This window comes from Pistacia vera, unplaced genomic scaffold (assembly GCF_008641045.1).
Source record: "Pistacia vera cultivar Batoury unplaced genomic scaffold, PisVer_v2 Contig941, whole genome shotgun sequence".
Taxonomy (NCBI): domain Eukaryota; kingdom Viridiplantae; phylum Streptophyta; class Magnoliopsida; order Sapindales; family Anacardiaceae; genus Pistacia; species Pistacia vera.
In genome coordinates, this window is record NW_022196825.1 from 294905 (window position 1) to 438051 (window position 143147).

The window sequence follows — 143147 nt, forward strand, 5'->3', positions numbered from 1 at the left end:
GTAAAAACTGACAATCAGGAAGCGGAACCCAGGCTAAAAGTTTTATGAAATTTTTATCATTACTATTTTCATTATTTTATTTTTAACTTATTTTACAAACTTGAATTAGTTTTAAGATACGCTTCCTAATAAAGTAAAGACTTTTTCCCACGTAAATAATAGTTTAATAATATTTTCTCGGCCGCGTACGCTTTAAAATATGATGGTATTATCCAAATTTATATTATGTTCTCACTTCCGATATGTGATCCATACCACCATCGTTTTCTTTCCGATTAATACCAAAACCCCTCAAACAGTCAGTTTCTATATTGTTTAGTCTGGCGGCTCTGACTACTAAACTACAAAAGCACTTCTGCAATCCTATTTGTCAACTACCAGAATCTCAAAAACACATACAGAATCTTGTTGCAAGTGATATACTCAAATCCATCTTTTTTCTCCAGTATGCTTCTTTCTGTTTCACCAGCAACATTTAACCCACTTCACCTTAATACCCACCTTCAAAGACACCCCATTTCTCACACAACACCACTCAATAAGCCTACATTGTTCACCAGAAATTCCAAGACTCGTCATTTCATTTCCATTACAAAATGCACGGCTGAAGGCAACATTGTTTCTCTTCCAGTTGTTTCTCCTCATTTTAATGATAATGATGATGATGAACTTGTCATGCAACAGAAACCTCAGGAGACACAAGGAGCGAAGGAGAAGAGTTTCTGGGGGGCCGTTAGTTTGATCATTGGTACAGCTGTAGGGCCTGGCATGTTGGGATTGCCGGCTGCAACAATAAGATCAGGCTCACTTCCTTCAAGTATGGCTATTCTTCTGTCTTGGGTTTATGTTATTTCGTCAATCATTCTGGTTGCGGAGCTGACTTTTGCAGCCATGGAAGAGGACGGCGTTGAAGAAGTGAGCTTTACTGGTCTTGCAACAAAAGCATTGGGGAGTCACTTTGGTGCATTTGTTGCTGTGGTTTATGCCAGCTTGAGTTTTTCTTTGTTAGTGGCTTGTGTTTCAGGCATTGGTTCAATTGTGTCTCAGTTGTTTCCATGGATGAATTTTGTATTGGCTCATGCTTTGTTTCCTCTGGGGGCTGGGATTGTAATTGGGTTCTTTCCTTTTAAGGTCATTGATGTTGCAAATAGGTTTTTATGCTTCCTTATGTTTTTCTCCATAACTGCACTTGTGGGAATTGGTTTATCTGTGGCTAGAAGTAATGTATTAGGTTCCTTTGCTTATGCCTCCTGGAGTCTTTCATCAATTTTGCCTGCTATACCTGTAACAGTACTCACATTAGGGTTCCATGTTATCACTCCTTTTATTTGTAAGATTGCTGGGAACACTGTATCTGAGGCTCGAAAAGCAGTATTGATTGGTGGGGTTGTCCCATTGATTATGGTTCTGTCCTGGAATTTGATTGTTTTGGGGCTTGCTGGGACAAACAGAGCTGCCTCCTCCAAAGACCCCATATCCCTCTTGCTTTCAGTTAATCCTTCTGCTTTATCTGCAGTTCAAGGCTTTGCATTTGCCGCTTTGGCTACTAGCTTCATAGGATATGCTGTTAGCTTGCCAAAGCAGCTTGTTGATACCCTGGAGTTGATTTTTGGGAAAGGGAATTCGGTAGAACATAATTTCCATCAGTCTCAAATGGTTTCTAAAGGAGATGGATTTGGAAGAGTTGGGTTTGTAACTTATTCAGGTGAGAGTGATCAAGGAAATATTGGGAGAATTTCATTTAATGGCTCAAGGGGTATTGGTGCCTCAGAAGATAAATCTAGACCAAGCGTAGCTGGGTTCAACATATTGGAAAGATTTGTAATGCCACTTGTTCTGAGTCTTCCAGTTCTCATAGCATCATTCTTCCCCTCAACCTTTTCAAGAGCTCTAGATTTTGCTGGGGTTTATGCAAACTGCTTCTTGTTTGGCATTCTTCCTCCAGCAATGGCATACATACAGCAATCGAGGAAGAAGCTCAGGTATTGCTTAGAATAGGAAATCTAGATAATATTTGCTAACATAGTATTGATATTGATACATTTTCAAAACAACAATTCAACTAAAAGCCTTGCATTCTAAAGACCTGAGTCTTGAATGAGTTATTGTCAAGTTTGTGTTCTAAAAAATGCTAGCTTCGCGGCATTCTTCTTGTCCTACCATAATCTAGTCAAATCGATCTAGAGCCTTTGTTTGCTTTGTGAAGTATTTCACAAACTAAGAGATAACAGACTCCCCAAATCTATTACCTTCTATTTCTATGCGTAGTCTAAAACAATGATAGAGTAAAGAAATAATAAAAGAAACCAGTTCATTTGCACGACTATCTACTACATAAATTCGGTGAACTTTGAGATGAATTGCAAGATTAGTACTGAGATCACAAAATTTCAAGTTTTACTTGTTAATCTATATGCAAGTTTGAGTATCAACTAGACTACTCCTAATAAAATTGTCTAATATACAATGTCGTCTCTTGATTATGACTGACTGCATCTGAAAAGCTTGCTTGAATTTTGCAGGTCATCCATCCTGCCAGGGGGAAATGGTATACTTTTGCTTCTTTTTGGCATTGCTGTAATTTTGGGGATTTGGCATTAGATGTTAGATCTAACAGAGTAGTAGTGTCCTCTGCAAAGGTCTAAGGTGACATTGACAATAACTTCTTTGTATAGTTAAAATTTAGTACCTTTTACGGGTAAAAGACTCATATAGCTGTACAACAGATCTTTAACTCTAATACAAATCACGCATTTGTGGCGGAGGGATTGAGAGAGTAAGTTTTAAACGAAATAAATTAATCTGTTCTTATTGCAAAATGAAATTTCCCAGGCCATTATGGATGAGACATTCATTTTCAAATTCGTGAAGGATTGCAACTTATGGTTACTAATGGTGCTATAGTTTATAATTGTAGAGTTTCACTTTCAATATCGCATAATTATATTTGGTTCGCATAGCATCTTGTCCTATTGCATGCCTGAGATTCATCTCTAATATCGGTTTTAAGATCTTGTGTTGCAAACAATATCCAATTTATATTGTTTTCATTTCCTCCATACTGTTTCAATTTAAGAAGTCCACAAAATAATAAGAAAACCTTGTATACTAAAGGCTGAGAATTGATTTGCAATCCAATAAAGGATACTAGGATGTAATCATGATGCCTTGGCTTGTGAATGTAACTAAATTGAAAAACTGATGCATGAGGAAGACAATACTTGGTGAAGAAAGGATAACTTATAGCAAATCTTTGGTAACTGAAATAAAGATTTCCTCTGTATAACTGTAGATATATGATGGTTTCCAATGGACCTGAGTTCAGGTGTAAGAGCATAAATATATTCAGTTACAATGAAGAATACAGCAAGCAGATACTGAAATGAAAGAAGCCTATACGTATCTGATGTGCAGCATAAATTTCAGTCACTTTTCAATTCTTGAAGACCGAAAATGCCATGTTTCTTGAACGGAGTTCTGTCAACCTCTTATTGGCAATGCTTCAGGGAAATAGCCTTGTTTTCCAGATTTTACATCACTGAGAAAAGGCAGTGAACACCAAGGAAGCGCCGCACATCACAACCTGTTGCTTTCTTGGAAGAAATGAATCGTTTCATCAATTAGAACCAGAAGTTTGTAGCATAGACGAACAAAATTTTGTGTATCATGGCAGCATACTGAGGTAAGATAGCTTTAGGATCCACCTATGGAAGCTTGTTTAAAGTGATCTAAGCCTGCTCTTGATTAAACTCAAGACCACCCGGACCATTTCTTTTTGGTGACAAGCACCTAGAGCTGTAGACCCAGCCTGTTCTGGGGCGGATGCCTCCTAAAGAGTAACGGAGGTGTGCGAAGGTAGGCTCAAGCTAAGATTCTGCTCGTGAGCATAATGGTATAAGCCTGCCTGACTGTGAGAACTTCATTCACAAGAGAATAGGCATCCTCCATTCACATCATAATGATCTCGCACGCTAAGAACACAGCGGGAACAAGAGACCATCAGTTATATCATGCTATGCCCAGGAAGTTTGAAGGCATTCCTCTCATCCATCACTCTTCTCAACCTCTCTGCATCCCCAAATCTTCCAACCCCAGCAAGGATATTATACATAAGCACATAATCCCCTCCATATCCTCTCTCCATCTCCAATATCTTCCTTGTCACCCTCTCACCCATCTCAGCATTACCATGGAAGCTACAAGAACCTAAAAGGGTCCTCCAAATTATCACATTAGCAATCTCACTAGGTATCTCCAAAGCAATCTTCTCCGCTTCCTCTAACCTCCCCGCCCTTCCCAACATGTCTACTAAGCACCCATAGTGCTTAATGTCTGGCAAAACTTGGCACTCCTTAACCATCTTATAAAAAAACTTGAGCCCCTCCTCAACTAATCCTCCATGACTACAAGCACTCAAAACACTCAAGTACGTCACTCTATTTGGCTTCAAACCAATTTTCTCCATCCTCTCAAAATTTGTTACCGCTTCTTTCCCCATCCCATGCATTGCAAATGCAGATATTATAGATGTCCACGACACCAAATTTTTCCTCTCAGCAGCTATCTCCTCAAAGAATCTTGACGCACTCGCTATGCATCCACATTTGGCATAAGTATCTATTAAACAATTTGCAACACGTATGTCGAACGCAAGAAACCCTCTTTTCTCTCCATACCCATGAACCAATTGACAACTCTTAACATCCCCATTTTGCCAAACAGCCGGTAAAATAGCCAAAATAGTTATCTCACTAGGTTCAATATATTCCCACTCAACCATTCTTCGAAACAAAGCAAAAGCCTCCCTAGGCCGATTCATCCTAGTGTACCCATCTATAATCCCAGTCCATGACACAACACTCCTGCTAGGCATCTCTTCAAAGAGCGAACGCGCAAACTCCAGCTCACCCCATTTTATTAAACCAGTGATCATTACATTCCAAGTAACTATATTTCTTTCAGGCATTTCATCGAACAGTTTAGTACCAGCCACTAAAAACCCTAATGAAACATACATGTTAACCAAAGCAGTGTTCACATAAACATGAGATTCAAAACCCACTTTAATTATAACAGCATGAAGCTGCATACCCATGTTTGGAAAGCTTAAAATAAGGCAAGTTTTGATAAGGGAAAAGTAAGTAAAGCTATCAAATAAAGGTGGGCATGAATGGTTAGAATGTATGTAAATTTGTTGAAGTTGCTTGTAGAGCAAGAAATCTTGTTGAGGAGAGTCAGAGAGTGAGTAGCAACGAAGAAGAGTATTGAAGAGGAGTGTAGAGTTGAGTAGTAGAGAGTTAGTGGTGAGTAAATGAGAGTGAACTTGCTGGATTGTAATGAGGTCTGTTGGGAGGTCCTGAAAGAGAGTGAGAAAATGTTTTTGTTTTTGTTGTTTCAAGGATTTCTGTTTTTCTTCTTGGTGTCGTGTGAGATTGAGATGGGTTTGTGATGAAACAAAAGAAAAGTGTTTTGGTTTTGTTTGGTTTATTGAGTTTGTGAAGTAGAGAAGAGGAACTCTTCTTAACTTCAGCATGGTTTACAAAGTAGTTTTGACATCAGTGTGTTTAATATAGTTTCTTGGTGGGAGTACACCCTTCATTTTATTACATTATTGTTCAATTTCACACGAGAATCTTAGAAGAAATGTCTGACGAAAATTTGAACAAATAAATTTACTTCTGTTATAGTGAATTCTAGATTTAAAAATTACACTACCTTTGAATAACTGAATGATTTGATAGAAACTCTTAGGTTTATCACTCGAAGTCTTGAATTCGAATCTCTCATTGATTGCTAAGAGAAATTGTCACTAAAACTTTTATCCGACTAATAGTTCTAAGGTTTCGAGAGATTATTTGAGGTGCACGTAAGTTAGACTGAACACCCCCAATCATCCAAAAAAACAAAAAAGATTTAAAAGTTATGATAATAATTACAGGTCTAATGATCGGAAGTTCGGTTGAATCGGGGTTGATGCTTGCTTGTATGCAGAGTTTTTGCATGTAGCCCAGAAATAGGAAGGTAAATTTAATTGAATTAACTTACTGGGTTTCAATGATACGATTCTGACATTGAGTTCTTTTTGTTTACACTACAAGACATTGGAGTTTCTCACAATGGAGAAAAAATGGTACAAGGGTTTTTCCCAATATCCTTGTGAATGCTACGATGCAGTAGAGAGTCCCGAGTCTTCTGCAATCTGCAGTGTTTTGAAAGTTGAAACCGTTGTAGAAATACTGATCATAAGAACATCAACAAATGGCTTGCTTTTACCAAGAGATCAAACCGAGCTTAAGCAGGGGAGTGTAATAAACTCTGCACCTTTCCATTCATTGATTAATGAACATGCTCGTACCCATGGAAGATCATGGATGTACATGATCAGAGCAACAGCAACCTTAACACTTCTGCAGCAGTAGGAATGTCTTGTTTAGAGCAGCGGCGTACGTATCCGTGTCCTCTCCTATGCATCTGCCTCTGTAGAAGTATTTGCCATTTTTATATAATGCAATTACCTACACTGAGCAGAAAGAGAGTTAATTTTCCAGCTTCTGTTTTGAGTATGTATGAGGCTAATGCAACCCAGTTAATTATATAGACATAAATCACAATATGCATCAATTCTCCAAGATTATGTGAAATTTGTTCATGTTGCAATTGAGTCAGTGAAGGAGCACCAGCCACTAAAAAAACATATAATCCAAAATTTGATGGATTTTCAGTCCAGCTTGATTAGGAATATGAGAAATGAATAATCAATAAAGAAGTAACCATGACAGCGCAGTACAAAGAGCTTCCTCCTATTCAAGCAGATATATTCAGTTTGCTTTTGAAGCAGCAGGATTCCGCCCAAACTGGATGATTATTGGTTTGCCTTTGAAAACATATCCATTCACTAAATTCTGCAACAAATAATTATGATCATTAAACGAGGAAGTCATTGTTTGGCAATCAGCATAAAAGTTTAGATTCTGCAATGAATCACTAAGAGCATTCAATGAATAAGTCATAGTTCAGCAATCAGCACAGAAGTTAGATAATGCAAGTGTGATAGATCAGCTAGATTATTTGAGCAAGACTTCATACCTTGTATGCTATGCGGACAAGCTAAAATTTCTGGAAATTAGAAAATTAGGATATGAATTGCATTGTGTGAAAGCATACCAAAGCACGATGGGCAAGTTCAACTGATGGAAATGTCACAAAGGCTTGGCCCCTCATTCTTCCCTCCTGCAATAGATGGCTTTTCAGTGTTAGGAAAATCCTCAAATAAAACCTGCAAGGCACTTTAGTAAGCTCTTCTAACGTGTCTCCAAACCAATATAAAGCCTAGTATGATAACTTTATAGCTAGGCATCATCTTAAAGGGAAAAAAATATATACGATATAACAAAGTAATGTAACCAGCAAGTCAAATACACACCTATGCCTAATAACAGTCCACTCATAATATTGCTCTACAAATAAACTTACTCCTTTGGAGTTTGGAGTATGTTTGCAGTTCCCCCTCAATACTGTAACAAGGCTTTAATATACTGGTAGCAAACCACTATGGTAACCTAGATGCTTATATATTTTCTGAGTGAATATTTTCCAACGCGATTTCTAGAAATACATTTATACATGAAACTTATATATGTGTATATAGACCATACAACTCACCTGCATTAGCTTTATGCTAAGACCAGATTTAGCTGCATCAATGGTTCCAAAAAATGATCCTACAGCACATTGAAAGCAATATATTAATAAGGCCAAAATACCTTTGCTATAACAATAAATAATAAGTAACAGAAGTATATGATTTCATGCACCAAAAGGATTTAACACTGACCATTTCTAGGTATATGATCATGATGTACTTAATTGTTTTTCTTATTATTATTTGTGGCTATGTAAGAATTATATTTGATAGAAAGGTAACATCAGGCTGAAAGAAGGCTACTATTCAGACACAGTAAGCATCAAGATTTGTGCACTCACCAAATATGAAGTAAAAATCATCAGGAACAACATCTTTTGCCAAGTTCTTTATGTACAACACAGATGCAGGATTCCCAGAGGTGTAGTTCTGCAACGTTCAAAAGGTTTCAAACTAATTATTCCATCACCATAAATTTTGCATGTTAACTGAATCTAAGATTTGTAAAATGTATCTGAATTACAACAACTGCTCTTCAGATCTATTAACAAATGATGTAAAATAGTGCTATGGTCAAGGAAGAGTCCTGCCAAGCCCAGAAGAAAAAACATTTAAACTGCTTTTATATTTATTTTTCTTATAATATCACAGATATGCATCACTCAAGCTAATAGCCTTTTAAGCATCAAATAACAGAACTAAATGAAACCCGAAAAAGATTAGAATTGACCAACCAGTTAATTTGTGTGTAATCACTGCATGTTCATTTCACTACTACAATTCACTAATATCAAATTCTGATACCTTAAACATTGGAAGTGACAAAAGTTCCTCTGGAGGCAACTTCCCCTTCTCTAGTTCTTCTGGGGTTGCAAAAGGTTTACCATCAGAATCCTCTTCATTGTGCTCCTCCAATTCCTTAGTCACGCTATCGTCTTTATGTTCATTATGAATTACTTTGGGGGCAATTTTAATCTGTGAAAAAGTAAAGAAAAAAATTATATAGTAATCTAAAAGAGAAAAATCATCACACAATAAATTCTATGAGATAAGAAAAAACCTGTAATACAGGGTTCTTCTTTTTTATCATTGGGATTTCTTTTGGGATTAAGGAGGAAGGTTTCAATCCAACAGCCTCATGAGCCACATCCTTATCAATTGCAGGGCCAACAATAGGTTCTCGCCTGGCACGCTTTCGCCCGGATTTTGCTGTTTTAACATCTCCCAACAAATTACCTTTTTCCTGTGAAATCATATTCATAAAACACTAAGTATCTACTAAATTTAGGAACTAGTGGAAAAAAAGAGAGAATCTTGGTGTAGGAGTAAAAAAGAATTAAACCCAGATCTCAAGGAAAAGATATGAGAAGCAGCATGCGCAATAACTTGCAAACACACAAATTGTAATTTTTAAATAACAGCAAACAAAAAATTGATCTGTTTCGTCATTCAGAAGGTCCAAAAATCAGGAGGAATGACATTTTCTACGATGTGTGATATGTGGAGCATGAATAACATCTTAGAAGCTAGCAGTTACCTCATCTGAGGACTCCAGTTCTGACTCACTGCTTGACAGATCTGCTACAGGTGGAGGCGGTGGTTGTGGTGCTGGTGGTGCAGGTACTGAAGGTGGCAGAGGAGGTGTGGGCAGAGCCATACGAAATGGAGCTGGAATGTTCATTTTGTTCATCAAGTGCAACACCTAGAACAGAAAAGCCAAGTGAATGAGTATGAATTCCCCATCAAATTATAACCACAGGAAATTAAGAAAGAGAAACTAGGGGTAACCTGAGTATAAAAGCGAGGAACAGCAATAAGGGCATTTACAATATTGGTCAGGATATTTCCATCTGGGGGAGGATACGCATACCTGCAACACAAGCAGGTTAAATAACTAGATTTACATAAATCAAAGCTACCTATGCGCCAAGATTGACCTAAGTGACAACAGAATCCACCAAATATAGAAATAAAAAATTTCACTGATAACACGTAACCAGATGACACATTTATGCAGGCAAAGTGTGTTAGATATCTGGTATCACATTTAAGAAAGAAGAATCTTCAGGGCCAAGACTTTTCTCACCCATTTATTAAGTCATATTTTATAAAGCCTTTACATATTGATATATTTTCTATATTGGTTGAAACAGCCAAAAACCCTAGCATCTATCACCACAAAGTAAGTTCGTAATGTTTGAAATTCAGCAGGATACAAAAGCAGGGAACAGAAACATAAAACAAAATAAAGAACAATTATTGACAACATTGGTCACAATACTTCCATCAGGTGGAAGAGGACAAGCATATCTGTAGCACAAGAAGTTTATGTAAACACAGTAGATGTAAACAGAACAAAATATTGTTTATTAACAAGTTTCCCTCTTTCAAATAGATTTGTTATTTTGGTGTCCCAAAATCACAAAGGTTCATGACCTAAATGAACTAAATTAAAGGGAAATTCAAAGTATGCATACAAATGTGGCTCTTTGACATTCAACTTTATAATGTATACATTGACAAGCTGCACAGAAAAAACAAAAGTTTTAGTGAGACTGAAAAGGAAAAACATACTCAAGGAAAGGAGGAAATGGATAGTCTACGCCAAGTCTTGGAGCAATTGGTTCACTAGCAGGTAGACCTCCTGATTTTAGACCATCATTATGGTCACTAGCATCCTTCATCAAAGATGTGGGTTTAACTTCAGTATCTTTGGGCTTCTTATCCTCATTCAGCTTACTAGCTCTTTCAACTGTTAAGACTTTACCAAGAAACCTCAGCCTGACCAACCAAAATAAGACAATAGTTCAAGGCCTATTTTCTTCATGGGATCAACAACAATGAAAAAGGGAATATGCAGAGGTGAATAAAAATATGTTAACAAACACTTCTCACAACTTTCTCTCACAAATGCTGACGTGATAGCTCGCAATTGGTCAATTCGTATTTGGTTAGGCAGGACCCATTGCGATCTGACCAATTACGAGCTGAAACGTCGCGTTTGAGAGAGAAACTTAGTGAGAAGGGTTTGTGAGTGTAGTATTACTGATGCAAAGGTTGAGAGAGAGCTCTAAGATATCAAAAAATGGAGCTTCAGTAAAAAAATTAATGGAAAAGAAAAGAAAACAAAGAAAGGCAAAGCTCAACTATACAAGATGCCTGGATGTAAACCTTCCCCAAATTTCCTAACAGCAATTACAATGGAGATAATCTCTAAAAAATAAATTACACTAAATTATTAAAAAAAAAAAAAAAAAGAATTTAGAAAGAAGTGAAAAAAGAAATGAAAGCCCCTTAAAGAGAAAAATATCTTAAAAAAATTATTCTCGTGTAACAGTTTCTGGACTCCACAGCTCAGAACAAAAACTCCAGAAGAGCATAAGACAGCAACTTACCCGTTTAACTGGCGATGGGCTTGAGAAGCCAATGTTTGACTTTTGAAGTCCACAAATGCACAGTTTCTCAATCTGCAAAATAAGATAACAACACATAATGTGCATCATTTGTCTGTAAAATAAACCACAAAAACCCAAGTTATCTGTCACATTCATTACTTTAGCATCCACAGGAACAAAAGGTAATATGAGAAGAGATTGATGGCATCCATGAAACAATACTACCATAAAGCTTGTGCATATGAGGTTAAAGACACCAATAGAAGAAGAACACGTAAGAAGTACAATGATACTGCTCTTAATAGCAAACCTTCATTATTAGAGATTCAAGCTATATAAACAAACATGACCACCAAATCAACAATTGAAAATCAATTTGCATAAATTGCTTTTACAACAGTGAAATAACAAATATTTGTAATTACCCAAAAAAAATAACAAATATTTGCAATGCAAGTAACTGAATCTCAAAAATGACACTATAGTGCCTTCAAACAAAACTACATAAACAATCTAATAACTAGACAGATAATCTGAAAACCTCACTGTCCCATTCAATCCACAACCCAAACTGCCACCATTCAGAATGAAAGTACCACTCTACCCCTCTCAAAGGAGGAAAAGCTACCAGTCCAGACAAAGCTACCCAATGTAGGTACAGTAAACCCACTTAGGTGAACTGAATTACAAACTAAACCCCAATCCTTTGGTGGTATAGAGCCAAACGCTATAAAATTCGTTTATACCATATGATGCTATGAATAAGTTTCAATACAACAGTTCCAACTATTCCTTCAATTGAATTCTATAATTCTTCGGAAGCAGAAAGCTATACTGACCAAAATGACTCCAAAGAATTGAACCCTATAACTTAAGCCATGAAGCAGCAAACATCACAAATATTGCCAACATAATGGCAAATTACATAATGCGGCAATGAGAATTCAATTTCTATCAAAAATACCATTAAACTAATTCGATGAAATCATAGTCTTATCAGCTACGTGAAAACAGGAATGAGAGCATAATGAGAATGATTACCTTCCAGTTGAGCAAGGACGAACAGAGGAAGCACCATAGTGAGAGAAGAGTCGAGTGAGAGTGTCGTGAGTAATTGCTTCAGGAAGGTGCTTAACCAAAAGGGTCACCAATTCTTCCGTTCCAAAAGCTCCCGGATTCATTTCTTGTGCGTTTTAAAACCCAGAAGGAAGAGTAGACATGGACACCACCAAATGCAAAATACCCTTTAATTATGCAAAGAGGACAAAACCAGAAGTAAAATAAAGGCAAGGCAACATGAAAGAAGAAGACCGGTCAACCCGGATTGGTGATGGGTTGGGCCACAAAAACTTTATACGAGTGTTGGATTCGGATATCGAGCCCAGTAAAGGTATCCATAGGCCTAATTGAAAGCCCAATCCAAATCATTAAAGAAAATCTTTTTTTTTTTGCTGTTGTTTTATTTGAATTTAAAAAATAAAACAGATGAGCAAACCAATTATAGTTGTTGATACAATCATATAAGATGTGTGTATAATCTCGATAGATCAAATAATAGAACTGTGAATGTTCAAGGATTAATGTAAAATACAAAGAATCAAGATACTTTTTTAAGTGTTTCGGCCACTTATAATGTAATACTTACGTCCACTATTATGTTATTGAATGCATTGAAATAGTAATTTAATTTACAAGGAGCTTTTAATTGGTTTCCAGAATTCCAGCAACTTATTATTTTTTATCCCTAGAAACATATTACACTTGGGTTTATATATTGCCAATTACATGATTTTAATTGGAAATGAACTCAAATTTGATAAAACAGGGTGTAGTGTGATCTTCAACCTTGATCATGGAATCCATATCGAAGGATTTACCTACTCCGGATTTCCCCCACACCAATATTATTGATAAATAATATAGAAAATCCTAAAAATAAAAGAGATTATTTCAAAATAAAATAATTCTTGAGTTTCATAATTGAAATTGGGTGTACTATGGAAACCAAATTAATACTATTGATGGGTTTGTTGAAATTAAAGGTAATTAATAATCAAAATTAGGTCATCAATCATTTCTATTAGCATTCAAATTTTATAATTTCATGAAAACTGCTAGTGACAAGACCTCTACACTGTTTAAAAAATAGGAGTTTCTCTACAAAATGATTGCCCATGATGGAATATGATATTATACTCATCCCTTTTTCGTCAATAATTTTATAAATACAAAAACTACCTACTTCTCCAAGTTTTTATTTAAAAAATAAAATAGGGTTTTCTTGTTTTATATTTTGTATTGGTTTTTCTTTGTTTTAAAGCGATTTCTAGAGTGTTTGGCTGTCAAGAAAATTACAAAAAGTACGAGAAAGTTTTCCTCTCTTTTGAAAAAATAAAATTAATAAGAGTCACTAATACTAAAAAAATTAAAAAAAGGAAGTTCAATTCTATAAATCATACGGTAAGTGTATACTAAATCAACTATGAAAATCTAATGAATAAAGTTTGTTTATATAATAGTAAATATTTTAAAAAGAAAAATAAAATACTATATAGTATTTCAACTTTCAAGTTTATATTTTAAGATTTGCAATTCAGATAATGTGAATCTATTTTAAAGACACATGTGAATTATGTGATTATATAGTTTATAATTTAATGTGTAACAAAGCCCACAATATTTTGTAAAAAAACGTTTACATTAATATCAAAACACATCTAGAAACTCTTATCAATTAAAAACCTTTTTTTTATTGTTTCCATAGAAACTTTTTCAACAAAACCAATTCGCAGAAATTAACATACTACGACTTTAGCTGCTAGTCTTGTGATTAGACAAAAGACTTTAACTATCTGAGTAGGTTATTTAGAAGTATTGTGTTCGAGTCTCACAAAGTAATCACCTATTATATTTGTGACTTATCTAGTTTATTAGGCTTGTAGGGTATTCAATGGATCCTAAGATTATTTAAAATACGTGTAAACTGGCCTAAATACTTCAATTATCCAAAAATAAATAAATAAATAAAGGCAAAAACACTAACCTCTACCTCTACATACTTATTTTAAAGAGATATTATTAATTAAAATACAACTTTTCAAACGGAAGTTACAAATTCTTAAATTAAGAGACAATTACATTTAGTTAGGTTTACAAAATAAATAATAAAAAATAAATGTGACCAAAATTAAAGATTAAAAGCAACTAAAAAAAGATTTTAAAATATTTTTTTATAAAATTAAATATTAAAAACTAAAAATTATAAAATAAAAAAATAAAAAACAATAAAATTTATAAACTAAACTAAAAGAAGCTATTATTATTTTCCTTTAGTTTTTAAATTTAAAAAAAAAATTATTTCTATTAAAAAAAAAACTGGTTCTAATTTTTTTTTTTTAGTATTTTAGCATTTTTAAAATTTAGATTTTTAAGAACTAAATTAACTTTAAAAAAAAAAGGTCATTTGAGTCATTTTTTTATTTTCCGTTAAAAAAAAAATACTAGTTCTAATATAAGTAACGGTAATTCTAAAGGTTTTCTAAAAAAAAAATAGAGACATCTTATATATTATTCATAATAATTTGTTTAAGAAGCAATCAAATTTATAAAGCATAACTTTATGTATATAAAGTTTAGATTCTAACTAATATTGTACGTGTGTGTATATATATGCAAACACGTCAATTGAGATTCAAAGTTAAAAAATCTCAACTATTAAGTTTCTAAATTTGAATTTCTATTGAAATAATAATAATAATAATAATAATAAAACGCGGATAATATATGAAAAGCATAAGAATGATCCGCGTAAAACCCCACACGCCTTAGAAAAAACTAATAAAAAGAGGCCCTACCAATCAAGAAATATTCATTTAGTTTAGTTTAGTTTAGCTTTACATCAATAGATATTGACAAATTAATTTATTACCAATCAATCATACACCCAATTTCATTTTTATTTTTATTTTTATTTGGTGTCATTTTATGCATCAAAATAATTTGTCTACTTTTCATTATGTGATTAGTTTACTAAAAGATAAAGGTGCCCACATTTTTTATTTGTTTGCTAGGATAATGTCTTGCTTTATATTCATGTCCTAACCTAACTTTAATTCAATAATGCTTCTGATGTGATGATCCCTAATTTATTTCTTTATATAAAAACACAACACAATTATAATATTAAAGTTTTTATTCAAATATTATAAAACATATTAATGATGAATTTTTTAAATAAAAAATTCATTAAATTATAATAAAAAGAAAACTAAAAACTCGTCAACAAAGGTGGATTGATGTCTTGGGTAACTCTTTTTTTTTTTTTTTTTTTTTGGGATGATTGGGGGTGCTGGACTCTAGACTAGCTTGCATGCACCTCAACTAATTCTTCAGAACCTTGGAATTGTCGGTTGAATACGAGCTCTAATCGCCACCCCTATTAGGGGATGTAGAGACTCAAGCTCAGAAAACCATATAAATTTAGATCTTTATTTGCTCTTTTACCGTCAAGCCACCAAGTGGTGGTTAGTATTGGATAACTCTACTAATAGATATCTCAGGACATTTCAACGATGTTGGTTGTATCATTGAAAACGCCACCATAGCCACCATCTTCAATGGTTGGATTATTTTTTTTTTTTCATTTTTTATTTAAAATGCTAATTTAATTTAATAATTATGCAAATGGGCATCGAAATGTAGAAAGAGTTTTTTGAAAATACTCCACATCTATGGGGGGGATAAAGAAAGAAAGAGAAAGAAAGAAAGATAAAAATGAGGGGAAACATGATTGGACCAGCTTTTTATTTGATTATTTGATAACCTTTATTGTCGGGAGAAATTTGAGAGATTTTAAAATTAGATTCCTTTATATCATGTTATCTAAATATAAGGTAATATAAATTACCCAAATATAAAATTGGTTTGTATAAATTTTAATTATAATAAGGTATTATATTTGTAAGAGATAAATAAACGTATTTTTCTAATACATTATTATTAGAGTTAACGACATTAACCCCCCTAAAGTATAATATAATAACAAATATTCTCGTAAGGTTTCCGAAACAACAGAAACCGCCTATCGTCAATGAATTATCAGTGGGTCATTGAAATTTACACTGTTATAAGTCAGTAAATATGATCAATTTGCCACTATTTACTTTAATACCAAAAATTTAACGGTAGGAAGATTTCAGTTATTTCTTTTTTTTTTGGTGAAAGCCTCGATTCTCCCCATACTCGAAGGTATGAGACTAATCCCGATCAGGGCTCGAGTAAATACCCACGGCTACAAGGTGCTTTCAGTACAGTTTGAACCCTTGACATTGCAGGTAAAGTTCGCTCTACTTGAAGCCTAGTTACCCCTGATATTGAAGATTTCTATTATTTCTTAACCCTCAAGAGATTCTTGTTAATTGTTATTATATCATACCTTATGGAAAACAATTAAGCGGCTAGGGGAGGAGTAGTCTCAGTTGCCATTTAGAAAAATATTTTTCTGTAATTACAAAATTATCCTTCAAAATTATAATTAATTTTAACTTTTTTAAAGCTATATATTATCCTTTCATAATGTAAAATGAAATATTCTCACTAGATCAACTCAAAAGTCAAAAGAAATGTCTTTTTAAAAGGAGTTAACTATTTTTTTAGATATTATTTTCCCTCATAATTTTTTTTTCCTTTTTCATATTAGGGTATTATTTGATATACTTTATTTGTATTTTTTTTAATTTTTTCGTGATTTTATTTATGGGTTTGTCTATCTTATTTTGATTTAACAATGTATTGTTTTTGAACTATGGTTTTTGAAACAACAATAGAAGGAATTAATGTTTTTTAATAAAAGAATAGATAATAATGTAATAAAAATGAAATTAAATATCTTGATTCTTCGTTAATATCGTATAACTATAAAATAATTATACAATATGAATATTACAGAATAAATTTGAAAAAAAAAAAATTATAAAGGCTTCGTTTGGTTGGGTTTTGGGAATACTACTTTTAGTATTCCCAAAAAAGTTAAACAGTAAAATACCCAAAAACTCTGGTTTTGAGAATACTACTTTCAATATTATTCAACTTTTTTTAAACCCTCTAAATTTGTTAATTTAATTAAATACCCCTAAATATTTTTTAAAAAATTGCAAAAACACCCTAGTAATCCACATTTACCAGATTCCGGCCACCACCGTCGGAAAATGGCCTGAATCTGGTAGGATGGTGCACTACCGGCTGAATCTAGCCGGTAGTGCGCCGATCTAGCATTTTTCGGCCAGATCTTTGGCCGTAACAGTCGGTGTCAACAACGACCGTTTGTTGGCCGTCGTTGACGAGCAAATACGGCCAGATCTGGCCAGCAAAGGCCAGACCCAGATCCACCGTGGATCTGACCGAAAAAGGCCATATTGGTGCACGACCGGCAAGATCCAGTCGGTCATGCGCTGATACGGTGAATCCGACCACCCTCCGGCGGTGGTGGCTGGCTATCTGTATTTGAGGGTGGGTTGGGGGTGTTTTTGTTAACTTTTAATATTTTATTATAGGGGGTGTTTTGTAAATCAACAAATATACGGGGTCTTTTATGAATTTGTAAATCCTACATCGTAATACCCGCCCAATTCAACTTTTTTTTAACTTTTTTCAAAAAACTTTTCTCAAAAACACCAAATTGTGAACCAAAAGAAGCCAAAATATGTCATTTTGACGGATTAATTACATCCATCCTCAAGAGATTGTTAAGTCTCTAGTTTTAACTATTTTTGAAAACAACTAAAAACCCCATTGAAGGGGTTTCATACATTTATAAAGTTTATTTTTTCTAAAATAATCATAAATAGTCATCGGTAATTTCAAAAAGCATTTTATACAAAGTTTTGAAATGGTTGTGGCTTTTGAAACTTAACAATTTCTCTAGACTTTAATACTTGTTTCTTTATATATAGAATCTATTTTTTAATGATAAAAAGGTATATTTAGAAAACTTTATATATGATAAATGTTGTATTTAAAGAAAAAGTGACTGAATTTTTAAGAATTTTTTTTTTTTTTAAATAAAAAGAAATTCCTATTATAAGGGGTGCCTAATTTTCACAAAATATCATAAAAAAGGGGAAATTGAAATGAAACGGCCATGTCAAGTTCTTTCACAAGTCACCATCCCGGCATTGTGTTAGAGACGACGTGTCGGTCATCAAACGGATGTGGAATAAGATGACGACACAGTACGTGATTTGATTACGACCAGTCGTTTGCTTTTGTATCTTCATGTGAGCGACAAGGAATTTAATTTTATGAAGCTTCGTAGTTCGTGCTAACAAACATAACCGCTCCGTCAGAGAGTTTGATCCGGTACATCCTAGACCACGCTACTGTTTTAGTACGGTTTTGATGGATTTTTATTCTAATACCAAGTACATATCAGATATCACGCCTTTCATATTATAAACACGGGATTTCCTTTTTTTTTTTTCTCAATAATTTTTTAGGATATTTTCTTTCTAATTTTATTTTATTAATTATCTAATATTATTCATTTATATATTACAATTAAATGGCCTATCCTTTATTCGATTTACATGGCTAGAAATGTTTCTTTTTTGGCTGGGGGGCATGCTAAACAACAGTATATTCTTGTACTAATTTATTTTATTTTTCTCTATTATTATGTATATATAAATTTAATAAAAGTAGCCTCGATTAGAATAACGTAAAATAGAAAAACGAGAGAATATAATCATATATGTTATTCTGTATATAAAGAATGGTAGAAAAATAATCATCTTTGGATGATTGTGTGAGATGATAAAGACTTCTTGCGTATATTACTCAAATTGATCTTGAATTTAATTCCTCTCGATTACTAAAGGGTTTATCCGATCGTTAACTTCAATGCCATGGGAGATTAGTCGAGGTGGAGAGTAGGGCTAAATTTCAGCTCATATTTATAATCTCATTCATCTTATTTTATTATTAATTGAGTGAATTAATTCGGTAAGGGCAGTTGATTTAGTAGGAGGGGAGCGACGCAGTCAATAGTATAATACTCAAAAGAAAAATCTCTACCATCTAGAACATTAATTTTTCTTTTCAACAAAAATCACTATATGTAAAGACTTTGTTGTGGCAATAGATATTTCTATAGAATTTCCATTTATGGAAAATTAAATAATTTTCATTTCTTTTGTATGAGACCAATTGTTACGCTAATTAGTGTAGGGAAAGCCATTAGATATATGAGAGAGGAATCTACATCATAGGTGTAGAAGGCAAGGCCTATGATGCAGCAACGACATTGAATTTGGAAGAAAAATTTATTCAAGAAACCACAATTTCTCTTTAGAATATATACTTTTAACCTCAAGGGGTTGACCTGACGGTTAAGGAGGTTTATTTTTTTATTTGAGTTCTGAGATTTAAAACTTGGGGTCACCTACTTATCACAATAACATTGTGGTTTGCCTGATTCTTTGGGCTTGTGGAGTGTTCAATAGATTTCAGAGATTAGTTGAGGTGCGCGTAAATTAGTCCGGACACCCCGATTACCAAAAAAAAAAAAAAAAAATCACAATTTATGAGGAATTTGTGTAGAAGATATCACACAATTTCAAGAGTTGAATAACACATGTGATTCGGTGTTGAAAAGTTAAAAGCATTAAACCCATTTATCATGAGGTTCAATTCATATAACAATGAAATAAAAAATGGAGCATTGCATTAACTCTTAGTTGGATTATATTCTACGATCAACACTTTTGAAAAAAAGAAAAGCACATGAAAAATTGTACTTTTAACTGCTAGTCGAAAAGTCATGAGGAATCCAAGCCATCACCTTCCTCAAAAATGAAGTGATTCAATTCATGTGGTCACTGTGTTTGACAAAAGGTTAAAATCAGAAACAGCTTGATCGATCTTGTAAACTTCTAAGAAGTTTCCCTTTAATTTCTTTTGGAAAACCATGTCATACATAGTTGAGACAAATTAATCGAGGAAGATCTAGAACAAAAGAATAATATGAGTACTCTGGAAGCTTATGATATATATATATATATAATGTTTTTATTATATAGTTTTTTGTTGGTGTTATCTGAACATGACCTATCTCCATCTAAATTCTAATCTTATATACATAAATACTTACTTCATCTTGTATATCCATTGATTTGTCAAGTAGCTGGTAAGAGATTAGGTTAAAAGATTGGTTTCGAGAGGTCAATTTTCTCTGAAATTTCTTCACATTTCCTACTAAATTAACTAAAGTTCTTACTATATATATATTTAAATTAATTTAATGGTTGTTACTATTCTAGATTTACTCCCAATTACTTCTAGAAAAAGTGTTATAAGTTTATAACAATATGAAAATTGAGTTTTTTTAATTTTTAATTAAATAGTAAGTCTAATAATCAATAAGGAAGATAGGGTGTTAACATCACAAAATTATATCTGTACAGTAAAAAAAAAAGAAAATAGTAATAACAATTAATTTGTAGTTGATTATTGTTATTGGAGAATTGTCATATCATAATTAAAAGTTTATTAAATTAATTATCAATTTATGTCAGTAAATTGTACTTCATATAACGAACCTGGGATCAAAATATAATGAAGATGATGATCGATGACCTAGAGCTTTGTCTGCTTGTCCAACTCATTTTTTAATTTTTTTTGTTAATTGGGGGTATAATTAATTTGGTTTTATAATTAATCTATGCGATAATCCATGTTTACATTATATATTTATCTGAGAAGCCTGAGCAATTTCTCTGCAATTTAATCAATTTCTCAGTCAACTAGTATATTTATCCATGAATATGTCAGTATAGTTTGATAAAAAGACAAGGAACTTTTTTCCTTTTCCAGTAAGAAATCAGAAAAAATATTATATATCACTGTTCTATGAAATCTTCGTGCTTAAGTAAATTTAAAATTTTTCTGATTTAATTTCAAGGGATTTTTATTGTTTTCAATGTGGGTTATTTGATTTCAACTGAACATGTTACTTATATTATGGAATGAAATCGGTGTGCGCGGCGGTGGAATGGAAAGTAACTGTGGATTTACGCGGAGGGCGGTGGTGGTGGAAAACAGCAGCAGCAAAACTGGTTTTCGTACGGGACAACATTGTGGAAATAACGCGGTGGAGGGTTGTGATTGGCTTCTATTGCCATGTTTTCATGCAACAAATCAGGGTTTTCTTGATTGAAATAAAATAAATAAATAAATAAATAAAGGGGATATTCTTCGTTTTGTTTTTGTTTCTGTTCTTGATTATTCCTTTCTGCAATAAAATATGCATCTAGATAAACCATAAAGGGCGGTTAACTTTCCTGCAAGTATGAAGAGCTGAGAAAACTTTGCTTTGAATAGAAAGTAAAATTAAATTTGATCGAGTATACACCACATATTCCACACGAACCTTTCTTCTCTTCCAATAACCGATTCCATTTATTCATTTATGTCTTCAACACGTATAATAAAAAAAAAAAAACTTGCTGATTAATTTTCTGTTATATAAAGCTGTCGATGACTCCATTAAAAGAGCATCAAATTGAATAGAATGGACCTACCAGCTTTTTATTACCAATCTCATCAAAATAATGATTATGGGATCGGATAAGAACATGGGTACAGTTCCAAGATTCATATTTACAATCAGAAATAGTTTCTATAGAGAGAAAAAAAAAATATTTAATAAATAAATAAATAACCGAAAAACGCGTTTATTTACAGAAAACGATCGATGAAGCCAGTAAGAACATATGCGTGGAGGTGGAGGTGGAGGTGGAGGGCACATGTTATTTTTTTAAGATTGTTTTTCTTAGGACAGAAGTTTAAACTGTGTTTCAAGAAATCTATAGCTATGGCTATGACTGTTATGTTATTGTCAGTTTGATTATTTTAATCTACTGAGAGAGGCATCTGCTCCATTGATTCAGGGAATGATGCACGTGATTCATCATTCATCCTCTTAATCTCCGTTTAACCAGTTTAATTATTATTAACTTAAATTAATCAAATTCATTCTCCTTCAAGCTTTCTGGATCCTTTAATCCTTGTCTTTACTTGTTCAATATACATATTCTATAGAATTGGGAAGATGTTGGGTGTAATTACATGAAAGAAAGAGAAGAAACAAGAAGAATAAATGCAGTAACATATAGAAAGAATAGATGTACAAGAGGTATATATTTTCATGGAATCTTTCGCTGCAAATTAGTATTTTTCTTGACACCATGAAATTTTAATCTCTATACAAGTATTTCAGAACATTCCAAACTGATACATTTTACACCTACATATATATCATCGCTGTTTAAAAATCATATACCGATCCTAAGAAATTAATTATGAAACAAACAAGCCTGATGAGATTAATTTAACTTAAAATTATAATCAGTGTATTTAAAAGCTTTGATGATCAGTTCAGTAGTCCTCCCAATAGAAGCTATCTAGATCAGCTATGGAGCAGCCAACTGAAGGACCTTCAAGATCTTCATACGATGTGTTGCCTGCCATGTCTTGCTTCGAAACAACCGAGGATATCTCAGTTGTGTTCATGTCTGTGCTAAGTCCAGTGTCTTGCGAGCGGCTGACCATGGATTGATTCGATGAAAACTGCTCGACCTTGCACGGATTATTCTCCATTTTAGAACTTTCATTCCCGGCTGCTAATGCCCGTAAAATCGCCTGATCATTGGCACCAAACCCGGAGCCGGTTATGCTTGTGATTGCACCAGAACTATTCCTTAGTCCTTGGTGTAAGCAGCCTGCAGGATTTGGAGTAGATTGGTAGGAGAGAAGACTAGGATTTGATGAGATTGGGATTTGAGGGTAAAAATTGGAGGTTTGTGTTGGGTAGTTAGTACTATTTGGAGGATGAAGAAAGCCTTGGTGGTTGTTGTTGTTGTTTGTGTGGAGGTTTGAGAGGTAATTTCCATCTAAAGATCTTGATGTTGAAGCTGTATTGATGGCTTTGAATTCGTTTTCATTATCCGTGAAGCTTGAGCCGGGTTTGCTGGAGTGGTAAGCAGGATCCATGAGAGGTGGAAGTGAAGAATAATCCAATAGATCATCACCAAAAGAGTTGATCCTCAACAGGCCTGGAATTGGACTCTTCTTGATCCCTGTGTTCTTGTGAAAAACCCTACACACCACCCATTCATCCTGAAACATTCAAGAAAACAAAACACAGTAGTGTTAATAATTACTCCATGTTCTTCAAAATTCAGTTCACAAAAGCAGAATTTGCAGAAGCAAAGAAGGAACTGCTAGGAGGCCCCATGAAAGATAACTCCCAACCAACACATAAAGTTAGTAAAAGGGAAAAAATTGAAAAAGACATCATCATCATGTACATGTAGAACTTTTAATTGAGGACCAAGAAAAAGAATGGAAACAAGAGAAACTGCATGAAATTGAAAAGGGACTTTTGTGAAACAAAAAAATTATCTACCTTTGCAGTTTTGGGAAGATTGTAATAAGAGAATTTGCCTTCTAATCTATATTCATGCATAACCCAGTTAGTCTTTTCTCCTTTTGGAGCTCTCCCTTTGTAGAAAACAAGAGTCTTCTTCATCCCAACAAGGCAATTTTTTCCCTTATAAATCTCTTTATCTTTGCCAGTGGCCTTCCAATATCCAGATTCAGTAGCTCGATTTGTTCTCATCCCCGTTGGATATTTTCTGTCTCTTTGGCAGAAAAAGTACCATTCTTTCTCACCCATCTTTGCTCTCTCTGCACAAAAAACAAGTAGAAAACTTGAAATTAGAAACAGGAATAAAAATCAAATCATACAGAATCAAAAAAGCTCAAAACTATAAGGCTATAATCTTACTGGGCAAATCCCATGGTTCACACTTGTTCAAATCAACTTCACCAATCGCACAAGCAGCAAAGCCGCTATTCATGACTTTCTCGGTCAGATAATGAGAAATGATCTCTTCATCGGTGGGGTGGAATCGAAAGCCGGGTGGCAAATCGATCAAGTCGTCTCCTTTGTTCACAACAGTAGCTTCTTCCATATGAACAATACACAGAAATTAAACAGACGGGTTCTGTTATATATCTAGAGAAGAAGGCAACAACAATAATATAAAAACTATAGAAAAGCAAAAAGAGAAGAAATAAAAGAAAGAGAGAGAGAGCGGTTAAGAAAGTAGAACAAAGGGGAAAAGGAAGGCTTAAATAGAGGAGCTTGAAGAAGAAAAAGAGCTTAAAACAGCGAGATGTGAAAGAAGATACAACAGATACGTAGGGCACAAGGCACTTCCAAAAGAAGCCATAGCCTGACAAAGACTTAGATTAAATCAAAAATTATTTATAAATTTGTTTAGCTATATCATATTCATATCTACCTGTTTGTTTGAAATTGAATGTGTGAAAATTTGGAAACTAATAAACTATTGGTGAAAAGAAGGTTTCCACGTTGGCCTGGTTTTAGAGCAAGAACAAAAGAGGGACCCGTCTTAATTTTCACAGTCTTTTTTACCAAAAAGCCCCCCGCTTTTTTCTTTTACTTTTTATCCATCAACTTTCTACATCCAAACCAAACGTGTGTGACTACCATAAAAGACTCCTCTTAATTACATTCTCTTAGTGGATTTATTTATGGATATAAAATTGAAATAAGTATATTTTAAATTGGTAATACTATACTAACAAACGAATCTTATAAATTTTGTCTCATAAATCCAACGTGGTAGTTGATAATTGGTTTTTGATAAATTTTTTGTCTGATTAATTCATCAAAAACCAATTATCGCTCCATTCTTTGAGTTCATGGGTTCAAACCTTTGAGTCATCTATCTAGTCTTTTAGGCTTGTAGAGTGTTTAATGGATCATGGAGATTAGTTGAGTGCACAAGCAGGTCCGAACACCATGGTTACAAAAAAAACCCAATTATCAGCGATCATGTCGAGTTTATAAAAAAAAATTTGTGAAATTCGTTTACTAACCTATTTTTAGTGATTTTAAAATGTTTAAATAAAACTTTCGTATTTTAGAAAATTAAGATTATATGTATATATAACGTTTAAAAGATAATAAATAAAGTGAATGTGTGAATTTTAAAATTGAACTTTATGAAAGGATAAGTGACTGACTTTAAGTTAAGCAACAATGAATTTGGTCAATCAGGGACATAGGTTTTGGCGGTGGCGCAGCTTTAGTTTGGTATGTCTATGATGTCACATGCAATTTTTTTTTTTTTTTTTTTTCAAATGAACAGGGATGTTTAGATCAGTTTATGCGTACCTCAACTAATTTTTTGAAACTTTAGAATTATTGATCGAGTAAAAACTCTAACAACTATACTTGTTAATAATCGACGACAGACTCGAATTAAAGACTTCTTGAATAATACATCTAAGAGTACTTATCAAACTATTTGACCAGTAATTCACATACAGCCTTCACAAGTTACATATATTAATGTTCTAAAAGTATAAAAATAGGTACACTAGTTAGATTTTTTTAGTATGACGGTATGAGTGACTGACTTAGTAAACAGATCGAATTTGGAATAAAGGGATGATGATTCATCATTCTATGAAAATGCAAAAAAGCAAGACCCATTACCAATGGAGAGAATTTAGCGTTACAAAAAGTCAAAAGATTTTTGAATTTATATGTAAAAAAATATTTATTTTATTATATTGTTAGATGCCATTGCCAGCTATTTGGCTTACTATTTTATCTCATTTTTAGGTTCTACATGTAGACTTTTATTTTTTAATATAACTTTTCACTTTTGAATAAGTAAAACATTTTAACTAACTATAGTTTGTTTATCAAATATACCGACACGTGAGAAAACAAGTAGTTGTTATGATATATGTTAAAGTCATAAAAATTGGGTTTATTTTGTTTATTAATTTCTTGGATTCGAACCTAATAATTAATTTTTAATACACTTATTTATAGTCTTTTTTTTTTAATTTCCTATTCGAATGGGTCAAATCATAGATTAGATCAAATTAATTAGTCTAATATATACGAAGAAATTAATAAAACCCAAAACTCGAATTTCAACTTCCCATCCACAATAATTATTAAACATTGAAAAACTCTACATGGTTTTAGTATACTTAAGTTTAAGTAATTAAATATTAATTTAAATTAAATCATCACATGCGTAGATATAAACATTATATTACATATTAAATGATATAATACTTTTACCTTAAAATTAAACATGTTTCCAAATTAATGACAAAGCCAAACGCGGCGTTAGTTGGAAAAAGTTCAACATTCCGGCCGCCGACACTTGGAATTCCGCATCTAATTTTTACTAACTCTCTCGTATTGTGGGAGCATAGAATTTGTACACTATTTTTTTTTTTTTTTTTTTTTTTTTTTTATTAATTAATTAAATAAATTAAATTATCTAGAATAATTAGATGATTGTACGGCAGTGTTTAAGTATTTAATCATATTTGGACAGCTTGGGATTAGGTGGTGGGGGCCAGCCCCCCACGTGGTGACATCCGCGGCTAATCATGCTGAGTTGGATCTTACTTTACAGCTGATGAGGTCATCCTCCTACATGTTCACATCACTGTGGCGGTCTGATCTTGCCACCTCATCATTGTTTTTCAAGATTTGATTCACTTTACATCATATGATGGCTTCATTTAATTTCAATTATTACAAATTAGATCTGGAAGCTTGTTGAAACTAAATTCTCCTAATAAAGGGTAATCATTTATATTTATAAACTCCTAATATTACTTCAAAATTTATTGAAAACCTTTTATGTTAAATAAAATAATAAAATTTATCCAAAATTTTATACTTGAGGCAAGACGTATACGACTAAATTAGATTAAAATAAAATAAAATAAAAAGAGAAGAATATCCATTTATAATCTAATATTAGGTAGATGGATCTTTATCTACCTTGGATTCTTGTGATCAACTAAAGAAAACCAGATAAAATTGAACTTAATTTTTGATAATAAAAAAATACTACGCCAGATACGGAATGAAATACGGGAAATAAATAATAATAATAACAATAATAATCATGAAAAGCGGTGAAGAGAGAGAATAACGTGTGGACCCGAGAAGAGAAAGTGTTGGGCCAACTCTCTTTAACTTAAAACTGTTGACTTTTCGGCCGAAACGAATCTGAAAAGCAAAGAAGAGCGGCTTTGGAATGAGTTTATTTTTATTTTCCCCCTAAGGTATCACTGAGTTATAATATTTCCCTTAGGTTTAATAAATAATATTTTAGCCCCTTTAATTAGTGTTCACTTGGAGTCTCACTGTTTATTTTAAGTTTTTAACGGATCGGATTATAGAAACTGCGACAACAAGGGGGTAATTTGTTATTTTATGATGCCTTAGGATGGAAATAGCTTACGATTGGTGACGGCAATGGCCACCTCATCAACTTTTTTTCACTCTTGGCATCTTTTTATTGGTCTACCTAATCTACAGTAATTTTTCAACATGGAAATTTAAGTATTAGCTTTGACTAGAATGGTAACTTTATCCTATCGATATTTAATTCATCGGTTGGATATTAATTATTATAAAGTCATTGTAGTTGGTAATATTATTAGTCAATTATAATTGTTTAATTAACGTGAAGAATTAAGTTAATTATATATTTCAAGTAGACTTATATTATGTTTTNATATTAGGTAGATGGATCTTTATCTACCTTGGATTCTTGTGATCAACTAAAGAAAACCAGATAAAATTGAAATTAATTTTTGATAATAAAAAAATACTACGCCAGATACGGAATGAAATACGGGAAATAAATAATAATAATAACAATAATAATCATGAAAAGCGGTGAAGAGAGAGAATAACGTGTGGACCCGAGAAGAGAAAGTGTTGGGCCAACTCTCTTTAACTTAAAACTGTTGACTTTTCGGCCGAAACGAACCTGAAAAGCAAAGAAGAGCGGCTTTGGAATGAGTTTATTTTTATTTTCCCCCTAAGGTATCACTGAGTTATAATATTTCCCTTAGGTTTAATAAATAATATTTTAGCCCCTTTAATTAGTGTTCACTTGGAGTCTCACTGTTTATTTTAAGTTTTTAACGGATCGGATTATAGAAACTGCGACAACAAGGGGGTAATTTGTTATTTTATGATGCCTTAGGATGGAAATAGCTTACGATTGGTGACGGCAATGGCCACCTCATCAACTTTTTTTCACTCTTGGCATCTTTTTATTGGTCTACCTAATCTACAGTAATTTTTCAACATGGAAATTTAAGTATTAGCTTTGACTAGAATGGTAACTTTATCCTATCGATATTTAATTCATCGGTTGGATATTAATTATTATAAAGTCATTGTAGTTGGTAATATTATTAGTCAATTATAATTGTTTAATTAACGTGAAGAATTAAGTTAATTATATATTTCAAGTAGACTTATATTATGTTTTTATTATTATTATTATGATGTTAATTAAATAGTCAATTGGATTCACTTTACTCATCTGTAAGAAATCGTTAAATTCAAACATTATAACAACTTTTGAAAATTATTAACTTTAAAGTTTCAAAAGATTAGTTATAGTACACAGAAGTTAATCTAAACACCCTCGGTCACCAGAAAAAAAGAAAAAAAAAAGAAGAGAAAGATAAATGGATAGATGAAATTAACCCTAATTGCGGCTACTAATATCAGTCAAAGTGAAGTCATGAATTAAGTGAGGTTGTAATTTTCCAACAGTGAAAAGTGCAAGTGAAATGAAGATTAATTGTAAATAATAATAGGGTGGGGTTGGGAGTAGATTGAATAGAATCCTCCTATAAATAAGAGCCACAAGATTAAATTACTATCGCCATCATAGTTATCATCACACTCATGTCCTGAAAGCTTGGCCCACAATTCATGGGGGTTAAGCAATAAATTAATCATACAACTTGGAGCATCACATCATTGCCAATCTTTTACAATTATAAAATTAAAATAAAATAAAATCTTTAGTGTTCATTGACAAATCTTAAATCTTAATCCCCCCCTCCCTTAACTAAAATTAAAATAATCATCAGCAGCAATTCTAAACTTTTTGCAAAGGCAAAGCCATTACTGTTTCATGGGTTCAGACAGTTGGCTGCCATTTAGACATATAGGATAAATTATGAGAATTCCATGAAAAATAACAATTTCCTCCTTGTGCTTTTAGGAAAGTAACAAATATACCCAAACAGTTTATGCATGTTAACTTTAATATCCTTTGTCTTATTATACTTCCATCTCCCATTTTCTTTTATTCAAATTATAATTAATTTAGTTTTTAAAGTATTAATTAAAATAAAACCTAAATTTAATATCCAAAAATCGAATCTTCTCCTTCCCCAACCCATATTCGTTCTTTACATATCATGTTATATGGTTAAAACAAAAATTCAAGAAAAAAGGGTATTATACTCTTTATCCAGCAAAGTAACAAATTTTTACTAATTTTTTTTTACGAAGGGTGTTCAAGTCAATTTGTGTACATCTCAACTAATTTTTCAGGACTCCAAAGTTAACAACCGGATAAACTCTCTAGTAGCCACCAAACCCACCCTTGTTACCAATTGAGAGGAATTGAATTTAAGACCTCTTGAATAATAAACCCTATTACTAATGTTTATCATTTTTTTGGATGAGTCCGTTACTTTCCGAAACCTTTGGGTGTCTTTATTTTCACCAAAGTTTGAGGAGGAAATTGTTTAAACCCCATCTCACCTTCATTAAGATAATCTAAATAATTAATCTTATTCTAATCTCAATATTTAAATGGAAATTGAAGTGGATTTGATTAATTAAAAGTCAATTTAATTGACTTTTGTTTAAGTTTGGGTGTATATTATTATATAGGTTACAAAATTTGGGTAATAAATGAAGGGGATCCATTGAGAGCATACACCAACTGCTCTAACCATAAAACTAACAGACTTAACAGTAGAAGAAAGCAACACCCAATTGGCCAATGTGACACATGTGTCTTTGTCCTTATTACAACCAAAAACCCAATTAAGAAATTTCCCTTTGTATTAATCAAATCTCATCACCTTATTTATTATCATTATTATTTGCTGTCATACTACTATAAACTAAACAACAACCATCTAGATACTACATCAGAATAAATAATTAGATAGATAAACGATAATAATTTGATCATTGATATGTTACAATTTTTTTTTTGTTTTTTTTTTTTTATGTTGGGGTGTCTAGCAACTTACGTGTATCTTAACTAATTTCCGGAATACTGAAACCAATGTGGTAAAAATCATGGCGCCCCTATTACAACGAGGAGGGATTGAACCAGACCTCTTGAGTAATACATTCATAAAACAAATTCCGATTCTGTTCGGTTCTCAAAAAGGGCGGGTACCCAACCCTTCATCTCTACACTTAAGAGTCCTATCAAACCATTGGCAACCAAGGGTTGTTTATATGTTTAATCTCGTATGAATAAGAGTTAATTATGATTTTACCCTAAATATCATAAATAATAATATCATTTGGGTATCTAAAATAATTTTTTTTTTTTTGTCAGTTTTCTGTGAAGTGTATAAGATTATGAGTTGATGTCTATTGGTTTGATAATATTATAAGTATTTTAACTATTTTTGTGGTCGAACGGTTGATAGAGACTATTGGGTGTATTAACTATTATCAAGAAGTCTTAGTTCGAGTCTTTCCGGTTTAATAGGGGTACCACTGGATTTTACCCAACGGTGATCTAGGATCTCAAAAGATTTTGAAGTGTGCGTAACTAACCTGAATACCGTGTTCATAAAAAAAGAAAATTGTATATTTTGCAGAATTTATTATGTCAGGATGCAATAAACGAAGTTAAATAAGATGCTTTGCTGATTTTGACCTGTGTGTGTTGGACAACAGTGGATTGCTTAAGGTTCAAAATGGTGCAGATTATTATTCTTATGGGTTAAGTATTGCTATCCTGAGTTTTGGTGTATCACCACCTTCCTCCCCCAATTCGGGAACTAACATGACACCCCACTGGAGTCCCTATCGGTAAAGCTTAAGGGTGCATGGGTAGGAAATAAATAAAAAATAAACAATAATAACTCAACAAAGAAACGGAAATATATCAAGAGAAAACAAATTAACTAATAGCCAACAACGCAATCAGCCGTTGGGTACATGGCCTAGCAAATGGTGTGGCCATCACTATAATTTTTTTTTCTTCTTTATATTATGATTTTATTGTTTAATTGATATTTAATTTGTTTTAAAATTTCAATAATTGATAGATTTATTGTTAATGTATGATTAATGTTATATATTTTTAATAAAAATTATAGTATTTATTAAGTAATAATATATATCTTATATAGTAAATAATATAGTTGTCAAGTCAATTTAAAAAATTGTGATTAATAAGGGTAAAACTGAGATTTAAGTGATCAAAATGGGTCAACCATTTATCAATTAAGGGAAGCTAACAATGGGGCTAATTACTATTTACTACATAAACAGTAGCACATATTTAATTAAATGATAAGAAATTTAATTAATTAAACATTACTTTAAACATTAATAAACATTACATTTATGTAAATAATTACTCAATTAAATTATAATATTATTTATTATTTATATATATGATCACTTACTTAATTATAGCATTACATAGTTAAATGATTACATAATTACATAATTAGTTATGAATTTATAACATTACATTATAACATTACTATTTACTAATTACTATATTATTACATTACGTTAAACGATTAAAATTAATTAATTATAACATTACCTATATATATAATATGATTATAATCAATTATAATATTCCATTATAAACATTAGTAATTAATCAAATGATTTGAAATTTAATTAATTATAATATTAAAATATAGATTTATAGTATGATTACTTAATTCATTATAATATTACATATACTATTATAGTAGATCATATAATTAATATTACATTACATAATTAAATGATTACTTAATTGATTATGAGTTATGAATTATGTTTTAAACATTAGTAATTACTAATTTATTACATAAACATTAGTACAAATTTTAATTAAATGATAAGAAATTTAATTAATTATAACATTACCTTATAAATATTAATAAGCATACATTATAATTAAATAATAATCAATAAGTTATAATATTATATATTACATTTATTATGATCACTTACTTAATTATAATATTAAGTTAATGATTACATAATTATTTAATTAGTTATGAATTTATAAATATACATTATAACATTAGTAATTTACTATACTATACATTACTTAATTAAACGATTAAAAATTTAATTAATTATAACAAATTATATATTGTGAATATGATTACTTAATCAATTATAATATTCCATTATAAATATTAGTATTAATTAAATGATTTGGAAATTTAATTAATTATAATATTAAATTATAGATTTATAGTATGATTACTTAATTCATTATAACATTACATTATACTATTATAGTATGATCATATAATTAATATAACATTACATAATTAAATGATTACTTAATTGATTATGACATTATATTATAAACATTAGTAATTTACTAATTTACACAATACTTAATCAAATTATTGTAACATTATATTATAAATTTATGGTATGATTACTTAATTAATTATAACATTCTATTATAAACAATATTAAAATACTTAATTAAATGATTAACAATTCAAGTGTTGCTTAGAGATTACAAGTTATGAGTTACATTGGACACAAATGAATGAATAATGAAAATTTGTTAGGGGTGTATTTATAAACTTATAAGGTGTTTTTGTTATTTTTTAAACTAATAGGGGGGTAATTGATTTTTTACAGGGTACCCTGGAAAGGAATTGGAACCTGCATTTTAGGTTCCGGTTCCTTGAATTGAAGAACCTGCACTGTGCGGTTCCAGTTCCGGTTCCTTTTTTTGGGAACCTGCACTGTGCGGTTCCGGTTCCCTCGGAAAATGCAGGGTACCCGGAACTGCTCACCCCTAAATGGGGGTGCTAGCGTTATTTTCCAAAAATTGAGGGGAAAATCAGGGTGGCATTTATCTAACCCTTATATATATATTTGGATAATAAAGGTTATTCGGATTAGTTTACGCACACCTCAATTAATCTCACATGATCCTATAACTATCGCCAGATAAAAACTCCAGTGATTACCCATACTAATAACTAAAGAGGGACTCGAACTTAGAATCTCTTGAATAATATACCAAAGAGTCTTTATTAAACCAATCATAACCCGAGGGTTGGTTACTTAACACCTATTCTTATAAACTAAATAACAACAGTTACTATTATTTACATCTAAATATAAAAGTAAAATTAATATTACCACGGTTAAAGTAGGCCTTGTACTTTCTAGTTTGATTAGACTGCTGCCAAATTAGGCCCATTGGACCACAGCCTACGGTTTTGTTCCTGTCAAACACTAGTTTAATAACTGCTCTTAGCATTCAAATTCCCTACACAAAACCAAATTATATTATATAACTGGGAAGTAAAAATTAAAAATATATTAAGAAAATTAAAAATATGACGTGACAATTACCGTTTCATATTAAAAATTTTGTTCAAAATATTTATAAATACATATTTGAGTCATGTGATCGTATCGTGTTTAGATTGACCCGATTCTTCATATTCGTCGTTGCATTATTACTCTTAATTCAACTTATTAATTTTTAGACTACGAAAATCAGTTAGAGTATGAAAAATCGGTCAAAATGCAATAAAGGGGTAAGGCACCACCTATTTTAATCAAATCAAATTAATACCAAGATTTTAGTAGATTGAATAATGAAAAATTATTAATGTATTGAATGAATTGTACTATATCAACTAATATTGATAGAGCTGTCACGACCCCATTTAATTTGTTTAGTCAATGTATTGGTGTGAATTATTTTGTTTATTTGCTTATTTAATTTAATGAAATTAATTATACTATGAGGGTCAATAAATTTATGTTTCATATATACATTACCCTACCTAATTTTTTAACATGCAATTAAATATTAATTAAAATAAATAAAGTGTAAAAATAACCATCGGGCTTGTGGTTAGATGGCAAAACTTTAGCTATCTGGGTGGGTTACCTAAAGATCTTGTGTATGAGTCTCCGATTGGAGTCAGGGAAGGTTGATTCAATAGTTGCAGTTACGTTGTTCTTTCAAACTGTCTATTCCGAATTCCTACTCTGCCTCTTTCTCTTTGCACTCACCCTCGTCAAGGCTTAATTGCGAGGAAGATGAATATAAATAGTTAACCACAAGCTCTAGTCCATCTCTCATTCCCGACATTCCTTTCCTCTCAACTTAGACCTCCTCAAAAGAGGAAAGAGAGAAGATCCCCTCACAGGATGAGATGACATGACCTTCTTTGGATGGTTTTTCCCACTAACCACATTTGTGACTTGCTTGATTTATTAAATTTTTTTATTTTTTATTTTTCTTTTATTATATAGCTTAATCCATTGGGCTTGTAGGATGTTTAGTAGGTCTCGGGGATTAAACTCGGGTTATCAAAAAAAATATATAATAATTTTCCTTTTATTATATTGTATTTCCAAAAAGAAAAATAGATGATGTAATGAATAGTTGTATGAAATTGAATATATTTTAGAATTGATTAATAGAAAAAAGTAGGTGAAAAATAGTGATGCGAGATGAATTGAAAAGTACAGGAGGTTGATTTTGATTGGTTGTTTTTAACCAAACTATAAGAAGAATTTGATTTTGAAAATTAACTAATTAAAAAGTCATTAACAACTCTAATTACAAGACAAAAATCGATGTCATTTTACACCCTATTTTCATAATTAATTTTCTGACATGACTTAATCCTAACTCAACTCTATTTATCAACTTTTACAAGTTTAAAATTTAAAATTATTAAGTATTTAATAACTTAATTAATCTCATAATTAAGAGCAAATAAAATTATAAGTTTATTTTATGATATTAAAACAATTTTTAAAAACTAACATACAATAAAAATATGAATTATTTAATTCCCTGGTTTTTTTTAATTAAAATACATTTAATTGAATATTCGAATGAATTCTCTCAAAACATGTTATCGGCTTAGTATTTATCATTGTGGCTTATATGAAGGTTTTTTAACGACGTATCAGCTAAGAACTTATAATCTATCTTTAATGTTCAACTTTTTGATAACATGTAATATATATAAAATTAAACTCATAATCCGTTTTTATTATTCAACTCTTTGGTAATACGGAAGATCACAATTAAGAACTCGTAATTTATTATCATTGTTCAACTATTTGGTAACACGAAGGATTTAGCTGATAATAGAAGTAACCAAAGACCAGAACACATTGTAAGTATGCATTAATTCAATAGAAATATGTGTGATTTATATTAATTTGCTAATTATCCATAAGCTTTTATTACAAACAACAAGATAATACCAAGTAAACACAGAAGAATAAAACCACTCATTTAGCGAAGCAACACCACTCCATCTCTAAAAAAAAGCCACCACTACAAATTAACTCCTTGATATGGCAAAAAATCAACAATTTTTTTTTCGACCGGAGATGTTCAGGCTAGCTTATGTACATTTCAACTAATCCTTCGGGACCTAGAAACTATCGGTCGGATAAAAACCCCGTGGTTATCCCTATTAGTAACCGATGAGGGACTCAAATTCAAAATATTTTGAATAATATACCTAAGAGTTTTTATCGAATCACTTGATCACTCAGAGGTAGTTAAAATTAACAAAATTTATCCTACAAATTAGGAAAAAATTAAAATATCAGAAAATATGATTTTTAACATGAGCTTACCTTGTGATCTCAAATTTTTTTTTCGGTTAATATGGTTTTGGTTTTTTTGCTTTGACTATCCTGTACTTGTATTAATATTTCCATATTTGACCCAATTTTTATTCCCCTGTTTTATACTCCCTCTATTTTTTTAATAAATGAAATTTGGAGGGTTTAATTTTTTTTTCAAATTAAGTGTTGTTGTCTTGTATATGACATCTCCTCTCTCTCTCTCTCTCTTTCAAAAGCCATTTAACACAACTTTCTCATCATTGCATTTCCTACCACACTTTCAGGGAGGAGCGATAAGAGATACAGTATTCATTAAAAAGTGTGCAATTGTTTAAAACAACTTTTATTTCGAAAGGGAGGGAGTATTATATTATTTTGAACTTACTTCCTCTAAAGTTAATTTTTCTGTCCCTGAATTGTTTAATATTATTTGTTGAGTAACTTACAATAGCTTTGGATCTTCCATAACTGGTTGTCTCCCTGGTTCCATTCCCAGAGCACAATGTTGGTGCCGTCATGAACACCACCGGATTGTTTGTCTCCGTTCAGAGCATCAACATTCAGCCGAATGTTATTAACCATTCTCATTGCTCGGTACCCATCTCCGAAATCCTTGCTCATTGACCACAGTATAGATTCATCATAAGTATTTGGATTGTAAGGCACCAGCTGCACCTGCACAACATTGTAAATGAAGGTGAAATAATGGAGGAATCGATGACATGAGAACAGAGACTTCCGTAAAATTCTTACATGTTGCTTGTCTCCCTTGGCGTGCTTCATGGCGAGATTAGTAGCTTTATTAATGAGAGAAAAACATGGAAAGCCTTCTTCATCTTTCCTGTTTCTGCTGAACCTTTCAACTTTGTACCAATGCTATAAAAAAACACCAAACCAAAACCGCTACTAATCACATTTATGGATTCATGTAAAACATGCTTATTTAGATCCGGAGAATCGTACAGTTTTATGAAAACATGTGCTATGGTTGGAATCCATATTCAATCCATTTTTTCCTATTAAAGAATTAAGTAGGATAAAAATATGAGTAATTTTATGCCCACAACTCAATCTCACGACTTTCGACGTGGCAGCTTGTAATTGGTCAGCTCGTAAAATAGGTTTCACCTATTTGTACGGATCTCGTCTATCCATTTACAGTTAACCAATAACGTGCTGTCACGTTGAAATTGTGAGAAAAGGTCATGCACCTAACATTATTGTAAAAATATTACCTGCTCAACTTCTCTTGCGTCAGTTGGTGTAAGAACCAGTGTGTTATTATACTTAACGGCCAGAGAGAAATTAGGGTCAGCCTTGCAGAAGATCCTAACAGTGCCACTGCCACCGCCCTCGCCACCATCACCCCCGCCACCACCATAGCCGACACCTCCGTGGCTGTAACCAACTGCATTGGAGTGGTGCCCATGACCTGTTGCTGCCTAACTATCAGCTTGATAGGATCCTGCATGATGACTATGTGATATTGGCGCCCCTGAATATGTATCGTCTCCGTAGCAGTTGGACGGGGGCGGGGCACCGTAGTCACTACCATGCCCGTGAGGATTATTGTAGCCATCGCTGGGATCCATTGTTGTTGCTGTACGTTAAATTAATTCTTGAAAAATGTGTTTGAAATTTGTATGTTGTAAGATGTGTTTGATGATTGTTATTATTATATAGGGATGGCTGATGTTGGAAAATTTTACCAGTTCAAGATTATGGAGATAGAATTGGAGCAAGTAGTGGTTGCCTGTAGGAAGATCATCTGGTAACAAAATTCACCTGTGTGAAATTTACAAATGGCAAACATTGAGTTTATTCAGCTGCTAACTGACTATTTCCCTCTTAATCGAGTGTAAAATTGACCAAAAACATGAAACACAGACTATCAATGAGAAATATAGTGAAAAAGATTCTGATTTCCATTGATATGTTGCTCAGTATTAACTCCATTCTCTCACCTTATTCCCCCAATTCCAAACAATACATCACTCTCACAAATAAGGGCGTGCCATCTCATCTGCCACATCACACCCATATTGCCATGTCACCTCCCAAAAAATGTTTTTTTTTTTTTTTCTACCAACCTTAAATTTCAAATTTCACTTTCCCTAAATCAAATCCTAAATGAAATTCATTTTCCTAAAATACAAACCCTCAAAATTTTCCCCCCAATTTCCTTTCAGTTTTTAGAACCTAGCCACCACAATCTCCAATTTCAGCCGGCACCACAGCCGCACCCGGTCGCCACCGTTCACCATCCCAAACGGCCTTCACTTCAGCTGATCCTCTTCCACCACCACCACCAATATCAGCCGCGCCCTAACCGATCTCCACCCTAAACGGCCGTCACTTCAGCCGTTACTGTTCCACCACCAGTGTTACATGACCTCCGCACCACCACCACCAATGTCAGCCGCCACCACAGCCGCACCAGGAAAGGTTCTGCACATCTTTTGCGTTTTTTTTTTTTTTTTTGCAGTTATCTTTAGTTGTCAACTTTAACCGTTTTCTGTAGTAAAATTTTTTGAATGCTTGTTTGTGTTCTATAAATGTTAGGAGTTCTAGGGTAATTCTTGATTTAAATGTACACTCTAAAAATATTGTAATTTTAAGACTGATTTCTCATATTAATTTATGCATATATATAAAATATAATTTAGACAATTAAAATTCCAAGTAGAGTGCTTGCAAAACAATGAAACTTTCTTACTTAGAATCTTTACTTGAGTTAATAGTAGAACGCTAAACACAATGTCAAACACCATTGATAAATGTACACACAAATGATCAGTGGTCCATTAAATTATCCCATTACTGAATATCAGTTCAAACTGTGAAGTAAATCTGCTTCTTCAGTTTATGCAAAACCCCAGAAAGAAATAACTATATTTTTATTTTTTTGGGATTTTTTGAAGGTGTTGGTGAATGTGGGGGAGTCTTAGTTTGATACTTGAAGTAACATTCGTTTGGAACAAAAAAGAATGTCGGTCTATAAGACTCTAAACACAATAGAGAGAGGGATTTAGAAGAAAGAAAAAGATGGGGTTCCCAATATAAGAGAGAAGAGAAATTTATGTGTAAGTTTAAGGTTAAAGTGAAAGTGAAGCACGGGAAGTTGAGATTTTGTATTGGTAAGAGAGAAGTATAGAGACCAATTTGATTTGAACTTGGGGTTTGAGAAAGAAAGAAAGAGAAAGAGAGAAAGAAAATCCGAAGAAGAAAGAGGACAAAGAAAATATGCTATGATGATATCTTCATGATTTCTTCTACTTTGGAAGTGTTTGTGTTTATATTGGTGTAAGTGACGATATTGATACAGATACACGACTGATCTGTCTTTACCATTTCCATGGCTTATGATAAAATGTAAAGAGAGCAGACCACTCTTTTTTTTTTCTCTTCTCTTTTATCTTCTTCTTTGAGTCAATTCATAGGTTCACTTTTGAATTTTCTTTCGTAACTTAGATTTCTTTTTCATAAGAGCATCTTTAATGGTGCTCTTTATTTTAAAGAGCATATTTTATATAAATAAAGAGCATCTTCATTGATTTTTAAATATAAAGAACAAATTTTTTATTCAAATCCTATAGACTCTTTAAATTTTAGTAGAGAGAATATGTTTTTTCAAGAAAGAAATTTAATAGGAGAGATAAATCATAAATAAAATGCATAGAAACTTGCAATTTATTATTTAAAATTAGGATAGAGAGTGAAATTTGACTCTCTAAATGTAGAGAGCCAATCTTACTCTTTAATTTTTATTTAAAGATAAAGAGTCTGTTGGACTTTTGTTTCTATGGATAAACTTTTTATAATAAAGAGTTTAGGTCATATAAAAATTCCTTTGAAAATGCTCTAAGAATAGTAATTTTGAGGTTTAGAACTACTTTGGTCAAACATAAAAGGTAAAATTGTCGATCATTAATTGGTCATCGCTTCCAGTTCCTTCTTCATCTTTTTTTCCTTCCTATTTTAGTAACTTTATTATGATTAGTCTTTTTAGACTTTGTATGAAGGTTTCAGACAACTGTGACTGTTACATAGTTACCTTCCCTGGAATCTTCATGTTTGAATTTGACCAGCCTAAATTTTGATAGTACTTTGATTATAATGATATCCTGTTTGTATAATAAGCACACTGAACAGGAAAAAGAGAGAGACAGCACTTGTACTCATTCTCCAGTCATATTATTTATTGTATAATCACCTAAAAATTTAGCGTGAACCTTTTGGTATTTTTCGTTTGGTTTGTTATTCCAATTAAAAGAGGTACAAATTAGGAACTCAATTGAAAAAAAAAAAATTTGATGTTAAAAAAAAAAATAGAAAGATTCATACAAATTTAGCTTGGTGTGTGCTACGGCTTAGCATATTTTTTTGGCATTGGTATTGGCTTAAAGGCTCTCCTATTTTTAACCTATTACAATTAGAGTGTGTGATAATTTCTCACTTTTATTTGTTCTTCCTACATTTCTGACTTGCGTTATTCTTTGTTCTCTGTGTTTAAGTATAAAGAACTATAGAATTTTGTTTGGTCTATATGGATATATATTTGACTTAATGAAATTATTTTGTAAGAAAGCTGTGGAAGAAAATTACACTAGTGTTAGATTCTATTTTGTAATTTAGTTTCTTTAGTTGACTATGGTCTAGTGTTTATTCGCCATTTTCCATCATAGGTAGAAGTTTATTTAATTTTTGAGGGAACTATTTTTGTTTATGTTTCTGATTATAGGTTTTATTTTTTGAAATAGATATTTTTATTTTTTGAATAGATTTCTTAATTAACCGCACCACCACGACCAGTCACAACCGTTTTCCACCTCCATTGTCAACGGTGCCACAACCACTCCTAACCGCACCACCACCGTAAACAGCAGCCATTTGCTCTTTTTCTTCCACCACCACTCTCAAAGATGGAAGAGTGTAGTCTAAAAAAATCAGAGAACTGTTCTTCTCAATTCAATGTCATGGAGGTAATTTAGTCTCCATAATGTTTTTTTATTCATTAATATGATTTTAATTTTTTTATGATATTATTTCCACCCTTTTAAGTATTATTATATTCTAATTCTGGCTATTATAATATCAATAAATCAGGATAATCATTTTGAAGAAATTGAAGATACAAGAAGTGCAAAAGAGGAATGGGAGCCCAAGCCTGGAATGGTTTTTGATTCATTTGATAAGTTTTTCCAATACTACAAAAGCTATGGGAATAAAATGGGTTTTGAAGCTATTATAAGATCTTCAAGGAAAGGAGATGATGGAGAGTTGATATACGCAAACCTGACTTGTTCTTGTGGTGGGAAGTGGAATGGTAACTCTAGAAATGCCTTTAAAACGCAATCGTTGACAAAAACTTATTGTAAGGCTCGCAGTACTGCATCTCGACGTCCTGATGGAAAATGGCAAATAGTGTCAATTATCTTTGATCATAATCATGAACTTAGTAGTCTTGGCAAAACTAGATATTTCAAGAGCAATCGAACAATACAACCGAATTTGAAAAGGAAGCTTGAAGTGAATGATAGGATTGAGATTAGACCAAATAAAAATTTCAATTCCTTGGTAGTTGAAGCGAGTTGTCCTGAGAATTTGACTTTCCGACAAAAAGATTGTATTAACTACATTAAAAAAGTTGGAAGGATACGACTTGGTGTTGGGGATGCTTATGCAATACAAAAATATTTTTTGAAAATGCAAAATGATAATTCAAATTTCTTCTATATTATGGATTTTGATGAAGAAGGTCGATTAAAAAATGTTATGTGGGTGGATGCAAGAAGTAGGGCCGCATTTAAAGAATTTGGTGACGTTGTAACTTTTGATACTACATATTTGACCAACAAGTATGATATTCCGTTTGCTACGTTTGTTGGTGTTGACCATCATGGCCATTCAACATTGTTAGGTTGTGGGTTAATCTCCAACGAGGACACACAGACATTTGTATGGCTTTTTCAATCTTGGCTTGCATGTATGTCAAATTGTGCTCCAAAGGCAATTATCACTGATCAAGATAAAGCAATACGAAATGCAATAGAGATCGTGTTTCCCGGTACACGACATAGATGGTGTTTGTGGCATATAATGAAGAAATTGTCGGAAAAGTTACAAAGTTATCACGAATATGAACATATTAAGTTTTCTTTGCAAAATGTCGTGTATGATTCATTGACACACGAGGAGTTTGAAGAACGTTGGAATAGGTTCATTGATAAGCACAACCTTCACGACAATGACTGGTTACTTGGATTGTATACTGAAAGACAACGTTGGGTGCCGGCATTTGTAAAAGATACTTTCTGGGCAGGTATGTCTACTATTCAACGTAATGAAAGTATACATGCATTCTTTAATGGATATGTAAATTCAAAAACCACTTTAAAACAGTTTGTGGAACAATATGAGAATGCATTGCGTGATAAAGTGGAAAAAGAAAAGGAGGCTGATTTTAAATCTTTCAAATCAAGAATCCCTTGCATAAGCATTTATCCTATAGAGAAACAATTTCAAAATGCATACACTATTGTAAAATTCAAAGAGTTTCAACAAGAGCTTGCTTCCAAGCTTTATTGTGAAATATCTTCTTTCAAAGAGATTGATTCTTATATGGAATTTATAGTAAAGGAAGATGTTATTGTTGGAGAGACGTGTTGTCGTGTTCCTTTTGTGGTTTGCTTTGATGAAACTAGTTGTGATGTTCGTTGCAATTGTCGATTGTTTGAGTTTAAAGGAATTTTATGTCGACATGCAATTGCGGTGTTGATTCATAAGGAAATTTATCATGTACCAGAAAAGTACATTTTAAGGCGGTGGAGGAAAAATATATACAGATGCCACACCAAAGTTAGGATAAGTTATAATAGTTGGAGCACGAATCTTGAAGGAAAACGATTTGATCAGTTGTTTAATTCATTCTCTATGGTAGCAGATTTGGCATCAAGCAATGACGATGATTGTAATATGGTGATGCAAATGATCAGTGACATGAAAAACAAATTGATGTTGAATGAAAATGCTGGTGGGATTGATAGAAGTCTAAGCATGTCAACTAATAGTAGAACGAATTGTGAAAGTGTTCAATATACTTTCAAAGAGGGGAGCAATAATTGTGATTAGACCAAACACACAAATCGTGAAAGTGTTCAATATACTGCAGCCTTAACAGATTTCGGGAGTTTTTTGCAGTCTGGGCAGTGTGTTTGGGCAGTTTGTGCAGCTTATGTAGCTGGTATATTTTGTGCAGTCTGTGTAGCTTATGTAGTTTGGGCAGTCTGTGTAGCTTATATAGTTTGGGCAGTCTGTGTTGTATGTACAGTGTTTGCAGTTAAGCTAGGGCTCAATGGAGAAACAGCAGCAGATTTATGGTTGTGTGCAGTCTGGACAGTTTGTACAATGTTCTGTTTCTTAGAATTTTTGTGCAGTTTGTGTAATCTTTTGTGTTGTGCTTCCTGGAGTTCCTGAGAGCTGCATTGTTAGCTTCTCCCAGGAGATGTTTGCTGATTGTGGTGGATAGTGTAGCTTGGGCCTGCTGGATTGTGCTTGTTCTCGGAAATTGTTGCAACCCAGGTTTTTTGTCCAGGTCTGTTGGAGGTGCTGCGGCAGTTTTATGCTTTCTGCAGTGTGTGGAAGGTTGCTGCAGTTTGTATAGGCTGTCAAGTGTGTGTGTTTGCTGCTGTCCCCAGGAGTTTTATGCAGTTTGTGCAGCTTTTGGTTGTTGGTTATAGGATGTGTGGCTAGTAATGCAGGATTTTGCTGCAATTGTGCTGATGCCGATAGAGTGCTATAGCTTGGTTGAAGACGCAGCAGTTTTTGCAGTTTTTTTTTGCTGCCTCCAGGAGAGCTTGCAGCTGTTGTAGCCTGTGCAGTGTGTGCTTCCTTGATGCCTATGGGAGTGTTTGGCGATTGTGTGGCCTGTTAGTGTTGCTGCTGCAGTTTGGCCTGTTGGTGATGCTGCTGCAATTGTTCTCTACCTTTGGCAGTGTGTGCAGTCTTCGGGTTGTTTTTGCAGCTTGTGCAGTCCATGCTGTTTGTCTGTTTCTATGTTGTGTCTGGGATTTCCAGGGAGCTTGTACAGTGTTGACCATTAACTAAGCCTCAAATATGCGTTGTCTAAACTTGACTTTTGAATCTGTCTATTTGAACTTTCATTTTATTTATTTATTATGAGAAGAAACAGAGAATCAGTTGCTTTGATTTTGTTGTTTATGAAGTTGCCATTTCTAATACCTTTGATGTTACTGCAGAGGCCATTCATTTGTTCAGTAGATGATTGCCATGCCAGCTATAGAAGAAAATATCACTTGACTCTTCACCTGCTTCAACACTGAGGGATTGACTCACTCAGAGTTAGTAAAATTAACAAATTTATCCTACAAATTAGGAAAAAATTAAAATATCAGAAAATATGATTTTAACATGAGCTTACCTTGTGATCTCAATTTTTTTTTCGGTTAATATGTTTTGGTTTTTTTGCTTTGACTATCCTGTACTTGTATTAATTTTCCATATTTGACCCAATTTTTATTCCCCTGTTTTATACTCCCTCTATTTTTTTATAAATGAAATTTGGAGGGTTTAATTTTTTTTTCAAATTAAGTGTTGTTGTCTTGTATATGACATCTCCTCTCTCTCTCTCTCTTTCAAAAGCCATTTAACACAACTTTCTCATCATTGCATTTCCTACCACACTTTCAGGGAGGAGCGATAAGAAGTCAGTATTCATTAAAAAGTGTGCAATTGTTTAAAAACAACTTTTTTCGAAAGGGAGGAGTTTATATTATTTTGAACTAACTTCCTCTAAAGTTATTTTTCTGTCCCTGAATTGTTTAATATTATTTGTTGAGTAACTTACAATAGCTTTGGATCTCCATAACTGGTTGTCTCCCTGGTTCCATTCCCGAGCACAATGTTGGTGCCGTCATGAACACCACCGGATTGTTTGTCTCCGTTCAGAGCATCAACATTCAGCCGAATGTTATTAACCATTCTCATTGCTCGGTACCCATCTCCGAAATCCTTCTCATTGACCACAGTATAGATTCATATAAGTATTTGGATTGTAAGGCACCAGCTGCACCTGCACAACTTGTAAATGAAGGTGAAATAATGGAGGAATCGATGACATGAAACAGAGACTTCCGTAAATTCTTACATGTTGCTTGTCTCCTTGGCGTGCTTCATGGCGAGATTAGTAGCTTATTAATGAGAGAAAAACATGGAAAGCCTTCTTCATCTTTCCTGTTTCTGCTGAACCTTTCAACTTTGTACCAATGCTATAAAAAACACCAAACCAAACCGCTACTAATCACATTTATGGATTCATGTAAAACATGCTTATTTAGATCCGGAGAATCGTACAGTTTTATGAAACATGTGCTATGGTTGGAATCCATATTCAATCCATTTTTTCCTATTAAAGAATTAAGTAGGATAAAAATATGAGTAATTTTATGCCCACAACTCCCACGACTTTCGACGTGGCACTTGTAATTGTCAGCTCGTAAATAGGTTTCACCTATTTGTACGGATCTCGTCTATCATTTACGTTAACCAATAACGTGCTGTCACGTTGAATTGTGAGAAAAGTCTAGCACCTAACATTATTGTAAAATATTACCTGCAACTTCTCTTGCGTCAGTTGTGTAAGAACCAGTGGTGTTATTATCTTAACGGCCAGAGAGAAATTAGGTCAGCCTTGCAGAAGACCTAACAGTGCCACTGCCACCGCCCTCGCCCACCATCACCCCCGCCACCACCATAGCCGACCCTCCGTGGCTGTAACCAACTGCATTGGAGTGGTGCCCATGACCTGTTGCTGCCTAACTATCAGCTTGATAGGATCCTGCATGATGACTATGTGATATGGCGCCCCTGAATATGTATCGTCTCCAGTAGTTGGACGGGGGCGGGGCACCGTAGTCACTACCATGCCGTGAGGATTATGTAGCCATCGCTGGGATCCATTGTTGTTGCTGTACGTTAAATTAATTCTTGAAAAATGTGTTTGAAATTTGTATGTTGTAAGATGTGTTTGATGATTGTTATTATATATAGGGATGGCTGATGTTGGAAAATTTTACCAGTTCAAGATTATGGAGATAGTTGGAGCAAGTAGTGGTTGCCTGTAGGAAGATCTTGGTAACAAAATTCACCTTGTGAAATTTACAAATGGCAAACATTGAGTTTATCAGCTGCTAACTGACTATTTCCTCTTAATCGAGTGTAAAATTGACCAAAACATGAAACACAGACTATCAATGAGAAATATAGTGAAAAAGATTCTGATTTCCATTGATATTTCTCAGTATTAACTCCATTCTCTCACCTATTCCCCCAATTCCAAACAATACATCACTCTCACAATAAGGCGTGCCATCTCTGCCACATCAACCCATATTGCCATGTCACCTCCCAAAAAATGTTTTTTTTTTTTTTTCTACACAACCTTAAATTTCAAATTTCACTTTCCCTAAATCAAATCCTAAATGAAATTCATTTTCCTAAAATACAAACCCTCAAATTTTCCCCCCATTTCCTTTCAGTTTTTGAACCTAGCCACCACAATCTCCAATTTCAGCCGCACCACAGCCGCACCCGTCGCCACCGTCACCATCCCAAACGGCCTTCACTTCAGCTGATCTCTCCCACCACCACCCCAATATCAGCCGCGCCCTAACCGATCTCCACCCTAAACGGCCGTCACTTCAGCCGTTACTGTTCCACCACCAGTGTTACATGACCTCCGCACCACCACCAACACCATGTCAGCCCCACCACAGCCGCCACCAGGAAAGGTTCTGCACATCTTTTGCGTTTTTTTTTTTTTTTTTTGCAGTTATCTTATTGTCAACTTAACCGTTTTCTGTAGTAAAATTTTTTGAATGCTTGTTTGTGTTCTTAAATGTAGGAGTTCTAGGGAATTCTTGATTTAAATGTACACTCTAAAATATTGTAATTTAAGACTGATTTCTCATATTAATTTATGCATATATATAAATATAATTTAGACAATTAAAATTCCAAGTAGAGTGCTTGCAAAACAATGAACTTTCTACTTAGAATCTTTACTTGAGTTAATAGTAGAACGCTAAACACAATGTCAAACACCATTGATAAATGTACACACAATGATCAGTGGTCCTTAAATTATCCCATTACTGAATATCAGTTCAAACTGTGAGTAAATCTGCTTCTTCAGTTTATGCAAACCACCCAGAAAGAAATAACTATTTTTTATTTTTTGGGATTTTTTGAAGGTGTTGGTGAATGTGGGGATCTTAGTTTGATACTTGAAGTAACATTCGTTTGGAACAAAAAAGAATGTCGGTCTATAAGACTCTAAACACAATAGAGAGAGGATTTAGAAGAAAGAAAAAGATGGGTTCCCAATATAAGAGAGAAGAGAATTTATGTGTAAGTTTAAGGTAAGTGAAAGTGGCACGGGAAGTTGAGATTTTGTATTGGTAAGAGAAGTATAGAACCAATTTATTTGAACTTGGGGTTGAGAAAGAAGAAAGAGAAAGAAGAAAGAAAATCCGAAAAGAAAGAGACAAAGAAAATATGCTATGATATCTTCATGATTTCTTCTACTTTGGAAGTGTTTGTGTTTATATTGGTGTAAGTGACGATATTGATACAGATACACGACTGATCTGTCTTACCATTTCCATGGCTTATGATAATGAAAGAGAGCAGACCACCTTTTTTTTTTCTCTTCTCTTTTATCTTCTTCTTTGAGTCAATTCATAGGTTCACTTTTAATTTTCTTTCGTAACTTAGATTTCTTTTTCATAAGACATCTTATGGTGCTCTTATTTTAAAGAGCATATTTTATATAAATAAGAGCATCTTCATTGATTTTTAAATATAAGAACAAATTTTTTATTCAAATCACTATAGACTCTTTAAATTTAGTAGAGAGAATATGTTTTTTCAAGAAAGAAATTTAGTAGGAGATAAATCATAAATAAATGCATAGAAACTTGCAATTTATTATTTAAAATTAGGATAGAGAGTGAAATTTGACTCTCTAAATGTAGAGAGCCAATCTTACTCTTTAATTTTTATTTAAAGATAAAGAGTCTGTTGGACTTTTGTTTCTATGGATAAACTTTTTATAATAAAGAGTTTAGGTCATATAAAAATTCCTTTAAATGCTCTAAGAATAGTAATTTTGAGGTTTAGAACTACTTGGTCAACATAAAGGTAAAATTGTCGATCATTAATTGTCATCGCTTCCAGTTCCTTCTTCATCTTTTTTTTCCTTCCTATTTTAGTAACTTTATTATGATTAGTCTTTTTAGACTTTGTATGAAGGTTTCAGACAACTGTGACTGTTACATAGTTACCTCCCTGGAATCTTCATGTTTGAATTTGACCAGCCTAAATTTGATAGTACTTTGATATAATGATATCCTGTTGTATAATAAGCACACTGAACAGGAAAAAAAGAGACAGCACTTGTACTCATTCTCCAGTCATATTATTATTGTATAATCACCTAAAAATTTAGCGTGAACCTTGGTATTTTTCGTTTGGTTTGTATTCCAATAAAGAGTACAAATTAGGAACTCAATTGAAAAAAAAAATTGATGTTCAAAAAAAAAAAAAAAAAAAAAAAAATAGAAAGATTCATACAAATTTAGCTTGGTGTGTGCTACGGCTTAGCATATTTTTTGGCATTGGTATTGGCTTAAAGGCTCTCCTATTTTTAACCTATTCAATTAGAGTGTGTGATAATTTCTCACTTTTATTGTCTTCCTACATTTCTGCTTGCGTTATTCTTGTTCTCTGTGTTTAAGTATAAAGAACTATAGAATTTTGTTTGGTCTATAGGATATATTTGACTTAATGAAATTATTTTGTAAGAAGCTGTGGAAGAAAATTACACTATGGTTAGATTCTATTTTTAATTTAGTTTCTTTAGTTGCTATGGTCTAGTGTTTATTCGCCATTTTCCATCATAGGTAGAAGATTATTTAATTTTTGAGGGAACTATTTTTGTTTTGTTTCTGATTATAGGTTTTTTTTTGAAATAGATATTTTTATTTTTTGAATATTTTCTAATTAACCGCACCACCACACCGTCACAACCTTTCCCCTCTTGTCAACGTGCCACACCACCTCCTAACCGCACCACCACCGTAAACAGCAGCCATTTGCTCTTTTTCTTCCACCACCACTCTCAAAGATGGAAGAGTGTAGTCTAAAAAAATCAGAGAACTGTTCTTCTCAATTCAATGTCATGGGGTAATTTAGTCTCCATAATGTTTTTTTTCTTCATTAATATATTTTAATTTTTTTATGATATTATTTCCACCCTTTTAAGTATTATTATATTCTAATTCTGGCTATTATAATCTCAATAAATCAGGTAATCATTTTGAAGAAATTGAAGATACAAGAAGTGCAAAAGAGGAATGGGAGCCCGCCTGGAATGGTTTTTGATTCATTTGATAAGTTTTTCCAATACTACAAAAGCTATGGGAATAAAATGGTTTTGAAGCTATTATAAGATCTTCAAGGAAAGGAATGATGGAGAGTTGATATACGCAAACCTGACTTGTTCTTGTGGTGAAGTGGAATGGTAACTCTAGAAATGCCTTTAAAACGCATCGTTGACAAAAACTTATTGTAAGGCCGCAGTACTGCATCTCGACGTCCTGATGGAAAATGGCAAATAGTGTCAATTATCTTTGATCATAATCTGAACTTAGTAGTCTTGGCAAAAAATATTTCAAGAGCAATCGAACAATACAACCGAATTTGAAAAGGAAGCTTGAAGTGAATGATAGGATTGAGATTAGACCAAATAAAAATTTCAATTCCTTGGTAGTTGACGGTTGTCTGAGATTTGACTTTCCGCAAAAAGATTGTATTAACACATTAAAAAGTTGGAAGGATACGACTTGGTGTTGGGGATGCTTATGCATACAAAAAATTTTTTGAAAATGCAAAATGATAATTCAAATTTCTTCTATATTATGGATTTTGATGAAGAAGGTCGATTAAAAAATGTTATGTGGGTGGATGCAAGAAGTAGGGCCGCATTTAAAAGATTTGGTGACTTGTAACTTTTGACACATATTTGACCAACAAGTATGATATTCGTGTTACTATTATTTACATCTAAATATAAAAGTAAAATTAATATTACCACGGTTAAAGTAGGCCCTGTACTTTCTAGATTGATTAGACTGCTGCCAAATTAGGCCCATTGGACCACAGCCTACGGTTTTGTTCCTGTCAAAACACTAGTTTAACAACTGCTCTTAGCATTCAAATTCCCTACACAAAACCAAATTATATTTTATAACTGGGAAGTAAAAATTAAAAATATATTAAGAAAATTAAAAATATGACGTGACAATTACCGTTTCATATTAAAAAATTTGTTCAAAATATTTATAAATACATATTTGAGTCATGTGATCGTATCGTGTTTAGATTGACCCGATTCTTCATATTCGTCGTTGCATTATTACTCTTAATTCAACTTATTAATTTTTAGACTACGAAAATCAGTTAGAGTATGAAAAATCGGTCAAAATGCAATAAAGGGGTAAGGCACCACCTATTTTAATCAAATCAAATTAATACCAAGATTTTAGTACATTGAATAATGAAAAATTATTAATGTATTGAATGAATTGTACTATATCAACTAATATTGATAGAGCTGTCACGACCCCATTTAATTTGTTTAGTCAATGTATTGGTGTGAATTATTTTGTTTATTTGCTTATTTAATTTAATGAAATTAATTATACTATGAGGGTCAATAAATTTATGTTTCATATATACATTACCCTACCTAAATTTTTAACATGCAATTAAATATTAATTAAAATAAATAAAGTGTAAAAATAACCATCGGGCTTGTGGTTAGATGGCAAAACTTTAGCTATCTGGGTGGGTTACCTAAAGATCTTGTGTATGAGTCTCCGATTGGAGTCAGGGAAGGTTGATTCAATAGTTGCAGTTACGTTGTTCTTTCAAACTGTCTATTCCGAATTCCTACTCTGCCTCTTTCTCTTTGCACTCACCCCCGTCAAGGCTTAATTGTGAGGAAGATGAATATAAATAGTTAACCACAAGCTCTAGTCCCAGTGCCCCATCTCTCATTCCCGACATTCCTTTCCTCTCAACTTAGACCTCCTCCAAAGAGGAAAGAGAGAAGATCCCCTCACAGGATGGGATGGCATGATCTTCTTTGGATGGTTTTTCTCATTAACCACATTTGTGACTTACTTGATTTATTATTATTTTTTTAATTTTTCTTTTATTATATAGTCTGATTCATTGGGCTTGTAGGATGTTTAATAGGTCTCGGGGATTAAACCTAGGTTATCAAAAAAAAAAAAAAAAAAATTTCCTTTTATTATATTGTATTTCCAAAAAGAAAAATAGATGATGTAATGAATAGTTGTATGAAATTGAATATATTTTAGAATTGATTAATAGAAAAAAGTAGGTGAAAAATAGTGATGCCAGATGAATTGAAAAGTACAGGAGGTTGATTTTGATTGGTTGTTTTTAACCAAACTATAAGAAGAATTTGATTTTGAAAATTAACTAATTAAAAAGTCATTAACAACTCTAATTACAAGACAAAAATCGATGTCATTTTACACCCTATTTTCATAATTAATTTTCTGACATGACTTAATCCTAACTCAACTCTATTTATCAACTTTTACAAGTTTAAAATTTAAAATTATTAAGTATTTAATAACTTAATTAATCTCATAATTAAGAGCAAATAAAATTATAAGTTTATTTTATGATATTAAAACAATTTTTAAAAACTAACATACAATAAAAATATGAATTATTTAATTCCCTGGTTTTTTTTAATTAAAATACATTTAATTGAATATTCGAATGAATTCTCTCAAAACATGTTATCGGCTTAGTATTTATCATTGTGGCTTATATGAAGGTTTTTTAACGACGTATCAGCTAAGAACTTATAATCTATCTTTAATGTTCAACTTTTTGATAACATGTAATATATATAAAATTAAACTCATAATCCGTTTTTATTATTCAACTCTTTGGTAATACGGAAGATCACAATTAAGAACTCGTAATTTATTATCATTGTTCAACTATTTGGTAACACGAAGGATTTAGCTGATAATAGAAGTAACCAAAGACCAGAACACATTGTAAGTATGCAGTAATTCAATAGAAATATGTGTGATTTATATTAATTTGCTAATTATCCATAAGCTTTTATTACAAACAACAACATAATACCAAGTAAACACAGAAGAATAAAACCACTCATTTAAAGAAGCAACACCACTCCATCTCTAAAAAAAAGCCACCACTACAGATTAACTCCTTGATATGGCAAAAAATCAATAATTTTTTTTTTAGCCGGAGATGTTCATGCCAGCTTACATGCATCTCAACTAATCATTCGGGACTTAGAAACTATCGGTCGGGTAAAAATCTCAGTGGCTACCCCTATTAGTAATCGATGAGGGACTTGAATTCAGAATCTTTTGAGTAATATACCTAAGAGTTTCTATCGAATCACTCGATCACTTAGAGATAGTTAAAATCAACAAAATTTATCCTGCAGATTAGGAAGAAATTAAAATATCAGACTCAAATTTTTTTTCCATGTGGTTTGTTTTTTTGCTTTGACTATCCTGTACTTGTATTAATATTTCTAAATTTGACCCAAATTTTTTTTTTCCCCTGTTTTATATTATATTATATTATTTTGAACTTACTTCCTCTAAAGTTAATTTTTCTGTCCCTGAATTGTTTAATATTATTTGTTGAGTAACTTACAATAGCTTTGGATCTTCCATAACTGGTTGTCTCCCTGGTTCCATTCCCAGAGCACAATGTTGGTGCCGTCATGAACACCACCGGATTGTTTGTCTCCGTTCAGAGCATCAACATTCAGCCGAATGTTATTAACCATTCTCATTGCTCGGTACCCATCTCCGAAATCCTTGCTCATTGACCACAGTATAGATTCATCATAAGTATTTGGATTATAAGGCACCAGCTGCACCTGCACAACATTGTAAATGAAGGTGAAATAATGGAGGAATCGATGATATGAGAACAGAGACTTCCGTAAAATTCTTACATGTTGCTTGTCTCCCTTGGCGTGCTTCATGGCGAGATTAGTAGCTTTATTAATGAGAGAAAAGCATGGAAAGCCTTCTTCATCTTTCCTGTTTCTGCTGAACCTTTCGTCTTTGTACCAACGCTATCAAAAACCACCAAACCAAAACCGCTACTCTAATCACATTTATGGATTCATGTAAAACATGCTTATTTAGATAAGGATGGATAATGGTATAGTTTTATGAAATCATGTGCTATGGTTGGAATCCATAATCAACCCAATTTTTCCTTTGAAACAATTAAGTAGGAAAAAAATATGAGTAATTTTAGGCTCACAACCCAATCTCACGACTCTCGACGTGACAACTCATAAGTGGTCAGCTCATAAAATAGGTCCTACCTGCTTGTATGAGTCTCGCTTGTCTATTTATGAGCTAATCAATGACATACTGTCACGTCGAGATTACGAGAGAAAATCGTGAACCTAACATTATTGTAAAATTATTACCTGCTCAACTTCTCTTGCGTCAGTTGGTGTAAGAACCAGTGTGTTATTATACTTAACGGCCAGAGAGAAATTAGGGTCAGCCTTGCAGAAGATCCTAACAGTGCCACTGCCACTGCCACCACCATAGCCACCATCACCCCCGCCTCCACCATAGCCGCCACCTTCCCTGCCCCCACCATAGCCGACGCCTCCGTGGCTGTAACCAACTGCATTCGAGTGGTGCCCATGACCTGTTGCTGCATAAGCATCAGCTTGATAGGATCCTGCATGATGAGTATGTGATGTTGGCGCCCCTGAATATGTATCGTCTCCGGAGTAGTTGGACGGGGGCGGGGCTCCGTAGTCACTACCATGCCGATTATTGTAGCCATGGCTGGGATCCATTGTTGTTGCTGTACGTTAAATTAATTCTTGAAAAATGTGTTTGAAATTTGTATGTTGTAAGAAGTGTTTGATGATTGTTATTATCATATAGGGATGGCTGATGTTGGAAAATTTTACCAGTTCAAGATTATGGAGATAGAATTGGAGCAAGTAGTGGTTGCCTGTAGGAAGATCATCTGGTAACAAAATGAACACGCCCCAATTGGAGTTTCTACCTGTTAAAGCTATTAAGGGTGCTGGGTAGGAAAATAAATTAAAAAATAATAATAATATAATATAATAATAACTAACAAAGAAACAGAAATATATCAAGAAAAAAACAAATTTAACTAATAGCCAATAGCGCAATCAGCCGTGGCCCGGGTACATGGCCTAGCAAATGGTTGGCCATCACTAATAATTTTTTTTCTTCTTTAATTATTAGATTTATTGTTTAATGATATTTAATTTGTTGTTTTAAATTTCAATAATTTGAATAGATTTAGTTATAATTTTTTAATAAAAATTATAGTATTTTTAAGTAATAATATATATCTTATATTAGTAAATAATAGTTGTCAAGTCAATTTAAAAAATTGTGATTAATAGGGTAAAACTGAGATTTAAGTGATCAAAATGGGTCAACCATTTATGAATGTAAGGGAAGCTAACAATGGGGGTGTTAGCGTTATTTTCCAAAAAATGAGGGGAAAATCAGGGTGGCATTTATTAACCCTTATATATATATTTGGATGATAGGGGGTATTCGGATCAGTTTACGCATACCTCAATTAATCTTACAAGATCCTATAACTACCACCGGATAAAACTCCAGTGGTCACCCTACTAGTCTGAGGAGGAACTCGAACTTAAAATCTCTTGAATAATATACCAAAGAGTCTTTACTAAACCACTCATCACCCGAGGGTTGGTTAGTTAAACTTATTCTTATAAAGGGAGAACGACATTTCCCACCCAAGGTTTGATAAAATGACACTTTCCCACCATCAAGTTTCAAAATGACACTTTCTGACCTTTCATTAGGTTCTATTAGTGTTTTCAGTTAATATTTAACTGAAAAGACGAAATATCCTTAAATAGTTTATTTCTAATTAGTTTATTATAAATTAAAATTAGTTAATTCAAAGTCTTTATTTGATTATTTATTAGTCCAAGTATAAAGATACATTTTTTCTTTATTTATTTAATTAATTATGAATATTGATTTTTATGTTATTAGTAAAAATGAAAAACATTATAAATAATAGTGATGTGATATTGATGACATTATAAATAAATATTAAGATTATTTAACTTTAAACAATTTATAGCATTACTCATAACTTTTTAGGTGAGGTTAAATATTTTTCTTTTTTGAATTTTTAATATTTGACTAATTAAAAAATAATAAAAAATTTATACAGGAAAATATTAAGGGTGTTTTTGTCTTTTCAGTAAAATATTAACGGAAAACATAATAAAATCTAACGAAGGGTGAAAAATTATCATTTTAAAACTGATGAGTAGAAAAGTGTCATTTCGCCAAACCTTGGGTGGGAACATTTCCTTCTCCCTCTTATAACAAAATAACAACAGTTACTATTATTTACATCTAAATATAAAAGTAAAATTAATATTACCCACGGTTAAAGTAGGCCCTGTACTTTCTAGATTGATTAGACTGCTGCCAAATTAGGCCCATTGGACCACAGCCTACGGTTTTGTTCCTGTCAAAACACTAGTTTAACAACTGCTCTTAGCATTCAAATTCCCTACACAAAACCAATTATATTTTATAACTGGGAAGTAAAAATTAAAATATATAGTAGAATTAAAAATATGACGTGACAATTACCGTTTCATATTAAAAAATTTGTTCAAAATATTTATAAATACATATTTGAGTCATATGATCATATCGTGTTTAGATTGACTGATTCTTCATATCTCGTTGCATTATTACTCTTAATTCAACTTATTAATTTTTAGACTACGAAAATCAGTTAGAGTATGAAAAATCGGTCAAAATGCAATAAAGGGGTAAGGCACCACCTATTTAATCAAATCAAATTAATACCAGATTTTAGTACATGAATAATGAAAAATTATTAATGTATTGAATGAATTGTACTTATCAACTAATTTGATAGAGCTGTCACGACCCCATTTAATTTGTTTAGTCAATGTATTGGTGTGAATTATTTTGTTATTTGCTATTTAATTTAATGAAATTAATTATACTATGAGGGTCAATAAATTTATGTTTCATATATACATTACCCTACCTAAATTTTTAACATGCAATTAAATATTAATTAAAATAAATAAAGTGTAAAAATAACCATCGGGCTTGTGGTTAGATGGCAAAACTTTAGCTATCTGGGTGGGTTACCTAAAGATCTTGTGTATGAGTCTCCGATTGAGTCAGGGAAGGTTATCAATAGTTGCAGTTACGTTGTCTTTCAAACTGTCTATTCCGAATTCTACTCTGCCTCTTTCTCTTTGCACTCACCCCCGTCAAGGCTTAATTGTGAGGAAGATGAATATAAATAGTTACCACAACTCTAGTCCCAGTGCCCCATCCTCATTCCCGACATTCCTTTCCTCTCAACTTAGACCTCCTCCAAAGAGGAAAGAGAGAAGATCCCCTCACAGGATGGGATGGCATGATCTCTTTGGATGGTTTTTCTCATTACCACATTTGTGACTTACTTGATTTATTATTATTTTTTAATTTTTCTTTTATTATATAGTCTGATTCATTGGGCTTGTAGGATGTTTAGGTCTCGGGGATTAAACCTAGGTTATCAAAAAAAAAAAAAAAAAATTTCCTTTTATTATATTGTATTTCCAAAAAGAAAAATAGATGATGTAATGAATAGTTGTATGAAATTGAATGGATATATATATTTTAGAATTGTAATAGAAAAAAGTAGGTGAAAATAGTGATGCCAGATGAATGAAAAGTACAGGAGGTTGATTTTGATGGTTGTTTTTAACCAAACTATAAGAAGAATTTGATTTTGAAAATTAACTAATTAAAAAGTCATTAACAACTCTAATACAAGACAAAAGTTGATGTCATTTTCACCCTATTTTCATAATTATTTTCTGACATGACTTAATCCTAACTCAACTCTAAATAATTAATCTTATTCTAATCTCAATATTTAAATGGTAATTGAAGTGGATTTGATTAATTAAAAGTCAATTTAATTGACTTTTGTTTAAGGGTTTGGTGGTATATTATTATTATAGTTATACAAAATTTGGGTAATAAATGAAGGGGATCCATTGAGAGCAATACACCTAACTGCTCTAACCATAAAACTAACAGACTTAACAGTAGAAGAAAGCAACACCCAATTGGCCAATGTGACACATGTGTCTTTGTCCTTATTACAACCAAAAACCCAATTAAGAAATTTCCCTTTACTTGTATTAATCACTAATCTCATTACCTTATTTATTATCATTATTATTTGCTGTCATTTACTACTCTAAAACTAAACAACAACCATCTAGATACTACATCAGAATTAAATATATTAGATAGATTAAACGATAATAATTTTGATCATTGATATGTTTACAATTTTTATTTTTATTTTTTTATGTTGGAGGGTGTCCGAGCTAGCTTACGCGTATCTTAACTAATTTCTCAGGACCCTGAAACTACCAGTTAGGTAAAAGATCCAATGGCCACACCTATTAGCAACCGAGGAGGGACTTGAACCCAGGACCTCTTGAGTAATACATCTAATAAAACAAATTCCGATTCTGGTTCGTTCAAAAAAGGGCGAGTACCCAAACTCGTTCATCACTGCACTCAAGAGTCCCTATCAAACTATTTGGCTACCCAAGGGTTGGTTATATGTTTACAATCTCGTATGAATAAGAGTTAATTATGATTTTACCCTTAAAATATCATAAATAATAATATCATTTTTGGGTATCTAAAATAACAAATTTTCTTTTGTTGTCAGTTTTCTGTGAAGTGTATAAGATTATGAGTTGATGTCTTATTGGTTTGATAATATTATAGTATTTTAACTATTTCTGGGTGGTCGAGCGGTTTGATAGAGACTATTGGGTGTATTACACTATTACTCAAGAAGTCTTAAGTTCGAGTCTCTCCTCGGTTACTAATAGGGATACCACTAGATCTCTTACCCAATCGGTAATTCTAGGGTCCCAAAAGATTAGTTGAAGTACACGTAAGCTAACCTGAATACTGTCCTTCATAAAAAAAAGAAAATTGTAATATTTTGCAGAATTTATTATGTATTGATGCAATAAACGAAGTTAAATAAGATTGCTTTGCTGATTTTGACCTGTGTGTTGTGGACAAACAGTGGATTGCTTAAGGTTCAAAATTGGTGCAGATTATTATTCTTATGGGTTAAGTATTGCTATCCCTGAGTTTTGGTGTACGAACGCCTTCCTCCCACAATTCCGGGAAACTAACATGACACCCCCATTGGAGTTTCTACCTGTTAAAGCTATTAAGGGTGCATGGGTAGGAAAATAAATTAAAAATAATAATAATAATAATAATAATAACTTAACAAAGAAACAGAAATATATCAAGAAAAAACAAAAAACTAATAGCCAATAGCGCAATCAGCCGTGGCCCGTGGGTACATGGCCTAGCAAATGCGTTGGCCATCACTAATAATTTTTTTCTTCTTTAATATTATGATTTTATTGTTTAATTGATATTTAATTTGTTGTTTTAAAATTTCAATAATTTGAATAGATTATGTTATTATTTTTAATAAAAATTATAGTATTATTTAAGTAATAATATATATCTTATATTAGTAAATAATATAGTTGTCAAGTCAATTTAAAAAATTGTGATTAATAAGGGTAAAACTGAGATTTAAGTGATCAAAATGGGTCAACCATTTATGAATGTAAGGGAAGCTAACAATGGGGGTGTTAGCGTTATTTCCAAAAAATGAGGGGAAAATCAGGGTGGCATTATTTAACCCTTATATATATATTTGGATGATAGGGGGTATTCGGATCAGTTTACGCATACCTCAATTAATCTACAAGATCCTATAACTACCACGGATAAAAGCTCCAGTGGTCACCCATACTAGTAACTGAGGAGGACTCGAACTTAAAATCTCTTGAATAATATACCAAAGAGTCTTTACTAAACCACTCATCACCCGAGGGTTGGTTAGTTAACACTTATTCTATAAAGGGAGAACGACATTTTCCACCCAAGGTTTGATAAAATGACACTTTCCCACATCAAGTTTCAAAATGACACTTTCTGACCTTTCATTAGGTTCTATTAGTGTTTTCAGTTAATATTTAACTGAAAAGACGAAAATATCCTTAAATAGTTTATTTCTAATTAGTTTATATAAATTAAAATTAGTTAATTCAAAGTCTTTATTTGATTATATTAGTCCAAGTATAAAGATACATTTTTTCTTTATTATTTAATTAATTATGAATATGATTTTTATGTTAATTAGTAAAAATGAAAAACATTATAAATAATAGTGATGTGATATGATGACATTATAAATAAATATTAAGATTATTTAACTTTAAACAATTTTATAGCATTACTCATAACTTTTAGGTGAGGTTAAATATTTTTCTTTTTTGAATTTTTAAATTTGACTAATTAAAAAATAATAAAAAATTATACAGGAAAATATTAAGGGTGTTTTTGTCTTTTCAGTAAAATATTAACGGAAAACATAATAAATCTAACGAAGGGTGAAAAATTATCATTTTAAAACTGATGAGTAGAAAGTGTCATTTCGCCAAACCTTGGGTGGGAACATTTCCTCTCCCTCTTATAACAAAATAACAACAGTTACTATTATTTACATCTAAATATAAAAGTAAATTAATATTACCCACGGTTAAAGTAGGCCCTTTACTTTCTAGATTGATTAGACTGCTGCCAAATTAGGCCCATTGGACCACAGCCTAGGTTTTGTTCCTGTCAAAAAACTAGTTTAAAACTGCTCTTAGCATTCAAATTCCTACACAAAACCAAATTATATTTTATAACTGGGAAGTAAAAATTAAAAATATATTAAGAAAATTAAAAATATGACGTGACATTACCGTTTCATATTAAAAAATTTGTTCAAAAATTTATAAATACATATTTGAGTCATATGATCATATCGTGTTTAGATTGACTGATTCTTCAATTTTCGTTGCATTATTACTCTTAATTCAACTTATTAATTTTTAGACTACGAAAATCAGTTAGAGTATGAAAAATCGGTCAAAAGCAATAAGGGGTAAGGCACCACCTATTTTAATCACAATCAAATTAATACCAAGATTTTAGTACATGAATAATGAAAAATTATTAATGTTATGAATGAATTGTACTATATCAACTAATATTGATAGAGCTGTCACGACCCCATTTAATTTGTTTAGTCAATGTATTGGTGTGAATTATTTTGTTATTTGCTATTTTTAATGAATTAATATACTATGAGGGTCATAAAATTTATGTTTATATATACATACCCTACCTAAATTTTTAACATGCAATTAAATATTAATTAAAATAAATAAAGTGTAAAAATAACCATCGGGTGTGGTTAGATGGCAAAACTTTAGCTATCTGGGTGGGTTACCTAAAGATCTTGTGTATGAGTCTCGATTGGAGTCAGGGAAGGTTGATTATAGTTGCAGTTACGTTGTTCTTTCAAACTGTCTATTCCGAATTCCTACTCTGCTTTCTCTTTGCACTCACCCCCGTCAAGGCTTAATGTGAGGAAGATGAATATAAATAGTTAACCACAAGCTCTAGTCCCAGTGCCCCATCTTCATTCCCGACATTCCTTTCTCTAACTTAGCCTCCTCAAAGAGAAAGAGAGAAGATCCCTCACAGGATGGGATGGCATGATCTCTTTGGATGGTTTTTCTCATTAACCACATTTGTGACTTACTTGTTTATTATTATTTTTTTAATTTTTCTTTTATTATATAGTCTGATTCATTGGGTGTGTAGGATGTTAATAGGTCTCGGGGATTAAACCTAGGTTATCAAAAAAAAAAAAAAAAAAAATTTCCTTTTATTATATGTTATTCCAAAAAGAAAAATAGATGATGTAATGAATAGTGTATGAAATTGAATGGATATATATATTTTAGAATGATTAATAGAAAAAAGTAGGTGAAAAATAGTGTGCCAGATGAATTGAAAAGTACAGGAGGTTGATTTTGATGGTTGTTTTTAACCAAACTATAAGAGATTTGATTTTGAAAATTAACTAATTAAAAAGTCATAACAACTCTAATTACAAGACAAAAGTTGATGTCATTTTACACCCTATTTTCATAATTATTTTCTGACATGACTTAATCCTAACTCAACTCTATTTATCAACTTTTACAAGTTTAAAATTAAAATTATTAGTATTTAATACTTAATTAATCTCATAATTAAGAGCAAATAAAATTATAAGTTTATTTTATGATATTAAAACAATTTTTAAAAACTAACATACAATAAAAATATGAATTATTTAATTCCCTGGTTTTTTTAATTAAAATAAATGTAATTGAATATTCGGATGAATTCTCTCAAAACATGTTATCGGCTTAGTATTTGTCATTGTGGGTTATATGTAGGTTTCTTAACGATGTATATAGGTTAAATAAACTTTAATGTTTAACGTAAATATATATAAATTAAACTCATAATCCGTTTTTATTATTCAACTCTTTGATAATACGGAAGATTACAATTAGAACTCATAATTTATTATCATTGTTAACTATTGGTAACACGGAACATTTAAGAAGGATTTAGTGAATAGAAGTAACCAAAGATTGGAACACATTGTAAGTATGCAGTAATCATAGAAATATTGTGATTTATATAATTTGCTAATTACCATAAGCTTTTATTACAAACAACAACATAATACCAAGTAAACACAGAAGATAAAACCATTTAAAGAAGCAACACCACTCCATTCTAAAAAAAAGCCAACACTACAGATTAACTCCTTGATTGGCAAAAAATCAATAATTTTTTTTTTAGCCGGAGATGTTCATGCCAGCTTACATGCATCTCAACTAATCATTCGGGACTTAGAAACTATCGGTCGGGTAAAAATCTCAGTGGCTACCCTATTAGTAATCGGAGGGACTTGAATTCAGAATCTTTTGAGTAATATACTAAGAGTTCTTATCGAATCACTCGATCACTTAGAGATAGTTAAAATCAACAAAATTATCCTGCAGATTAGGAAGAAATTAAAATATCAGACTCAAATTTTTTTTCCATGTGGTTTGTTTTTTTGCTTTGACTATCCTGTACTTGTATTAATATTTCTAAATTTGACCCAAATTTTTTTTTTCCCCTGTTTTTATTTATATTATATATTTTGAACTTACTTCCTCTAAAGTTAATTTTCTGTCCCTGAATTGTTAATATTATTTGTGGGTAACTTACAATAGCTTTGGATCTTCCAAAAATGGTTGTCTCCCTGGTTCCATTCCAGAGCACAAGTTGGTGCCGTCATGAACACCACCGGATTGTTTGTCTCCGTTCAGAGCATCAACATTCAGCCGAATGTTATTAACCATTCTCATTGCTCGGTACCCATCTCCGAAATCCTGCTCATGACCACAGTATAGATTCATCATAAGTATTTGGATTATAAGGCACCAGCTGCACTGCACAACATTGTAAATGAAGGTGAAATAATGGAGGAATCGATGATATGAGAACAGAGACTCGTAAAATTCTTACATGTTGCTTGTCTCCCTTGGCGTGCTTCATGGCGAGATTAGTAGCTTTATTAATGAGAGAAAAGCATGGAAGCTTCTTCATCTTTCGTTTCTGCTGAACCTTTCGTCTTTGTACCAACGCTATCAAAAACCACAAACCAAAACCGTACTCTAATCACATTATGGATTCATGTAAAACATGCTTATTTAGATAAGGATGGATAATGGTATAGTTTTATGAATCATGTGCTATGGTTGGAATCCATAATCAACCCAATTTTTCCTTTGAAACAATTAAGTAGGAAAAAAATATGAGTAATTTTAGGCTCACAAACCAATCTCACGACTCTCGACGTGACAACTCATAAGTGGTCAGCTCATAAAATAGGTCCTACCTGCTGTGAGTCTCGCTTGTCTATTTATGAGCTAATCAATGACATACTGTCACGTCGAGATTACGAGGAGAAAATCGTGAACCTAACATATTGTAAAATTATTACCTGCTCAACTTCTCTTGGTCAGTTGGTGTAAGAACCAGGTGTGTATTATACTTAACGGCCAGAGAGAAATTAGGGTCAGCCTTGCAGAAGACCAACAGTGCCACTGCCACTGCCACCATAGCCACCATCACCCCCGCCTCCACCATAGCCGCCACCTTCCCTGCCCCCACCATAGCCGACGCCTCCGTGGCTGTAACCAACTGCATTCGAGTGGTGCCCATGAACTGTTGCTGCATAAGCATCAGCTTGATAGGATCCTGCATGATGAGTATGTGATGTTGGCGCCCCTGAATATGTATCGTCTCCGGAGTAGTTGGACGGGGGCGGGGCTCCGTAGTCACTACCATGCCGATTATTGTAGCATGGCTGGGATCCATTGTGTTGCTGTACGTTAAATAATTCTTGAAAAATGTGTTTGAAATTTGTATGTTGTAAGAAGTGTTTGATGATGTTATTTATCATATAGGGATGGCTGATGTTGGAAAATTTTACCAGTTCAAGATTATGGAGATAGATTCGGAACAAGTATTGGTTGCCTGTAAGTAGATCATCTGGTAACAAAATCCACCTCTGTGAAATTTACAAATGGCAAAACATGAGTGTATTCAGCTGCTAACTGACTATTTCTCTCTTAATCGAGTTTAAATGACCAAAAACATGAAACACAGATTATCAATGAGAAATAAAAATTCATTGAAAAAGATTCTGATTTCCATTGATATGTTGCTCAGTATCAACTCCATTTCTCACCTTATTCCCCAATTCCAAACAATACAATACATCATCTGCACATAAGGACGTGCCATATCATCTGCCACATCATCCTATATTGCATGTCTCCCAAAATGTTTTTTTTTTTTTCACTTACCTTAAATTTCAAATTTCACCTTCCCTAAATCAAATCCTAAATGAAATTATTTCCTAAGATACAAACCCTCAACATTTTCCCCCCATTTCCTTTCAGTTTTTAGAACCTAGCCACCACAACTCCAATTTCAGCCGCACTACAGCGCACCAGGTCGCCACCGTCCACCATCCCAAACGGCCTTCACTTCAGCTGATCCTCTTCCACCACCACCACCAATATCAGCCGCGCCCCAACCGATCTCCACCCTAAACGGCCGTCACTTCAGCCGTTACTCTTCCACCACCAGTGTTACACGACCTCCGCACTACCACCACCATCACCACCAATGTCAGCCGCCACCACAGCCACACCAGGAAAGGTTCTGTACATATTTTGCAAATTTTTTTTTTTTTTTTTAGTTGTCAACTATAACCGTTTGCTGTAGTAAAATTTTTTGAATGCTTGTTTGTGTTCTATAAATGTTAGGAGTTCTACGGTAATGCTTGATTTAAATGTACACTCTAATAATATTGTAATTTTAAGACTGATTTCTCATATTAATTTATGCATATATATAAAATATAATTTAGACAATTAAAATTTCAAGTAGAGTGCTTGCAAAACAATGAAACTTTCTTACTTAGAATCTTTACTTGAGTTAATAGTAGAACGCTAAACACAATGTCAAACACCATTGATAAATGTACACAAATGATCAGTGGTCCATTAAATTATCCCATTACTGAATATCAGTTCAAACTGTGAAGTAAATTTGCTTCTTCAGTTCATGCAAAACCCCAGAAAGAAATAACTATATTTTTGTTTGTTTTTTTGTTGGTTTTTTTTTTTTTTTTTGGGATTTTTGAAGGTGTTGGTGAATGTGGGGGAGTCTTAGTTTGATACTTGAAGTAACATTCGTTTGGAACAAAAAAGAATGTCGGTCAATAAGACTCTAAACACAATAGAGAGAGAGATTTAGAAGAAAGAAAAAGAAGGAGTTCCCAATAGAAGAGAGAAGAGACATTTAAGTGTAAGTTTAAAGTTAAAGTGAAAGTGAAGCACGGGAAGTTGAGATTTTGTATTGGTAAGAGAGAAGTATGGAGACCAATTTGATTTGAACTTGGCGTTTGAAAAAGAAAGAAAGAGAAAGAGAGAAAGAAAATCCGAAGAAGAAAGAAGACAAAGAAAATGTGCTATGATGATATCTTCTACTTTGGAAGTGTTTGTGTTTATATTGGTGTAAGTGACGATATTGATACAGATACACGACTGATCTCTCTTTACCATTTCCATGGCTTATGGTAAAATGTAAAGAGAGCAGACCACTTTTTTTTTCTTCTTTGAGTCAATTCATAGGTTCACTTTTGAATATTCTTTCGTAACTTTAGATTTCTTTTTTATAAAAGCATCTCCAATTGTGCCTTTTATTTTAAAGAGTATATTTTATATAAATAAAGAACGTCTTCGTTGATTTTTAAATATAAAGAACAAAATTTTTATTCAAATTCAATAGACTCTTTAAATTTTAGGAGAGAGAATATATTTTTTCAAGAAAGAAACTTAATAGGAGAGATAAATCATAAATAAAATGTATAGAAACTTGCAATTTATTATTTAAAATTAAGATAGAGAGTGAAATTTGACTCTCTAAATGTGGAGAACCAATCTCACTCTTTAATTTATATTTAAAGAATAAAGAGTCTGTTAGTCTCTTATTTCTATGGATAAACTCTTTATAAGAGTTTAGGTCATATAAAGAGTCTTTGGAGATGCTCTAAGAATAGTAATTTTGAGGTTTAGAACTACCTTTGGTCAAATGTAAAAATTAAAATTGTCGATCATTAATTGGTCACCGCTTCCAGTTCCTTCTTCATCTTTTTTTTTTTTTTTTTTCCTTTTTAGTAACTTTATTATGATTAGTCTTTTTAGACTTTGTATGAATGTTTCAGACAACTGTGACTGCTACATAGTTATCTTCCCTGGAATCTTCATGTTTGAATTTGACCAGCCTAAATATTGGTAGTACTTTGATTATAATGATATCCTGGTTGTATAATAAGCACACTGAACATGAAAAAAAGAGAGACAGCACTTGTACTCATTCTCCAATCATAGTATTTATTGTATAATCACCTAAAAATTTAGCATGAACCTTTTGGTATTTTTCATTTGGTTTGCTATTCCAATTAAAAGAGGTACAAATTGGGAACTCAATTGAAAAAAAAAAAATTTGATGTTAAAAAAAAAAATAGAAAGATTCATACAAATTTAGCTTGGTGTGTGCTACGGCTTAGCATATATTTTTGGCACTGGTATTGACTTAAAGGCTCTCCTATTTTTAACCAACTACAATTAGAGTGTGTGACAATTTCTCACTTTTATTTGTTCTTACTACATTTCTGACTTTCGTTATTCTTTGTTCTTTGTGTTTAAGTATAAAGAACTATAGAATTATGTTTGGTCTATATGGATATATATTTGACTTGATGAAACTATTTTGTAAGAAAGCTGTGGAAGAAAATTACACTAGTGTTAGATTCTATTTTGTAATTTAGTTTCTTTAGTTGACTATGGTCCAGTGTTTCTTCGCTATTTTCCATCATAGGTAGAAGTTAATTTAATTTTTGAGGGAACTATTTTTGTTTATGTTTCTGATTATAGGTTTTATTTTTTGAAGTAGATATATTTTTTTGTGAATAGATTTCTTATTTAACTACACCACCACGACCAATCACAACCGTTTTCCACCTCTAGTATCAACGGCGCAACGACCACTCCTAACCGCACCACCACCGTAAACGGCCGCCATTTGCTCTTTTTCTTCCACCACCACTCTCAAAGATGGAAGAGGGTAGTCTAAAAAAATCAGAGAACTGTTCTTCTTAATTCAATGTCGTGAAGGTAATTTAGTCTCCATAATGTCTTTTTATTCATTAATATGATTTTAATTTTTTTATGATATTATTTCCATCATTTTAAGTATTATTATATTCTAATTCTGGCTATTATAATACCAATAAACTAGGTAATCATTTCGAAGAAATTGAAGATACAAGAAGTGCAGAAGAGGAATGGGAGCCCAAACCTGGAATGGTTTTTGATTCATTTGATAAGTTTTTCCAATGCTACAAAAGCTATGGGAATAAAATGGGTTTTGAAGTTATTATAAGATCTTCAAGGAAAGGAGATGATGGAGAGTTGGTATATGCAAACCTGACTTGTTCTTGTGGTGGGAAGTGGAATGGTAACTCTAGAAATGCCTTTAAAACGCAACCGTTGACAAAACCTTATTATAAGGCTCGCAGTACTGCATCTCGACGTCCTGATGGAAAATGGCAAATAGTGTCAATTATCTTTGATCATAACCATGACCTTAGTAGTCTTGGCAAAACTAGATATTTCAAGAGAAATCGAACAATACAACCATGTTTGAAAAGGAAGCTTTAATTGAGTGATAGGACCGAGATTAGACCAAATAAAAATTTCAATTCCTTGTTAGTTGAAACGAGTTGTCTTGAGAATTTGACTTTCCTACAAAAAGATTGTATTAATTACATTGAAAAAGTTGGAAGGATACGACTTGGTGTTGGGGATGCTTATGCAATGCAAAAATATTTTCTAAAAATGCAAAATGATAATTCAAATTTCTTCTACATTATGGATTTAGATGAAGGTCGATTAAAAAATGTTATGTGGGTGGATGCAAGAAGTAGGGCCGCATTTAAAGAATTTGGTGACGTTGTAACTTTCGATACTACATATTTGACCAACAAGTATGATATTCCGTTTGCTGCGTTTGTTGGTGTTGACCATCATGGCCATTCAACATTGTTAGGTTGTGGATTAATCTCCAACGAGGACACACAGACATTTGTATGGCTTTTTAAATCTTGGCTTGTATGTATGTCGAATTGTGCTCCAAAGGCAATAATCACTGATCAAGATAAGGCAATGCGAAATGCAATAGAGATAGTGTTTCCCGGTACACGACATAGATGGTGTTTGTGGCATATAATGAAGAAATTGTTGGAAAAGTTGAAAAGTTATCGCGAATATGAATATATTAAGTTTTCTTTGCAAAATGTCGTGTATGATTCATTGACACATGAGGAGTTTGAAGAACGTTGGAATAGGTTCATTGATAAGCACAACCTTCACAACAATGACTGGTTACTTGGATTGTATACTGAAAGACAACGTTGGGTGCCAATATTTGTAAAAGATACTTTCTGGGCAGATATGTCTACTACTCAACGTAATGAAAGTATGCATGCATTCTTTAATGGATATATAAATTCAAAAACCACTTTAAAACAGTTTGTGGAACAATATGAGAATGCATTGCGTGATAAAGTGGAAAAAGAAAAGGAGGTTGATTTTAAATCTTTCAAATCAAGGATCTCTTGCACAAGCATTTATCCTATAGAGAAACAATTTCAAGATGCATACACCATTGTAAAATTCAAAGAGTTTCAACAAGAGCTTGCTGCTAAGCTCTATTGTGAAATATCTTCTTTCAAAGAGATTGATTCCTATATGGAATTTATAGTAAAGGAAGATGTTATTGTTGGAGAGACGTGTCGTCGTGTTCCTTTTGTGGTTTGCTTTGATGAAGCTAGTTGTGATGTTCATTGCAATTGTTGATTGTTTGAGCTTAGGGGAATTTTATGTCGACATACAATTGCGGTGTTGATTCATAAGGAAATTTATCGTGTACTAGAAAAGTACATTTTAAGGCGGTGGAGGAAAAATATATACAGATGCCACACCAAAGTTAGGATAAGTTATAATAGTTGGAGCACGAATCTTGAAGGACAATGATTTGATAAGTTGTCTAATTCATTCTCTATGGTAGCAGATTTGGCATCAAACAATGACAATGATTGTAATATGGTGATGCAAATGATCAGTGACATGAAGAACAAATTGATGTTGAATGAAAATGCTGGTGGGATTGATAGAAGTCTAAGCATGTCAACTAATAGTAGAACGAATTGTGAAAGTGTTCAATATACTTCCAAAGAGGGGAGCAATAATTGTGATTAGACCAAACACACAAATTGTGAAAGTGTTCAATATACTGCAGCCTTAACAGATTTCGGGAGTTGTTTGCAGTCTGGGCAGTGTGTTTGGGCAGTTTGGGCAGCTTATGTAGCTGGTATATTTTGTGCAGTCTGTGTAGCTTATGTAGTTTGGGCAGTCTGTGTAGCTTATGTAGTTTGGGCAGTTTGTGTTGTATGTACAGTGTTTGCAGTTAAGCTAGGGCTCAATGGAGAAACAGCAGCAAATTTATGGTTGTGTGCAGTCTGGACAGTTTGTATAATGTTCTATTTCTTAGAATTTTTGTGCAGTTTGTGTAATCTTTTGTGTTGTGCTTCCTGGAGTTCCTGAGAGTTGTATTGTTAGCTTCTCCCAGGAGATGTTTGCTGATTGTGGTGGATAGTGTAGCTTGGGCCTGCTGGATTGTGCTTGTTCTCGGAAATTGTTGCAACCCAGGTTGTTTGTGCAAGTCTGTTGGAGGTGCTGCGGTAGTTTTATGCTTTCTGCAGTGTGTGGAAAGTTGTTGCAGTTTGTATAGGCTGTCCAATGTGTGTGTTTGCTACTGTCCCTAGGAGTTTTATGCAGTTTGTCCAGCTTTTGGTTGTTGGTTACAGGATGGTGTGGCTATGATAAACCAGCAATACATAAGGTTTACAACCGTAAGGGGCATAATAGACATTAGGAAGGTTGTTAAGGGAGTAGGGTCCACAAGGTACAGGTGTCATGGATGAGAGTCTGTTTTGAGAATATGAATTGTGTGAGTAAGGGTAATTGTGGAAAGGGAAACTATATATAAGCAGAGAGGGTCTAACAGCACCATTATCTTTTTGCATTGATAAAATAGTAGAGGTTCCTGGCTCCTCGAAACGCCAGGGTATTGGGTTACAATCCAAGCATCACATACCATTTCTGTTTCATTCAAGTTCTCAGAATTAATACAAATTGTGCAGAGATTTTATCTATTCTATTCTTGTGTTTTCTGGTTGTGGATTGATAGTGAGTGGGTGAATTGTGTGAGAACTATTGCCTTTTGGTTGTGGGTTTAGTTTGTTTGCAGGTGCACTTATCATTGGTATCAGAGCGAGGTTGGGGAATGGTCAAATCCAAGATGGAGAATAGGATGGATAACGTGGAAAGGGAGATCAGTACGGTTAAAGAAGACATTGGAACTTTGAAGATTGATATGGGTAGTGTGAAGGAATACTTAACAGAAATGAGAGAATTATTGCGCATGAGAGAAGAAAGAGAAGGAAGAAGAGACCAAGAAAGGGAGAGATCCTTTTCATCGGCAGAGAACTTGAACTCCAGTAGAAACAAGGAACCAGATCGGGACGACAGTGGAAGAGAGGATAAAAAGAGTACCCGCAAACTGGAGTTGCCAATCTTTAATGGTGAAGACCCATTTGGATGGTCCTTCAGAGCGGACCGTTACTTCACCATCAACCGTTATCAGGAAACAGAAATGGTGGAAGCAGCAGCAGTTTGCATGGAGGGAAGAGCACTGAGCTGGTATCAATGGGTCGAATCCAGAGCACCATTCCAGTCGTGGGAAGCATTCAAAACGGCATTGATCGATCGTTTTCGGCCTTCATTTAAGGGATCCGCATATTAGGCTTTAGTAGCCTTGAAGCAAGATGGGACAATCACAGAATATAGGGAGCAGTTTGAAGCCAATGCCGTGCCATTGAAGGATCTGGGTGAGGATCTGTTAAAAGGGATATTTGTGAATGGGTTAAAGGAAGAAGTGAAAGCTGAATTGCGTCTGTCTCAGCCAAATTCATTGTTTGGACTAATGGATCAGGCCCACAGAATTGAGGAAAGAAATTGGGTGCTGGAAAAACAAAAGCCCAGGGTGTTTAAAAATCAAATGGGCCGTGGAGAGGCATATTCACGGGTCAGCCCAAACTCGGAAAGCTCACGCCCTAACTGGTGGAACTCCAACGCAAAACCACCAGATTCCTTTGCATTTTCGTCAAATACCAGTAAGCCACCTGAACGACGAGAGAGGGCGACTGAGTCTGTGGGGTCCGTTAACCAGAGCGACAACTTCCGGTGACTCTCCGATGCCGAACTCCAGTTCAAGCGAGAGCGTGGTCTCTGTTACCGTTGCGATGAGAAATTCGGGCCAAACCACAAGTGTAAAAACCGATCTCTGCAAGTTTTATTACTTTTGGATGATGAAGAATCAAACCCACCTGAAATGGAGACAGAAACTTACGAAGATGCCATCGGTGAAGGTAAATCTCTAGCTCTTTCCATGAATTCTATTGTGGGTATTGCGTCAGGGAAAAAGTTGAAGTTAAAAGGGGAGATTGGGAGTGAGAGTGTAGTGGTATTGGTGGATAGTGGGGCTTCCCACAATTTCGTGTCTCATGAGGTTGTACAGAAGCTTGGGTTGAAGATGGATAAGGGGAGACCCTTTGGGGTCATGGTTGGAGATGGGTGTATTATTCGGGGAGAAGGGATTTGTAAGGATGTGAGGCTGAAACTTCAGGGGATTGAGATACAGCAAGAGTTCTTCCCATTTGAATTAGGAGGTGCAGACGTTGTGTTGGGAATTACATGGTTGAGTAGTTTGGGGGATGTAAATGCCAATTGGAAGAGATTAACAATGGAATTTGTCTGGAATGGCAAGAGGGTAAAACTGAGAGGGGATCCTCAACTGGTAAAGACTGAAGTCTCTCTGAAAACTGTAGTCAAGTCTGTGCAGGCTGCGGGAACTGGCTACGTAGTGGAATTTGGAGCCATAGGTATTAAGGAAGAACCCACGCAGGAAGAAACTGACTTGGGAATTCTGGAGGTGATGAATAGCTACCCCAACTTGTTTGACCAGGATCCTAAATTACCACCCCATAGGACCCATGACCATGCCATAGAACTCCACCCAGGGTCCAAACCACCCAATATCAGACCTTACAAATACCCGTACTTCCAGAAAAATGAAATTGAGAGGTTGGTTGAAGAAATGTTGACTGTCGGGATTATACAGCCAAGTGTTAGTCCTTACGCCAGCCCTGTCTTACTTGTCAAAAAAAAAGATGGGAGTTGGCGATTTTGTGTTGATTATCGGGCATTAAACGACATTACAATACCCGATAAATTTTCGATACCGACCATTGAAGAGTTACTGGACGAATTGGCTGGGGCAACGATTTTCACAAAACTCGATCTCAAGTCCGGATACCATCAAATTAGAGTGCGAGAGGTGGATGTTCCCAAGACAGCCTTCCGCACGCATGAGGGGCATTACGAGTTCCTTGTGATGCCTTTCGGACTCACTAATATGCCCTTAACTTTTTAGGCCTTAATGAACTCAATTTTCAGACCCGTCCTTCGTAAATTCATCCTGGTCTTCTTTGATGACATCCTCGTGTACAGCCCCTGCATATCAACCCACATTCAGCATTTACAACTAACTTTTCAGATTTTGCAGGAACACCAGCTGGTTATCAACAAAAGAAAATGCTCGTTTGGCCAATCTAAACTGGAATATTTGGGTCATCTGGTTTCAGCAAAGGGAGTGGAGGCAGATCCGAAAAAGATAGAGGCCATGGTGTCTTGGCCGCGACCTATGAATGTAAAAGGGTTGAGAGGTTTTCTTGGGTTGACAGGGTATTACCGGAGGTTCGTAAAAGGTTACGGTTCAATTGCATAGCCCCTTACTCAGCTACTTAAAAAGGACTCCTTCACTTGGAATGATTCAGCACAATTAGCTTTTGATCAGCTCAAGGAAGCCATGACTACTGTCCCAGTTTTAATAGTTCCAGATTTCAGTCTTCCCTTTGAAATTCAGACGGACGCATCTGGAAGAGGCCTCGGGGCTGTTTTGGTGCAGCAGGCACGTCCTATAACTTTCCTCAGCAAGGCATTTTCCTCGACAGCCAAGCTGAAATCGGTTTATGAGCGTGAGTTGATGGCCATTGTGTTTGCCGTCAAGAAATGGAGTCACTACTTACTTGGCAGAAAATTCATAATTAAGACGGATCAGCGTAGCCTCCAGTTTTTAACGGACCAAAGATCGAAAACTCCGGAACAACACAAATGGATTTCCAAGTTGATGGGTTTTACCTTTGACATTCAGTACTACCCAGGAGCTTCCAACCGAGTAGTAGACGCTCTATCAAGAAGGGAAGATGGGACTAAATTGGCACACTTGTCAGCCTTATCTACGGTACAATTCTCAGAGTTTGAAGACATGGCTTTAGAGACACAAACAGATCCAAAACTCAAGGAAATCATTCAAGACCTTCTCCTTGACTCTTCTAGTTGACCCAACTATCGTCTCTGTAGGGGCTGCCTCTTCTATAAGGACAGGCTGGTTATTCCAAAGGCGTCCAGATTTGTTTCCATATTACTGGCCGAGTTCCATCAGAGTCCTAGTGCTTGGGTTTCTTCAGAATGTACAAGAAAGTCTCTTTAGTAGTTTATTGGGAGGGTATTCGGGGGGATGTACAACGCTTCATCAAGGCCTGCACTACATGTCAACTTAATAAACACTCCTCATTAAAACTGGCAAGCCTTCTCCAGCGCCCCCCCCCCCCCCCAAAATCCTGAATAGGTTTTTGAGGATCTCTCTATGGATTTTATCGGGGGGCTACCACGCGCGAAAGTAGTAGATACAATCTTCGTTGTTGTTGACCGTCTGACCAAGTACAACCATTTCTTTTGTCTTGGTCATCCTTACAATGCAAAGAAGGTGGCTACCATATTCGTGAAAGGCGTGGTCAGGCTCCACGGGTTCCCTAACTCCATTGTTTCTGACAGAGACAAACTGTTTATGAGTCAATTTTGGCAGGAGTTATTCAAGGCCGCCGGTACTGTTTTGAAATTTAGTTCGGCTTACCACCCGCAGACCGATGGGCAAACGGAGGTGGTCAATAGGTGTCTCGAAGTGTATCTCCGCTGTTTCTGTAGTTCTCAGCCACGACAGTGGCCGAATTGGCTGACTTAGGCAGAATATTGGTACAACACAACCTACCACGGGTCCACCCAAATGACTCCCTTCAAGGCTCTTTATGGCCGAGATCCCCCCACCCTTTTAAAATTCACAGACTGCCCTTCAGCAGTGGAAGAGATCCATGTCCAAATAACTGAGAGGAATTCCATGTTACAGGAGCTTAAAGACAATTTAGTTAGGGCTCAAGCCCGCATGAAACACAATGCTGACCTTCATTGGAGAGATGAGTGCTTCCAGCCTGGTGACTCCGTCTTCCTGAAGTTACAACCCTACAGGTTTAAATCACTTGCCCGGAAATTGAATGAAAAGCTCAGCTCCCGTTTCTATGGCCCGTATACGGTTTTGGAACGCATTGGACCAGTGGCTTACAAATTGGATCTGCCACCCACTGCCCGTATTCATTCGGTCTTCCATATTTCTCAGCTCAAAAAGTCCCTACATCAATCGGTGCCCATCCAACCCCTACCGGAATCACTTTCTGAAGACCTGGAATTATTGGTCCAGCTAGATGCGATTCTCTCTGTGCGTACTCTTGTAGATGGATCCAAGGAGGTCCTCATCAAATGGCAGCATTTACCTGATTTTGAAGCTACCTGGGAACCATATGAAGTGATCCACAAGCAGTTTCCTCAGTTTCACCTTGAGGACAAGGTGAATCTTCAAAGGGGGTTGGGGGGGGTGGTATTGATAAACCAACAATACATAAGGTTTACAACCGTAAGGGGCATAATAGACATTAGGAAGGTTGTTAAGGGAGTAGGGTCCACAAGGTACAGGTGTCATGGATGAGAGTCTGTTTTGAGAATATGAATTGTGTGAGTAAGGGTAATTGTGGAAAGGGAAACTATATATAAGCAGAGAGGGTCTAACAGCACTATTATCTTTTTGCATTAATAAAATAGTGGAGGTTCCTGGCTCCTCGAAACGCCAGGGTATTGGGTTACAATCCAAGCATCACATACCATTTCTGTTTCATTCAAGTTCTCAAAATTAATACAAATTGTGCAGAGATTTTATCTGTTCTATTCTTGTGTTTTCTGGTTGTGGATTGACAATGAGTGGGTGAATTGTGTGAGAACTATTGCCTTTTGGTTGTGGGTTTAGTTTGGTTGCAGGTGCACTTATCAGGCTAGTAATGCAGTTTTTTGCAGGATTTTGCTGCAATTGTGCTGTTGCCGATAGTGCTATAGCTTGGTTGAAGATGCAACAGTTTTTGTAGTTTTTGTTTGCTGCCTCCAGGAGAGTTTGCAGCTGCTGTAGCCTGTGCAGTGTGTGCTTCCTTGATGCCTCTGGGAGTGTTTGGCGATTGTGTGGCCTGTTGGTGTTGCTGCTGCAGTTTGGCCTGTTGGTGATGCTGCTGCAATTGTTCTCTACCTTTGGCAGTGTGTGCAGTCTTCGGGTTGTTTTTGCAGCTTGTGTAGTCCATGCTGTTTGTCTGTTTCTATGTTGTGTCTGGGATTTCCAGGTAGCTTGTACAGTGTTGACCATTAAATAAGCCTCAAATATGCGTTGTCTAAACTTGATTTTTGAATCTGTCTATTTGAACTTTCATTTTATTTATTTATTATGAGAAGAAACAGAGAATCAGTTACTTTGATTTTGTTGTTTATGAAGTTGCCATTTCTAATACCTTTGATGTTACTGCAGAGGCCATTCATTTGTTCAGTAGATGATTGCCATGCCAGCTATAGAAGAAAATATCACTTGACTCTCCACCTGCTTCAACACCGAGGGAAATTATTCACCTGTCCAATTGAGAATTGCAATCGTGAGTTCACCATTCAAAATAACATGAAGAGACATGTTAAAGAATTTCATGATGAGGATTCTTCATCCTTTGATGTTAAAGGTCAGAAGCAGTATATCTTCCAGGAAGTTGGTTGTGGAAAAATATTCAAATACGAGCCAAAGTTGTGATGCACGAGGAATCACAAGTTAAGTTATTTTGATTTCAAATTCTTTCTGGGGAAGTTTTTCTTTGTTGTCATTTTAATGTATTTCGTTGTGAATGATTTTATTTTACTTTTCTGAGAATCTTTTAATAGTTTTTTGATATAAAGTTTTGATATATGTGTTTTTTGATATAAAGTTTTGATATATGTGTTTATTACCACAGTTAAGTTGGAATTTCTACGGAGACATTTTGTTTTGAGTCAAGATGTATGAAATACTTGTTCTGAGTCAGGATGCATGAAATACTTAACAAACAAGGAATGTCTTGAGGCACATATTCGGTCCTGCCACCAACATATTACCTCTGAGATATGTGGAAACAGGAAGTTGAGAAAGAACATCAAGCGCCATATTCGCACACATGAGGGGAGCAATTCACCCGAAAGAATTAAACGCACATTCAAGGGTTGTCAGCACTCATTCTCCACTGTAAGAAGCTACTACCTTGGCTTGTCCCTTCTGATTAAATATGGTTTTTTAACATGTTGACTAAAGGCTGAGTAGCTTTTATTTCGAGTCCGGAGTAGGGTATTGCTTTCCTATTCTGATGTTTTCTTAAAGGTGTTATATTTTATCGATTTTTTTCTCCCATAGGGAATTCTATCTGCACAGAAATCAAATCTTCAGCAGCATGTGAAAGCTGTGCACCATGAAATCAGACGTTTTGCTTGCAGCCTTTGTGACATGAGATTCGCGTACAAGCATGTGAGAGACAACCATGAAATGTCTGGGTACCATGTTTATACCCCAGTAAGTTTTACACAAAATTTTGTTGGCATCATTTTAAAAAGGATAAAAACTTGTTACTGAGTATTCTGATTGCTTGGGAATCATGGTGATTTTGTTGCTGCTGATGAGGAATTCAGGTCGAGACCTACGGGTGGCCGGAAAAGGAAGCTCCCAACAGTAGAAATGTTGACTAGAAAGAGAGTGAATGCTCCAAAGTTCAACTGGATCCTGTCTTGTGTATGAAGATTAAATAGATCTCTCTATTAGCTACCATTTGACAAAGTTAGATGTATGCAATGAAGTATTTGTATATTTGTTTAGATATGGATATTTATGTATTGGCACCTAAATTCAATCTGTTTATAATACAAAAAGTAAAATTATAATATTCTATATAGTAAATGCCGTACTTCCACTCTTCTGTTTTCCAATTTGTTGATTTATCTGACAATGATTTCTTTGATCTTTTGTTGATGTGATGAAATCACAGCATATTAGTTGCCTACAACAGGGGTGATCCCTATAATTAGGGACAATTTGGAGAACATAAGGAAATGAAATACATTCTCTCGTTTTTCTTTCATTTTCTCGCATCATAATCTCTCATCTAAATTATACAAAAATCTACGTCGAAGATCTCAGAATCTTCAAATGAGTGTGTTCTTGTGTTACAGACGGCATCACACTTGGTTAAAAGAATTTGATTTGAAGTGCCTTAATACCTAAATCGTGCCGGATATAAACTACCAGAGAAATACAACATTAACGGCAAAAGATTAACTTGACAACTATTTAGTAGTAGATGTTTTATATTTCATAATAACATATATGGATATCAATTACGTCCGGTCCGGAAAATAAAATAACAGCAGCAGAATTTGAGAATCTCAATCACACATCAAGGTATCCAGATTAAACACACAATACACCAACCACTCATACGGATAATAAACATCAAACCCTCCAAGCTATACTTCAGCAAACACAATACGTCATTTAGAGACCGCAATACAATACCGATTTATTCTGCAGATGTAAAAGAAAAAACAAATTAGAAAAATAAAGAATGAAAAGACATGTTAGTGATTTCAACTCCTTGCATTTTGTTTGTTGATGAACTTACAGTAAGGGGTGATCTTCCATCGCTGGTTATCTCCCTTGTTCCATTGCCAGAGCACAATCGTGGTGCCATCATGGACGCCACCAGATTTCTTATCACCATGAAAAGCATCGACATTCAGGCGGATGTTATTAATCATCCTTACAGTTCGGTAACCATCACCTAAGTCCTTGCCCTCAGACCACAATATAGATGAGTCAAGCTCATCTGCATTATAGGGTACCAGCTGTACCTGCAGACAAGTTTTCATGATAGAAAGTTTAGTGCTATATGTCTTGCTTGTGCATAGATGTTCAGTACTTTAACTCTGTTGTTATAACTGGAATCTAAAACTCACTGAAGTAAATGGAAAATGAACAGAAGATTAAAAATCATAATTGTCAAACAAAATATTTTGCAGCATGAGGAATATTTGAGCCACTTTCAACTGATTTATACGAGTTAAATTAACTAGTCACATTTAGATATTAGTCCATAAGAAGATAAAACAATCTTTCCCCAGTACCAAAAACATGAAACGAAGACTAACAATGAGAACTATAGATCCCAAAAAAAACTTGCGGAGAAAAAACATTGAAAAAATTCTGATTCTTTGAGTTACTTTGACACAGCTCAGTGATCAAATCCATTCTCCCTAAAATAGCATTAGGTACATATCAGATACACCATGAAATCTTCCTTTTAGTCATTTGTTATAAAACAAACAGTGCGAAAGACATATTACTAGTAACATTTGACTAATGGGAAATGAAAGTAGCAGAAACCCAAATCCCAAAGAATAAACTTATAAATGCTTAGAGATGTAATAGAATTCTTACAGGATGACTAGCTCCAACAGAGTGCTTCATGGCCTGACCAGTAGCTTTGTTAACCAGAGAAAAGCAGGGGAAGCCCTCTTCATCTTTCACTCTGGTACTGTACTTCTCATCTTTGTACCAATGCTAACAATCAACCAACCACATTTACACATAAGAAAGCAAATCAACATACCCAGAAACATCAATCAGTAATAGTACAGCTGAAATTCAATCAAATTATTGTAAAATGTTATAGTAATATCAATATCATCCACTATTTTAAATTCCAAAGTGGAATAAAAAAAAAAAAAGAAACTTTTGATTAAAAAAAGAAAAAGAATAATTGTGCTCATAAGCAGCAGTAGAACCCTAATCAGAATACCACACAACCTTTTAAAATCCTGACTTAAACTTCTCAATTGAGAGGAGTTTACTGGACAATCGGCATATCAGAATAGCATAAACAAAGAATGAACAACAAAATTGAAAAAAGAAAACTGGGCATAAAAAAAATGATGACATTAAGTTAATAGAAAAGTTGATACCTGGAACTCATCTGAGGGATCGGATGTTGCAAGAATCACCTTACCATCTCTGATGGTAAGGGAGAAATCGGGCCGAGCCTTACAGTAGACTTTGACCGTGGGTTTGTTTGCGAGATGAGAGAGAGAGGCAGAGGCAGAATTAGAGTGAGAATGAAGACCAGATGGCAAATGAGGCTTGAAAGAATGATGTGAAGTCTCAGATTGATATTCTTCGTGAGCAACATGGCTCACTTGAGTTGGTGGTGGTGGCTGTTGGTAATTGAAAGAATTGAATTCTTGCTGATCACTCGTGGGACGGTGATGCACGTGACTCACATGTGTAGATTGTGGTGGTGGTGGAGCATACTCAGGTTCTTGATAATAGGGCCGCGGTAGTGGTGGTGGTGAAAATTCGTTTTCTTGGAAATATGCAGGAGGTGGTGCACGTTGTGGTGGGGGTGCGAATTCGTTGCCTTGATGAAATGGTGGTGGTGGTGCGAATTCGTTGTCTTGATAAAATGGTGGTGGTGGTGGTCGGTTAAAGGGCGGTGGTTGTTCATCGTCTTCGTCTCTCCGGTGGTGGTGGTGGTGACTCTGTGGAAACTCCATTGTTGAGATGTTGGTATTGTTGAAGATCTATTTGTGATAGAAGGACAAGTGTTTGGTTATCATATATATTTGGCAGTTCATGACAGATCATATTTTATACAAATTTATGTAAAAATAGGAAAAAATTGGTGTCATTTAACCTGTCACCATATACATTAACAATTAATAATGATTTTACCCTTAATATAACTAACCTTATAATTTTTTTTTTTTTTAATAATGGGGGGTATTCGGGTTTCAATTAATCTTTTAAAATCTTAAAATTATCGATCGGATAAGAGTTTCAGTAATTAACCTATTAACATTAAAGAAGGGACTCATAAGTTGGACTAATAGGTGAGAATTAAAAACAAATGGTAGTTGTGTTGACAAATTTTTATTTACTTCTATCTGTCCAAATCCCTTCTCTAGGCCTATTGCGACTACCACGAGGCTGGCAGCAACAACGACAGTTAAGATGTTAGGGTTGTTTTGTGATGACGAAGGGTGATAATGTCAGTTTGCATTTGACAGATTTTTGTAATGAATTCTAACAAATTCAGGATTAGGGTTGCATTTTCGAAAACAATGAAATTCAAATCTATTTCGCAATGGGAAGTGTGAGATTCAAAATAAATCCTAGGGTGAATAACAATTTTTTTTTTATAAACTAAAAAAGTTGCGCCCATTTGATTTCTGGCATTTGATAGTATTAGTTGTTCTGACCAATGTCTAATTTGCCCTTTTCCTATTATCTTTAACGTTTAACTTTCATTTTGGGTGGAACTTGGTTAGTTTCTCATACATGGGGTGACAAAATTCTTCTCATCAAATCTAGGGTTGATAATGTAATTATTTTTCTTTGCGCATGAACAATGGTGGGCCTTGTGGGCCGGCCCAAACTATCGTTGCCTCAGCGTAAAATCAAAACAAGAAATTTGAACATATCCATTTATATTTTATTAAAGCTTGAAAGATGTATTTTTGTAAGGGTAAACATGAATGGTTTAATGCCAAATGTGTGGATCCTAAGGGTCCAATTGTGCCATGGCATGTTTATTCTTTCCTGTCCCCTGCTTAGAGATGGCAATGGGCTCTGTATTTCTAGATACCTAGCCAGGCTCGTCTCAAATAGGCCAGACTTTATCCTATGTTAGTGGGCTTGGGCTTAGGCCTGATACTGATTTTAAGGCCCGTCCTCTGGTACAGGCCGGGCATGGGTATATCTTCAGTCTTGGCCCGACCTGATAATTTTACTAAATTACCCTTATACTATATATCTAATTACATAATTATTCTACATATAAAAAAAAAATTGAAATTTATTAATATTTTGTGAGTATTAAAAAATAAATTAATATTTAAAAACTTTGTTTAGAAATAAAATTATAAAAAAATTTGAAATTTATTAATATTTAAAAATTCACATTATAAAAATGGGCGGACTTAGGCAGGGACTGAGATTACAAAAAGCCCGTCGGGTTGGGCTTGGGCTTTACCTGTCATCCTTGTAACCGGCCCAGGCCGGGACTGGGCCTTTGTCATGGGGTCGAGCTTGGGCCCAGGCCAAGGGGTACTCGATCCCGGCCTGGCCCGGCGCATTACCATCTCTACTCCTACTGTTACCACCTTATTGTATAAAGTATAAACCAACAAAACTTACAAACAATTTCTCAACCATTATTACATTCTATATCCAATAAATAACATCAATAATTTTCTTTTGGTTAATCTCAATTCACCCTTTTAATATGTAGTTACATATTAATTTAATAAAATTTAGACAAAATTGGACTTATGAAAGAAATTCAACTCCTTTATTGACATAAAACCCTTTTTTTCTTTTCAATATATATATATATATATATATATATATATATTTTTTTTTTTTTTTTTTTAAACAAGGTATCTGAATCAACTTATACGTACCTTAACTAATCATCGAGACCCATTGAATACCTTACAAGCCTCTGATCACTAGGTGGTTTGAATTCAAGAAGTCAACGAAGGGAACAAAAAATTTTTAACCATCAGGCAACCTTTAAGGTTTTTTCAATATATTATTTGTCAAGTCATTTTTTTTATGTTAGTTATTTCACATAATTTTTTTTTTTATAATAAAGTGGATTCATACCTACCCAAGTCTTATATCAGTTTCTCATTACATGACAAACTAGGGTCTATGCATTAATTATTTGATTTATTTTGATATCTGTAACCACTTTATTAATATCGAAATTATAAGGATTAATCTTTGATCTCCAATGGTTAGGGCACGTGAGGTTGAAGATGAAGCCAAATATGGCCTCCTAATCCATCACTGATACTAATAAACAATATTAATAACAAACCAATCTTCACATTGTAGGATCGTCATTCTTATGGTTTTAAATTTTAAGTTGACTCTATAATCTAATTAAAATAAATTCTAATATTAACTGAACCAGTTAATATTCACTCAATTATTTTTTTAATGATTAGATTACCGAGCCACTTAACATTCTCAATTAATCTTAAGATTTATTGAACACTTTATAGGGTAATGTTTCAAAGTAAGCCACAAATGTGATAGTAGTCTCAGGTTATTGAACACCCTACAAACCCAATGTTCCAAGTAAGCATAAATGTAATATGTGATTTAAAGTGGTTCGAACCCAGAAAGTCAGAAAGAAGCAAATATTCTTGACCGTCAGGCTAACCCTTTGGGGTTATATTCAATTATTCACTCAATTAGCCTCTCTTAATAAGTGATGTTTGTTTAAAATAAATACCAAATATTAAAATAATTCAATCGTTTTTATGTGGAAAGGTGTGTCTATCAAATTAATTAATAGACTAAATATAATATATAGTATACTTGCATGCGTTGATATATATCTATTATCTACAAATCAATAATGGTGTATGCCAAACATATATATTATAGAAGTAGCGTTCCAAACAAGATAAAAAGATTATGGTATAATTCTCCCATGTTACTAAATATTTGGTCAATCTTTTTCTTCTTATTTTCTTTTCTAATTATCTGTAGACCATATTGCACGGGCTGCATACAGCATACTCCAGAAGTCCACTTACCAGAACCAGAAGACTTGACTTAGAGCAGGATCAGATCAGGTTCATGCATGGCATACACCAAACTCAGTGGGAAATTCAAATGTCATTTTAATGTTTATCAGGGCCTTGATAAAGAACTTTCCTCCACATTTAGGCTCCGTTTGGTACATAGTTTGGGAAAACAATAAAGTTAAACAAATAATTTGTCTTTGGTTCACTTATTCTCAAAATATTATTATATATTATTCAATTTATTTTAAACCCCCTAAATTTATTAATTTAATTAAACAGTCCCAATTTTTTTTAAAAATTAATAAAAACACCCCAACAACCCACATTTACCAGATTCCGGTCACTACTGTCGGAAGCTGGCCTGAATCTGGTGTAATAGCGCATTACCGGCTGAATCTGGCTAGTAGTGGCCGATCTAGCATTTTCCGATCAGATCTTTGGTCGTAGACAGTCGTCAACGACAGTCGTATCTTTGGGGGTCATGCGCCATATCGGCATACGACCGACAAGATTCAGTCGGTCATGCGCCGATATGACGACTTCGGCCACCCTCCGGCGGTGGTGGCCGACTATCCGTATTTAATGGGTGAGTTGGGGGTGTTTTTGTTAACTTTTAATATTTTATTATAGAGGTGTTAAGTAAATAAACAAACATATGAGATATTTTGTTAATTTTCAAATTCTACATCATAATACCCATCCAATTTAACTTTTTTCAAAATATTATTCTAAAAATTATCAGAATAATAAACTAAACGGACCCTATGGTCCTAGCTTGAGTCAGTTATAAAATAAGAATAAATTTCATATTTTAATAAGTTATAATTTTTCTAATTCCCGTCTTAAAGAACTTTTCTCCACGTAGTAATAATTATCGGTGTATTATAAAATATATATATGCTATGCTACGTTAAATGTTTAAGATGAAATAAAATATTTATCTAAAGTTGCTTGGGATAATGATTTATGCTTTAGAGTTGTTACTATATCTTTGAACTTATAGATATTTAATAAGCTGCCACCATGAACATCTTTTTTTTGAAACCAAAATATTTTTAGGTTCTCAAGCATGTTTATAGCTTTTTAGCACGAAACTATTTGTATTTCTGTACTATTATTTTCATAATTATCTTATTTCTTTTCTTATTTAATTACAGTAATGATTTATGTGCTAAAACATACACGACATATTACTGATTTGGATGATTAAGGAAGACATTAATATTCATTCGATTGGTGTATACTTTGCCTCTATACTACTTGCATTAATAATAAATTAAGTTAAAACAATAATTTTTATAAGTGTAATTATATTGAATTATAACTTTTTTATAATAATAAAATTAGTTTAATCCCATCATTATGATTACATAAAGGTTCTACTTTATATAAAATGATAAAATTTACCTAATTTTGTTAGTGTCGTAATAAGAAGATGATATTTCAGAGATGTATGTCAACATTAAAGATAACAGTGTCGGTGTTATAATAAATCCAAAGGGGATATTAGCAGTCAATTTTAATGGATGAAATACAAACTAATATAGGTGTAGAAACAAGCTAACGTGTCCTCCTTTGCGTCTAAAGCAAGAAGAGTGTAACCATTAGTGATCAAGTAAAATCCATATGAAAAGTCAATTTTTACATAGTTTTGACCATGACAAATCTGACAAATTTTCTAAGCTTGGTTTCATTAATGATTAAGATCTTTTTACATGATAATAATAAGTTTTGGAAGAATATGCGAAGTATATGAATGTGATCTGCCAGTTGAGGCCAGCCTTGTTATTATTATTCTCTCATCATAAAAATCATGCACGTATACATGAATTTCTGGTGTCATCTTTAACTTTTCAGAGGGTATCTTTCTTTAAGCTGTTCAATGTCTCTGGTTGATGCATCTTTGTCGTTTTGCCAAAGGTGGAAGCTATCTTGCCCAACTCACTCTTTAATTATTGTTCTTCTTCGTCTCTATCCTTTTTGTTTTACCACTTTCCTTTCATCCCTGTAATTCAAGTTTTGAGAGACTCTTAATTAGACAAGTGATTCAAAAACGACCATAACCTTAACTTTTGACTGGTAAAAGTTGATGATGGTACTTGTTTTCTGTTTTATGCGGAGTTCCTTTTAATTACTTTTATATGTTCTGAATCGTCGCATATTTCTTATTTACACTCTCTTTAATGAAAACGTATTTAATACTTTTTGTGATTGAAAGATGATGCATGCATATCTTGAATGAAGTATATTTAATTTACATATTTAACTTAACATTATCTAGCTAGGCTTAATGACATGATCGTTCCAACTAATGTAAACATGAAAACAAGCTCAAAGAATATTCCTATATCATCTCTCAATCCTTAAAGCACGTGTGATGAATCAATCAATAATTTAAAAGATTATACTGTGATCACAAGAATTAATAATTCAATTGTCATCAACCAAGAAGGATAAAATCTGAAATCCTATATGAACACAAACAAGAACCCTTCTTCAGTTTTTTAAATAATTAATTGTTATACTAGCTGACAAACCCTTCTTACAAACTTTCTTTCTTAAACGTGACATGACAGTTTACAATTAATCGGTTAGTAATGGATCCCATTTGCCTAATAATGAGTCTCGCCTGACTAATTTCGAGCTAACCAATTACAAGCTGTCACGTCATATTTGTGAAAGAAAGTTAGCGTGAAAGATATGTCAGCGTATCTTTATTGAAAGAGAAAAAATTATTTTGCCATGAGAGATATAAATACGGCATCCTTGAAAATCATTGGATGAGAATTGGAATGGGAATGAGAACGGGAAGTGAGTCGACAACCATCAACTTTACATAACTTGTCCAAATTGACTTGTCTAATCACTTTGAATTTAGTTTCAACATGACATAATCACCATAAAAATTCTTGTCTTGACATGATAATTGGCATGGAGAGAGTTACAGTAATTAGTAAATACAAGAATGATTTGGTTTTGAAGATGAATCCATAATAAGGTACAAATATGATTTGTTTTGAAGCCACATAGTAACTACAGAGTATGAATCTGATCTGCCAATTTCAACCATTTTTATATATAATTTGTTTACAAAATCAAGATATCTGATTCCTTACAAACTCCTTTGGTGTAATTTTTTTCCACCAACTTTTTGACTTTATAACGGTACCTTCTGCTTTTGATACCATACAAGAAGTTCAATGGTTCTAATCCAACTTCGTCATTTTCCAACACAAAATTAAAAAAAAAAAAAAAAAAAAAAAAAAAAGAAATCACACAGAAATCTATACACAACTTCCTCCAGGCTTTGGCTAGCTCAGCATTTTGTTATTCTAATTTTCTTTCCTTTTAGATGATGATTCTTTTTTTTGTTTTCGCTCTTTAGGTTGTTTTCACTTATCCTTGAAACTGAAGATGTGGACTCAAAAGTAATTGCTGATTCAAGAATGGCTGGTGTACTAAGTTGTACTGGGGATCAGTTTGATCAGTTGTATTAGTGAAAATGCGAGAATTGATGAACTTCTTTGATGGGTGCAACATGTTATCATCAACGTTTGAATTTGAATGTGCGCGCTTGAGCTTGTTCTCCAGGTTTGGGACTGCAGAGTTCAACGGAGGCAGTTTTTGATAAAAGTAGCTACTGTTATGGCCACTGCTGTTGGCTCCGTTGTTGAAAACAGGCTGGTCGAGAATCCCAGGAGTGAACATTGGAGCGGATTCGAGTCCTGCTTGATTCATTTGATTGTCTGATAGAAAATTACTCAGCATTGAGTAATCCATGGCGTCTAGTAAGTTTGAGAATGAAGAAGAATTCTGAGACCTCAAGGTGTTGTGGTTTGGAGGAGTTTTAAGGATTGGTAAAAGGGTATCTTGGAAAAATTGTTCTTCTTCTTCTTGATCACTTGCTGCTGCATTTGATGTTGGCGAAGACACATGGGACTTTCGATAGATCCGGCAAAGAACCCAATCATCTAACTGGAACAAAGAAGAAATACAAGTCAATCATAGCAGTAAAATTAGCTGCAATGTAAACATCTACTACTTCTCTTTAATTTGCATTGATGGTAACCATTTACCTACTTAATGCCTCCAAATGCATAAAAAAATATGAATATTCTAATTATGGTGCTCACCCTCATGGAACAGTCTCTAGACTTCATTGGTTTGTTGTTATTCAAAGTGTTGGGGCTATCTGCAAGGCGATATTCATGCATGATCCAATTGGTCTTGACTCCCTTAGGAGGCCTTCCCTTGTAGAAGACAAGAGCCTTCTTCACACCAATGTTTTCCTGAGCTCCTGCTCCTACCCCTCCGGTTGCCACTGATGAGGCCAGAATGATTTTATCGGTGCCTGTGGCCTTCCAATACCCGGATGCAGCTGCTCTGTTTGGCCTAGCTCCATTTGGGTACTTTCGATCTCTAGGACTGAAAAAGTACCACTCTTTCTCTCCAAAGGCAGCTTTAGCTGATCAAAACAAACAGAACAAACAATCAGTTACACAATCACTTTTAACATGATGAGTGATCAAGAAAGAACAATTCAAATAAAGTTACCCCCTTTTGTGGCAAAAATATAAGTCACCTAGCATAATACTATTTGATTGGTAAAAGAAGAAGAAGAAAAAAGATAGAACACCTGGTAAGTCCCAAGGATCAGACTTGTAAATATCAACATCGGCGATGATGGAAACAGGGAAAGGTGTAGAAGCCACCTTCTTCTTAAGGTAATGAAGAATAAGCTCTTCATCAGTTGGGTGGAACCTAAACCCTGGTGGCAAGGTTGATTGTGGGTGGTTCTTCTTTATGTAAACCATGTTAACAAAAAAAGCGCACACACACACACACACACAAGACACCAAACTAGCGATAAGTGTAACAAGAATAAACAAAGAAGAAAGCGGAGGAAAAACAATTAAAGAAAAGGGAATTGAAAGAGAGAGAACAAAGGATTGAAATTTTTGCGATAGGGGGATGGAGGGGATTATATGGACGCGGGATTTTGTCATGTAGTGATAAAGCAAAAAAGATTAGGCCAAAGAAGATAGAAGAAATCAGTTGCATAATGAGACCCCACCACAGAAGAAGCCAGCTAATTAACGGGGGCTCTGATATTATTGGTGTTATAGAATAAGAAAGGTAGCGGCTGATCAAAGAATGAGGTTTCATTTTCTGACATCATATTCTTTCAGATCATAACTCGACACGTACCCCCCTTAGATTTTTGTCCTCATTATGCCACAGGCCCCTGTGCCAGTCCCCCTCACCATGCCGTAAATATGTGTATCTCTTGACTACTTCCCCCCTCTTCTTCTTCATCAATTTTCTAATGCAAAGATGGGGCCTTCTTCCAGCCGTGAATCAAGCTGCAGATGAAGATTAAGATGAAGATGAAGATGGTGATGGATTAACTTTAAGATAATGATTTTGGGTTTAAGAGTTTTTTCCATATTGTTGAGTGTTGATTGGTGGGTTAACTTTTTTACTTTTGGAAAATAAACAAAAGGCATAAAGTTATTTGTTTCTAGATTAAGATTAAACTACTATAATTGATGCTACTTAATCCATATCATAACTACTTTTCGTAGTTATTATAATAGTTCTTATTATGGTTTATAACAACTCTGCGGATTGACTCGGATAAAACACATACTGTAAACCTAAACCAATCTGATAATATTATTACTTGTTTCCGATATGTAGAGTGAGCTTATGATCAATAATTGAAGCCGTATGATAAAAAGATTAGAAGATTGATTTGATTGATTGATTTAGAAGTGAAATTAAAGTTAGTGTTTGAATCTAGATTCAAAATAGTTTGAGTGTTGTTGACTATTGATGATGATCTTAGGGGTCCATCCACTAATTCATAGCCTTTTTTAATGCTCCTAAGAAATTGAAACTTTTGATTACCCAACTCAACTCAATAAATGATTATGTGAACACACACACACACACACATTAATATATATATATATATTAATGACCGGGATGTCTGAATCAGCTTACGTACATGCACCTCAACTAATCTTCAAAGCTCATTGAACACCTTACAAACCCAATATTACAAGATAAGTCACAAATATGATAGATGACCCCAAGGTGCTTCGAACCTTGGAAGTCAATAAAGGTGTTTTGACCAACTTGCATGCACGCACATCTTAACTAATCCTCAAAACCCATTAAACACCTTACAAATTCAATGTTCTAAAGTAAACTACAAATGTGGTAAATAATCTTAAAGTGATTCAAACCTAAAAAGTCAAACAACCGAGCCAACCTTTCGAGGTTTCAAGAAATTACATTATGTTTGATTTTTGAATTATTCATTGGATTGCAATTGGGGGTTGGTTGATTTTCAATGCAACCCCATTTACTTTTTTCTTGGGAATTTAATGCAAGATGATTTGTTTATTAGTATTAGTTTTATCATGAAGAAAAAAGACAACATTTCAATTTCATAGTCAAATAAATAACGCGGTTGTTAATTTATGGGTATATTCAAAATTCATTAGAAAAATTGGATACGATCAAACAAATTCAAATCCATCAATTTAGGTTGATTTGATCAATTTTAATTTTTTTATTTTTTTTGGAAGAATCTGAAATATTATAACACAAAATTACAAAGAAGATAGCACAAAGATGACTAGGACTATATATATATATATATTTTTTAATTCCCAATAAATTTCTTGGACGAATTTAAGAGAGGGCTATGGACTTATTTTATTAACAAAAAAAGAATAATTTAAATAAGGGAGAACGACTTATACATATCCAAGGTTTATCGTAACGACAAGTTGGTACTCAAAAGTTTTTGAAATGACAAATAGGTACTTTCCGTAATGTTCTCTTAGTGATTTCTGTTTATTAATAGTGAAAAGACTAAAATGCCCTTAAAAGTTTAAATTTTAGTTTTTTATAAATTTAAAAATTTCTAAAAAACCCCTTAGGTTTGCTAATTTGACTAAACACCCCAATATATAAAAATTTTATAAAATAACAAAAACACCCCCAACCCGCAAGTGCCAGATTCCGGCCACCACCGCCGGAATCTGGCCGAAAAGTTGCGTTACGACACAGACCCGTCGGATCTGTGTCGTAACGCGTTGATCTAGCCTTTTCCAGCCAGATCCGTGGCGGATCTGACCGGAAAAGGCCAGATCGGCACGTTACGACACAGATCCGACGGATCTGTGTCGTAATGTAGTTTTCCGACCAGATTCTGGCGATGGTGGCCGGAATCTGACACTGGGGTGATGGGGGTGTTTTTGTCATTTAACAAACTTTTTATATAGGGGTGTTTAATTAAATTAGCAAACCTATGAGGTTTTTTAGAAATTTTTAAATTTATAAAAAACTAAAATTGAAACTTTGAAGGGTATTTTAGTCTTTTCACTGTTAATAAACAAAAATCACTAACAGAACATGACGGAAGGTACCTATTTGTCGTTTCAAAACCTTTTGGATACCAACTTGTCGTTACAGTAAACCTTGGGTATGCACAAGTCGTTCGGCCTTTAAATAATTGTGAAACTTACATATTTATAATGACAAATTTAGCCTTAAATAAGAGTTAAAAATAGTCATTGAAGCGTCGCGGACACACCTGCCATTGTTTAACACTTAAAGCACTCACCTTAATTCATAAAAATAATAATATCATGTTGAACTTCATCATCAACCCATATTTTAATTTTGACAAAAATAATTAACAATAAAAGTCAATACTTGAATAGTTTTCTAAACACACGTGTGATGCAAACGACATGGATTTCTTGCGTATTGTTGAGAAAATTTTGATCAAGTCATACAAAGACATACCTAACCAGAATCTCTCAAACGCTAATTTCAAAGTCTAAACCCAAAATAATACTGCTGATTATAGCAACATATGACCCCTTCATTCCAACAATGGTGAAATTATCTAAGCGTATACGTATGCTACCCATGTTGTTGTTATACATACACAATAAATTTACGTAGAAAACTCGATAAGATTTGTCAAATAAGTTAACACAGGACGAATATCATATAGTTTTTTAGTTAATCACATGTCGAATTTCTACTATTGCTCTAAGTCAGCACTCAATCTGGATTGTAAATTTTGGTTACCTAATTGTACTTTGCTTCCTTGATGCAAATCAGAAATTGAACTTTGACAGTGCAATGGTGAAGCAACAACCCAATACATTAAATTATTATCTTAAGGTAAGAATTCTGGGAAAGGAACTGAAACTGAATTCCTATAATACGACAACGCGAAAAGGGATTAAAAAATCCCCAAGTCTGGGAAGATTTCCACCATATAAAAGAGGTAATGGTGAGGTGGTGAAATTGGACAAAAGGAGAAGAATGGGACAAACTGGTTGACAGATAGGTTTTGGAAGTAATATGCTAAAGAATTAATATATCAGGGAAAAGAAAGTTTATGATTATCCATAACACCATAAGACTTGAATATTTATCCTTCAAAGATGCTTTAATTTGGGTGATGAGTTTAACGTTATATTTGTTTTCATGCAAAGAATAGGTTTCATACTTTGAATCTTATGTCATGAGTGATGCAAAATAAAGTACCTGGAGTCCAATGGTTCCTTTGCTTCATTCACCACCTCCACTTTTTCAATAACTAGGTAACTTGTTCAGCTGAAACTCAAATACCCACATGTCAATAAGTAATATAATATATAATAAATGTATATGGTAATGTCATTTAATAAAGTAGCCCATAATTTTGTCTCAGTTCCATTTTCTCAACTTGCAGATAAATATCAAAGAAATCCTTAGTCAAGCCAACAAAAGGAGTTCATGCGCGATGTTTAAATGGTCAAAAGCATCTTTCCACTTAGTTGTGGGAACCTTGACTTTTGATTTTAGCAGTAGAATTATGCTCCAACGACCAAGACCAGCTTAAAAAAGTAGAAATGGAAATGAAAAATCACATGGTTAGCTTCTCAGATTCAAAGCCAAGCACAAGATTCTTACCGTAACATGGTGCCGGGCAGCTTGAACTTCTCATCAAGACAAACGTGCAACTAGTCACTACATCAGGTTGTTAAGGGAAGAATTTGACTGAACATGGGATCATAATGCAGACGAAAAATGTTAAATTGGTCAAAGGTATGGTTATCGTGTTAAAAATATGCAATAGCTTAGTTTCTAAGTGAAAAAAAGTCTTGATTGTGACCCCTGTAGTTTTCCACGTGTAGTTTACCTAATCTAACGGCTAGTACTTATCTATTCAAATAGTAACACCCAGTTCTCCCATTTGGCACTTCACATACTGACATAGGCCTAACTAAAGAACTGTTTCAAAACTGCTGAAGTAATGGGGCTTTTTTAGTGTTTTCTTAACCGCTAAGACTTGAAACAATATATAGTGGCCACTGCATCGGTTTTGAGTGTTTTGTAAATACTAAATGAAAAGAGGGTAAAATGTTATTTCTTGTCTGCTCTGTTAAAGAACCTAAATCTAAAAAGCTTAAGATGATAAGAAATAACCCAAGTAATAAAACTATAACACATCTCCTCACGTGCATGACCAATATTAATGTAAAGGATTTGTCTTGTGGATCCAAACACACAAAATACACACTTCCAAACAGATAAAAACACACACACAGTCCCTATATGCTTTATGTCATAATTTAATTAATAAAATGGAAGGATTTTAGCAAATTACCTTTTGGTCAACTTGACAAGGATACCATTTTGAGAAACCATTTAATCCTAAAAACTGGAGCTTGTAGGAAGAATCCCAACAATGATATTTAACTCTTAGGAAACTCTAGTATACAGATATACCCTATTTAAAACTCCCCTAGAATGCTTATAGTACTAAAACCAGAAACACTTAGGACCAAAGGAAAAGAAATAAACAATGTAAAGTAAAATTAAGAGATAAAAGTACATATGGTATTTTCTAAACAAAGGTGTACATACTGAGGATGACATACAGACTACAGACATGCAACATTGCAACCAAAAGACTTCCTCATTGTAATGCTACATGATCTCAAACATGTTAGATTAGCATTATGTCTGAACCGCAACATAGACATAATCTAAATGGCAGCATAACTATGTCTAGGTGACCTCAATTAAGATATTTCAGATCTTGATTTCCATAAAAGTTCATAGCTACAATCACTTTTCAATGTGTCAACCCATCCACACTCGGACTTCAGCTGCAGAAAGTTAACAACAGCACAGGAACTAAAGAATGGTTCCAGAACCAATTCAAATTTACTTCTCTTTGCAGAAATCAAACAAACTACAATAAGGAAATCAACCTCAAGCCACAGCAATATTAAATGAAAATGCAAATCTTTTTTTCCTGTCCTATAACACAAAACATTCAGCTCCACAGATAAATGCATGAAACCTACTACTAATAACAAAGTTCAAAAATTGTGATGTGCTTGGCCTGTATGGTTTTACTTAGTTGGTTTTACAGACCATTGTTCTATGGCAAACAATTTGGTACATTGCAGATAGGATCATCTAATGCAAATATAAAAATTTACACAAATAAATAGACCCTTACGTATTTACCCATATTGCATAACCACCAACATATTGTACAAATTATTTTGTCATAAATTCAGTACAGTTTTCATTAAAAATTAGAATTCTTTTCTTCTGAGGATCTCAATGCATTTGTTGCAAAAAGAAAAAAACTTGCACCAGAATACAAATGCTATCGTACTGACCTAAGGGCTGAGTTGAATGGTATGACTCTTGGTTTCCAACCAAAAAGTCAAAGATTAAATCCCCTTGGAACCATCCACCCAAGATATTATATCATGGTTGTTCTGAATGTTAAAGATTGTAGGACCTTGCAGTAATCCCTATTATCAAATCTGGTTGCACAGGCCAAAGGTTTCTAGATACACTGAAAAAGAAAAAACCTACTGTCATCCCACTAAGAACTAAACTTAACATAACTTACATTAATTCCACAAGTTTCTTTATAGAAAATTGTAGCAAGATATAGTCTATACCACTTTGGCAGCCTAACTCAAAGCTCAAAGCTTAAATACCGCAGAAATATAACAAAAGCTTATTAACTTGCATACTCTGTCTACTTTCTTTGCTAGGTCTAGGGTTAGTTACCACATGCCCACTCTACCCCACCAGAGCCAAAGCCATTAGCCTTTACATCCACAGTTCCAAAGGAAACCATAAACAGATGCAGCCGAAACAAACCATGCACAATTCTAGTTTCAAATATGTATCATAATCAGCAAACTAGTAAGAAAGATGACAAACATCTCACGGTCCAGGCAAAAGATATGTGCATGTAAACGTAATATGCAACCTTCATGTGGCAGTACTTCAATTTTCAGCACGTCTGGGCTGAGTTGATGCATAAAATGAGGACAGTTAGTTATTTTTTATGATTTGTCACAACAATAACAGTCAGTAAAAAAGTACCTTGATTTTTCAATGTATATATAAAGTGTAACTCACCTCTATTATGTTTATATATAAACTCAAGACAAATGTAAGTTATAATCAAATTCATACACAAAACACATACCGTGAAGATTTATTGTTACTTAAATCTAGTGCTCCCAGAAAGAAAATCCCCGCTCTCTCACAACCCTTCTAGTTTCAGGTCGTCGAAGAAAATCTCTGTCCTCTTCAGATCTCCTGGAGACTATCCCAGTATGCTTACCTGACTGAAGATTATTAGCTTTGAACTCTGCCACCTGACGCTCAGCAGACTGCTTACTGGATAACCAATCATGAATCATCTCATCTGTTTTAGGTTCTGGCAAAAACTGTTTTTCCTTCATCTCTATATAATACTTGTGCGCTTCCTCCAGCTTTCCATTCAAAAAGAGCCCATGTATCAGCACAATGTATGAACTGCGATCATGACCAATTCCATTCTCATTCATCTCATTCCACACCTTAAAGATATTGTCAAACTGGCGCCACCGAGAAAACTTTCTAATTAACATGATATAAGTATCATTATCTGGTTGGCAGCCAGTCTCTCTCATATTCTTAAGCAGCTCAAACACTTCTTCTCCTGTTCTCATTACACGCAAGAAGGCATGGTAAGTCTGAATTGTGGGTTTGAGACCCCGCTGCAACATATCATCTAGGGCCTCCCTAGCCTCATCAATTTTTCGTGCTTTACAGAGAGGTTTCATCAATGAGTTATAGGTGGCAGTGTTTGGAGCTATACCCTTCTCTTCCATACTTTTCAGGATATTAATTGCTTCTCTCACAAACCTACCTTTTGCCAAAGCATGAATGACCGCATTGTAAACCTTTCTATCTGGTTCAATCCCCCATTTTTTCATTTGATCAAAAAGCCTGAGCACCTTATGAATGTTACTTGTTTTCGAGTAGCAAGACATGATACTTGAGAATGACACAACATCACGTCGAATGCCTCTCCTACTCATTTCCCTCCAAACTCTCTCTGCCTCTCGTGGACTACCAATGATATTACACCATCCATTAAGTATAATATTAAAACTCTTGGTATTAAATGGGAACACCTCCTTGTTACAAAACATCAAATGCTCAGCATCTTGCACATTCTTGTATCGACAAAGAGCTGATAAAAGACTTTGGAAATCATCAATATCCACATCAAATTTAAACCTTTTATAAGCATAGAAAGCATTTATGGCATGCCCGACATCATGCACAGCACAATATCTCCTAATCATGATCAATAGAGTCTGCTTTGTCAGAAAAGAAGGACCTGTCCTTCCCCCTCTCATCTCATCAATCAATGCCCATGCTGTATCAAACTTCCTCATTTTGCCAAGAGTAGCTATCATTGCATTATATTCACGTGTAGAGTGCACATAATCCGGCTGCTTTCCAGCCCATAGAAAGAAAGTAAATGCTGCCTCCCAATCATTTCGAACCCGAGAAAGAACCTCCACCACCACCTCTGATGATATACTAATACCACATTGCTCAATCTTGGCTTTCATTTCCGGGCGTTTATTACCATATTCGCGTAATATATCTACAAGGGTATTCACATCTTTGACTACACTCTCATCACTTATATTCAATTGTTTAAAATCAGATACATCAATAACCTCTTTATCATCATCATCATCATCATCATCGTTATCAATTTCACTATCGCTCTCATCACAGTCTTTTTCTTCTAATTTGGAGATTTTAGGTGCAATTGGGGTTTCAAGATTTGAAGTAGAGTAACAAGAGAACCGCAATGCAAACCTAAAACCATTGACAGGCTTTATCAAAGTTGTTTCATTGATGGGGTTTGCGTATTGGGACGATTTTACATAAGCAGAACTTAAATGGGTGCAAACACGAATCACGGCACCCAATAAGTTTGATCTTATTGCTCTGATTCCTTGCATTTCCAGCAACTCAATCAGCAGAGATAAATACTATACTATGCAACCGAAAACAACTACATAAATGGTCAGAGATTCCTTTTTTTTTTTTTTTTTTTTAAACAAGACTACGAACAGAAACTGTTTGAGGAAAAGACTGAATAAAAAGAACAAGATCAAATGAGCTTCTAATGAAACTTACTTTGTTCATCATGTGGGAAAGATAGTAATTCTTGGGTTGATCCTCGTGTTTATTAACATTGAGGATTTAGCTCGAATCAGATTGAACAGTCACAACAGCAGTCAAGTAAAAGCCCGCCAACATGCACCAGCATATATAAACTAGTGCAGTGAGGTTTGAGTTTGGTAGGCCTCATGTATCGGTTTTCAGAAACCCTATTGTACAATAGCATTTTCAAAACTCTTTATATAATTCAAACTCTTTAATATAAAAAGTTTATTCATCAAAGTTAAAGTCTAATAGACACTCTATATTTAGAGAGTCAAATTTCACTTTTTATCATAATTTTAAGGCCAAATGACTTACGCATACCTAAAGTTTGCCTAAACACCAAGTTGGTACCCAAAAGATTTTGAAACAACAAATAGGTACCTTTCGTCATGTTCTGTTAGTGATCTTCATTTGATAATAGTAAAAAGACTAAAATGCCTTTAAAAGTTTAATATTTTAGTTTTTTTATAAATTTAAAAATTTCTAAAAAACCGCCTAGGTTTGCTAATTTGACTAAATACCCCAATATATAAAAAATTTATAAAATAACAAAAATACCCCTGCCACCCGCAGTGCCAGATCTCGGCCACCACCGTTGAAATCTGGCCGAAAAATTTACGTTACGACACAGACCCATCGGATCTGTGTCATAACGCGCAGATTTAGCATTTTCTGGCAAGATCCATAGCTGATCTGGCCGGAAAAGGCCAGATCTGGCCGTCGAGGCCGGAATCTCATCGAAAAACCATGTTACGACACAGATACTTCGGATCTGTGTCATAACACGTCAATCTGGCATTTTTCGGCTAGATCCGTGGAGGATCTGGCTGGAAAAGGCCAGATCTGGCTGCCGAGGTCGAAAAAGGCCAGACGTAGATCTGGCCGGAAAAGTCTAGATCGATGCGTTACGACACAGATCCACAATTTTCCAGCCAGATTCCGATAGTGGTGGCCGGAATCTGGCACTGCGGGTGGCGGGGGTGTTTTTCTTATTTTATAAAATTTTTATACATTGGGGTTTTTAGTCAAATTAGAAAACCTAGGGGGTTTTTCAGAAATTTTTAAATTTATAAAAAATAAAATATTAAACTTTCAAGGTCATTCTAGTCTTTTCACTATTATCAAACGAAATCACTAACATAACATGATGGAAGGTACCTATTTGTCGTTTCAAAACCTTTTGGGTATCAACTTGTCATTTCGGTAAACGTTGGGTATGTGTAAGTCGTTCTCCCTAATTTTAATTAATAAACTACAAGTTCCTATGTATTTTATTTATTAATTTTTTCTCCCACTAAGTCACTTTTTTAAAAATAAAAATAAAGAGCATTTTTATTAAATTTTAAGAGTCTATTGGATTTGAATAAAAATTATGTTCTTTATATTTAAAAATTAATGAAGATGCTCTTTATTTATATGAAAGATGCTCTTCAAAATAAAGAATACTATTGACATGCTCTTAATGCATAATAACCCTCGTATCATATTTAAGCTTTTCATCGTGTGAAAATTGATTCAGTAATATTTTCGGACTGATAAAAAAAAAAAGTGTGACTTTAAACTTCATTTCAATTTTGCGAAAGGATTTTAAATTATAATATCCAACTCCAAAAAATTGTATTTATTTAATAATTTGAGAAAAGTAATATATATATATAATGAGCAAATTAGAATAAAAAAGTTAGATTTAATACAAATTCTTAAAATAATGGACAGAACTTCTAATATCCTTTAACTACAAAATGAACAAATAGAAAAAAAAGTTAGATTTAATACAAATTCTTAAAATAATTGACAGAACTTCTAATACCTTTAATTAAAGTACAGACAATGCTTGTAATGTGATATTCTATATCTATGATATAAAGTTAATATTAATGTTAAACAATAAATCGATAATGTAACAAGTAAACAGCATAATATCATTATATTAGATAATCCGATGGCATTACCACATCTATTCTATAATAAATTATGGGCAATCCGACAGTGTTTTAAAACTCAGTTCGGGCCAATCGGTTGAATCGGTTCTACCAAAACCCAGGGTCTTCACCGAGTCGTGTTACCAATTTACTATTTATCGAAAATCTTAGAAATTAGGACAATGATCGATGAACATTGAAGGTTAAGAGTTAGAGGTTTTAAAGAGGAACAACCAATGAGTGGAAAGATGGCGATAGACGTTATTTTCGGGAGTGAATGACCTGAAATTCCAAATAAAAAAAATCGATTGGTGAGACGAACAGGGGTGGGGTGAGATGGGTTTTAGTTAGGAGGTCAAGGGGAGAGTTTTCGTGATTATGGGGTGTTTTGTTGACGTTGGAAATGGTCCTATTTGGCCTAGGTTGTCGATACCAACGGTATAATTTAGAGTATTTTTATAAGATTTCAAACTTGTTGGGATTTATAGTAGTTTTTAAGAGAGTTTTTGCTAGATTTCAAACATTTTTACATGCTGACATCACCTGTTCGACCCATTTGTCATACTACTTCAACTGGTCAATCCAGGACCCGACCACTTTGCCGGGTTTCACCTCGGGTTGAATTTTAAAATCTTGCTTTCGACCATACCCATTAATTAACATGAACACTGAAATCTTATTATAAAATAATAACAGATAAAATAAAATATAGCAGGTCCAGAAAAAGAGAAAAAAAAAAAAAGAAAAAAAAAAAAGGAGGCTTAAAGGATATATCTGATATTGAATGATTAAATTAAAAGAAACAAAAATGAATTGGTATCTCACCATTCAGTCCGTTCTTGTTCTTTTTCTAAATGAACTAATTGAATCAAATCGTTCTCTCAAGAATTATGAATCAGAACATTCTGTAACATAATTACAAATGATAATAAATGGATTTTTTTTTTTTTACTTTTTTTTTTTTTTTTCTTTCTCTCTCATTATTCCCAGGATCCAAGATATAAACCAAAATCCGATTCCCCCACCCAAGTTGATAGTGAATTCTGAGGTTATTGACCGTGGATACTTTCAGCTTGAACTCTGCCGGCACCAAAAGACCCACATGTCGCGTCAATTGTTCAATGTGTAATCAAGCTGATGATGTGATTCGATCATGTCTACGATGATATAGCCTCTATGGCACTGCCTAGCGGCCATGCTGCTTCGACACGAGCATTTCGATATTCAACTTGCTTTACCAAGGTAATATCTAGCCAGGGATCAAGGCCTGTCCAAGAAGAATGACCATACATGGAAAGATCAGATTCGAAAATAACCTTAAGGAGCATAACTGACACAATTTTATGTATAGCTTACCAAATCCAATAACTAGCAAAGTATGCTGGTAGACAAGATCCATGCAAATGTATGGCAAGTTAGCCTCCTCCACATGTGGAAAAGCGGATTTTGCATCCTCTAATCTTGTTTGGCAAGCTCGCTTAGCCGCGGTCTCAAAATCAGCAGGACGAACTTTGGCAACAGCTTGTTTAGAATCAATAAAACCAGCCTATATGTAAACCATTAAGTTAGCATAGCTATGCAGCCATAAGAAAAGGAAATCCTACTAGGAACTAGTTTTCTCATGGAGAGTTCATACCTCTGCAGCCCTGTCAAAGAAAAATGAAGCAACAAACAGACTCTTTTGACCATCACCTCCACCACCATTCCATATTCCACCAAACGTGCATTTCATGTGAGTGCATGAATCATTAACACTGAGGGCTTCAATAGCTGTACTCCTACATTGCTCCAGGTTTGAGCCAGAGGGAGAAGCTGATGCTTTGTAATCCTTTCCACCATATTTATAAGATCCTTTAAAAAGTTACAAAGAAGAGAAAAGGAATTTAATATCAATGTTCTACTATTGTTGAAAGGCAGAGTAATGTAATTTGTATGTCATATTAAATTCTTTAACAAATTTTTCCTCTTCAAGAGAAGACAGTTTCACCCACAATCTTCATAGCATCCAGGAAGACCACTTTAGAAATTATGAAGACCACTTTAGAAATTATAGAGGGAGGGAGGGAGAGAGAGAGAAGAGATCAGTCTGATGAGTAAGGGGAAAGCAGGTTGCTGGCGTTTTCTACAGCCAAGCATCAAACGTTTTGCAATGACGTTTAAGTTTGACATAAAGAAACCTCTGATTGATTACAAGCTAAAACAAGGTGCCTGCTTCCAGGACATCATGTCTTGGATTAGCAAACAGAAATGTGGGTTTTCTCTCAGTTCAACAGTGTTGAATAGTGTTATTTAGGTAGGTTTATAGCAGATACAGATAACTTTTTAAATTGCATTTCAAACAGTTACAAAATGTATTATGCAACAGAATTTAAAAAGGGAAAAATTATTTTACACAAACATGATGCAGCTTCATATTTGAACACTGAAAATGTTGTGTAACAGGACTTCTGAAAGTGAGTTAACTGAACATACCATCATATCCCGCCAAAATGCATGGGTTGTCAGAGTCGTCAGTAACCTTCAAGATTTCTGCTCGAGCTGCTAATAAACCATAGTGCAAGTAACTGTATGCAAGATGACAAAATTATATTAGCTGAAACATAGAGCAGCAAAATATCTGCAAAACTACACAGTTCTTTCACTGAAAAAAAGGATCTTTTTAAACAAATTTAAAACTTGAAAAGATTTTCTAACATGAACAGAATGTCCACCCAATAATAGATGATTGTCAGGTGATTGAATGTGAGATCATCTAATAGAATAGTGTGGTCAAAGTATGATAAGAAAGAGGTATACCTGTGAACATAGAGGAAATATTTTGTTCCCATCAGAGTCATTTCCTTTACATATGAATCCTCTCCGTCTGATAACTTTGGAGCCGTTCCAGCCTCCTCCTCTGAGATGGCATACGCCATCTGTACAGATCCACCTCCAAGATCAACTACTCCAACAGTTTTTGAATATTTCTTCCCCAATCTCCCTAATAGATAGTTTATTGTTACCTGCAAAACAATGTCCATGTAAGAGATCCTCACCATAACTAATCAAACAAAAGAAATCAAAAGAACAGATTCTCCTCATTATGTACTAAGATAAATGCAGCAAAACTATATGCTAATGCTTATGTTTCATCATCAGTTTTCATTGTACAGTATACAACTACTCAGTTTATCATGATTTTAATTCATCAAGGACAAGATGCAGCTACCATTGTCTATGCCTTAATATGTTTCTTTTTCAGGCCCAAAATAAGTCAATACTTGATTATCCCTTCACTCTCCCAAAGAGAAGGCATTATCGATGTCTTAACTTAGAATTTGCCATGTCAATATGATTTGACTATCTCAGAGGCTAGCCAAAAATCAATTAACAAAGCACCAAAATCAAGGCTATGACATCTGAAAAAGTGTATTGCAAAGCTCTTTTCCTTTAGGATAAGCAGAGCAGAATCAGAACCTAAAGTCAATCAACAAAAATAATGTACAAAGAGACCTTGCCTATCAGTCAATTCTGACGAAAGGGAGTTACCAAAGAATTATATAGCCTTAATAATAACAGAGTTTAGCCCATCCAAAACAACCAATATTATTGGTAGGCATATTATTTCAATAATTAATTTTGTGGCTACCAACCAATATTTTTTGTTCCCTCTACCAGGTCCTCAAGGCAAAACCAAATTACTTGAAATTTCAACTGTAACTAAAATGACAAAATGATCTTAATTAGGTGAACATTGCACACCCCACAGTCACTCTGCTAAATAGGTGGTAGGTGTATTGGTTAAGTGGAATAACATAATACCAGTACAGCTCAAGTTTTTCTGCATGATCATGTGAGGAATATATGTCCTAAGGACCAAAAGCACCAGTGAGTCAAACTATATAGTCTTTCACATACATAAATATGCATTCAAGCACACCAAAAAACAAAAAAAAAAAAAAAAGTGACATACCCACTCGTATGCGCCTTCTTGAGTACCATCCAAAACAGTAACACCATCAGCCTTGAAGGAGCTTTTATATTGGAGAAGATCCCTAACCTTAAATTGGAAGTTCAAAGAACTGTAAATATGATGAAAAATAAAATAAAAAGTGTGAAAACAACCAAAGGATGGGATAACAGAAAAAAATTACCGCTTGCAATATTCTATCAGATGCATCACCTTCTAATTGCCTTAACCCTGCTGTTGCCTAGACAAACATTAAAAACCCATCTGAGTAATTTTACCAAAAATTTCAGAAAATCACATAACAGTATCACACAAGGAGATCCTAATAAATGAAAATACAGAACAAATATGTAACCACTCACCCCAACTCTAACTGGTGTCTTTGATCGTAGATCTTGGGGTACAACACTTTGTGCTTTATCAAGAAGTGTAGTAAGGGAGTTCGCAGCAAGCTGTGGATCATTTGCATATGCACTCAACCCCGGTTTAATCTGCAAACACACCAACAACCAAAAAATCAGAACCAAACAAAACACTGCAACTTATAGCAGCCACAAGAGAAAAAACTGTACAACAATTTCAAGTAGTAGATCTAGCACTAACGATTACAACTTCTCAGCTTCAACCATTGAACATGCATTAAAAATTCAGTAGTACAAACAGTGCGGCTTTTCGTACAACACTACATCACCAAAGAGCATCCCAGTAACGATACTTGTCAGCATAATGTAGTATGACCCGTATATCAAATCACAAAATTGTCCTCAATGCAAAGTGGAGTGCTAAGTTACTGAGTCACTGGGTCAGTTACAAAGCCACACCAGACACCGTTAACAATTACCAATTAAACCTTTTATTTCATATTTCTTGCTACATTTGCAGTAAAATGAGGTTGTGAATCAAATACAATCTCTTAATCTGTCCTAAATCAAATCCGGCTAACATTAGAATATAAACAAATGTTTTAAAAGAAGCAAAAGAAGAATCGATCAAATTTAACTGAATTCAACGAGATTACCTGAACAAAAAGCTCGAGATCTTCACCAATAGGCACGAGATCCAAGTTCTGATCAAAACAATACACGTGGACACGACTCCCCGAACTACCGGCGTCAAAAATAACAGCGTAGCTCTTAGACAACTTCAAATTGGGCGGGAACTTCCGTCCATTCATCTCATACTCGATCACAGTCTCGGATGACGGGGCCCGTCCCGGCATTATAAACAAAACAAACAAAATCAACATGACCGGCACGGATATCACCAGCAAAACGCTCCGGTAGCGGTGGATCTTGTCCGGAAACGAATCGTACTGACGATTACCAGGTCGTTTAGACATCTTTTCAGGCAAGAGCTGGTCAGCGGAGTGGGAAGGAGAGGTGGCGCCGGTTTCGATGAGCTCCGCGGAGGAGGGGGATCGGTAGCGGATCTGGCCGTTGCCGGTGGAGGAAGGAGGAGGAGGCTTTAGGGACTGAGATGGCGGGTCCGGTGAGGGATCCAGGGTTGATGGATTTGAGATTTGGTGAGGTGCGAATATTACAATTGGATTTTGGAGGAGAAATGTGGAACAATCATATGTGCCGTGAAGTGAGGCGTGATTAATGGTGAAGTGTGATTGGAGTTGGGAGGAGTGGTTGGTACGGTGTATATTGTCACCGGAGAGAGAAAGATGGGAGGGAGGGACCGAGGGAGATGAACGAAATGAATGTGTTGAAGTGATTTACAAATTAAGTGGTCTTTTTTTTATTTTTCTTATTTTTCTGGGATTTATTTTCTGAGAAAATCCCATATGTTTCCCAATTATAACACCCGACACTTTGGAAAATTTTAAGTGGCCCCCATCCCGTCACCGTCCATGAAAATCTGTTAAATTGCAAAATAACGTTTTTACTCTCAAACTGAATAATTATTTAAATATTAATTTTATTCTTTTTTTTTTTTTTCACCCCTTAAAACTCTTATCAATATTTTTAAAATCTGAAAATTAAACATTATCCTTTTTAAATATATCAATTTCCTTTTAAATATAAAAAACCAAAAAAAAAATATATTACCATTTTTCATTCACCAAAACTTAAAAAGAAAAAGAAGAAAGTGAAAGAAGAAATAGGAGAAAAGAAATTAAGACATGGTTTTGTATAATATAAAAAGTCAAAAATACCCTTTCTAAAGTAAAACAAATTTCGAAACACATTTTATCCGTTAATGTTAACAAACAAAACTAACGGAATGGGGCTACCCATGTATTTCGGGGAGTATCGGGGGCCATCAAAATTAACAAACATTTAGGGGCTTTCTAAAAGATCCCTATTTTTCTTACTTTTGGTTTTGGAAGTAACCGCGTTTTTCCTCTCGTGCTACTTTAACGAACTTCGTACCAACTGATTTTAATTTATTTATTTTTTCAAGAATTTTTTTCTAATTGTAAAATAAATTTAGTATAAATTCTTGGTACCAATCATATGTATTAAGATATTTTAAAAATTTGATAAAATAAAGAAATGGTCCAATTTAATGTTACACATTTTTTTAACATTTATGATGTTAAATATTTATAATATCAAAGTATTTATGGTAACAAAAGTCTTGTTTTTGCTGGATAAAAAAAAATAATTTAATTAAATTTCAGAAGGAAATTTGAAAAAAAGGAAAGAAAAATACATTTTTCAATATGTACATGGATCAATTTTGTATTGGTAATTGATCTTTTAACAGTGTTTTAAAACCTAGAAAAATTTGATAATCACAAAACGATATCTTCAATAAAAGCCTGCTGTGGCAGGCAATTGGGGAGGGGTGAAATGTGTTTTGGTCAGAAGGCTAAAGAGAGTGTTGTCATCACTGAAAACATGCCTTATTTGTCGATGCTGATGGTGGTGTTTGAGGTGTTTTTATAAGATTTCAAACTTATAGGGATTTAAAATAATTTTTATTAAATTTCGAACCTTTGAACACCGGTTTGACCCGTTGGTCAAACCAGTCAACCCAAGACCTGGCCACTTTGCCGGGTTTCACCTTGGGTTGGGTTTTAAAACACTGCTTTTAACACATTTTAACCTTAAAAAGACAACTCAGATATAATTTAGTCTTAAAGCCAATTGGGTTAAATACTTTTTAAAACTGGAAATGAAAACATTTGAAAAAGTAGATATTATAATTTGTCAAAGAAACAAAATGCAGATGCAGCAGGCAAATTGGCTTAAAAGACAGGTCAGTTTATCATGGACAACTAAAAATGAATGCATTACAGAGCTAAATAAGGCATTCTTATTACATGAACATTGAGCTTGAGCTTATGTAATGGTGAATAAACAAACACACATATTGCCCACCTTAGTTTTTCTTCTGTTTCTTTGATGGTGGAGGTGGTGGAGGGAAGACAAAACGGAACGCCCACGCCGCGACTATTGCTCCGATGAATGGACATATCCAGTAAACATAAAACTGCTCCCATGTGTCGTGTCGTTTGTTTATGTATGCCCATCCAAAAGCCTATGGTCACAACAATATATCATATGTTTAGTCATATAGTTGTAAGAGCAATATCAATACACACATCACTATGGCTATTGCCTTAACCTAAAGATACAATATTAAGTGGAGTAAGATCCCTCTACGCTCCTCAAAAAAAAAAAAAAAAAAAGATGAGCTCTTCCGCGATACCATTTTAAGCCTTTTTTAAAGACTAGCTTAAATGAACGAAGGAACAACCATACATCACTTTTCTCCATCCAACAGTGTGCCACAACAGGAGCAAATCACACAAGAGGTCTGACTGTATCTCATGTGGCTGATCTCATCTGCCTAGCAAGAAAGATACACTCTTTCTCTATCTTTCAATTTCTTCATGCCCTTCATAGAAGAAACATTTAATGTTACATGATCCCTGCTTAGCAAAGGGATCCGATTTGGCTTTGATATGTTTACGAATCCAGAAGGAACTTATTTTTGTGGCTTTATAAAGGTTAACATATTTCTATATAGATATGGATGCAACCTTGAAGACAAGAAACCCTATAAAGAAGCAAACAAGAGAAAGTCAGCATAACTTTCCTTTGCCAATTTTCCAAACCTTCATCTTTGGCTTCCTTATGATAAAGACGCGCTAAGCACATCAATACAGCCAGAAACATCATGATCCCTTCCATCATATCGGAAAAAGGGGAAAAAAAAAAAAAAAGGCAAAACAGATTACAGCAAATTCCAACTACCTAAATTGGCATCACTAAGGAATCAAAAGGAACAAAATCCTATCAGAGTTGAGAGGAGGCTCTCCAACTCAAAATGCAGTTAGGAAGGGAAATGCCCACATAATATCAATATTACCCTTATATAAATATTCATCACCACTGGCAACCACTGCTGCCATGACCACATAATATTGATAATGACCCCCATCAATCTCCAACTCATCATTTTTACCATGAAATCCCTAAACTACTAACTCTGCACAGTATGTGGACCAAGATTAGCTCTATGCCAATGAAGATCTTTAACAACTTTTATATACTTTTTGCTATTTTAATTGAAGATATAATTGAAGTAAATAAAAAAAAAAAATCAAATCTGAAGAAAAGATGTTAGGTGCATTCAACAACGTTGGTTTTTTGTAGTGATTGAAAAAAATCTACATGAAACTGATTATAAGGGACTGTTTGATGGACTTGATTGCCGCGGAAGCAAGTTGGTGAAATGGGAGGAAGTGAAAGGGTGAGATTCAGGAACATGGTGGTTATGAGAGATGAGAATTGCAGAAGATCTGAAGTTTCATGCTTGATAAGGAGAACTAAACCTCCAGCCTATGTTAAATCAACGGCAAAAGATGATTCAATGGGTTCAACAAACTTGCATTCCTCATTTTGACTACATGGAAATTTATAATTTGATGAATTAAGGAATTTTAAACAATGAGATGAGTCAGCAGCAAAAGGGAAAGCAAAAAAAATAACATGCAATGATTTCTCACAAATTGGATGCCAAGTGGCTATATGTCCTTTCTGATCACAGTTACAGCAAAGATGCATGGCTTGCTAGGATAAAGAGGGCACACATTTCCTTCTTAATCACTATCTCCAATATTTTCTGAATTATGTGTTTATTTGTCCATTCAATAGACAAGAAGATGAAATGCAATAATAAAAATTGATGCAACAAAAATTGTGATGGACATACTTTCCTCAGTAAAGTCGAGATGCCCAAGTCATGGAATCAAAAGTATATTAAGGGTTGTGCAAAAATTAATATGATGCAATTACAATATCATGACCTTATGAGTGTAACATATAGAGCAAGAGCCATATGTTATAGCTTAGTTGTAGACAAGATTTTATAATTTAGCGAATTGATGAAATTATATGTTGTTCATGACAGAAACTGCAACAAGACTAGAGAAGTAATATCATTGTAGCTTTACGACAATATTTTGACAGGTTAACTTTTATATGTTGTTCATATAAGATTTGGAATTTATATGATCTTAATAACTCCAAATTATTAAAATTGAATAACCAGGGCAGAAGTAAAATGGCAAACAACTCACATTGGCAGGATTCATGGAAGGCCCAGTGTAAGTAGAACCTGAAACAACCAATACAACAGTTGCCACAGCAAGCAACCATATCTTCACGATACCGTTACGAGGACCCTTGAGAATGATTACAAGCACAGCAAAGGTAATTAGAAAAGTCAACACCCCCTCAGCAATGGCTCCGGTATGCAAATCAACTTTCAAAGAAGGCCCTCCAAGCATGTGCTTGTACTTTGGTGGGACCACCTCCAGGATCGCCATTGCACCACCCACAGCACCCGCTGCCTGTCAAAGTAAAAACTTTATATTTACATCCAACACTCTTGTCTCATTGTCTATACATTACTTCTGGGTTCTTTTAGTGAATGAGTCCTTCTAAATCTTTAGGCATTTAAAGTAAGATTTGTTTCACAGTTAACACCCTCCTTTTCCCACGAAAAGGTCTTCCTTTTTCCGGAGAAAAATTCTTTGATAGTTTCAGCGTTAATTGTATATCTATAGTTCTAATCCCAATTAAAACTACCTTTATATATGAAAAAATTCAACAAAAAGTGGCAACAACAAACTACTGCAATGTAGATCCAATAAAAAATTCTGTCCACAAAAATTTCTTAAATAGACCACAAAGAATATGATTAAAACATAAAAATTCGACTAAATTTATCTTTACAAAAAGATAATAATTTACAATTCATATTCCTCAATAATATGACTTTAAATCATAAAACTAGGAACCAAAAACTAAAGATGTGTTAAAATAAAAACCTGGGCAGGGAAGCGGAGAGCCATAGAGAGCAGAGAATCACCGCCGACACCGGCAGCGTAAAAGGCGGCGGTACCAGTAGGATTGAAGCTAGCCCCACCAAGAAAATCACCAATCAAACTAAAAACGAAAACGAAAACAAAAACAATGAAGGTGGTGATTAACAAGGAGGGCCAAACGAGGTTTTGCACACCCAAAACAGTGGCTATCTCGGAGGTCAAAACACCAAACGTCGACGCACAAAACACCCACAAGAAGGTCAACAAGAAATCGCCTACAGAGGCCTTAATCGGACCCATTGCCTCGGTTCGGTTTCTTTAGGGTCGAGTGGGTGGTGAAGACTTAAGAGAAGGTTGAGGGTTGAGGAGTCGTGTATAGTGGGTGACTCTTGACTGGGTGTTTTGGGTGTGATTTACCTAACTATTCGAAGGTGAAATGAAATCAAAGTGTTTGAGGTTTAAGTTAGATTAGTGGAAGAAGTGGTACTGGTGGTGGTGTCTGCTTAGGATTGGTTTTGTTGTTGTTGATTTAATGATTTTGATGTTTCTCTCTCTCTCTCTCTCTCTCTCTTTCGCTGTCACCAATCACCATCCACCAAACAATCTCTAAGCCTTGCTTTCAGCTTTGTACTATCAAGAGCCCAACTTATTAACCAAATAATATTTCCTAAAATAAATTTATTATTTTTTATAAATAATTAACTAATATGGTTAATAAATATAATAACAAAATTTATATATAATAGTTCGGTAGAGATCCTTCGATTTATAAATTAGGAATGATACGTATAAGGTAAATTCAAATAAAAATATAAAATATGGATATCATGATATCCTAGGATCGAATTTATTTATTTTTGTTTATGAAGTTATGAATAATCAAATTTATTTTGTTTATGGTTACACATTAATATCTTATTTTAAGGGATAATCACGTATCAAAATCCCAATTAAATTATAGAATTTGAGTTAGAGATGGAATCCACTAATTATTCCTTACTGGGAAAATAACATGTTGGTCCTTAAAGATTTGTAATAAGATAAAAAATAAATAAATGATGAGAAAAAGAAAATAACGAAATTTTATTATTAATTATTTCACCGAAAAGTAAATATCACCGAAAAGTTTTTTAAAAAATATCTTTTTTTTTTAAAGAAGAAAAAGTTGTGACAAGCTGCAAGCTTTAATTGGCTTCATGTTATTGGCTATTTCTTCTCCCCTGTCATGTCAACACATTTTTGAAAAAAATATAGTCACATGATTGCACGTGCGAGAGGTATTATTAAAAATAAAATAATATAAAAAGTAAATAATAATACCATATATATATATATATACATTACTTTATTTTTATTTTTTACTTGTATTGTGGAATTGTATGCGTTGTATTAATCAATATTATTTATTTAAGATGTAGAATATACTTAAAGCCTTATATATTGAAGATGGAAGCTCAAATAATGTTTAAGATGATTAAGGAGATTCTTAATAGTTAGTAAATTCAAATGTGGATGCTTATTTGGCCTTTTAATTAAGGTTTTAGTAAGGGTTATCATTAATAGGATGAATTTGATTAACTATTAATGTCGTAGAAATTTGTTTACGGCATGCAGTAGATAACTAGTTTCAAGATTTTTTAAATATATTTACAAATGGAGATTTTTTTATGACAAATATCTCATTTTGTATCCACCCAATATGATAATTAATAATAATATTAGATTAGTGTTAGTTATGCCTACATCTATGGTTGTTGTTAATTTTACTTATGATAAATATAAAANTTTAAATATATTTACAAATGGAGATTTTTTTATGACAAATATCTCATTTTGTATCCACCCAATATGATAATTAATAATAATATTAGATTAGTGTTAGTTATGCCTACATCTATGGTTGTTGTTAATTTTACTTATGATAAATATAAAATTTTTCAAAAAAAAAAAAAAACGTAATATACATCAAATTCACTTTTTACAAGTGTCACGTGGACGACTAACAATTACGCTGAGTAACCTTGCTCATAATATTAATATCTTAAGTTAGGATTTTAAATTTGAAACAATTGTTTGCATTTAGAAGAGTAATTTATTTAACGCTCTCAAGAGACAATTAAGTTTCAACTCCTAGGAGTTTTTGCGAATTGTTAAGGCTCCGTTTGGTACATATATTGGGAAAACTAGAATAGTTTTCCCAATAAAGTTAACACAAAATTTGTGTTCGGTTTACCTATTTTCAAAATACAATTCTAAATATTTAATTTCTTTTGAACCCCTTAAATTTATTAATTTAACTAAACAACCCCCATTTTTTTTTAAAAATTGACAAAAACACCCCAACAACCCAAATTTACCAGATTCTGGCCACCATTGCCGGAATCTGGTGTAATGGCACACTATCGGTTGAATCTGGCCGGTAGTGTGCCGATCTAGCCTTTTCCGGCCAGATCCACCGTGGATCAAGCCGGAAATGGCCAGATCTATGGCCGTTGATAGTCGTCAACGACGACCAAGATAGGGTTGTCGTTGACCATCAATAACGGCGGTATCTTTGGCTATCGTTGACGACTAAATGCGGCCAGATCTGGCTGTCAATGACAAGTAGATATGACCTTTTTTGGTCAGATCCACGCTGTCAACGACGACCAAGATAGGGTTGTCATTGACCATCAATAATAGCCGTATCTTTGGCCGTCGTTAAAGACCAAATGCGGCCAGATTTGGTTGTTAATGACCAGATTTATCCGTAGATCTGACATTTTTTGGTCAGATCCATGGTGGATTTGACCGAAAAAGGCCATATCGGTGCACGACCAGCAAGATCAGCCGGTCATGCGTCGATACGGCTACTCCGGCTACCCCTCGGCGGTGGTGGCCGGCTGTCCGTATTTAATGAGTGGGTTGAGGGTGTTTTTGTTAACTTTGAATATTTTATTATAGGGGTGTTTAGTAAATAAATAAACATATGGGTATTTTTGTTAATTTTCAAAATTCTACATCGTAATACCCACCTAATATAACTTTTTTCAAAATATATTCTAAAAACTACCCAATAATGAACCAAATGGAGCCTAAGTATCTCTGAAATTGAAATTACCAAAAGCTTCTATAAATATCGTAAAACACTTAAAAAAAAAAAAAAAAAATCTTAAAAATATATATAAAGAACCCAAGAGTGTATTTAATTCGAAATATTTAAACACATCAAAGATTACAGGAGAAATCAAGTGACACGTGTGAGTCAGTGGTTTGATATGGCTTCTATAATAAGAAGGAACGGATGCAGAGAAGTGCTGCCATTTGGCGAAATAAATAGCAGCTAAAATCATTTATTAAAAAGAAATTAGAAAAAAATAAAATAAAAGAGTTCACCAACGGGCATTGGTAAATATAGCCGTTGGGACTTGGGAGCTAGCAATAACGGCTAATTTTTCTCTCTATTCATTTGCGATTCTCTTCCATTTAAGTATCCCCTCACTCATCTCAAATTGTCAACAAAACAAATCACCACCTGAGCTTAAGTTTCATGCCTTTTACAAACCCCCACTTCAGATCTTCTTCCTCTTATCGATAACATATTTCCCTTTCGGCTCCTTAACATCAGCTGCTTGGTTTTTTTCACTTCATTGAAGAGGTATGTAAAACCCATTTCTTAATTTTCTTTTTTTTTTTGTTCATTTTTAATATTCTTATAGTTCAATCTTCATGTCGGAAGTTGAAGATATGTTTAATTTAGAACAAAAACGAAAAGGATTCCTTTTCAAAACCTCACTTGAGATCTTCTTTTTGTATTTGAAGACAAATCACCATCTGGGCTTAAATTTCATGCCTTTTTAAAAAAAACCCCAATTGTCGTTTTTGTTCATTGTTGTGTCTGTGAAGAGGTTACAGTGTTTTTGAGTGATACCAAGTCCATCAATTTGATTCGTTTTATCACTTTTAGTCTTGCAGTACACATTACAGAAGAGCTAATTTCAGGAGAGTGAAGAATCTAAGTTTTAAAGATGAATGATCTAATGACAAAGTCTTTCACGAGCTATGTTGACCTCAAGAAGGAGGCCATGAAAGATCTCGAAGCTGGTCCTGACTTTGATGTGGAAATGGCATCCTCAGCAAACACTATGGACCAAAACCTCAACCTTTTCCTGGAAGAAGCTGAGAATGTGAAGAAGGAAATGGGGGAAATCCGGGAAATTTTGGACAGACTCCAAGAAGCCAATGAGCAAAGCAAGTCCTTGCACAAGTCTGAGGCTCTTAAGTCTTTGCGCAATGAAATCAACAAAGATATTGTCACAGTGCTCAAAAGGGCCAAAACAATCAGGTCTCATCTTGAAGACATGGACCGCGCCAACGCTGCTAACAAGCGCCTCTCAGGCTGCAAAGAAGGAACCCCACTTTACAGGACTAGGATTGCGGTTACTAATGGCTTGCGGAAGAAGTTGAAGGAGCTAATGATGGACTTTCAAGGGCTGAGGCAGAAAACGATGACTGAATACAAAGAGACAGTTGGGAGAAGGTACTTTACTGTGACTGGAGAGTACCCAAATGAGGATGTTATAGAGAAAATAATTTCTGATGGTAGTAATGGCGGCGAGGAGTTTTTGACACGCGCAATACAAGAGCATGGGAGGGGTAAGGTGTTGGAGACCGTGGTGGAGATTCAAGACAGGCATGACGCGGCGAAAGAGATTGAGAAGAGTTTGTTGGAGCTGCACCAAATCTTCTTGGACATGGCTGTAATGGTGGAGGCACAGGGTGAGCAGATGGATGATATTCAGCACCATGTGATGAATGCTTCACATTATGTCAAGGATGGTACCAAAGAGCTCAAGACTGCAAAGAACTACCAGAAGAGCAGCAGAAAGTGGATGTGTGTGGGTGTGATTCTTCTGTTGTTGATCATTCTATTGATTATCATCCCTGTTGCCACTAGCTTTAGCAGTTCTTGAATTTTAAGGCTCTATAGAGGATTTAATGCCCTGTTAAAAATGTATGGTTTGGGTGTAAGTAAGAAGCCTCAAAGTCTGTATGCTGGGACTGGGTTGTCTTAGACTTAATATTTTCTTATTCTTTTATTGATTGCATTTTGAATACAGTGTCTTGATTACAAAATTTTCTTATTCTTTACTGGTCTCTTCTTCTCTCATGGTTTGGAGAACAAAGATGTCTACCAATCATAATATTCTTATAAATTTATCAAAAAACTTAAAAGAATGTGAATATATAGCAGAAAAGGAGGTCATCAAACAAATAGTGACGAATAAAAAGAAATGCAACTAGAAAGAATTAAATCAGAGATTTCATCTTCTGCAAACTGGAAATAAAATGTGAGAGCTGTACAATTTCCAAAAAAATAGTAAACATATGGTGTTAATTACTTGAAAACTCTATCTTAGTTATTCAACTTTATCGTAGCTTCCTAATTGGCAATGCTCGTCTGAAGAGATTTTCCACCTGGTTCGCTTCCATTTCTAGTTGGTTCAATAGATCCTTCTCCTCTTTACTTAGTTCTCTTAGGAAATTTTCCTCGTCTTGTTGAAGCTCTTTGAACCCTTCTGCTAACCTCTCAAACAAAGTCATTTCAGTTTTCTCTACCTGACCTTCTATCTCTTCAACCTCTCTTATGATGGTTTTCTCCCCTTCTTCAACTGTTTTTTCCAGTCTTTCCACTAAGGGAGGCTCTGGTCCACAAGTATTATCGGTTCTGATAAACTTGTTAAAGTCTCTTCCTACACTTTTGGCCGCCTTTTCAAGTTCAGGTACAATGGTTTCAGGCAAAACTGAACTTCTTGTGTACACAACAGCACCACCATATCCATCCCATGCATCATTGCTGCCTCTGTAGTACACAAATACGTAGTCATCTGGATTATTCTCTATCTTGGATGACAATATATACCTGCACTTGTAATGCAGAAAGATGGATAAGCTTTTCATCAGACAATAAGTATTTTTGACTGTTTAATGTAGCAAATGATTATTTCAAAGCAAATTAAAAATTCACGTCCACTGGATGTACAGGTTAATTACATGTTCTTCTCTGCATTTGAAGAGTGATGTCATGATGAGTAGTACGAATAATTACAATGAAAATTTTATAGCATCAACTGTTTTCATTTGCATATACAACTGAAAATGAGTTGCAACAATCGAAAATGAGTAACATCTTGCACTTGTTTTTTAAATGATCTAGGAGTACTCCAGTCCAAATGCTATTAGTTTGGTCTAGCACAGTACAAATTGCCCATCAAATGATGTGTGAAGGGGTCGAGCTGCAAACTTGTGAATCATTCAGAAACATTTATATGCCTTAATTAATCCTCAAGCTATCTGTCACTGTTTGCTATAAATTCTTAGCTAATAGCCCTTAACTTTTACAATATTGATGGGCTAAATAGGATGCTTGCACCAACCTTCAGTTGGAGCTCTCAAACGTAGTTTCTTTACTGCTAAATATTTGCTGAAACCATGATATCTTGTGCAGAAATAGGAGGAAGCAAAGTAATAAAAATAGAACATGCACAGGCAAACACCAGTCTACATGCATTTATGTATATATGTCACAAACTAGCTAAAAACAGGTACACAGAACAAAAGGAAGAAGAAATGATGCAAATTGAAGACCAGAGAATTTGGTTCAAAAAAAAAAAAAATTTTAGTGTTTGCGAATGAAATTTTTAGTGTTTGCTTTTCTTTTTGATGTAGATCATGAACTAAGATAAATTATTAAGGAAATATAGTATTATTCATTTTCTGCTTATGGCCTTTTATATTTGTCTAATGAATTTTAATTTATTACAGCGCGACCAACCGTGATCAAATGCTTGTATTTGATAAAACTATGAAACAATTATTTGTAGTGATATTTCTGTTTCACTAATCCGCCTCTATTTCTCATCCAATGGTAAAGGGGCTAGTGCAATAAATACGGGGAAAAAAATCTGTCACATATCCATATGCCATGAATCATATTACCAGACAGTAATAAAGATTATTGTGTTCAACATGAATGAACAATGTCAATATGATTGATATCACATAACGATGCAGAGATTTTTGATAAGTGGCATGCAGCAACTATGTGGAAATTTTTCACAGGTACTAACATAATCCATATGTGGAATTACATATGTAGTTTGACTGGTTCATAAGCTAAGCAAAAACAACATTCAAGCTTATTAAAGTGGAGATAATTAGTTTTCATCTTGTCACTCAGCAGTACTGATAGTGCAAACCACATGCAAAGGAGACTGCAAACAAGCATTAGAATGAGGAAAAAGACTGTACCAGTCATCTTGATAGTGAAGATATTCATTGTCATGATTATAGAGTATCCCAGGATGAACTGGATCTTGAACAAATCTCTGCTCAGCTGATCGAGCAATAAAACCACCATCTGGAGTTCGTATTCTCCAAGATAATTTTCCAACAAGTTTGTTGGATTCTGTATGGAATTCATGCAACTGGCAATCAAAAGTATCAAAGGAGGGATTTAAGCCACTAGAAATGAACCACTTCCCACTGAAATCTGCCATGTTAAAGTTTTTAACGAGAACAGAAGGGTCAGGCACAGGAAATTCTCCTACATCAGATTTCTTAGGAACACACTTCTTTCTTGAGACTGCACACTCATTGAATTCATCCACAACACTATTTTCAAACAGGTCTCCACATTTAATCTGCAAAAGTNCTGCAAAAAAAACTTTTGCAAAACATCAAGGCAGAGGTATTATATGGCTCTGATACCAACTGTAAGACATTTCATCTGTAATCTAAACAGAAATACAAAGAATATAATATTCTTAAACTATAAACTAGGAATCAAGAATTACCTCCCGCCATTGAAGCAAACTCATGAGCAGTATTTTGGATCTTCTAAGCTCTCAAGACACTCTATTGATGGTGTATTTTTCTGTATATTCGTGTTCTTGAGCTTAGGGACCAAAATAATATATTCATAACCAAGCTTCCATCAAGCTTTTAATGGCTGCTTAATGGCTGCCATAAATCCCAAACGTTTGAAAACTGAACAAAGAATGTGGACCATCAACTTTAAAACTGATGAAAATCACGTTATTTACGTTACTCATGTAACGTAAGTTTTACATGTTTTACAAGCAAAAATCTAGCCTCCTGCTTATTGATTAATTCGGTGTTTGATTCATTTATTTTTTGTACTGGAGATGTTTATGAGCATTCATAATTTTTTTTCTTTGGAATTTTCTTTGGAAGATATAGTTTGTCAAAATTAGTGGGATTCATTTTAACTTTGTTATCAATATTTTATGGGTACCTAAGATTGAAATCATTTTACGAAGAAGGTGAACGAGAGATGATGACTCAACAGATCTCAGACTTACAGAATAAGGTCCAAAATTATTTTATGAAACTTTTGAACTTTGTTGAATTATGTTAATTTTGGAATTTATATGTATCTGCTGATCATATATGCAGCTGCTAGAAGCACTAGATTGGAAATTTATGCATGAATCGGATTCTTCTACAGTTAAGGTACTTTCCTCGCTTTGTTTCGATATTCACATCAAGCTAATTTAATGTGCCTTTTTTGTAAATTTTATTCCTGTTCGTCTATTTTCTAGAAAGGAAATTCAGATTTGGTAACAGAGGTTTGTGCCAAGGATGATTTACTGATCCCTGGCCAGGTAAATTTCAGATGTGTTTTTCCAGTATGGCTAGCTTCCTTTATGAATTTGCATTTTTTTCAATTGAAAGTATGGAATTGACATAATGAAACTTAAATTTTAACAACCAAAAGCTACTTTGCCACAATTAGTTGTTAGTGTTACGCGATTTTCCTAGACAAATTCTCTCCTTGTGATTCATAATTTAAATCTAACTAGTTGTTTCATGCAAACTTTTAAATTCGTTATACCCTCTTTTTCTTGTTTTTTCAAATCTCAGCATCCTTGTTCTCCTATTCATTCTAAGTACTACTTTTGCTGTGACTTCAAGCTGTCAACAATCTTTTCCTATTTTACACATTAATATACTTCTATTCTACCATTTTATAGTATCTTTAACTTCTTTGGGGTTTGTTGTAAATGAGTTATCAGTAACAGCTGGTATTTACAACTAGGATTATGCCTTCTTGAGTTATTTTAGGCTTAAACAATATAAATTCCCTATATTTCAACAATTTTGTAAGATCCAAGCCATAATCAAAATTTAAAAAGGATGCAGAAAATTAAAAGAATTAGCGCAAGGGCTTGATGTAGGATGTGTTAAGAGGCCAAGCACCTACAAGAAAAAAACTATATAATTATAGAGTTATGGGGAAATTCCTTTGAGTAGCCGAGTGGTTTGATTGAGACTTTTGAGTGTATTACTTAAGAGGTCTTGAGTTTGAATCACTTCTCACAGTTGCTAATAGGAGTAGCTAATAAAGCTCTTACTCAACCGGTAGTTCCAAGGTTCCGAGAGATTAGTTGAAAAGCGCGTAAGCTGATCCTGACATCTCGATCAACAAAAAAAAAAAAAAAAAAAAAAAAAATTATAGAGTTACGAGGTTTGCTATTTGACTTCGATTTGGTGCATGTAAATTTGATCATCTTAGATTGTCCATATCTATTTTGTTTGAAATAGGTTGTTTTTTTTAAGTGTTTCCGTTATGAAAATTATTCTTAATCTTCCTAAAGTCATATACACGAAATTGCATAAGAAACAATAAAGGAAATAAAGAGATAAACTAAAAAATATAATTATAATTGTTTAAGACTATATATATATATATATAATATGATTTTATATTTCTACATATTACAAATACTTTTTTCAGAAAAACATAAGTAATACATTTTCACTTTCACAATTTCAAAATATTAGTTTTAGACAAAGATGTGAATAAATTTTTTATTTTCTAAATATTTATCATTTAAATAAACTATTTACAATATTTACAAAAAATACAAAACAACATGTAAAATTGTATCATCTTAGAAATAGGTCCATATCTATTTTGTTTGAAATAGGTTGTTTTTTTTAAGTGTTTCCGTTATGAAAATTATTCTTAATCTTCCTAAAGTCATATACACGAAATTGCATAAGAAACAATAAAGGAAATAAAGAGATAAACTAAAAAATATAATTATAATTGTTTAAGACTATATATATATATATATAATATGATTTTATATTTCTACATATTACAAATACTTTTTTCAGAAAAACATAAGTAATACATTTTCACTTTCACAATTTCAAAATATTAGTTTTAGACAAAGATGTGAATAAATTTTTTATTTTCTAAATATTTATCATTTAAATCAACTATTTACAATATTTACAAAAAGTACAAAACAAATTCATAAATAACACACCTTTAAATTTCACCAATTATTTTGGTGGACTCGAGAAGGGCGAACTACGAGATGCAGAAATGCTTCGGAAGCGCATCGATCACTTGTGTAACAACACCGATGCTCCGGAAGCACACCGATCACTTGCGTAACAACATCGACCTCCTGAGCGTCTCCCTTCTTGATCATCGCCAGCCGTGCGTTCACACGAGACATAACCCGGGCTCGGTGATCACTAGCACACGGGAAACCATTCTCCTCCTCCTCTTAGAGGAAATAATCCCTCCGCTAACCACTGGCATCGTCGCCTCCATCTTCTGAGGGTGCAAGAGACATATAATAAGGAGATAAAGCCTGTCTGGTGTCTTCTTGCCTTCGATGCACAGACGAAGGACCAGCTCCACCGCCACAAACGGTACCATAGCAGAATGAACCAGTCCGAGCATCTCTTGATGGTATTGAAGTCATCTTAGGGACCTCATTATCCGAAGAGTCAGCATTCTTGCCATGATAACTGCCGACATATGAAAATTTTAGAGTAGGGAAGAAGAACAAAAGGAAAACCCGAAGTTGGGACGATAGGCAGCCACTCTACGAATTCAAAACAAAGCAAAAAGTGACAACAACACTCCCTCAATAAGCAAGTACATGTTTTGAGAGCATCAACAGCACCAGTTGATGGAATAATAAAAAACATGCACGCTAATACACCAGCCACTTCATCAACTGTAACCGGCTCCATTCATTCATAGAATTTGACAGAACTTGTACCATAAATTCAAATGCCTCTTTTGCCTACATGAAAATCGAACAAATAATAAAATAGAAAACAAGAAAATGTAGAATGAAAAGGAATAATAAAATAACCTTTATGATTATTAAGGAACTAAGGAGGAAGAAATCAAAAGTAAATAATATTTAAGAGCCACCTCAGGCATTCTTGCATTATTTCTTGACATTGAAGAAACTCTGTCTCTTCTGCCTAAGAGCAGACATGAACATCTTGAGCCCAGGTCATAAGTATAAGACCTTATCAACTGGGAGTGTATCGACTTTCTGCTACTGGACCAAATTTTCACCACAACTTTGCCACGAAAATAGACCAACCTCTTCTTTAAAAGCCTTTCTTTAATTATAAGTCCAGATCTGCTACACGGTTCACTGATACTTTCATTACAGGGAAAACAGATGGTATGTGTAGCAAATGCCATAATGTGGTGGGAGCTCTAATTGCAACCTGAATGCCATTGAGATATCTTAATCAACCAAGACTAATTCAGTATATTATAACATATAATACTTCTTTCAACTAAACCCAACTTATAACTCAACAAAAAGTGACCCAAAAAGCATTGTAGCCAAGATATACCAGATTACTCAACAATATTGCAAATTATATATATCAATGAATATACTTCAGAACCCATATAAATTCAAATAGTAATAAAAACCGTGGCATTTATGCAATTCACTATCACACAAAATACTGAAAAGCATCAATCTTTTACAAGTATCCATGAGCAGACAATCAATGCTCAAGTTCTGAAATGAGCTTCTAGTTCCAGAAATTATTGTAGTCAAAAGCATTAATCAATAGTTCTGCACAAATTGGTTTTACAAAGCATTGTTTTCCAAAAGAAGTTCCAGCATTTGATGGAACCAAGGATTGATTCAATTGACGAACAAAACCGATCCATGGAGCTATAAACCACAAAAAAAAAAAAAAAAAAAAAAAAAAACACTGCAGTTAATTGAAACAATCACAAACCCAGAAAACAAGTTCAAACATTGCATTGGTGGGTGATATTCGGTAGGGATGATAGGGGTTTTTGTCAGGGGAGGTCGGTCGGGGTGGATTTCCGATGCTGAAATGGACCGAAAATTGGTTTGAAGAGTGCGAACCCTAGATGAGCGACGACCGGCGATTGGTGGGTGATCTTCAGTGAGGATGATAGGGGTTTTGGTCAAGGGAGGTTGGTGAAGTGAAAGGTGGTGCCGGAGTGGTGGCTGGCGATTTAAGGGAGAAGGAATTAGGGCACAAATGGTTTTTTGGGTAAAAAATACATAAGTGGGAATTTTTTTTGGGAATTTCTTTTTTTTTAAAATTATCTGACATGGCAGATGAATTGACATCACCATGTCAGACACCATGTTATGTTGTAGGTTGGTTAGTAAAAATCAGTAGTATGCATAGTATTTTTGTTTTCCATCCATTGATTAGATCTATTAGTAAATTCCATTATAAAGAAGGGTTAGATGATAAAAAATCCTCTTTGAAGAAGAATAGGAGAGTCAATTTACATGTAGCCACAAAAATCAAAATTTAAAATTTGAAATCCGTCAGTGTAGTGATAGAATGGTTGCCATGTGTCCCACCAAAGTTGACTTTAGAAAAAAAAGGGGAAACCAAGTCATTTATCTTCTGGGTTTATTCGGAGCGACGAGGGGCAACTGTTTACAGCTACCGGCGAGTGGCGACTGTTTACAACTACCGGCGAGTGGCAACTTCGACTGGCAACTGTTTACAGCTACCGACGAGTGGCGACTGTCGGCGACTAGCAAAAAAAAAAAAGGGATTAAAAGCATTAGCTCGCGATTGTTTAGGAGGACTGAGAAAAAAATAGGGTTTCTAAGCAGCGGCTGGCGATCGGTTAACCGGAAGGACGACGACTGAAGGAACACTGCAGCAATGGACGACTGAAGGCTGTTTAGGGTAAGGGTTCAACTGTTTACGCTATAGGTAACCTTCTTCTTGTGTTCTTTTCGTTTTAGGTTAAAAATAAAAAACTAACTCATATTTGATGTAATTATTTTATGTATTAATTGATATTTTTGTGCTTTTGATTTTGCTAGTTTGTTGAAATAAGAGACAATTGGTACTGTGTTGGGACTCTCATTCGAGGTTAATGGTTACAAAAAATGGGTTAAAGGATTATGCAATTCAAGAGGGCTTTGCATTAAGGAAGTTCAATTCGGAAACTTTCTCATTCGTATTTGTTTCTCAAGAAAATTATTTAAATTCCATGTGTTGAATTGATAAAAGCAAACGAAATTGGCGTAAGATGAGAATCAGAGATCGGAAAATATGCTTGGGGTTTTGCTTCAGCAATTGGTGGTGCGTTTCTTACTATTTTGACTTCTATAATTGAGATTCAGCATTTTACTAGCTTTAGTGTTTGTTATTTTTCACTTTAAAAAGTGTTGGTTTCAAATTGATTTTTGTGCTGCTGACAAGCACTCTTGAATGTTGTAAAAAGTGGTGGTTTTAAAGCATTCTTGAATCTTTGTTAATTTGTTTATTTGAAACGAATTTGGCACAAGATGATATTCCTAACGAATTAGAAAAAATGATTTTGGTTCAGGAATTGGTGGTACATTCCTAACGATGACCTCAGGAACTGAGGTTTGGCATTTTTCTAGCTTGTGTGTTTGTTAATTTTCACTGAAGAAGTGATCCCTGAGAATTGTTGATGTTAAAATTATTACTTGAGGTGCTCTTTTGATTCCTGAAGCTTTTTATAATGCTGAAAGCACTCTGAAATGTCTAGTTTGTTTGTTTGTTTATTTGAAACAAAACTGGTACAATATGAGAACCAATTGTTAAAATGGATGCTTGGACTACTCATTTAACTCCTGAAACCACCTAAATGATGCCAAATGTTTTTTTTGTTGGTTTACTTAAGAGATTGGTATGTTGGTACAATCTTCTGCATTGGACTCAGGAGAGCCATTAATGCAGTATGGACAATCAATTGATGACAGGGAAATTAGGCAGGCTCAAATTCCACAGCTTCTCGGTCAGGAAATGCTTTTGTTGTTAATTTGCTGCCTTACAGTTTATATATGTAATTCTTTGATTAGGCAATGTTGGACAATGTGTGACACAAGTGCAATGTAAAGGAAGAAATTGGATTCGCTTTGCAAGAAAGTCATTGGTGTAGCATTGTTTGTGATTGATAATATACTTGTGATGCATTGGTTATTGTATATTTATTGCAAATTCATGCAAAATGACACTTTTATGTACATGTTGTTATGACTGAAACCAGTCCTAAGAAATTAAGAGAAAAAGAGAGTAGAAGGGAAGAAGAAAGGAAGAGAAAGAGAAGGGAAGGAAAATAGAGAGGGAAAGTCTGGAGGGAAAGTCTGGAGAGTTTTTGTATTAATTCATCGATAATCCCTCCTTACAATTATTGAGTATATATGGTGGTTTGTTAGTGACCATCTCTGTAATAACTACTTTCTACTCAAATACTCATAAAAATATACATAATAAAATACATGTATAATAACATAAGTAGTTGGGTCCAAAATTTTCTTTTATTAAACATATACATTCTTTATACAAAATTAGTATCATAAACAAAAACTATCAAAAACTATGTAAACAGTGTAGCCATTCCTCCTTGCGTGTCGACATCCATCCGACCGTGTCCTCACTTAAATCATGCAAAAAAATAGAAAGACAACGGGGTGAGCACCAATAATGCTTAGTAAGTAAACCCTCTAGTCATCTGTCCCCGTAACTCTCTCTCTCTAAGTCTTTCCTTACAATTCTCATTTACTCTCTTTTATACTTCTCTCTGTTTTCTCTTTCTGTTTCTCTTTCTTAGAACTCTTTTCTACTAACTCTCTTTAGTAAGTCACGGCTCCATTTTACCGGAGGCACGGCCGGGACTCGCTCCCGCTCTCCGTGACTTCTACTCGTTCTTAGCCGATCAGACTCGATTATGCATGGATTCGGAACCCTTGGCCATGTGAGTATATAATCTCTCTCTCGGGTACTCTCGGGTATAGCCCTCATCCGCATGCACTCTCACGGGCTACACCACTTCTCTCTCTCATACTCATGCCGCTCTCTCAATGCGGCGTACATACGGGAATACTCTACCCATTACTCACGGGTTCCCCATCGCACAACCTATTCTATTCTCTTTTTCTCTCTTTTCTCTTAATAAAGCTCACACTCAAAGTTCTCTACTCTTTTTGTACTATTTCTCTAATGCATAATTAATGCATATGGATGATTCATGCTCATTAATGCACTCATGAAATGCACAAATGCAATGTTGTATCAAGATAGTTATTATACACAGGTTACACCCAAAAAGGCATAACTTGAGTTATACATATCGGATTGCTACGATTTTGGTCTCGTTTTAAAGCTTAGAGACAGAGCTCAAACTTTTATGTTTTGGTCTCAACCCACTTAAATCTGTAAGATGCCAAAAATCACTCAAAAGGTCACGGCTGTGACAGGGCAGTTTTCACTTAGGCATTTCATCAAACAATAAATGTGCAAACATAAATACTATTTTAGCTATAACTCTTCTTCTTTCTTTAACCATCCAAAATGGGAGTAAAGCTCCCTTTTATCATCACAAAACCTGTCAAGGAAAAACACTCCCAAAAGTTTACTCAAACTTCTTTCAACTTCAATCAAACTTCAACCCATCATCATACAATCAAAAGAACTTATGATATATCCAAGAACAAGCATAATTCATCATCAATCTCATCTCAATTTCTCAATAATCATAACACATACATAATTAAAAGAAATCTCTACTCACTTGATTTTCTTAAATCTTAATTTGGTTGGATTTACTTACCTTGAATTTGAGTAACTCCAACACTATAATCTCTCTTTGATAGAATTCCCTTTCCTTTTAAACCCTAAGCATATAAAACCATAAGAATTCAAAACTTTAAAATTTAATCTCACATCTTGATGCAAGAATCTTACCTTTGGATGCTTAGGATTGAAAATCCACTCAAAAATACCCAAAATCTATGAATTTCCTTGGAAATCTAGTGAAGAAATTTGAGAGAATTTGAGTAGAGAATGGCATGAATGGAGGGATAGAGTGGCTAGGGTTTCTACTCTTGAACTCTTATTACATAATAATATATATATTAGTTTCCCATTTTGCCTTTGCTCTTTCTTGAAAATTTCATCTATGTCCCTTAGTCAATTACAATAATGCCCTCATTTTTATTACATTCTCCATGAAATTCTATCTCTTTTCACTCCCCAATTTTTCAACTAATTTTGAGTGAAAAGACCATTTTACCCCTAATGAAAGTTTAAGGGATTTTCTTCACATTTTTCTCAAAATAACTTTAGCAAAATTCAACTAAGGGCCAACCAACCAAAAATAACAACATGCAAGCTCAAATGAGAACAAATCAATAAACATTCAAGCAATGCAACAATAATTTAACTACATACCCCAAGTGGGGCGTTACAATCTCTAACCAACTACAGCTGATAGCGCCTAAAGGTCTAAAGAAATATAACAAACTCTTTTAGAAATTATGAAAAACATAGCATCCCAAAAAGCATACTAATTTGCCTTTGCCTTTCCCTTCCTTTTATATGCAGCAATTCCTCTCCCTTGAGTGTATTCTTGTCCCCAAGAATGCATAAAGTCTAGGAATTGAGCCTGAATAAAAGTGAGGTCCTCCCAACTAGAGTCTATAGATGGCAAGCTACTCCATTTGATGAGCACTTGAGAAATATGTTGGTTGTTTCTCAGAATTGTCCTCTAAATGAGGATTTTTTCTGGTTGTACTATGAACTCATCTTCCTTCAACTTCGGTAGAATATTCATTGGCACAGTTCTGGCTTCAATTTTCTTTTTTAATAATGAAACATGAAAAACAGGGTGGATGAAACTATTCTCTGGTAGTTTTAGTTTGCAAGCCACATCTAATCTTCTCTGACACTTGGAAGGGACCATAGTATTGTACTGTTAGTTTGAGTGACTTCCTGAGTGCAATGCTCGATTGTCGATACAATTGTAGTTTTAAATATACCCAATCCTCTACTTTAAACTCTCTTTCTGCCTGTTTCTATCCGCATATTGCTTCATTTTATTGCTTGCAATTGCTAGTTGTTCCAACAACTGAGCCCTCTGAGTTAGGAATTCTTGAACAGCTGCCACCGAAGTGGAATGATTAGGCAAAATTTGTAAGGGAGGAGGGTACCCATATAGGGCCTGAAATGGTGTTATCTTCAGAGAATTGTGAAAAGTGGTGTTGTACCATTACTCTGTCAAATACAACCATTTTGCCCAATGTCTGGATTGTGCAAAACACATGCACCGCATATGAGCTACTAGGCAACGATTTACCCTTTTCGTTTGACCGTTCGTTTGAGGGTGATAGGCGGTATTGAGTTGTATTTTAGTGCCTAACAACTTGAAGAGTTCTTGCCAAAATTGACCAGTGAATAGTCGATCTCTATCAGAAATAATATTTTCAGGCAACCTATGCAACTTGAACACCCTTTCCATGAATACCTTAGCTACCTTAGCAGCTGAATAAGGATAAGATAGAGCAAAGAAATGGCTACACTTGGTGAATCTGTCCACCACTACTAGTATTGAATCGAACCCTTGGGACTTAGGTAGTTTGTTGATGAAATCCATCGATATGGAATGCCAGGCTTGTGATAGGATAGGCAGCGACATAAGTAATCTTGGGTAGGCATAGGACTCTGACTTTCATCTTCGACAAACATCACAAGTTAGAATCCACTCCATTACTGATTTTTGCATCCCGAGCCAGTAAAATACCTATCTCAACCTCTGGTAAGTGTTTTGGATTCCTGAATATCCTCCAAGAGGTGATTCATGACAAGTCTCCATTAATTTGGACCTCAAATCTCTACTGCTCCCCACATACAACTTACCTTTATAATATATAAGTCCAGCTTTGAGGGTATAATTAGCTACAAAGTCGGGTTTGACTGATAGAGCTTGTAGTAACCTTACAGCTTCCTTGTCGCCTTCATATGATTCCTGGGCTTCTTCCATCCATGCTGGAATAATAGAGAAGCAAGGTAGCATAGATACTACATATCTGGCCTACAGGATAGAGCATCTGCAACCTTGTTCTTAGCCCCTTTTTTATATTGAATTCTATAGTCTAACCCTAATAATTTAGTGACCCCTTTTTGCTGAAAATAAGTGTGTAACCTCTGTTCTAGAAGATGTTTTATGCTTTAATGATCAATCCTTTAAATAAATTGGCCTTGCTCTAAGTAGTGCCTCAATTTAAAAACTACAAATAGGATTGCTAACAATTCTCTTTTATATGCTGATAGTTGCTAGTTTCTCGGGCTGAATGGTTTTGAGAGGAAAGCAATAGGCCTTCCTTTCTGCATAAGGACTGCACCAATTCCACAACCACTAGCGTCACATTCTAATGTAAACCCTTAAGTAAAATCTGGTAGAGCCAGGACTGAAGTTGAAACCATTGCAACTTTGAGGCTTTCAAAAACTTCTTGAGCCTCAGAACCCCATATAAAAGCATCTTTCCTCAATAAATCCGTCAAGGGTCTGCTGATTGCTCCATAATTCTTAATGAACCTTCTATAGTAACCAGTTAGTCCCAGGAATCCTCTTAATTCTTTCAATGTAATCGGTGTTGGCCATGAACTCATTGCCTTTACTTTGGATGGATCTGTTACTACCCCCTACTAGATATAAGGTGTCCAAGATAAGCTATCTCGGTCTTTCCAAATTCGCACTTTGACATCTTGGCAAATAGTTGCTGCTTCACCAATATTTGAAGGACTTGTTCTAGATGCCTTAGGTGGGATTTAGGGTCTGGACTGTAGGTTACGATGTCATCAAAGAATACTAGAACAAATTTTCTCAGATAAGGTTGCAATATTTTGTTCATGAAGGCTTTGAAGGTGGCAGGGGCATTGGTTAGGCCAAAAAGTATAACTAAAAATTCAAAATGGCCCGTGTGCATCCTGAATGCCATCCGTATTTGATGGTAGCCAGCCCTGAGATCCAGCTTAGAAAAAATGGTTGCCTTATGGAGCTCATCCAATAAGTCTTCGATTATTGGAATTGGGAACTTGTTCTTCATAGTCCTCTCATTAAGTTGTCGATAATCTATGTAAAATCTCCAACTGCCATCCTTCTTCTTGACTAAGAGAACTGGAGGTACGTAGGGGCTGCAACTAGGCTGGATTATTTCAGAATTCATCATTTCTTTAGTGAGTTTCTCAATCTTTGTCTTTTGGAAGTAAGGATATTGATATGGCCTAACATTGACGGGTTTAACTCCTGCTTTTAATGGTATTTGATGGTTGTGTGTCCTAAAAGGGGGTAACCATTTGGGTTCTGAGAATACACACTGGAATCTATGAAATAACTTCCTCAATCGCCACTGGAACTCATTGTCCTATTGTGACCTTCCTGTGACTTCAGGTTCTCTGATGGTTAGTGAAAACAACCTCATTGTTATTCCATCCCATTTGTTTTTTACTAGCTTCTGTAACCCTTTGCAACTCATCATCTTTAAGGAGACTTCCTCTGTTATACCTTTTAATTCCACCAATTTCCATTCTTTCTTAACTATCAAACGATTTTCCTTAAAATCAAATGTTATTGGTGTGCAAGTCTTCATCCAATCTACACCCAATATCATACCATTGTTAGAATAGGTGCCCTAGAGCTGATCAATTATTGTAAAATTGACTATGTAATAAATATTTATTTATCAATAAAAGACATATTCTACTATATCACGTAAATCATATTATATGTATTGATATATGTCCTTAGGATGGTAGAATCGTGAGGAGGGTATCAAGTGTTTCAAATCTTGATAGTGAGAACCCTATGATCACATATGGTGGCCATTTTAGAAATGTCCGTAACCTTAGTATTATTCTGACCAAGGACACAGATAATACGGTAAGACTATCATAGTGTTGAACGACCCTGTCGAAAGGTAGTGACTGATCTCACTTGTCAAGGTTGTTTGCTGACAACCTGGTGCAATGCATGGGTGCTTGCTAGAGGCAAGTTCACTGAACAGACCCACCAGAGGATTCCATATGAATGGTAACCCCAGTGTCTATGGAATAAATCCTCTAACGGATGGTGGTGCATGAGATCCTTAGACTTGAGATCACTGGAGCGCCTTGTGCACCAATTGGTGCAGTTTGACACTAGCCCAACATAGTTCTATTCAGAGCTATCAATACGGTAGTGATTGGCTACATTGAGAAGTGTATCGAGACTATGGTGAATCGACAAAGGATTTATCACTCTTGGGTATGGGAGAAGTTCTCACTGGGTAATTCAGTAAACGGCAATGACACTAAATCTGTGGCCATAGTGGGATTGAGTTGATGCTTAATCCAATTTAATATTCCTGTCATTGGTCTAGTAACTGAATACAAACATGTCGAGGATATCTGAGGTTGACACTATTTTTGTACCTCAGTCTCGATGAGATAATAATTGATGAAAAGATTTTATTGCACGGTAACCATATCATTGACAGGCTACGGTTTTGCTGAATTCGAATCTATTGGGTGGCCATGATGCCTTGGTAGGGCCAATCTTGGTCTGTGTGTAGTGAAACAATTAATTGGTGTTAATCGCGATACTACACACTGCCGATATGATAAGGAGCCTATGGGTCACACACTTAGGAGATAATTTAAGAATCAATTTGAGATGCAATTAAATCTGCTGAGGTTGTTGCCTGTATTTAATTTTAATATTAAAATTAAATTAGTGAGATTATATTTAAACATATCTTAGTATATATTTAAATGAATTATTATTATTAATTAAATATTAATATATTATTAAATATTAATTGATTTTAATTATAATAATAATTAATTAATTAAAATACCATAAATGGTGTGTTTGGTTGCAAGGGTAAACTAGGGTTGGAGCCCATGGCTATTCCTAAGTGGAATAGGATTGAGTTGATGCTTCAGTCTCGATGATATAACAATTGATGAAAAGATTTGATTGCACGGTAACCATATCGTTGACAGACTACGGTTTCGCTAAATTCGAATCTATTGGGTGGCCATTATGCCTTGGTAGGGTCAATCTTGGTCTGTGTGTAGTGAAACGATTAATTGGTGTTAATCGCGATACTACATACTGCCGATATGATAAAGAGCCTACGGGTCACACACTTAGGAGATAATTTAAGAATCAATTTGTGAGATGCAATTAAATTTGCTGAGGTTGTTGCCTGTATTTAATTTTAATATTAAAATTAAATTAGTGAGATTATATTTAAACATATCTTAGTATATATTTAAATGAATTATTTTTATTAATTAAATATTCATATATTGTTATATATTAATTGATTTTAATTATAATAATAATTAATTAATTAAAATACCATAATGGGTGTGTTTGGTTGCAAGGGTAAACTAGGGTTGGAGCCCATGGCTATTCCTAAGTGGAATAGGGTTTTAATTGTTGCACTATATAAGTGCAACTTAAAATTAAAACATAAGAGAATTATTAATTCAATTAAAACCTTAGCCACCCTATCTCTCTCTCTCTCTTAAGAAGGAAACTTTTTCTTGTTCTTCTTTCTTGATTCTTGAAGCCCTTGATTGTTCTAGCAAAATAATTAAGGGTTCTGCGGATTATCTTCGTGTGGACTTCCGAGAGTGCGATCCTACTTTGGATCGATTGGCGAAAAATCATGTGAAAAGTAGACGGTGAATAGTAGACTGTGAATAGTAGATGATGAACAGTAGACTATGGTGAACAGTAACCGGTGAACAGTGTTCGTGTCCGAAATTAGAGATATTCGAAGGAGCCTCCAAACGTACGTAAGTATTCTAATCCTTGAATGGATTTACTTTATACAGATTTTGTTTATAAACATGTAAACGGTATAATCTATACTCGGATCTTGGCAAAGAAAGGTAATTGATTTACCAATTGAATTTTTGTTTTCCGCTGCGTATGGTAGATCAATTACTTACAACCATAGTCTCCCAAATCTAATACCCTTACATCAAACTTGAATTTATGCCCCTGCATAGCCCATGTACAACCCAAACATTTGGCCTTCACCATTAGTTTTCTGCCATCAGCTACTGCAACAGTCACTGGAGAAACTTGCGTCATCTCCAACTTAAGCTCCTTGTTGGTCTTGCCATCCATGAAGCTATGGGTACTCCCACTGTCAATCATTATCAAAATCGCCTTTCCTTTCGTTTGCCCTTTGAGCTTGATGGTATTATCACTTACTCCCCCATTGATAGCATTCATAGATAACTCCATTCGCCCTTCTTTTTCATCATGACATTCAATCCCTTCCTGTTCATACCCCTCTTCTTCTTCTACTATCAATTCTTCTGGTTCTTTTTATAGGGCCATCAATTTTTTTGATTGACATTGGTGCCTTGGAAAATACCTATCCCCACATTTGTAGAGCTCCCAGGGTTTTTCTTTGGTTGGATTTTATTTGTGTTAGACCCACTAGATTCCATGAAGGAGGATATTTGGCTTGAATGAGTAAATTTTATGGGGTTTGTGTTTGTGGAATTGGCTTGGTTTTGTATTGTGGTGCAAAGTTGCTAGGAGAATGAAATCTGATGTTTGTAGTATTCGGGTAATTGGATTTTAGATAAGGCTAGTTGTTTGAGTTGGTAGGACTGTGGATGTTTGCTTTGGTCCTAAAATATGGATTTTGCTTGTGGTTATGTTTTAGGGCCTTAGCAGTCTCCTAGAGGAGAATTTCTTTAATCTTGGCATGTTCAATGGCTTGGTACAAATTGGTGGGCCTTAGCAGCCTCACCATGGGCTTAATTTCATTTTTGAGGCCCTCAATGAAACTAGATAGGAAATAGGACTCAGTCAAGTTGGGGTTCAGTCTCTCCATATGAGGTTTAAGTTCTTCAAATTTGATTTGAAACTCCTCCACACTTCCTTCCTGTCATAAAGAGTTAAATGTCTTAACTATATCCTCCATCAAATTATCCTCAAACCTATCATATAGGGCTTTCTCAAATTCCTCCCATTCTATCACTCATTTTTCCTTGCTCCAATTTTGAAACCACATCTCTGTTTTTTCAGATAGAAATAGAGAAGCTAATTCAACCTTCTTACTGTCACCCACCTCATAAATATTGAAATACCTCTTGCATTTAATAACCCAAGTCCTAGGATCATCTCCCTCAAACATTGGAAGATTTACTTTGGGCAATAATTTGCTCCAATAAGAAGATGTTTGAGTTGTGTCATTGCTACTAATATCACCGTATCCCGTAGGAGTTAGTAAAATTCCTCTGGATGATTCAACCCCAGAGTTAGATTCCTTACCTCGATGTAAATTTTGGACCATCTGTGTGAGGTTGGTGAGGATCGTTTGATTTTCAGCAAATGCCTTTCGTGTTTCATTCCTCATCCTTTGCTGTTCAGATTGCAACTCCTCATACAGTGACTGAGATTTAATTTCTACTGGTCCTTTGTTATTGCTAATTGCTCTAGTCTCATATCTTCGAACTGTCAAAGGTTCTCTCACTGAATCGCCTCCAGCCGTGAGCCCAGAGTCATTAACCTCTTCCAATCGGTTTTGTAACAAATTTTATTGATCCTCTAGACGTTGCATCGCCGGCTGCTCTGTTGAAGTAGCCTTAGTGTTCCTCGTGTTTTTACTCATTTGTAGAGTTGAAGCCCAAGGTTCATTTTGCTCTGATACCAAATTGGTATGACTGAAACTAATCCTAAGAAATTAAGAGAAAAAGAGAGTAGAAGGGAAGAAGAAGCGAAGAGAAAGAGAAAGGAAAGAAAATAAAGAGGAGAAGTCTGGAGAGTTTTTGTATTAATTCATCGATAATCCCTCCTTACAATTATTGAGTATATATGGTGGTTTGTTAGTGAGCATCTCTAACCAGCTACAGCTGGCAGTGCCTAAGGGTCTAAAGAAGTATGACAAACTCTTTTAGAAATTATGAAAAACATAGCAGCCCAAAAAGCATACTAATTTGCCTTTGCCTTTGCCTTTCATTTCCTTTTATATGTAACACGTGTATACTTATTTATTATTTATATTACTAGTTTCTTTGTTTCTAGTTCTTAAAATTTGTGAAACTTAGCCATTGGTGTTGTGTGAGGTGGGGTCTAAGGCCTTGGATTCGATACAAATTGGGTGTGAAATTATTTCTCTTTGTAATAGTGGATGAGAGTGGAGGTAAGGACATATGTTGTTTTGGTGCAAAATGTAAAACCTTCTTGTTTGGTTTGTTTCAATTTAAAATGAAATCTGAAATGCACTATGGTGAGGATGATTGTCCCGTGGCAGTTCTAGGTTATTGATGCATGTTTCCTACAACATGCAATATTTAGCAAGTATACTAATCGCACAAGTAATATAATGATGAGTAGAGTATCGTTCCCACGAGGATAGTTAGCTAAGCACTAAGTCTACTAATGTTATCAAGTTGAAGCAAACGACTTCTTTGGATTGATGGGAGCTAATTGCAATTAAACTTAACAATAAATTTTAAACTAAAATTTAACTAAGAGGGCAATATTAAAACACGGATAATCAATTCAAGTAAAATAGGTAGGGTTTTGACTTCTTTTGGATTTTATGGGTTAAACCTAAAAATTACACTACAATCACATTCATACGCAATGGTTGTAAATCGAACTTACTAAGATGTTAACATACCCTCTCGGGCTATGTTTTCCTATTCATCCTTATTAACCTTCCGCACCCAACAATTTGAAGATTAACAATTCCGAACTCATTAAGCAAAAGAATCCTAAAATGATTTCATTAATTCTTGAATGTATCTCTAGCATCCAATATTATAATGGTGATTACCCAAGAAGCATAACATGACTCATTTCTCAATCTCATCATGTTCATCACAATATCCATTAAAACTCAGAGTAAACACACAACCAAAGCATTCTCATATGAAAGTAAAACAATCAAACACTTAACCCATTAAAATCCAAACTACAATCAAAACCCTAACCCAAAAATGGTTAGTTCATAGCTAGATTAACAATACAAAAACGAAAAACAGAAATAATCAAGTTCAACATAATGAAACTGAGATAAAAGATAAGAAATCTCCCCAAAAGATGAATCCCTTAGTTAGAATCGAATCTTAACCCTTGTTACAATCCAAAATCGCCTCAAACACTCATCCAAAGAATATGTAAAAGCTGTTTAACCTAAAAACGAAGACTCTTGGACAAAAGGCTTAGTTTTCCTTTTATACCTTGCCCAAAAATACGCACAAAATGAAACTGTGCATTTAACAAAACTGCAAATAATGACCGTCGTCACGGCGAAGAAAGAAACAGATCTGGAGCGTCTGGCGTACTTCGCCGCGGCAAAGGACAAATCTTCGCCGGGGCGAAGCTATTTGACGAGTTCTGAAATTATAGAACTGCCACTCTGCTTGCTTCTTCGATTTTCGATGCTCTCCCTTTGGAACAAGCCTCATCGTGCTTTATCCTGCTTCAGAACTCTCCTAACTTCTGAGATTCGCTAACTTTTGAGTCAAAAACTTCCAATTTTGTCCTTATTTGCATAAATTGTCCATTTTAACTTGAAACACAGAATGTAAAGAATTAAACAACAATTCAGGTCAAAATGCACCACAAAGTACTTGAAATCCGAATAAAAAGACAAAAGAAAACTGTATAATCCACGGATTATCAGTTATTGCCATGTTACTGTTCCTTGGAAATTATTGAATATCTTTGTGTACAATAGGCATTTGTTTGGGCATGTGGAATACTGTAATTACTATATGGATATTTGCTTGAAAGAGTTTAGGATTAAAATGAAAGGATTTGCATTAGGTGTTGTCATTAGCTAAGGTTCACTTTTAACTTCTCTTTTCTTCTAATGTTGAATATCACTTGTATTAATTTTAGGTCATTGCTGATGATTTGGGAGTCTTATAGGCATATATGATTGGAGCAAATTTTTAGCAAGTTCAGTTGTTGGTTTGTCAATTTTTATTGTTTTCTATCCACTGTTTAAATGTGATAAATAGCAATTTAATTGATTTTTCTTTGCTAGTGGAAACATTTGATAGAATAATTAGAGCTTCCTTGGTGGAAAACAAAAGATTGTGATGAGGGTTTTGAAGATCCAGAAAGCAAATGAAAAGCAAGCTTCAAGGAGCTAGAAAGTGGGATGGGAGAGCAAAACTTTTTAGATTTTAAGAAATGAATGAGAAACTATCTTATAAGAATATCACTTGAAATGTTTCTGCTTTCTTTGTATTGAATTTCCTATTTTTATTGGTTTGAATTGACAAAATGATTTGAATATATATGCACTGTAATTTTTTAATTTGGATTCTTATTTAACCAAATCAGATATGCTAATACTTGGTTTTATTGGGTTTAAATTGACAAAATTTCTTGCATATAAATGTCAGTTTAGATTGCAGCAAATAGAGGGACAAAATGATAATTTTAAAAGTTTAAAATTTTTAAAAGATTTGAAACATTATTTTAATAAAAAAATTAGAGGGATAAATTCGTAATTTAAATCTCATAACGGAGAGTATATCAGTAATTTTATATTTAAAGGGGGGTATATAGGTAATTGACTGTTGATATATTATTAAGTCAAATAGTAAAAGTTATTTTGGTCTTTACAATGAATATATACTGTAGTGGTGGGAAAGTGTCATTTTGAAACTTATCGGGTGGGAAAGTGTCAGTAGGCCAAACCTTGGGTGGGAACATGTAGTTTACCCTTTTTAATCCTATAAGCACTATTGAATTATTTTTAGGTTGTTTGATTGCATTTAAAAAGTGCTTATATGGTTATAAAAAAAAAGGTTTTATGACTTTTGGAAGAAGCTCAAAATTTGAGTTTTTCTCACAAAGTCTTTTTGATGATGCAAAACTTTATTACAACAATAGTTTTCTGAAAAACCTAAGAGACCCAATTGAAAAGTTTAATAAATTAATAGGTCCCAATTTTTCTGTACAAAGCCCATAAAAGTTTGCAGAAATCAGAACATACCCATAAATGAATAATTCTCCAAGTTTTGACCATTAATCTTTTTGCCCCCTAATGTTCTTAAAAAATACTAGCAATTATATAAGGTATGGTCACACTTGACCACTGTACTCATTTCATCAAAATTATGGCAAAATAGTAACTTAACAACCCCATAATTTGTATTAATTGATAGATTCATGCGAAGGAAAAAGTTCTGTATGAAAAGATTGGGTAATGTGAAACCCATTTGACAATTGAAAAATTACCAAATTAGAAATAGAACAGGGTGGTAGGTCTCCCATCACCTCAAATTATATCTTCCGTTTGTAATAAAAGCTCTTTTCCCATAAACTCTTCTCAAAGAAGTCATACCAAATGGAGCCTTGGCTCTCCCTCTCCTGTATACATTTACAAAGCTGGTGTACATTATATCATCTATTTAAAATCAATGAAGAAAAGTTGTATTCTCTCTTGGTATAAAATAAAGGAATTATACATATATAATTAATATGGTAACAGTATCATTTTATCCATGTTGACAAACTTATGATACAATAATATCGGTCTGGCTTGCACTGAAGAGCGTTATAGAGGATCACCTGAGATCATTGTTGTCCTTATCGTCCAACCAACACACAAAATTACAACCAAACCACCCTTTTTAACTCTTTCTCTGTTGTTTTTCTTTCCTTTCTCTTCTTTTTAATCTCCAATTTCTTCAATCCTCCCTCACTCAATTTCATCATCACCATGTCTGATTCAAACTCTAACTCTGCTCCTCACCAGGTTGAAGAATGCCGAGGAGTCCTGTTCGTTTTCAGCGACGGTTCCATCCGCCGCCTCCCTAAACCAAGCTTCAACGTCCCGGTTCACGATGATGGTTCCGTTTTATGGAAAGACGTTCAATTCGACCCTCCACATGACCTCTCTCTCAGGCTCTACAAACCTGCAGCTTCACCCACTTCCACAAATAAACTCCCAATCTTCTTTTACATTCATGGTGGTGGTTTTTGCATTGGCTCACGCTCTTGGCCCAACTGTCAAAACTACTGTTTTCGCCTGGCTTCCGAGCTTCAAGCAGTGATCATCGCTCCTGACTACAGGTTGGCTCCGGAGAACCGGCTCCCGGCTGCTATTGAAGATGGCTGCACGGCAGTGAAATGGCTCCAGGCTCAAGCTGTGGCTGAGGTGCCCGATACTTGGCTCACTGATGTCGCTGATTTTAGCAAGGTGTTTATATCTGGTGACTCTGCTGGTGGGAACATTGCTCATAATTTGGCGGTGAAGTTGGGGGCTGGTTCGCCGGAGTTGGCTCCAGTTCATGTGAAGGGTTATGTTCTTTTAGCACCATTTTTTGGTGGGACTGTGAGGAGTAAATCAGAAGCTGAGGGACCAAAGGATGCTTTCCTGAATTTGGACCTTATTGACAGGTTTGTATAAGCTTTAATATGGGAGTTGAAGGTTATGAATCTCAACCATTCACATGTTACAAAAAATTCTGGAATTTCCCTGGAAGTGATCAGAAATCATTTTAACAAAGAAGATTTCTCACACATTCCATATTCATTTCATGCAAATTAGCAACTAAGTTTAATTATGGTGGGCAGGTTCTGGAGGTTATCTATACCAATTGGAGACACAATGGATCATCCATTGGTAAATCCATTTGGGCCACGCAGTCGCAGCCTTGAAGAAGTAAAATTTGATCCAATCTTAGTAGTTGTTGGAGGAAGTGATTTACTCAAAGACCGAGCTGAAGATTATGCAAAGAAACTCAAAGCATGGGGAAACAAGATTGAATATGTTGAATTTGAAGGACAGCAACATGGCTTCTTCACCATTTATCCTATTTCTCAACCATCCAACCAACTTATGCGCATAATCAATAAATTCATTGCTGAAATTTCCGACTAGATTTTGTTTTTGGACCCTTATATAATGTGTGTGTTATGTTTTGGACTTGTTTCTTTGTTCATCAATTTTTACATTTTCAGCCAAGTTTGTTAAGTGTTTCATGAATGGAGTTGGAGTTGAATTAAAATTTGGATATTTAAATTCAATATTTTTTGTTCCATGAGTAGGACTGAGCTTCAAATTGGATATTCACTGTGATCTGTAAACCTTAGACGCAGAGTTGATGAATATGATAAATAGAAGATAAAGTTCATAATATTGTGATTCATGAAGTGAAGGGTGATTTTTCTACTGAGAAAAACTTATTATATTGCAGATTTACTTTAAAAAAAAAAAATAAAAATAAAAATTGTGATATAATAAGAAGCAATGAAATTTTATTTGCACCAATGGAACAATTAATTATGGGTTTATTTCATTTATATTCTTGTGAGATTGATTAGTGTTAAACTCATTTGCTTAATTCAAAGAGTATTAAAAACACCCTGCTGCTAGTGATTTGTTTAGGTTTCATCCTATTTTAAATTGCATTAAGTTGGCAAGTGATGAAAGGGGTAAAATAGACTTTTAAATTTAAAAGTGGATGAAATCTAAACATATCACTAACAAAAGGGTGTTTTTAATACTTTTTAAATGAAGTGGATGTGTTAATACCTCTCAATCTCACAAAAGTGTAAATAAATAAACCCAATTAATTATCATGCGTCTTTCACTTAAAGAGAAAAATATATATATTTTTTTTTGCTTCTCGTTATATGGAACGAACTAAAGCTCCCTCCTCGCATGTGACTTGTCTATTTGTTCGTTGGATAATGCTATGCTTACAACTAAATCACAATGCTATGCTTACAACTAAATCATACAATTAAGCATACATTTAGACTAAAAACATAAGACAAAGTAGTTATTTTACAAAAAATTTATAGAATTTTTGTCTGATTGTATGACTTAATTGTAAGTATAACATTATTCTTGTTCGTTTGAGTATTTGATGGGCAATATGATGCACAATACCCTTTTCTAGTTTCACGATAAAAATTTCAAAGAACAAAGGGCCATCAAATTCTTAATGGGGCTTAAAATGATATTACTGTAATATTATATTGGGAAGTGATTTTTGAACCTCACTTATTTGATCAATAGCCTCCAACAAATGGATAAAATTATATTAAAAATTTAGTAAAATAAAAAAGTTTGTTTTACATCTACAATTACATTTTTACCCACATATTCATCTTTCTTTTTATTTAAGAAGAGTTAATTATAGTAACCTCCTCAAAGGTTTTAACATTTACAAGTGCATAGAAAAGATAATTAGATTAACACAAACACCCCAACCTGTTAACTTTTGGTAGGGTTTTGTTAACTGAAAAGTTCCCTTATACCCCTTCAAATATAAAAACCATTCAGTACACCCACTAACTAGCCAAAATACCCTTGATTATGCCTCCACCTTATTCAATAACATATATTTCCACATATATTTTATGAATCTTCCAATACAAGTGAGTCTCTTTTTGGTAAACCTTTCATGCAACAGAATTACCGAAGTCATTTTTTGGCACATACACTCCCAAATAATCGTGATGATTCTTCCAAACTCCAGAGGGGAAAAAATGTCAATTATGTGTTTACAGTGTGATTGATTTCTGTCAAAGTTTACGTTGGAAGGAAGGCAAAAGAGGCAGAAGACCACCGAAGGATGCCAATAGAGGGAAGCTTGACAAAGTAGCAGAAACAGTGCTGAAGAATGTCAAGAAAAGAAAGAATAGAAGACTATAATTTTGTATATATTTCGCATATTGTAATGAGTACATTAGCCAATTTATATAGTGGCTTTGAATACAACAAAGGCAATGAAATAATACAGTAAAGGAAATATAATAAAGACTTAATTTAAAATATTACAATAATCAATCAAATAAATGCAAATCAATAATTGCTTGATTCCAACATGAATATCTTCAGCATTCCATATTTCATCACTGCCCCTCAAGCTGGTGATTTGTAGATGTCGAAAACCCCAAACTTGTGTGGTAAATAAGAATGCTGACGACTGCATAAAGGTTTTGTGAAAATATCTGAAGGTTGTTCCGAGGTTTGTATGTGCATGGTCGTGATAATCCTTTCTTGAATCTTTTCCTTGACAAAATGACAGTCAATCTCTATATGCTTGGTTCTTTCATGGAAAACTAAATTTGTTGCGATATCATTGGTAGCTTTATTATCGCAGTATAAAATGACTGGTCTCCTTGTTTGCACTCCTAAATCTTTCAATAATCCAAAGATCTAGGCAATTTTACAAATTGTTTTTGCCATGGCTCTATATTCTGCTTTAGCTGAGGGAAACGATATTGTTGACTGCCTTTTTGTTTCCATGATATGAGAGACCCTCCAAATTTGATGCAAAATCTTGTAAAAGACTTTCTAATCATAGGACATGTTCTCCAATATGAATCACAATATGTTGTGATGTCCAAATTCCCACCTCGTGGTAAAAGGAGTCCTACTCCACCTTTAAATACTTAAGTACCTTAATCGCTGCATCCATATGAGACTGTTTTGGCTGATGCATGAGCTGACTCAATATGTGAACGGCGTAACTTATATCAGGTCTGGTCATGGTGAGATAAATAAGTCTTCCCACTCTGATAATGAGATGGATCGTTTAACAGAGGATCATTTTTTGAAGAGGTTGTCTCATGATCATATTGTTGGGATGTGAGTTTGGTGTCCTGTTCCACAGGAATGGTGCTGGGCTTGCATGTTGATAAACTAGAGTCAGACACAAGCTCTAAAACATACTTTCTTTGACTCAAAGAAATACCTGCTGGTGATCATGCAATCTCAATGCCCAAGAAGTATTTTGGCTCCCCTAGATCTTTTATACAAAAATGTCTATTGAGATGCTCTTTAGGGGTACAAATGTTATCCTCATTGTTCCCGGTGATTAGGATATCATCGACATAAATAATAAGAGCAATGAAGGTAGTACCTTTGTGCCATGTGAAAAGAGAGTAGTCATGCTTGGACTAAGTGAAGCCCATGCTCATTAGAGCCTATGTGAATTTTGCATTCCATTGGTGGGATGCTTGTTTCAAACCATACAAGGACTTACATAGATGACATACCAGATTCTCCCCCTGTCTACATAGTCCGGGAGGAAGATCCATGTAGATTTCTTCATGAAGATCCCCATGAGGGAAGGCATTATAGACGTCCATCTGATGAAGAGTCCAGTCACGTATGGCAGCAACAGATAAGAAAACCCGGACAATAACATGCTTGTCCACCAGGGAAAAGATGTCATGGTAATCAAACATTTCTCGTTGAGTGAAGCCTTTTGCAATGAGATGGGCTTTGTATCGTTCTATTGAACCATTGGCATGGTGTTTGATCTTGTAAAGCCATTTACAGCCAATGGGCTTCATGTTAAAAGGACATGGAACAAGATCCCAGGTATGATTCTGAGAAAGAGCACTGAGTTCATCGGCCATGGCCTGGCGCCAATGTGCATGGGGACAACATCAAAATAGCAGGAAGACTTTTGCTACACAGAAATTTGGTTGACACAAATCTTGTGGGCAGGGATAGTCTATCATAAGTAACATAGTTGGAAGTAGGGTAAGGTGTACCTATGGTAGTTTGAATGGTAGGATAGACATAATCTTCTATCCAGATAGGTGGGCGGGTGGCCCTTTGGGATTGTCTTTGAGGGGGGACAAGGACTATAAGAGTATTATCCAAAGGTAGAGGTGGACTAGTACGCTATTTCTCTAGAGAAGAATTATGAGTTCTGAGGCGATCATGAAGGGTCCTATATCATGGATGGGATGCATGGTATAGTGAGGTCCTGATAGAGCATCTTCCAAAAAAGGTGAAGACTGTGGAGATTTATCAGAAGTGAACCTGTCTAAAAATGGAAAAGAGTCTTCATTAAAAACCACAACTCTAGAAACCAGGAATTTTTCTAAGGTTAGATCATATAGTCGATAGCCTTTCTGATGCATTGGGTAACCCATTAACCCCTCCCCCCCAAATTTGTAGAATAACATAAACACCTAAGTACTCGAAGATGATTAACTGTAGGCTGTTTACAAAAAAAAAAAAAGCTCATAGGGTGTCTTACCATGGAGAACCCGAGTCGGCATTCGATTGATCAGGTAGGTGGCCGTGACCACACATTCACCCCAATGGGAGATATGGATGCTAGCTTGGTGTTTTAGGGCACGGGCGACCTCTTGGAGATGTCAATGTTTCTGTTCAACTATGCCATTATGCTGAGGTGTATAGACAAAAGAGCTGTCATGGATAATACCAAGAGAAGAAAACATGGTTGAACATTGAGTGTTAAAAAAATCCTTAGCATTATCCGTTCGAATTCGTTAAACTGAAATATCAAATTGGGTTTTGACCATTGACAACAAATGTTTGATGTGAGCGAGTGTTTGTGTTTTAGATTGCATGAGGTAGACCCAAGTTCCTTGAGAGTAATCATCAATGATGGTTAGAAAAAATCTAGAGCCATCATGATTGGCTATGTGATATGGACCCCATATGTCCGTATGAACTAAGGAAAAAATGCGTGTCGTGGAAGGTGTGTTTGGGAAATGTTGTGGGGGACTATTTTGCAATAGGACGAACATGACAATTGGGTTGAGGAATAGATGCACTATGACCTAGACGTTGATGCAAAATAAAAAGATTTTTATTAATGTTTGTATTACAAACATAACTTTTATTATCAGTAATACAAGACATGGAGTTTTTGTTAGTGTATGCCCTAGGAACCAATCGTGTCATCGGTTCCGAGGCATTATGTTTTGTATATATATATGTGAATGTATCTAGTTTGTATATACATTTTATCTTATCAATAGAAGAAAGTGTTCTTATTTCACATGTGGTTTATTGCTTCATTTATATATATGTATTACATGTGAAATGTCCGGATGATACAAATCTTTAGAAGATCAAAATCATCAAAGTATTCCCTACATAGGTAATATTAATTGGGCAATAATATTACATAGTAGGCATGCTGAATGCCTCCGTAGAATATCATGTGATGGTATTGGTGTGGGTGATTATAAAAGTTATATCACTAGGGCATTAGCATGGATACGCGGTTAGTGAACTGTTTATCGAATATGGCCATTTATGATGAATCACATGGACATTTAAAATGTAGTCAATGATTTATCATAAGATCGTACTAGGGTATTTTTAATCCTTAGACCTGAGATATCACGGTTGGATTCTGCATAAACGCATATGGTTCATATGGTGTATAAACATGAGGCTAATCATGCCATGTGTTAATAAGCCGATTTGGCCATGTGTTGTTTATGTGTGAGGACAAGTGATAGTCAAGATGGGATCCGCTGACTTGGTATAGATTGATATCAAGTTCCAAGACAAATGTCAAGATACATTGGAAAAGGGAAATCTCCGGCCGGGGTATATAAAATGTTACATGAAAGGTTGTTTCATGGTGACACGTTCCATATGTATTGAATTAAAATTAAGATAAGGATTTTGACATACCATGAATCCATTCTTAATTAGGATTAGACAACGGAAGGATTTGATTATACAACATGTATGATTGTAAAAGGTTCGTTGGAGTATATCTTCATTGTGACTTAGGGGTTATGGAGCATTGCTAGATGCCTACCATAATCAGTGGGAGTTTTGTTCATAAAGAGT

General features: G+C 34.3%; 15 protein-coding genes across 20 annotated transcripts; 3 read left to right on the forward strand and 12 right to left on the reverse strand.

Moving 5' to 3' along the window:
- Positions 1–3956: 3956 nt before the first annotated feature.
- Positions 3957–5787, reverse strand: LOC116120707 (pentatricopeptide repeat-containing protein At1g09220, mitochondrial-like). The gene is made up of 2 exons (XM_031406675.1): positions 5716–5787; positions 3957–5356 (listed from the first exon to the last, which is right to left on the reverse strand). The coding sequence occupies exons 1-2, from the start codon at positions 5785–5787 to the stop codon at positions 4004–4006; spliced, it is 1425 nt and encodes a 474-aa protein (XP_031262535.1). The 3' UTR covers positions 3957–4003.
- A 216-nt stretch (positions 5788–6003) lies between these two features.
- LOC116120716 (U11/U12 small nuclear ribonucleoprotein 65 kDa protein) lies at positions 6004–12294 on the reverse strand. 2 transcript variants are annotated; one of them, XM_031406685.1, is made up of 12 exons: positions 12079–12294; positions 11038–11109; positions 10217–10423; positions 9431–9512; positions 9180–9344; positions 8703–8885; positions 8447–8617; positions 7984–8071; positions 7663–7721; positions 7165–7230; positions 6772–6902; positions 6004–6515 (listed from the first exon to the last, which is right to left on the reverse strand). In XM_031406685.1, the coding sequence occupies exons 1-11, from the start codon at positions 12216–12218 to the stop codon at positions 6819–6821; spliced, it is 1317 nt and encodes a 438-aa protein (XP_031262545.1). In that variant the 5' UTR covers positions 12219–12294; the 3' UTR covers positions 6004–6515; positions 6772–6818. The 2 variants fall into 2 exon arrangements, with proteins under 2 accessions (XP_031262545.1, XP_031262546.1); XM_031406686.1 differs by having other exon boundaries at positions 6004–6520.
- Positions 12295–22175: 9881 nt separating this feature from the next.
- Positions 22176–24197, reverse strand: LOC116120718 (NAC domain-containing protein 87-like). The gene is made up of 3 exons (XM_031406688.1): positions 23879–24197; positions 23498–23778; positions 22176–23208 (listed from the first exon to the last, which is right to left on the reverse strand). The coding sequence occupies exons 1-3, from the start codon at positions 24063–24065 to the stop codon at positions 22468–22470; spliced, it is 1209 nt and encodes a 402-aa protein (XP_031262548.1). The 5' UTR covers positions 24066–24197; the 3' UTR covers positions 22176–22467.
- Positions 24198–36256: 12059 nt separating this feature from the next.
- On the reverse strand, positions 36257–38286 carry LOC116120708 (ricin B-like lectin R40C1). The gene is made up of 4 exons (XM_031406676.1): positions 38224–38286; positions 37066–37272; positions 36584–36706; positions 36257–36505 (listed from the first exon to the last, which is right to left on the reverse strand). Exons 1-4 carry the CDS (start codon positions 38284–38286, stop codon positions 36257–36259), a joined length of 642 nt encoding a protein of 213 aa, XP_031262536.1.
- On the forward strand, positions 37972–44176 carry LOC116120693 (protein FAR1-RELATED SEQUENCE 5-like). Of its 2 annotated transcripts, XM_031406660.1 has the most exons (4): positions 37972–38275; positions 40591–40812; positions 40937–42152; positions 44089–44176. In XM_031406660.1, the coding sequence occupies exons 2-4, from the start codon at positions 40753–40755 to the stop codon at positions 44112–44114; spliced, it is 1302 nt and encodes a 433-aa protein (XP_031262520.1). In that variant the 5' UTR covers positions 37972–38275; positions 40591–40752; the 3' UTR covers positions 44115–44176. The 2 variants fall into 2 exon arrangements, with proteins under 2 accessions (XP_031262520.1, XP_031262519.1); XM_031406659.1 differs by lacking the exon at positions 44089–44176 and having other exon boundaries at positions 40937–43958.
- Positions 44177–52631: 8455 nt separating this feature from the next.
- Positions 52632–53831, reverse strand: LOC116120709 (ricin B-like lectin R40G3). The gene is made up of 3 exons (XM_031406677.1): positions 53448–53831; positions 52959–53081; positions 52632–52880 (listed from the first exon to the last, which is right to left on the reverse strand). The coding sequence occupies exons 1-3, from the start codon at positions 53829–53831 to the stop codon at positions 52632–52634; spliced, it is 756 nt and encodes a 251-aa protein (XP_031262537.1).
- Positions 53832–62270: 8439 nt separating this feature from the next.
- On the reverse strand, positions 62271–64289 carry LOC116120710 (keratin, type I cytoskeletal 10-like). Its single transcript, XM_031406678.1, has 5 exons — positions 64218–64289; positions 63545–63622; positions 63145–63436; positions 62575–62693; positions 62271–62438 (listed from the first exon to the last, which is right to left on the reverse strand). Exons 1-5 carry the CDS (start codon positions 64287–64289, stop codon positions 62271–62273), a joined length of 729 nt encoding a protein of 242 aa, XP_031262538.1.
- A 13080-nt stretch (positions 64290–77369) lies between these two features.
- Positions 77370–79683, reverse strand: LOC116120697 (ricin B-like lectin R40G3). The gene is made up of 4 exons (XM_031406665.1): positions 79041–79683; positions 78517–78639; positions 77702–77930; positions 77370–77604 (listed from the first exon to the last, which is right to left on the reverse strand). Coding segments are annotated over exons 1-4 (942 nt in total). The 5' UTR covers positions 79629–79683; the 3' UTR covers positions 77370–77602.
- A 6042-nt stretch (positions 79684–85725) lies between these two features.
- On the reverse strand, positions 85726–92130 carry LOC116120695 (NAC transcription factor 47-like). 3 transcript variants are annotated; one of them, XM_031406663.1, is made up of 5 exons: positions 91665–92130; positions 91442–91588; positions 91257–91325; positions 86810–87141; positions 85726–86651 (listed from the first exon to the last, which is right to left on the reverse strand). In XM_031406663.1, exons 3-5 carry the CDS (start codon positions 91282–91284, stop codon positions 86073–86075), a joined length of 939 nt encoding a protein of 312 aa, XP_031262523.1. In that variant the 5' UTR covers positions 91285–91325; positions 91442–91588; positions 91665–92130; the 3' UTR covers positions 85726–86072. The 3 variants fall into 3 exon arrangements, with proteins under 3 accessions (XP_031262523.1, XP_031262524.1, XP_031262522.1); XM_031406664.1 differs by lacking the exon at positions 91665–92130 and having other exon boundaries at positions 91442–91611; XM_031406662.1 differs by lacking the exons at positions 91257–91325; positions 91442–91588; positions 91665–92130 and adding an exon at positions 87313–87497.
- Positions 92131–94016: 1886 nt separating this feature from the next.
- Positions 94017–96394, reverse strand: LOC116120717 (pentatricopeptide repeat-containing protein At5g15010, mitochondrial). The gene has a single exon (XM_031406687.1). The coding sequence runs from the start codon at positions 96044–96046 to the stop codon at positions 94247–94249; it is 1800 nt and encodes a 599-aa protein (XP_031262547.1). The 5' UTR covers positions 96047–96394; the 3' UTR covers positions 94017–94246.
- A 2755-nt stretch (positions 96395–99149) lies between these two features.
- On the reverse strand, positions 99150–103899 carry LOC116120713 (apyrase 2-like). The gene is made up of 9 exons (XM_031406681.1): positions 103144–103899; positions 102488–102616; positions 102310–102366; positions 102129–102215; positions 100973–101178; positions 100649–100740; positions 99813–100027; positions 99533–99722; positions 99150–99443 (listed from the first exon to the last, which is right to left on the reverse strand). The coding sequence occupies exons 1-9, from the start codon at positions 103462–103464 to the stop codon at positions 99334–99336; spliced, it is 1407 nt and encodes a 468-aa protein (XP_031262541.1). The 5' UTR covers positions 103465–103899; the 3' UTR covers positions 99150–99333.
- A 1448-nt stretch (positions 103900–105347) lies between these two features.
- LOC116120714 (aquaporin SIP1-2-like) lies at positions 105348–108918 on the reverse strand. The gene is made up of 3 exons (XM_031406682.1): positions 108418–108918; positions 107665–107937; positions 105348–105617 (listed from the first exon to the last, which is right to left on the reverse strand). Exons 1-3 carry the CDS (start codon positions 108712–108714, stop codon positions 105459–105461), a joined length of 729 nt encoding a protein of 242 aa, XP_031262542.1. The 5' UTR covers positions 108715–108918; the 3' UTR covers positions 105348–105458.
- A 2987-nt stretch (positions 108919–111905) lies between these two features.
- LOC116120723 (syntaxin-related protein KNOLLE) lies at positions 111906–113480 on the forward strand. 2 transcript variants are annotated; one of them, XM_031406693.1, is made up of 2 exons: positions 111906–112051; positions 112361–113480. In XM_031406693.1, the coding sequence occupies exon 2, from the start codon at positions 112422–112424 to the stop codon at positions 113364–113366; it is 945 nt and encodes a 314-aa protein (XP_031262553.1). In that variant the 5' UTR covers positions 111906–112051; positions 112361–112421; the 3' UTR covers positions 113367–113480. The 2 variants fall into 2 exon arrangements, with proteins under 2 accessions (XP_031262553.1, XP_031262555.1); XM_031406695.1 differs by having other exon boundaries at positions 112369–113480.
- Positions 113481–113694: 214 nt separating this feature from the next.
- Positions 113695–119966, reverse strand: LOC116120711 (violaxanthin de-epoxidase, chloroplastic). The gene is made up of 5 exons (XM_031406679.1): positions 119663–119966; positions 119445–119528; positions 119027–119324; positions 115705–116107; positions 113695–114316 (listed from the first exon to the last, which is right to left on the reverse strand). The coding sequence occupies exons 1-5, from the start codon at positions 119942–119944 to the stop codon at positions 113824–113826; spliced, it is 1560 nt and encodes a 519-aa protein (XP_031262539.1). The 5' UTR covers positions 119945–119966; the 3' UTR covers positions 113695–113823.
- A 16293-nt stretch (positions 119967–136259) lies between these two features.
- LOC116120721 (probable carboxylesterase 15) lies at positions 136260–137584 on the forward strand. Its single transcript, XM_031406691.1, has 2 exons — positions 136260–136954; positions 137132–137584. The coding sequence occupies exons 1-2, from the start codon at positions 136275–136277 to the stop codon at positions 137436–137438; spliced, it is 987 nt and encodes a 328-aa protein (XP_031262551.1). The 5' UTR covers positions 136260–136274; the 3' UTR covers positions 137439–137584.
- Positions 137585–143147: the final 5563 nt, after the last annotated feature.

Bases quoted from the DNA above. Each gene is read 5' to 3' on its own strand.
- LOC116120713 (XM_031406681.1), bottom strand. From the start codon at position 103,464: ATGTCTAAACGACCTGGTAATCGTCAGTACGATTCGTTTCCGGACAAG. The intron at 100,028-100,648 runs GTATGTTCAGTT...AACTTTTTAAAG, and splicing joins CATTTTGGCGGGATATGATG to GATCTTATAAATATGGTGGA. The intron at 99,723-99,812 runs GTATGAACTCTC...GTTTACATATAG, and splicing joins TCTTTGACAGGGCTGCAGAG to GCTGGTTTTATTGATTCTAA.
- LOC116120716 (XM_031406685.1), bottom strand. From the start codon at position 12,218: ATGAATCCGGGAGCTTTTGGAACGGAAGAATTGGTGACCCTTTTGGTT. The intron at 11,110-12,078 runs GTAATCATTCTC...CTTATTTTGCAG, and splicing joins CGTCCTTGCTCAACTGGAAG to ATTGAGAAACTGTGCATTTG. The intron at 9,513-10,216 runs GTATGTTTTTCC...CTTGTGTTGCAG, and splicing joins CCATTTCCTCCTTTCCTTGA to GTATGCGTATCCTCCCCCAG.
- LOC116120693 (XM_031406659.1), top strand. From the start codon at position 40,753: ATGGAAGAGTGTAGTCTAAAAAAATCAGAGAACTGTTCTTCTCAATTC. The intron at 40,813-40,936 runs GTAATTTAGTCT...TCAATAAATCAG, and splicing joins CTCAATTCAATGTCATGGAG to GATAATCATTTTGAAGAAAT.
- LOC116120695 (XM_031406662.1), bottom strand. From the start codon at position 87,490: ATGGTTTACATAAAGAAGAACCACCCACAATCAACCTTGCCACCAGGG. The intron at 87,142-87,312 runs GTGTTCTATCTT...TGTTTTGATCAG, and splicing joins TGATCCTTGGGACTTACCAG to CTAAAGCTGCCTTTGGAGAG. The intron at 86,652-86,809 runs GTGAGCACCATA...TCTTTGTTCCAG, and splicing joins CTAGAGACTGTTCCATGAGG to TTAGATGATTGGGTTCTTTG.
- LOC116120718 (XM_031406688.1), bottom strand. From the start codon at position 24,065: ATGGAAGAAGCTACTGTTGTGAACAAAGGAGACGACTTGATCGATTTG. The intron at 23,779-23,878 runs GTAAGATTATAG...TTTTTTGTGCAG, and splicing joins TGAACCATGGGATTTGCCCA to AGAGAGCAAAGATGGGTGAG. The intron at 23,209-23,497 runs GTAGATAATTTT...TGAATGTTTCAG, and splicing joins ATCTTCCCAAAACTGCAAAG to GATGAATGGGTGGTGTGTAG.
- LOC116120723 (XM_031406693.1), top strand. From the start codon at position 112,422: ATGAATGATCTAATGACAAAGTCTTTCACGAGCTATGTTGACCTCAAG.
- LOC116120708 (XM_031406676.1), bottom strand. From the start codon at position 38,286: ATGTGCAGAACCTTTCCTGGTGCGGCTGTGGTGGCGGCTGACATTGGT. The intron at 37,273-38,223 runs GTCATGTAACAC...GCTGATAGTTAG, and splicing joins TTGGTGGTGGTGGTGCGGAG to GCAGCAACAGGTCATGGGCA. The intron at 36,506-36,583 runs GTAAGAATTTTA...AATGTTGTGCAG, and splicing joins CCAAGGGAGACAAGCAACAT to GTGCAGCTGGTGCCTTACAA.
- LOC116120714 (XM_031406682.1), bottom strand. From the start codon at position 108,714: ATGGGTCCGATTAAGGCCTCTGTAGGCGATTTCTTGTTGACCTTCTTG. The intron at 107,938-108,417 runs GTTTTTATTTTA...TTACTTTGACAG, and splicing joins CTCTCCGCTTCCCTGCCCAG to GCAGCGGGTGCTGTGGGTGG. The intron at 105,618-107,664 runs GTGAGTTGTTTG...TTGTGACCATAG, and splicing joins CTTCCATGAATCCTGCCAAT to GCTTTTGGATGGGCATACAT.
- LOC116120710 (XM_031406678.1), bottom strand. From the start codon at position 64,289: ATGTACAGAACCTTTCCTGGTGTGGCTGTGGTGGCGGCTGACATTGGT. The intron at 63,623-64,217 runs GTCGTGTAACAC...TAAATTTCACAG, and splicing joins ATGGTGGTGGTAGTGCGGAG to AGGTGGATTTTGTTACCAGA. The intron at 63,437-63,544 runs GTAAAATTTTCC...TTTAACGTACAG, and splicing joins ATCTCCATAATCTTGAACTG to CAACACAATGGATCCCAGCC.
- LOC116120709 (XM_031406677.1), bottom strand. From the start codon at position 53,831: ATGGATCCCAGCCATGGCTACAATAATCGGCATGGTAGTGACTACGGA. The intron at 53,082-53,447 runs GTAATAATTTTA...GGTTTTTGATAG, and splicing joins ACGCAAGAGAAGTTGAGCAG to CGTTGGTACAAAGACGAAAG. The intron at 52,881-52,958 runs GTAAGAATTTTA...AATGTTGTGCAG, and splicing joins CCAAGGGAGACAAGCAACAT to GTGCAGCTGGTGCCTTATAA.
- LOC116120721 (XM_031406691.1), top strand. From the start codon at position 136,275: ATGTCTGATTCAAACTCTAACTCTGCTCCTCACCAGGTTGAAGAATGC. The intron at 136,955-137,131 runs GTTTGTATAAGC...TATGGTGGGCAG, and splicing joins AATTTGGACCTTATTGACAG to GTTCTGGAGGTTATCTATAC.
- LOC116120717 (XM_031406687.1), bottom strand. From the start codon at position 96,046: ATGCAAGGAATCAGAGCAATAAGATCAAACTTATTGGGTGCCGTGATT.
- LOC116120697 (XM_031406665.1), bottom strand. From the start codon at position 79,628: ATGGAGTTTCCACAGAGTCACCACCACCACCACCGGAGAGACGAAGAC. The intron at 78,640-79,040 runs GTATCAACTTTT...GTTGATTGTTAG, and splicing joins ATCCCTCAGATGAGTTCCAG to CATTGGTACAAAGATGAGAA. The intron at 77,931-78,516 runs GTAAGAATTCTA...ACTTGTCTGCAG, and splicing joins CTGTTGGAGCTAGTCATCCT to GTACAGCTGGTACCCTATAA.
- LOC116120707 (XM_031406675.1), bottom strand. From the start codon at position 5,787: ATGAGAGATTCGAATTCAAGACTTCGAGTGATAAACCTAAGAGTTTCT. The intron at 5,357-5,715 runs GTAGTGTAATTT...ACTCTCTTTCAG, and splicing joins AATCATTCAGTTATTCAAAG to GACCTCCCAACAGACCTCAT.